This window comes from Oryza sativa, chromosome 7 (genome assembly GCF_034140825.1).
Source record: "Oryza sativa Japonica Group chromosome 7, ASM3414082v1".
NCBI classification, from domain to species: Eukaryota; Viridiplantae; Streptophyta; class Magnoliopsida; order Poales; family Poaceae; genus Oryza; species Oryza sativa.
In genome coordinates, this window is record NC_089041.1 from 13910923 (window position 1) to 14055101 (window position 144179).

Below are 144179 nucleotides of genomic sequence, written 5' to 3' on the forward strand. Positions count from 1 at the left end.
AGACATTATTATCATTTAGTGTATCAAAGTCTATCATCTATTTCACTTTCACGGTATAAGTATTTTTTCTTCTTATTTAGTTACCATTATATGATAATTTACCATCTCCTACAGTGAATATCTAAGATGAATATGGTGAGATAATACTTCTTTTTTAGTGTTCTTTTTATCATTAAAACATAAAATACCCGTGCATCAGCGCAGGCTTCCTTCCTTGTTGTACATAAATGTGTCTTTAGTGCCTTTGGAAATTGGCCGCGTGCACACAAAAACACACACACACACATATAAATTAAAAGTATTAATAAAACATAATTAACAGCTGCATATTGGCGTCGATGAGAGCAAAGACTGGGATGAAGAGGAAAAAAAAATGGCGGCAGGCAGGGGCAGGTGATGCTGCCTGCTGCCGGTGGGCCCTCGACAGCAGCACGGGAAGGAGGAAAGGAAGATCGGAGATAATTGCACGACGTGCCCTTCGGACCAACCGGCTGCCATATTGCTACCCGTACATATATGCACGATTGATGCTACAATGTGCCATTGCTTGTTGCTGATTTATTATCTATACTGCATCACACTACTCATCACTGCAGACTTTAATTTGTTTCTTTGATTTTTCTTCCGATGGGTCACTCAGTGTGTTCTTAATCAGCTGGGATTAAGTAATTGATGGCAGTTATATCTGTGTTTCCGTATGGCTATCTGTACATGAATAATTTTCTCCATGTTAGTGGAATCTTTGGGTGAAGCAACAGGACAAAACAATGGCTTGGTTTTGGGGAATAAATAATTGCTGTGGGGGGATTACTTTTCTACTGTAGGTAATTTGTGAGGTAGCTAGGCCATGTGGAGTTGCTATTTTACATGTGAGTGAGAAAAAAAACTCACCTAGGCACAACTATTATTGTCAGTATCTTGTGTAATTTCATTAGAGCCATCTGATGTTGTGGTACGTGTCATGTGTGATGTGGTCTCTTAATTTACTCTCTCCGTCCGTTCTATCAGAGCAAGTACAGTAGAAAGCTATATGCCAGCTGTAAACATATTTTAAGAAGATAAATTAAGAGAGAGAAAAACAGCAGACTACAGATTTGTAGCCAACTATAGTACGGACTCCAAGACACACTGTGTGTATGATAAGTAGGACTAGGTATTAATAGTGCAGTATATAACTATTGTATGAATGAGCTATTAGATTGGCTATAGATGAATTGGAGCTAGTAGATGGCTATACTATTAAACTTGCTCTTATAAGTGCAACCATAAGTTTCCGTACCCAACGTTTGACCGTCCGTCTTATTTGAAAAAATTATGAAAAAGTTTCAAAAGTTAAGTCACGTATAAAGTAGTATTTATATTTTATCATCTAATAACAATAAAAATACTAATTATAAAAATATTTTAAATAAGATGGATAGTTAAAGTTGGACACTGAAACCTACAACTACGCTTATTATGCGACGGAGGGAGTACAAATTAAAGATAGACTGTACCTAGCTATTACTATTGTGTACTTGTATTATTTCCCTATTTGTATTGAAGCAAAGCCTGATTTCTCTATAACCACCCTACAACCTACTTCGATCATCGCCATCCATGCACACCTCTCCAACTACAAATTAAACGCATAAGCCCTAATTTTTTTTCTTGGAAATTAAAAATGGTTCTGTAGCATTGAGGATTGGTTCCTTTACCATTATGTCAAATTAAATTGTCTGTGACACAACTATATGCTGGAGCTAGTAATAGACATATGAATCGTCTTGGAACGTAATAAACTTTTTCATGGCATGGTAAACCTAGCCATGTAACACTAGGAATGAGCATATGCATAATGCATGGCGTTGCTGAAATCACATGAAGAGCCCCTTTTCTGTTGCCATGTCAGCGTCTAAAATGACTTTTGTCTATTTGGAGGTAAGACATAGGTGTTCATTTAATCTACATAGCAGATGAATGGTTTTATGATGCCTCTGCAGCCCTTTTCTCTTGATATGTGTACTTCCTCCGTTTCATAATGTAAATCATTCTAACATTTCCCACATTCATATTGATGTTAATGAGTACTATTTTCATCCTTTTGTCCTATGCTTTGTTGCTGGCCTGAACTAAGATTCTACCACCTTATGCTGTGGCATGATTATGCTATATATTTTTATAATCAGAATCTATGCAATAAAACAAAGAAAAAAAAGAAAGAATAACTTTTGTTCTGTCTTTTAGATGCTCGTGAACACATAACACTGGACTGTTATATTCCCACGGTAAAAATTACAATTTTGAAATGCGTATAGTGTACATAGATATGAATTTTGAAATATTGTTTCATGATAAACATAATTATTATAAGTGGCGACAAGATCAATCCAAATTGGATTCAAAACCCTCCAATTCCTTGTTTTCTGACTTCAATCTAGGGATAATCTGTAAGAAACCTGAAGAAAGAATTCTCCTCAACCTTTAGTTAGTCCCAGAATAGATGAACATTACCCAATCCTATTGTACAAGTCATTTACTCTTTATATTTGTCAATCTCCCTACTTCATTTTGATAGCAAATGTAGTCGCAATGAAACTTCCATAATTGATAGAAGTATTGAGGCCACTTGTCATTTTTCATCGCAAAAATTTTTCTTCCATTTTAATACATTACTCTATAGAAAGTAGACTCGATAGACTTCATAAGCATGATAGTTGTTGTCTTGTTGTGGTTATCTCGCCGCCGTTAAAACGCATCGCTATTTTTTCATAAAATTTTACGATGGCTTATACTGCTAGTATATAATTGATCTAGATCCTCTATATTTTTTTTATCCAAAGAACCATGCTCTGTGCCGCATCGATTTTTTTTATTTTTTCATAAGACCTCCATTCAATTCGCTTGTCAAAACAAAACTCATTATTATTATTATACTCTTTGTTTCTCAATGTCACAACCTGTTCTCCTGTCCCCAAACAATGAACACCCCAATATCGTATACCAACCCCAATGGAGGAACTGATCCCTTGATCAGTCCATCACTGATCACTCCTCCATATCTCCTCCACAAACGTGCAGACCGCAGAATTAGTAGCCATGCTCCTTCTTCATCCACTTCGCCTAACATTTTCTGTATGAGTATCTAATGCATTCCCACAGCCTGTCATCCCAGCTGATCAGTTTTTTTTCTTTTTTCTTTAAAGAAAATGAGCTGATCAGGTGCATGTGAGCAAGCAAACAAGCAAGCCAACTGATGATTCATCACTCACTGTGCTGCTCACTAGCAAACCACACGCTTCATGCGTTTTTATTTCATCTCTTCTCTTCTCTGACGAGAGCTGCAGCTGCCTGCCTGCCGACACTCTGCCTCCTTTCTCTCTCTTAATCATCATCATCGATCGAGGATGCACACAAAGACTGATCGATCGATCGATCTGCTGTTGTTTGGGACTTGGGGAGATGGAGACTTTCAGTCTGCACTGTAGTAGACTTTAGAGAGGGATGGGGACCAATTCCAATTCCAAGTAATTAAGTGCGTGCACGAACTAATCTTTGATTTGTTTATATAGCTGTTTGGTTGGCGATTCCAGTGGTGTATCAGAGAGCTCTCATAACGAGACTGAACTAGCTAGCAGCTGTTTTTGTTTTCGATGTGTAACTAATTGTTGATTAATATATTGTTCCATCAGTAATATGGCGTGCTTATTTGAGACGTTTTGCAGCTTAGTCCATAACGAATTCGGTCGAATATTTCCCTGTGAAGTGAACCATCACTAGCTCCTGTCAGTGCCATTGCCGTCCATGATGGATACGTTCTAATTACCAATCCCCGCGTGTCCCTCAAGTTTGGTCGAAAGTCGCACTTTAATTTGGGCCTAATATTCTATATGCACACTCCATGTAGTACTAGCATTGATGTATGCAATCCCATCCGATTCAGGTTCTGATTAAAATTGAAACAACATTTTGATTCGTTTTTGTCAGGGTTTCTGAAAATTTCAGACACGCCGTCGTGGAGCGGTATCTGTCTGCATATATCTGCACCTTGCAGCATCTGCAAAGAGGAATTTCTGTAATGAACCAAGCTGCTGATCAATCTGAACTCTCACAAATTTAATTATCAGCTGACCAAAGGATATATCGATTCGCTTTAGAAGCAGGGAAGCAAAGAACCCGGAAGCGAGGGCCTCTCTGCCCTGTCGCTTCCTCTGTGAGCTTCTCAACGCTTTGAGACCACGAGAAACAACGCTGCACACACATGTTTGCCACATGCTACCTTAGCTTGACGCCCAAACAAACATGTGATGCTTCTCTCTCTCTCTCTCTCTCTCAATCTAGCTGTTAACCTGTTGAGCAGATCATTAGCCAGATCTGAAACACTGAAACACGAACAGGATGTCAGGACACAGGAGAGACAAAATGATGCAGCAACAGCAGCAGCAGAAACAAGAAGAGATCAAGATGAAGAGCAATGTGCAGCTTTGCTAGCTCCAGTTGTTTGTGCGTTCTCTAGGCCGGCTACAAGACAAAAAAAAAAAAAAAACGATGCATCGTTTCTGCTACCCCCTTGCTTAACTGCTTAATCAACTTACTCTAATCTTAATCTCTCTGCAAGCTCTGACTGAAAGCGTTCGTCAGTAGCAAGTGGATTGGTGTAATTTTTTTTGGTCAGAAGGTTCCATTCTTTAAAGCTCCAATGCAAAAAAGAAAACAGAGAAATCGTTGTAGAACGTGACGGATTACTTAATTGGGTTGGTGGCTGGCGATTGATGATTGGAATATGATGCATTGGCCAAGATGTAGTAGAGGGAAGGAGAAGAGGAGGAAGAATCTGCTGATTTTTCTGTTGTCAATCGGAGGAAGTAGCTGCTAGCTAGCACTGAAATTAGGTTCAGCTCGAGTAGTTGCAGTGTCATGTTACTCAATCGGGTCCATCTGTTAACCAAATAGCATTAGATACACAGAAGAAAACATAAGAGAAATTAAAAGTGGTTCCAGGGGGGCACACTGGCCGTGTTTTGTTCACTTGTTGTACGGCAGTTGTTTATATAATTAATATGATATATGTATAGATAGGCATAATTCGTTCCAAGCAATAATTGTCTTGTCAAGTCACATTTTTCTAACCAATATATATCACACTTCAGATTTTAGTAAAGGGCTAGACAGCTACTCCTAGTTGTGCATCTTCAGAAAGGCGTAGAGTAAAAGGATTATGCTTGCCATTAGTCATCCTATGAGTTAAGTGCAGTGCACTATCCATGACAAGAACATACTCTCTCCATCTTAAAAATACTTAAGACACGAATTTGTATATAGTTTTTTCTAGAGTAAATTTCCTATATACTCTTCAAAATTCACTCAATCCCTCTCATACCCCTGAAATTTATTCAATCACTTCTATACCCCCGAAATTTTAACTTGATCCTTTCCATACCACTACCGTTACATTTTCCTTCGTTTCACTAAGTTTAGCTGCAAATGTATTTTATGCCTTTGACGATGTAGATTTGAATATAAGGTTGAAAAATGATTGAAAATTTTGTTTGAGCCGTGCATTGTATGAAACTAATGAGACAAATAATCAGTGCAAAAAAAATGACATAAAATTTTGAAATAAAACATATATAATAAGTTAAATTTTTTATTTGAAATTTTAATATGAAAATGGATTTTTTATGGGGATCATTCATACAAAAATGAGAAGAATCTAGAAAAAAACTATCGTGAGCATTAGTAGCCCCTTATTTGTATGAATGCTCCTCATTTCTTATGAATTTTTAATAAATAAAATAAATAGATGCTTTTCTTTCACTATCTAAAAATAAAATTTGTCATAAACTGTTGCACAACAAACTTATAATTATAATAGTGTCATGTGATAAAAATTTTACATTTTCAACAATGTAATTCATAAATTGCTATGTTCATTCATGTGTAAGAGTAAAATTATCGTTTTTATAGAAATTAGACGATCAACTGATGCAGGGGTATGGAAGAGATCAAAATCAAAATTTGAAGGTATACAAGGAAGTAAGTAAAACTCGGAGATATTAAAGAGACAAATTATAATGTTAGGGGCATATAAGAGATTTTCACCTTTTCTATTATGTCTAGATTTCATGTATAAAAGTTGATTTTTTTTATAGCGGGAGTAGTAGTGGAATAGGTGTGGCTACAAAATATACTTCTTCGACTCTGTCTATATTTGACATATATGGATACTCCCTCCGTCCCATAATATAAGGGATTTTGAGTTTTTGCTTACAACGTTTGACCACTCGTCTTATTCAAATTTTTTTGAAATTATTAAGGAGAATAGCCAACATGATCCTTGAAGTTTTGCTTTGGGATCAATTTGGTCCCTAACATTTTATATTGTCCAAACGAGTCCTTATAATTTGTCATGTGAGCTAATATAATCATTGGACCCACTTAAATCGCCACATGAATATGCCATATTATCCTCTCATGCAAAATATATGTTGAAATGTCCAATTTACCCTTCCATATACCATACAAGAATAAAAGAATTTACAAACTTTGCTCAATACAACTATGGATATATGGCAAACTTTTTTCACTGGATTATGAATACAAAGTTAAATTAGCTACAACTACTAAATATATAATTACCATGCCAAATAAATTCTATGGATGTAGTTGCATTTCAATGTTAAAACTCTAATGGATATATGCAAGACCACCTACTTTTTTTTTGTATTTTTCTCCTTTTCTCTCTCTTTTTTCCCTATGATATGTGTAAGGGCAAATTGGGCATTTCATCATATATTTGCATCGAAAGATGACATGGCATACCCACATGGTAATTTTCGATAAGCCAAGGACTGTATATGTCCACATGATAAAGTTTAAGGGCATGCTTGGATAATTTGAAAGGTCAGGGACTAAAATGATCTCATAGCGAAACTTCAGGGACTGTAATGGCTATTCTCCCAAATTATTATTTGTTTTATTTGTGATTTACTTTATTATCTACAGTACTTTAAGCATAACTTTTCGTTTTTTATATTTGCAAAAAAATTTAAATAAGACGAATGGTCAAACGTTACAATCAAAACTCAAAATCCCTTATATTATGGGATAGAGGGAGTACATTTTAAGCATACCAGTTGATAGATAAGCCAACAGAAAAGCAAATTTAGAGCAAGTTTAATAGTATAGCCAACTACTAGCTAAAATTCATCTATAGCCAATCTAATAGCTCATTCATACAATAATTATATACTACACTATTAATACCTGGTCCCACATGTCATACACATGCTACGTCTTAGAGTCCGTGTTACAGCTGGCTATAAATCTGTAGCTCGTTGCTCTTCTCTCTCATTATTTATCTTCTTAAAATATATTTGCAACTAGCTTATAGCTGCTATTGTACCTGCTCTTACAAATGTGCACTGTGCACATGGTCAATTTGGTTCGTTCCTCCATGCAGGCTACAGCTGGTGGCGATGTGTACTTGTCAAGTCCAGCAGATAATCTATTGTATGTCCTAGTGGCATCATTTTGGCGGCAGATTTCAGCCGATCGATGCAAATGAGCTCCGGTGCTGATCCGGATCTCCTGGCGCTTTGCAATTTGTGTAGGAATTTGTTTTTCATGTACTCTGTCCTGAGTATAAGAACCTATGATCGGATGTCGCTATGTAATTTATTGTCCGAAATCGTAGTATTAGAAAATATTTTACTGATTATATGTTTTTATATTATGGGAAAGAAAAACTTAATTGCCTCGGTCACAGGGCCATCACGCAATCTGTGACGAACTCAATTACCCAAGTGGTCTAATGTATAGCAGTTATAATTATCTAGAAATACATACGGAGAAGAGGAAGGAGGCAGCTGACACAGGATAACAGGAGTACCAGTGTTTTGTTTGGAGTTGTTAATTTCTCCAAGTCCATGGAGTTGCTGCCGCCTCCTAGTAGTCCCAAGGGTATTTTGTAGGAATAAGTTCGCCGGAGGTCCCTCAACTTAACAACGAGATTTGTTGAGGTCACTTAACCACAAAACCAGAAACATGTACCTCTAAACTCACACAAGCGTGCACTCAAGGTCCTATGGTGGTATATAAGGGTGGTTTCGCTGACGTGGCATCCTAGTCACCAAAAGGAATTAAAAAAAGTACGCCAGGCTTACATGTCAGCTGCACATTCTATTTTCTTCTCCTTCTCTTCTCTTTTCTCTCCTCTCCTCTCTCTTCTCTTCTTCAGTGAGGGAGACCGGCGGCGGGCGGAGCGGCGATGGGCGGAGCTCCGGCGGAGCCTGCTCGAGGTTGAGTAGCAGCAACCGCCGCCGCCGCCGCCCTCTGCGTCCGGGCCCAGTGGGGAGGGGACGGGAAGAGCAAAGGACGCCGCCACCATCGCGTCGTGTCTGTGCCTGCCGGGGAGGGGACGGGGAGAGCAAGGATGCCGCCGCCATCGTGCCGCGTCCGGACCTGGCTGGGAGGGGACAAGACATGAACAAGAACCCTCGCCCCAAGAAAGACGTTGTCGGCAGCGGGAAGAACATGCTCCACAAGCCAAACGACGATGATGGTGAAGTCGCCGCCGGCGCTGCTGCCGTTCTTTGGTTCAGCCTTCTTCACTTTGCCTCTACCTCGCCCACCTCCGCCACGCCTCCGCCTTTTCCTCCTCCCTGACCGCTGTTGACGGGTTCGATGACGGTGTCGCGCACATCCTCCGTCGCCAGCACACCGCCTGGCTGCTCTCCACGTCGGCGTCGACGCCTCAGCTCTACCGGCCGCCTCTCTACCCCTCTCCGTCCTAGGCTCATCGGTGCGGGAGCAACGATACGGCGAGGCAGTCAATGACGAGGCAGTCCGGTGTGGTGCCGTGCGACGGCTGCTGCGGGGGCGTTCGCCGCCGCCTCTGCCAAGAAGACGCAGACGGGGTTAGCTGTGGCTTAGGTGGGCGCTCGAGGCGGCGTCGGTGGCGGCCAGCTGACATGTGGGTCTCACGTACTTTTTTTAACTTTTTTGCTGCCTAGGATGCCACGTCAGCGAAACCACCCATATATACTGCCAAAGAACCTTGAGTGCACAGTTTGTATGAGTTTAGGGGTACACATTTCTGGTTTTGCGGTTAAGGGACCTAAAAAATCTCGCTGTTAAGGGACCTCCGGTGAACTTATTCCTATTTTGTAAGTTCAGGCCCAAGGTCAGTAGATACGGCCCATGCCTTGACCATACTTGTCATGCATGTCCATGGGCCATGGCCGGATATGATCAGGGCAGGTACATATCCTCTGCTTCAGAAACTCATGTTGACGGAAATGGCTAGAAACCATTTTCAAGAGAAATCTCTTCTTGTAGATACCAATGTTAAAGTGCAGTACTCTTTACTCCGGTCAATAGATACTTTTACTGTTACTGAGCTGCAAAATTACGGCTCGAGTTTGAGAGAGCTCGAGCCGAAAAAGTTGAGTGTCAAGCCAATGAGCTCAACTATAGATCCATACATAAGGGCTCCTTTAGATTGATTTTTTTTCAGTTATAAAAAAAGATTGAAAATTTTCGTAGGAATCTTAGAGAATTCAAATCTGGAATTTTTCCTAAGTAGGTTATTTGGAACAGAGGATTGGAGGTTGCCAAATTCCTTATGCATACCTATACCACAATTCCATAGGAATTCAGCACATGAGCTCAAACCTCATTTTTATTTTTCCTAACAACTCCTCTTTTTTATCTCTCATCTCCCTCGCTAGTCCTTCTAAAATCCTGTGTTGTTTTCCTTCGAGCTATGTAAACACATCATTCATCAGATTCCTGTGAGATTTGTTACTGCGTGCCATTTCTGTAATTTTCATATTTCGTTTTTTTTCAAAAATCATGTCTTCCAAAGGGGCCCTAAATACTTGCTCTCCTCTTGTTTTGCACAAGTAAACAACAAACCAATACCAAACCTCGATTGCTAGATGTTCCTCTTACCAACGAACACATGAATATAAAAAACGCAGGATTTGAATGTCATCGCACCTTAAATCCTAAGGAATGAAAGATAGAAAAATTACACATGAAATTGTTTGGATGTACCACAAGAAAAACAATCATTTAGAAGAGGAGAGGTAGATACAAAGGAAATATTCCAAGAGCCTTAGAGTTTATACCAGGATTCCTCCATAATTTCCATAAAACATGCCATTTGATAGGAATTTCAAAGGAATTCTAGAGACCTAATCCTTTGTTCCAAAGGACCCAATATGAATTTTTCTTATAGTATTTAAATCCTTTGAAATTCCTTCCTTTTTTTCCAAAGGAGTATTTAAGAGGTAGTGAATGATGTTTCCTAGCTTGTGTGGCTCAACATAAAATAACCTCATAGGATTGTGGGGAATTAGGAATTTGTGTTGATGAACCGGCTGGTTAATTACTAACTTGGTTTTATCATCATCGAGCAAGAATTACGAGTAGGTTCAAATGTGGTGAAATTTGCTAAAGGACACTTAAAATGTGTGATCTTTGGCAGTGACACTGCTAGAACGTGAATTTACCCGAGGACACTCTAAAAGAATGGAAATTTGCTGCAGAACACTAATACCATTAAAATATTATTTTCACTAGAGTTGGAGAGAGAATTTATATAAAATAACTTTCCTACCCCTATCTTTTTCCTCCATCCAATTCCAATCACACGCATACGGCAGGGGAGGGGGCAAACAATTGACCAACGGCCTAGCTTATATTGAAAGCTTACAACGCTGGGAAACCCAGTTCAAAAGTAGTAGCAGCGCAAAAGCTGGAGAAAGCACGCAGGCCACAAAAACAAGACAAAACACACATAAAGATCCAACATTAGAACGTAGATTACACCGTATATTACAGGTTAGGACTTTGCCACCATGGAGAATAGTTTCCGCTGCCAGGAAGCGGAATTCCGCTCTTGAGATGGCTGGAAAAGTTTTGAAATTGAAAGTGAAAAGGAGTTTAATTTCGTAAGTATGTGTCACTTGCTCTAGTCAAAGAAAATAAAATTACTTATTAATAGTAAATTAACAGTGTGTAAAGGTAAGGAGGAAGAAATTTTACTTGTCAAATGGCAGCCACATAGATCGTGTAGCGCCGTAGAAGATGAACGATAGGAGAGCCAGAACTATACTGTCTATTGCCAGTAGTTAAAGGTCAACCAGATAGTAATTAGCTAAATTACCAGCTTACAGTTTTTTTTTCTTGTAAGAAGAAAAAGAAGCACACAATTCATAATGACCATTGCTTTGAGCGAAGGACAACACAAGTGAGTGTTTTCAACTTTAAATAAGAAAGTTGCATGTGTTATGATCAAGGGATCCAGTTGGCATTTGCACCTTTGAACCACCATTAAATTGATCCATATCAAGTAAAATTAAAACAGAGAAAATCATTACGTGCCATCAACAAAGTCCAGATTATCTACTCTAGCGAACTCTCTCGTTCTGCTGTATTCAGTATTCACGACGTTTGGGTTGCTTGTTTTCTTCCATAATTTTCACCATTGTCTTTACTATTCCGTTAGTCAAAGGGACAAAGTTTGCCCTGCCTTCGGCCACATCGTTAGACTGACACTGATCAATGAAAGCGCCGAAACGAGCTTGGTGTAGGATCGTGAAGGGCCTTGGCGTTAAAAAAAAAGAGTTACTATATCAGAAGCTGCCTAAAAAAAAAAAGCAACGATGGTCATGCCCGCAAAGCCATCAAAACAGGGGGGAAGAGAGAACTGACTTAAGAGTCACGTTTAAATCCTCGGGATGAATAAGTTACTAAAATGAACTTTTGAACGGAATTTGACAAGGAAACAACACAAAAAATGGATAAAGAAAATGATTAATTGGGTTAAGAGATCAGAGGTTAATTAATTAAGGATACTGATGTTGGAGTTGTTCCAAATTCACTTCAAGATATTGGCCGGGCTTCTGACGAAGCGGAGCGGAGGCCCGTCGCCGGAGGCTTGGGCCGGAGCGTAGCGGTATATATGCCCTTGCTAGGGTTTCGTGGAGACTCGATTCTCTTGTAAGCCGCCATAGGCGTGTAACCCAAAAACTCTTGAGATAGTGAGATTGTTGCTGGCTGGTGCCCGTGGTTTTTTTCCCTTTCGCATTGAAGGGGTTTTCCACGTTAAATCGTGTGTCTCCGCTGTAATTGTTTTTCGTTTACTTCATATTTCTATACGTCGTTCATAACAACTGAAGAGGTAGCGCTCCCACCAGTCCATGACGTACAGCCCAAAGGTGACGTTGTACAGGAAGTCAGGAACAGCTTCCTGCCCATCCAGCTCATCTCCTCCATAGTATTACACTAGCTGTTCTCTCGCACTCTCTATGGAAATTAAAGAGGCGTGTTGTTGTGTTGGTATTTATAACTGGAGGAGGCAGCAGCAAAGACCTTGCCATTTGCCAAGCTAGCCATAGCCAGAAACGAGTGACATGCGAGAAAAACTTGATGGCGGCGACGACGACGATGGGGGGAGGAGGGGGAGTGAGAGGAACGCACTAACCAACGATGGCTGCGACGGCACAGGCCAAGACGAGAGGGCGCGAGCTGTAGGTGAGGTGTCCGTTTTGTTAGAGATATACTTTCCATTTTTGTTAATCTGTGGTTGATACGCTTTCCGTATTCTCCCGATTCTGTTTTTATAAATCGGTTGAGTGGTTATCGGTCTATATGTAAACACGCTTTGTGATCAATAGAATTATCGCGTTCAATTCTCTCATTCTAATATCGTATCAGTTGTTTTTGCTTCCGCCACCAAGCCCTAAAACTCCATCCCTCTCTCCCATGTTCACTGTCATGACGGCTGCACAGTCTGAGCCCTCGTCTCCACAATCATCCACCCTCGACGACGCCTCCTAGGCCATCGCCAACACCGTCCACAACACTCTCCACCTGCACGGCGCTCCCAGCGATCCCACCCTCGCCGACTCTGCGGCGATGACCACGTCTACCGCCGCTCGCAAGGCCTTCGCTGACCTCCTTGCCAAGCTTGTCACGGTCGACGTGTCCTCCTCCTCCAAGCCGCCGCTTCCCGCGACCGACATCGATCACTCCGCCGGAGCTTGCCACCCTCTTCGCCATTGCCTGCAATTTCGCCGGCCCGGGCACGTGCATCACCGGCGACCCACCTCTACCTCCCGGCATCGACGTCTCACATGGTGCGTTCAACGCCCCAGGCACCAACTCCGACGCCATCAACATTGGTGTGCCTCCCGCTGGCCCTACCGTGTCCGCCAGCACCCGCAGCGCCACAGCCGGCTTTCTCAACACCCTCAATGCAGCCTTCCTCGGCATGTCTCGCGCGCCCCATGCCGCCCCCGCGACATCACCAGCCTATCTCCCGCCCAACCTCGACGACGAAGCCACCGCGTCTCTGCACGCCCAAGCCGTCACCGTTCTGAACATCAAGGCGCTGATCCCTGTCACCCTCGACATCCACGCCAGCAACTACAGTCATTGGCGCCGGTCTCATCCTCGTCACGCTCGGCAAGTACGCTCTCACTGACCACGTCCTCACCGACATTTTCTGCCCTGACCAACCGGTCGACTTTTGAGGTCACGACTATGGAATTTGCATGGTATGGAGATCATCGGTACCAGGGTATATGCGAGATTGAGGTAAAAGAGACAGAGATAAGGATTTATACAGGTTCGGGCCCTTTCACAGGAAGGTATCAACCCTACTCCTGTTTGGTCGAAGCCGGTATTGCTCTTTATTCATCTGAATCACGCAAGTACAATATTTGGGATAACCTATCTAGCTGTCGTCAACTTGGCGGCACAGATAACCAACACATAGTCGACGACAAGGTAGTCTTCCTCCTCGAGTACGAACTCATCAAGTTCGGAGATGGCGCTAGATACCTCTTGTTGGCCTCCGCAGGCATCATGGGTCTGTCTATGTCGATGTTTGGCGCCGTGTGTTGGCTTGTGTATTGTGTGTCTATCTGTTGTTGTGTCTTCTCTCCCCCTAAGGGGTCTTGTATTTATACCCATAGATGTCCCCATGTCAACTAGAACTAGGGAGACCAATATGGATACAATCCGGGTAGTCCTTATAGTTTCTATATAGAACTCTATTTGTCCTTCCTTATCCGGAACTCCTACTATATACGAGGTATGATTCTGTATAAGACTTGGTATATGGTGGGCCCCGCCAAGCTTAGTCGATTACTATTGGGTATGTGGTATCCATAATCCTGACAGTAGTCCCCGACTTCAACTCAAATGAATTCATGTTGTCATCCGCGTTTTCTCTGTTAACATTGTCATGCTCACTTGGTTGTTCTCGATAACAATCGAGAAGACATGGAGTACTCAACATCATTGAAAGAAGATCAACGATCCACAAGTGAATTTGAATTGAAGTCTAAACAACTGTCATAAACGAGCCTGAAATCAATGCAAATGAACGAGTTGATGTTGTCGACCGAAGACCTTGGAACAATAGTCGTCGTGCTCGCTTGACCGTTCTCGGTTGACCGAGAAGGTACGGAGTATGCAACTAAGTTTCCTGTCTTGCCGTAATCAAGAATTTGGGTTGAAGTCAAGAATTTTCATCTTAGCGGGTACACCATCACTTCATTCCATAATCTTTGTCGAACTCCACCAACTGTTTTCGAGTAATTGAGTAGTTGTCCAACCGTTCTCGAGTAATTGAGTAGTTGTCCAACCGTTCTCGAGTAATCGAGTAGTTGTAGAATCTGCGACAAAGCCCTGCAATATGACTTTCTTGAAATCAATACTCAGAACAGATTGTTAGATACAAATAGCCCCCGAGCGAACGCTCAAGGGTAACACAATATAATATGAAATTGAAAATTGAAAATAAATTGAATTTGCACATGATAATAAACGTGTACTCTCGCTAAAGCCGCCCTCAGCAATCAGAGTTTGGTACTCTTCCTAGCCCCCAGCTATCTTTATGGAAAAATCGTTTTTCCATAAAGTCAGCTTAAATCTTATAACAAACCAAGCTGAAGCTGACGAAATCCTAGCCCTCAGCCGTGAAGTTGGGAAAACCAATTCCCGATTACATGGCTTAGTTAATACGTATAGCGTAAAGGAACGATAGGATCGACTTCAAGAAAGGTGATTATAAGAAAAGAGGATCAACAGACAAATATTGCATATACAAACACTTACAGAGGTTGTCGGAGAATCCATCTCTTGAACCCATCTCTTCGAAACCTTGAAGCACCAAAATCCCCCTACCTGGCACGCCAGTGTCAACGGGGGATACCCATAGACCGGATAAATAAAATTGGGGTACGTTGGTACGAAGATCTACGTGATACGATATCAAAACAGACAAAAGACAAGGATTTTATACAGGTTCGGGCCCCTTCACAGGAAGGTAACAACCTTACTACTGTTGGCCGAAGCCGGTATTGCTCTTTATTCATATGAATCACACAAGTATATATAATATTTGGGATAACCTATCTAGTTGTCATCAACTTGGCGGAATAGATAACCAACACGTAGTCGATGACAAGGTAGTCTTCCTCCTCGAGTATGAACTCATCAAGATCGGAGATGGCGCTAGATCCCTCTTGTCGGCCTCCGCAGGCACCATACGGGGTCTGTCTAGGCTTATCCTTGATGTCGATATTTGGCGGTGTGTGTTGGCTTGTGTATTGTGTGTCTATCTGTTGTTGTTGTCTTCTCTCGCCCTTGGGGGTTTTGTATTTATACCCATAGATATCCCCTTGTCTAAGTAGAACTAGAGAGACTAATATGGATACAATCCGAGTAGTCCTTATAGTTTCCATATAGAACTCTATTTGTCCTTCCTTATCCAGAACTCCTTCTATATACGAGGAATGATTCCGTACAAGACTTGTTATATAGTGGGCCCCGCTGAGCTTAGTCGTTACTATTGGGTATGTGGTATCCATAACCCTGACACAACCGTATTGGATGCGCATGGATTGTGTCGTCCTCACGTGGCTCTACTACACGATCTTCGGTGATCTCCTCGAGTCCGTCATGTCAGTCACCACCATGGCTCGCCTCGTTTGGCGCTGCCTTGAGCAGCAGTTCCTCGGTAACTGCGAGTACCATGTTGTGAATCTTCAAGTGGAGTTCCACAGCTTCCATCAAGGTGAGCTCTCCGTCACGGACTATTGCCACAAGCTCAAGATCATGGCAGAAAACTTGGCGATGTGGGTGAACTTGTCGCTGATCTCCAACTTGTCATCACCACCATCACAGGTTTGAATGAAAAATCTCATAGGATTGTGAGGAATTAGGAATTTGTGTTGATGAACCGACTAGTTTAATTGTCTACTTGGTTTTATCATCATCGAGCAAGAATTACGAGTAGGTTCAAAGGTGGTGAAATTTGCTAAAGGACACTCAAAATGTGTGGTCTTTGCTAGTGAGAGTGCAAGAACGTGAATTTACCCGAGGACACTTTAAAAGAGTGGTGATTTGCTGCAGGGCACTAATACCATTAAACTATTATTCTCACTAGAGTTGGAGAGAGAATTTATATAAAATGACTTTGCTACCCCTATCTTCTTCCTCCATCCATTCCTCTCACACGCATATGGCAGGGGAAGGGGGGCACGGGAAGCGGCAACACTAACCTACTGCGCGGCGGTGACGACCTTGTGGCGGGCGGCAAGTGGTGCATCGCTTACTACCGTGGAGTGGGGTGGCATGGTGGCAGGGCACGCGTGAGTGCCCTATGACATCATGCACAACAGGGGGCAAACATGTCAGTAGTGGTGGTGACCTCATGTCTGGGCGGTAGAACGGTGCAGTAGTGAGGACTGCACGGCGGGCAGCGGGGCATACGCGGCCTGCGACCTCACGCGTAGCGGGGGCAATGGGGACCTCGTGGCGAGGCTGCAGGGCGGAACAATGCAGTGGCGATGACTTCGTGGTGGGGCGCACATGCGAGGTCTGCCGGATTTGGACTCCTGAAAGGTAGTGAGTTCACACCGGTGGGGGGGAGGGGGGGGGGGTGGAGGGTGGGGGGTGGCACGTGCACGGTCAGCCGGGTTTTGATGCCCTTTGCCCTCCAGCTGCCGCAGCAACTGCACCATCTATGCTTGTTGCTTTAATAAGATGTGAGAAGAGAGAAGAAGATATGAGCAAAATTGATATTTACGTGGTTTCTCTCTCATTAATTGAATGTATATTGTATTTTAATGTGTCCGGTGTTAAATTATCATACTTTTGAAGTGTTATTAGGTAAGTTCACGTTCTTACGATGACTATGAACAAAAACCACACTTTTGAGTATCCTGTAATAAATTTTGCTTAATTATATATGTCATATGTCTGTCCACTTGTGCATTATTGGAGTTGTATACATTGAGTGCAGATAAGAGTAGTATTTCCTGCATATATGTACCTGCTGAATGGTATGCTATTTTTTTTTTCTAATATACACTATCTTTGTTCAATATGTATGCAATATTTACGTGTAATATAATCCAAAGAGTTAGCCCAGCCCACGCAGGTGAGCCGGCTAGCCCAGCAACCAAATACTAAGGGCTTGATCGGTCGTGCTGGCTGCTGCAGCGCAAGCCATTCACAGCTGCAGCAAATACTCTTTGGGCCGAGTTTAGTTTCAAACCTTTTCTTCAAACTTTCAACTTTTCCATCACATCAAAACTTTCCTACACACTTAAATTTTCAACTTTTCCGTCATATCGTTTCAATTTCAACCAAACTTTTTATTTTTGGGTGAACTAAACACACCCTTGGTTTGGATTGGGGCTGACTGGCTGCAGCTGCAGCCAGCACTTCCGATCAAGTCCTAATATAACATTAGCTGAACTAACTAAGCAGGTGTTGTGCAAGAAAATAAAATATACAGTGAAAAATCTGAAAATTATTATAAATACTTATGTTGACGTGGATAAATCTTAGACATTTATTTTTTTTATCTCATCTAGTTTTCAGGTTTGTATTATATACATATTTTTCCTTGTTGCATGCCCACCCAATGAGGAAGAAGGATGAATCAAATGCATTAATTACTAGGCTGCAGCTAGCACATATCCTTGCATCGTTATCTCTTATTTATCTTCTTATTTTTCCAAAACATACATACGTAGTGGTTTATGTTAAAAAAACAGTCTATTCTACTGATTGTACACAAACAAAAGAACACAACTATGTGGAACACAAAGAATAAATGAGAGTGAAAGCTTTATTTCTTCTAGATTTGATTATAAACTACAGTAGGAGAGGCGAGGTGCTACAGAGAGATCAATATCACCTTGGACCTTTAGGGTCCTATTTATAGGCGGAGGAGGTTGATGGCTTACACTATAAGCTAACTTATGATGTAAGCTGGCTTCTCCCGCAAGGTGACTTCCGGTTTCTACTGTAAGCTTTCTTCCGTGATAAGATATCTTCTGGTTTTCTTCCGGTGTAAGCTTCCTTTTGTAATAAGTTTTCCACTTAGATCTTAATTCGTGTACATAATAAAATAGGTTTCATAACACTGCCCCTTGGACGAATTTGAATTATGCGCATGTACCGTCAGAAACTTCTCCCAAAACCCAGTGGAAAAAAAGGTAGGAGAAAAAAGTGCATGACATTTTGAATATTGTGTTGCACCTGTTGCCTTATTAAAAACCTTGGTGAGAAAACCCAGTGGGAAAAAATTCACCAAGGAAAAAAGAGTACAACAGTTGGTCAAGTCCTCAAGACTTGTTCATGATTCTTCAGGATCACAATGATAGATTCTTCTTTTAATTGTTTGTTCCCCATAATCCATGCAATTCGCTAAGTCGTCTCATGCCAATACCATAAACACATTTGTGAAAACTTGAGGCGGGCCGAGACTTAACAAAAACATTTGATAAGAGACTTGGGAGGAGGAGGGGTCGGCACGCAAAACGAAGCTCGTTTTATTGCATGATTAATTAAGTATTAACTATTTTTTTTGAAAATTGGATTAATGTGATTTTTAAGCAATTTTTTATAGAAACTTCTTGCAAAAAACACACCGTTTAGCAGTTTGAAAAGCGTGCGCGCGGAAAACGAGAGAGGTGGGTTGGAAAAATGGGGGAAAGAATACAGCCTTAACACATTTGTGAAAACAGATGGATCCATCAAAGGTGAGGTCCCTTGACGAGCACTTCAGCCCATCAATGATGTCCTCTGACGTAGTGCATGCCATTCTACAGAAATTTCAAAGCAATTATGGAGATCCAATCCTTTGTTTCAAAGAAACTAAATGGATTTTTTCCCTTTGAATTTTTTTTCTTTTGCTCTAAAGGAGACCTTAATTAATGATATGGTTTTTGACAAATCACCATCAAAATCTTATATGCAAATACTTTTCAAGATAATATATTAGCTTTGATGTTGGGTACAACTACAAATGTGAGATGTTGACATCAAGCTAATAAAAGATGCATGTCGTAAACTTGAGTCAATCGTCAGGTATATTTTCACTAATTTTAGGTGGAGATTCACAAATAAAATTCAATAATTGTGGTTTATTTACCTTTTGTCGGTGTCTATTAGTTTGTGTTTTGAGAATTGTTAAATTCAGAGTGTGTCTTGTGAACTCTATGGGATGTGATTATTGTTAAGCGAATTTGTGTAATAAGTGGCTATAAAACTTTTTAGCGAAGTCTGAATTTATTTCCATTACCAAAAAAAATATCCTGCAAATTAGGGGAGCACGAGTACCACAGCGCTGCGCTCTTACATTAGAGCAGGTACAATAGGATACTATTAGCCAGCTATAAACATATTTTAATGAGATAAAAATAAGAGAGAAGAGCGACGGGCTACAGAGCTGTAGCCAGCTGCAGCATAGACTCCAAGACGCAATACGTGTATGATAGGTAAGACTATATATTAATTGTATTGTAAGCAACTATTATATGAATTGGCTATAAATGAATTGGAGCTAGGAGCGGGATATATTATTAAACTTGCTCTTAGGGACAAGGAAAATGACAGAAACTGGCTCCGAGGCAGAATAAAAAGATGAAAGACTCCAACTTGGGTTAGTATTCTCCATTCTGAAACTTGCTAATACCAATGAAAGCTTTTCCAATGATTTACAAAATTTTCCCTCCGTACAAGAAGATGTACCTGACCTACTGGCTACTATAGAATTAAGGCTATGTTTATATCCCACTTTAAAATTTTTCACCTTGTCACATCGAATGAACACCTGCATAAAGTATTAAATATATGCTAAAATAATAATTAATTGCACAGATTGCGACTAATTTGCGAGACGAATCTTTTAAGCCTAATTGCTCCATGATTTGACAATGTGGTGCTTGTTGATAAAAAAACACAGTGACCTGAGAGCTACCGTAAACATTTGCTAATGATTAATTAGGCTAAATAAATTCGTCTCGTGGTTTACTGACGGATTCTGTAATTAGTTTTTTTTATTAGTGCCTGAACACCCCATACGACACCCTATATAATACCCGATGTGACACGCCAAAACTTTACACCCCTAAGTCGAAACACCCCTAAGAAGCTTTCAGAATACCACCATTACTATATCTAATATGGCCAGACCAAGAGTGAGGAGATTGACTGAACCAATGAGTTCTTATACCCTATGGTCCAGAATTTCTTTCTATCTAGAATCGTTAACCGTACGACCTTGGTCCTTAGATGTGTTTTAGTTTCTTGTGTACAGTGTATTATAGATTTGTACTTTGATGATTAAAATGGTTCAAGTGGCAGTTGATTTCAGTTATAGCTCCAGCAGGTGCTTTGAAGCATGACCTGACAGGGTAGAAAATTAACATTAACTATAATTTTTTTGAACGTTTAGCACCACACAGCGCGATGATTCATTGAATGGAGTAGGAAAAAAATTACATTAAGATTATTGCCCTGGAAGACAATAGTTAGGAGAAAAAAACATCAGCACCACCACACACCACCAACGCTTACATAAACCTAAGGAGAAGGCTAGCACCAGACCAGCTGCCGCTAGACCAACAAGGAAGTTACAGCCGAGACCGCCCAAATCCAAGCCCTAATAGTCGACCACCAACTCATCTATCCACAATTTTGGGATTGAGGAGGAGTCGGAGAGAAGATGAAACCACTCTCCCCTGAGGCCCACCAACGTGGCCAACTTGCGAAAGGTAGCGCGCCACCGCAAGAGGACGAATCTAGAACAAGCCTGCACCAACTGCTAGAAAGAAGATTTGGCTAGGGGCTGCCAAGACGGCGTCTCAGGGAGAACGACGTCGATGAACATTAGCTATAATAAGTTGTGACCCAGTTGTATTATATGGTTTTCATTAACTCTTAGTAACAAATACTAACTCTTCCGTGAATCCTGATATAAATGAAATCAAAGCACATCAATTTCCACTGTAGCCACTTGTTTTTTTTTTTTCATTGTTCTGTTAGAGCTCATCCATTTATTTCTATGTATGTTCTAATAGTTCAAATTAACCATCACATTTGGAACAGGGAGCTATTTCCTGTACTAAATTTAGATGTATCTTTCTTAGTTTTCATCTTTAATTTGAAATTTACATTGTGAAACAAGACCACATTCTTCCTGAAGTATTCTTCCCATTCTTCAGGCATGATAAGCTGAACACAATGCTCTTGGAAGCAAGAGAATACAATTTGATGCCAATATTCAGCTGGAACGTTAGAACTAGAACTATTGATTCCAAAGAAAAATGACATCTTCGTATCTATACATGTAACCCTCTACACTGTCATTACCTATTAACATCTCGAGGTTGTGTGGTTTACCTATTGACCCTACAGGGTTGCCTCATCTTGGTTTAAGAATCTTGTCGTCGGCAGTCCATTTTTCAGGTAGAAAGGATATCCATCCCAAAGGTACCAATGCTGCCAAACTTTGCAGCAAAATACACAAAGGGAAGCTTGTGTAATCCCCACCAGACACCCCAATTAAACTGGACAACCCAACTCCAAATACTCCGCTTACTATTGCTGAAAACACCAGTCCAGATGTGAAGAAAGCGAAAAGCGAACCTTCACAGCCAGGTGGGCATTGGCTTGACAACAGAACTGAGAATGGCAAGACCTTGAATTGAGCAATTGCTTCTGCTAGAGCCGAGAAACAAAGCACATGGATCTCATTCGGTATCCCCAACATAAGGTTCACTTGTTTCACCAGGACCAAGTCTGATAGAACTGCCAAAGCATACATCGTCTGAACTCCAGCCACAAGCCGCCTCAAAGGGATCTTTTTGAGATACTTATTGTAGAGGACAGTTAGAGATAGAACCATCACCTGCCCAACAACTTTTGATAGGCCGATGACTGATGGATCAAGCTTCAGATACTGTGTTTGAAAACAAAACATTGTCCCAGAGAGAATAGGCACAACTGCAAATGATGTCATTATCCACATAAGAGGGTAAAAGATCTGCTCCTCGCTGATTGCTGTCCTCAAGTTTGAGAATTGCTTGCGGAGATTGTCAGACAGAGAGGTTCTGACATGACAAATGTTCCAGTTTCTATGAGAGCTTGGAAGCGTCTCTTTTGTACTTAAGGAAAGTGCTAGTTGGAGGCCAAGGAGGATGGAGAATGCTGAGAACATAGTCTTTGGTTCCTGTGTTCTCAACAGAACGTAACCACCAGACAAATTTCCTAAGAGAGATCCAGCTGCCAGAATTATGAACGCGTAAGATTGTAGTACACCGGCCTTCTGCGTTCTACTGAACTCTGTGACAACAGCATCACTTACAACTTCAGTGACAGATGCGCCAAGATTTCCAATAAGAATGCAAGCCATTTGAGTTGGAAATGTGTCCCCTGTTACTGGAATGACTGCAAGTGTTCCCCATGCCATAAGCTGTAGTAACGCTGAAATAGCCAAAAACATTAGCATTAGTCAATTTACCATGAGTTTATCCAGGACATGGTTAGCAACTAATTTAAGCTACAGAATCAACAGGCATATAAATTCAAATATTTTTTTCTGAATTTCCTAGCATTCAAACATGAAATTTGGACTTCTAAAAAAAATCCAGATGTAACGAATTCTAGAATAGAAGTTATTGGAGATGTTTATTTCTTATGCAAACTAAACCTAGAAAGACGCAATCAACATTACACGGGCAAAGAAAACCATTGAAGGGCAGTAGCTAAATGATTGTAAATAATACAAACAAATCGGTATTGTTTTTTTTTTAAGTTAGAATTAGACGATACATTGAGAGAGCCTGTCCCAATCATTACGGCAAACGGGAAATCTTGACGAACTACAGCCAAATGAGTTGATTGGTCTTGATGTGAGAGCCAAGGTAAATCCAAGGAAGGCAGCTTTCTAAGATTAGTGGACAAGAAGGCACCTTTCTTTGTATTCACAGGCACCCAGAAGACCGGTGATATATAAGAATACCCACTTTGAAAAGCTCAGATCGTGTGATTTACACCATGAGTAAATCACGCATCAGGTTCCAGAGAGAAAGGATAAACTCTTGGATTAACCAAGTCTTGGAAAGGTTCAAAATGTGTGACTAGCAATAATAGCACCACACGCAGCAGGAAAGCACACGGCTCCACCCTCTAGATGACATTCCAAAACATGTGTTTCGAGTCTCAAGATGGCGCTTTCCAAAACGTAAGTTCCACTAAAACAGGTGCAACCGCAAGCAAAGGCACGGAGCATGATTCCATGACCGTTCAAGCAAGCAAACCATGTTCCGTTTAGTGAATAATCAATAATACTACAGTAGAAGTTCTTCAAACAATATAGTAGATCCAGTTTAGTCAGTCTGTTGTCAAATCAACCAGACAGCAAAAACCACAAAATAAACTTATTATTATTTGCTGATGATATGTTTCATTTCCAGCACCAGAGAGGCAAGTGGGACAGCGGCTGGTGATGCTGAATTCCTAGGTACAGTACTTCCAATTTTCAGAAAGAGACATGAATTCATTGTCACTGTCAATATGTACTGACTGGAGCAGTGTTTCTCCTCACTATTTGGCTCTTCAATTTCTCTTCATTCTTGTTATCTCAGAACATGGTGGAAAACATTGAATTATGACGTATCTTGAACGCGAAAGGAAAGCATATATTCTTATTATATTGTAGTTCTAGCAGCAGATTTTGTCGTCGTACCAGAAATTTCGGCCTAAGAAAACCTTACTGTATTTGTCACCATTGTTTCGATTCAATTCATTCATTCATTAGTAAATACTTCCAAAATTAGGTAATTAAAACGCAGTGCTGTAGATTGATAATTCTTCCCCATTACAACCAACATTGTCGAAACCACAAACAAACAAAGAAATGAACGAAGAGAGACGAAAGAGAAACAGCAGTCACGATGAATGAATCGAAAAGAAAAAAATATGGAAGGATGGATGGGTGGATACCTCCGATGGAGATATAGGGGAGGCGGTGGGCGCGGCCGACGTAGACGGCGTCGGAGAGGACCCCAAAGAGCGGCTTGGCGACGAGGGGGAGGTTGCCGGCGTTCTGGACGAGCTGGAGCGCGGCGGGGGTGAGGCCGAGGCCGCGCGTGAGGTGGAAGTTGAGCGCCAGCCACGGGAAGCAGCGGAACCCCTGCACCCAGTACCCGAGCCCGCACACCCACCACACCCGCCGCATCTCCCGCAGCGAGCCCAGCCTCTCCGCCGTCGTCCGCGGCGCCGGCACCGGCAGCGGCTGCGACGACGACGGCGGCGGCGGAGGCGGCGGCCTCGTCAGCCGCCCCGCCGGGGGCGCCGCCGCGGCGGAGTCCTGGAACCTGGCCAGCCGCCACCGCCGCCTCGGAGAACCGATGCACGTCGTGGCGGTGCACGAGGGACGGTGAGGGCGCCGTGCCGCGCACGGGCCCGGCGTCGTCGGCGAGACGCACAGCATTATTCCGGCTCGTCTCTCACGGACACCACCCGACCGCGGCGGAGGCGGCGGAGGGGTGAGAATGCGGAGAGGCGGGAAGCGCGGAGGTGAAGTGTGTGGGCGAGGAGGAGGAGGAGGAGGACAAGAAGGGAAGGGAAGGGAAGGGAGGTGTCGCGGCGGGAGACGAGGAGAGCGTTCTGGAAGACGAGGGGAGAGAGAGAGAGAGTCCGCGCCGCTTCGATTCGGCGGTTTGTGGGGGTGGCCCCACCATAGCACGCACCATGCTGGGGTGGGTCCCGTGACCGTGAGTGTTGGGGCTTCCTGCGCTGCTCGACCGTTCAGTCCCTCTGCTCCGTGCGTCCGTTGGGATGGTTTTCGTGCGCCAGTGAAAAGTGAGCATAGTAGTACTATGCTGTATCTGTGTGCACACGTGTTTTTGTTTCTGTTAGGAAACCTATGGGCTTGGGCCCATGAAGACCCAGCCCATATATACTAATTGGACCCACACCGAAACCTTCCATATATGGAGGAAGACTATATAAGGAGGAGAGGGGTGCTCATATTGTACACTTGTGGTTGAGGAGAATGAATCGAGGAATAAGAAGAGAGTCTCACCCCTATATCTTGTGTCTCTATTCTTGTAGAATTACGGGACCCTCTTGGACTACTTCGCGTAGCAGGCGGGTTGCGTAATACGTTATCAGCACGACGTTCTACCGGACACCGAGAAGAAGGGTAAGAAACTCGAGAATCCACTTTGCATCTTGTAGATCGAATTGCAAAAACGAATTCCTTGCATCCTCCTTGTTCCGTTTTTGTGGTTTTCAATGGATTCCGTCACCGCCGACTCGGAGTCGCCGGCGAATGCCGATTGACGGAGTTCCATCACCGGCCACTGACCGTCCGCGCCATACATGGCTGCACCACGGCACCGGACCGCACAACCACGCCGTGAACGACGACTGCCGCTGGCCACGCCGCCGCACGGCGTCGCGCCGTGAGCAGCCATCCCAGGCCACCACGCGCACTGCCGCGAGCCTCCACCGGCCGTGCTCCGGACGGCACCGCCGCGCGCGCTACATGGCTACCGCGCCCTAGCCACACCCGCACTCGAAGCCGTGCCCGCGCGCCGCATGACCTCCACTACCGCCGCGCCCCGCACGGCGCCGTCGCTCGCCGTCGCTGGCCGCGTCCCCGCACGGCGCCGTCGCACGCCGCCCGCATAGCCGCTGCACGGCGTCGCCGCGAGCCACCTCCGGCCGCAGCACTAGCCGCGCTGCCTGACCGAGGTGCCGCCGCGCCATTGTCGGGTAGAGGAGGAACGATGAATGAAAGGAAAGAAGAAATCGAAAAAAAAAGGAAAACAAAAATGAAAAGGGGAACGGGGGAGACTGCGCTGATGACATCGCACCTATGCATGGCTGCGACACCACCGCGCAAGACCGCCGTCGACCACATCTGCACCTCGCCGACGCACGGCCGAGCCCCGCCGGCCGACCGCGCCTGCGAATCGCCGCCGCAAGGCCGAGCCCCGCCGGTCGACCGAGCCGTGCCGCCGCCATCCGGCCGCGCGTGGTCGCCACCAGCCATGCCACCGCACGGCCGGGACGGCCGGCCATGCCCGCGTCCTGGCCGCGCCGCCGCCGTGTGCCCACATGCCGGCCACATCGCCACCGCATGGCCGTGTCCGCGTTGCTGCCGCTGCACGGTGTCACGCCTAGAAATTCCCAAATAGAATTCCAAGCAGAATGTGCATTAAAATCCCCGTCCAGGACCGGCCGGGGTACACAAACGACAAAGTTGACATACAGATCCACGTCTTACAAATATTATAAAAGTCTTACATAAATGCAGCGAAAACTTAAAGGATAACTGGAGCTAAGCCTTGACTTGGTCTGCAGCGGGAACACCACTCCACAGGCATCCTCGACGGCACGGACGAGCCTACTCCTCGGAGAAACCACCATCTGACGCATACTCGAATTCTGGGGTTTGGGGAAAATAGAGCAAGGCTGAGTACTATCCACTGTAATCTGCAAGTCATACCGGAATGGGGGTATGATGCAGGGAATTATCAAGGGATAGCTATAATGGTTCATTTGTATAAAGCGAGCATTTATAAACAGAAGTTGAAAGCAGTAAAACAGTTGTAATAATTAAACAATATTAGCCATCCACTGTCCAACGCTAAACCACGTTGCAACAGGCCCAACCATCCACCTATATTATTCAATTCCATTAGACTAATCTAGAGTGAGTCTAATCACGGTGAATCTGGTTGACCGCCCATAACTGCGGGCACGGTTATTCGAATAGTTTTACTCTGACTAGAGGTGTACAACTGTACTCACAAGACACAGCCCCACGACACATTTCTGTGCGCCGACATGCCACCACGACATACCGGAAAGAGGCCGTGACATGACCCTTCGCATAACCCCCTCTAACCAAGCACACCACACCTCAGGTTTCACCCCCACTCCTCGCAAGGCAACGGGCAGTCCCCTCTCGTGCCTAGGTGAATCCGGAAGCCGCATAGGCCGTCACAGGGCCCATTCAAACTCCATCACGCCCACCCTTGCCTGGATGCGTCGGCTAGAGGAAAGCTACACTACAAGCCCAGCCGTTGCCCACGCTGGCTTGTGGTAAGTACGAGGAATTCTCCCAGGGTTTCCCGCAAATCGGTCCTTAATTGCCATGGGCGCGACCATCAAAACCATGTACCCACGGCCCACCATTTAATATATTTTAATTAACCAACACCGGAGCGGTGAGCATTAACCAACATCATAACTAGAATCTGATTAATGTAGTCCCTCATTGTGTGCTAGTTGAACTAAGCAAAGCTAAACATTCCCTAGTCCAATCTCTAGTCATGTTACATCCCAAGTTAACAAAGGAACATGGTACAAGATGGCATGGCTATGACAGTAGGTACGCATCCCATAGTAATATTATAAAACAATGCAGAATTTGAAGGGAAACAATAGAGCATTTGCAATATAGGATCAACATGTTCAAGTGACAAGCATGACTTGCCTTGCTCTGCAGCAGGAGGAACTTCGGCGACTATTTCAAGGTAAACCGGAGCGTCGGGAGAGCCGGAATCTAAGCGACATACAAAGCAAACAATACAAAAGCTATAAGACTACTGAAACAGAGAACAAAACCATTTTTAATGGATTCTACACTTTTTCTTGATTTACTGAGACTTGAATGGGCTTAAACGGGGCTCGGATGAATTAGTTATGAATTTTAGAAGATTTACTGTGTTTTTACTATAAACAAAAAAATCCTTAATTGAATTATTGCGCGATAAATAAATCCCGAGGAGAGAGAGGGGGTGGCGCCGACATGCGGGCCCCACATGGCGGTAACCCGAGGAGGGCGGTCCACGGCGGACCGGGTCCACGGACCGGGAAGAAGCGGCGTACCACGTGGCGCACACGCAGCACCGACGTGGCGCACACGCGGCGACCACGCGGCGGCCACGCGGCAGCCGAACCGACGGCCCCGATCTACCCTTGGGTAGATCGGGCGGCGGCGCGAGACGGCGACCGGTGGCGACCGACCGGCGGCGGAGAGCGGCGGCGTCGCGGCGACGTGGGCGGCGAAGCGGCGGCTATGCCGCTACGCGGCGGCTAGCGGCGCGGGAGAGAGAGAGGGAGGGGAAGGGGACCTCACCGACGACGACCGACGACGGCGAGCGACGGAGGGCGGCGACGTTAGCGGGACTAGCTCCGGGATCACCTAAGAAATCGAAAGGGAGGGATTAGAGGGAGAGAGGCAAAAGGGAGGAAAAGGAGAATGGGCCGGCGGCCCATTCGAAGGAAAAAGAGAAAAAAAAAGAAAGAAAAAGGAAAATGGATTTTCCAGGGATTAAATATTGCTTGTGCTCAATTTTAATTGGTTAAAATTATTTCTAGAGCTCTGAAAATTCCACTAAAAATCTTGTTAGCGTATTTCGACATGTAGAACTCCAGAAAAATTCCACATGCCAAGTCCGATTATTATTTGCATTAATTTATTAGGGTTTTCTCTTGCTTTTACACCGATATTTTCTCTGGTGGATTATAAATTCAATTTAGGCTTGGGAAAGAACTTCAGGGTGTGACAAACCTACCCCCCTTAAACGGAATCTCGGCCCCGAGATTCGGAAGAGCTGGTGAAGAGGTGCGGATGGGCGGCCTTTAGCTCATCTTCCCTTTCCCGGGTTGCTTCTTCGTCTGAGTGGTGGCTCCACTGAACCCTGCAGAACCTGGTGACCTTATTCCTAGTCCTCCTTTCACTGGTCTCAAGGATACGAACGGGCTTCTCCCCGTAGGTAAGATCTTCTTGGATGTCAATATGCTCCGAATCGGCTTGTTCTTCGGGTACCCTCAAGCACTTCTTTAACTGGGACACATGGAACACATCATGGATGCCGAGCATGTTGGATGGAAGTTCTAGCTGGTAAGCCACTTCTCCTATTCGTTCCAAGATTTTGTATGGTCCCACGAAGCGTGGTGCCAACTTGCCTTTCGTCTGGAAACGGTGTACTCCCCGGAGCGGAGTAACGCGAAGATACACGTAATCCCCTGCTTCAAAAGTGAGTTCCCTGCGGCGGTTGTCTGCGTAGCTCTTTTGTCAAGACTGGGCAATTCTCAACCTTTCTCTGATAGTTCTGACTTTCTCTTTTGCTTCCGTTAACACCTCTGTTTCGAACAGTTGATGTTCGCCTGTTTGATCCCAGAAGAGAGGGGTGCGACACTTCCGGCCATACAACGCTTCGAACGGTGCCATCTGTAGACTGGCCTGATAGCTGTTGTTGTACGAGAATTCCGCATACGGCAGGCTTTTATCCCATGCTCCACCAAAATCAAGCACACAAGCTCGCAGCATATCCTCCAAGATCTGATTGACCCTCTCGGTCTGGCCATCTGTTTGCGGATGGTAGGCTGTGCTGAAATTCAAACGGGTCCCTAATTCTTCCTGCAGCTTCTGCCAGAATTTTGAGGTGAACTGACTCCCTCGATCAGATACAATCTTCTTAGGTACCCCATGCAGACACATGATCCTTGCCAGGTACAGCTCTGCCAATTTCTTTCCCGTATACGTGGTATGCACTGGTATGAAGTGAGCAACCTTAGTGAGTCGATCCACGACTACCCAGATTGAATCGTGACCCGATGATGTCCGGGGCAGTCCTGTTATAAAGTCCATTCCAATCTCTTCCCATTTCCATTCTGGGATCTGAAGAGGCTGAAGCAAACCTGCTGGCCTTTGGTGCTCTGCCTTCACTCGTTGGCAAACGTCGCAGAGTGCGACGAATTCAGCTATTTCCCTTCTCATGCTGACCCACCAAAACTTTTCTTTGAGGTCTTGGTACATTTTGGTGCTGCCTGGATGAATGGAGTACTGAGTCTGATGAGCCTCGGTGAGTATCAGATCCTTTAATTCCTTGTCATTCGGTACGCACAACCTTTCTCCCAACCAGATTGTGCCGTGTTCATCTTCGTGGAAATCCCGGGCTCTTCCGACCCTCATGTTCTTTTTCAGCTCTGCTATTTCAGGATCATTTACTTGAGCGGCTCTGACTTGATCCGTGAGCGTGGGTCGTGCTTCTAGGGCAGCCACGTACCCATATTCTACAAGCCCCAAGTTGAGGTGTTCAAGCTCCTGCTGCAATTCCTTACACATGCCTTCGGTGCATGCAGCATTGCAGTAGCTCTTCCTGCTTAATGCATCTGCCACCACATTGGCTTTGCCCGGATGATAGTGAATGCTCATGTCGTCGGAGATTTAGATCCGGTTGGGTGAAGATATACTTCAGACTCTTGTGATCCGTATATACTTCACAGCGGTTACCAATCAGATAATGCCTCCAGATTTTCAAAGCATGAACCACCGCTGCCAATTCCAAGTTATGTGTTGGGTAGTTTCCTTCATGTGGATGCAGTTGCCGCGAGGCATACGCGACCACCCTGCCCTCTTGTCGCGACCGAGAAAATTGCCTTTTCCCGAACGCTAGTGTATTAATCCCCGTCCCAGGAAAAGCCGAGGTACACCACACAAACATGATATAAAAGACACATCTTTATTATATCGATAATATTTACATTATTACAAAGGCGCTTCAGGCCTAACAATAAAAAATAAACAGCAGCGGACTAGCGGGCCTACGGCTCCATCTTCCCAGGCGCTCAACTGGGGTATAAGCCAAGACTCCACCTAAGACTTCTTCTCCAAAGCTTCTCTTACTGAAGGGGGGAGAAAGATAGAGCAAGAATGAGTACAACCACAGTACTCAGCAAGCCACACCGGCAGATGCACGACTAATGCAAGGGGGTACAAGGGGTAATGATATAGGGGTTAAGTTATGCAGAAAACAGCATTTAAAAGTCACTTAGTTGCCCAAAGCCATTTTATAAAGACGATCCTAGAGCTACACAGTATTATTAATCAAGGCCGTGAACCCTCACGAACCTGCCTTAACCCAAGGCCTACGATGATCCAGACCAAACTGGCAACCCGACCCTGGGTCCCAGCTCGTCCCAAGCCAACCCAGGCCAACCATTCGACATTTTAGTTATTGAGCAAATTTTAAGAATTAAAACACTAACTTGGGTACATTGCTCGGCTTGCCCATAACCGAGGGCGCGGCTATTCGAATAGATTATACTCTGATCAGAGGTGTACATCTTTACCCACAAGACACATCTTCCTCACGTGTAACCACGTGCCACATACCACCACGGTATACGGACGGAAGACGTGACATAGTTTCCAACCCATCCTAGCCATAGACAAGAGTACCGACCCAACCCCACCTACGGCCGGAACCTCCGGGACAGGTAGGCAGGATTGAGCCCCTAGCAGCAGGACACCAGCCCTGTGCCATGACATCTCGACTACCGGGCCGCAGCTCGTGTAGCCTTCATTTGTCCTAGAGATGTCCATCGACCCCCGACTTCGTCCATCTCCATCCGTGTACTTTTGTTTATAACCAGACTGAGCCACAAACTAAGCCTTACCCACTAGACATGTGGAAGTACGGTAGTGCTTTGCAACAGAGGCCCGAAGACCGGTCCTTATATGGCCGAGGTGCTACTATCAAAACCATGCACCCCGAGCCCAGCCTAAAACCATTTTGGGGATTTTGAATAGAGGGGGCGGTGTGAATCCAATTCCACAATAAACCAACAATTCCAAAGTGTCCAGGTGATATGAATATCCCAAAGTCTAGAGTTGTAAAACCACCTAATGTTACCTAATTAAACAGCGTAGCATCTACCTAAAATCATACTAGTGATACCAGGAGTAGAGTGTCCACTAGTTGGGGTTTTGTTTATTCTAGGGTGAACAAGGAAATAATAACAATAACAATAATAAGGTCATAACAAAGGTAAATAGGCATGGCTAAATAAAACAGTGATAACGCGGGAATTTAAATAAAGCGATAATGCAATAATTTAAATCAACATAATTTTGTAAACTAGGATTCAATATGTTCAAGGATGATGTGACTTGCCTTGCTCGCTTTCCCAAACGTCGGCTTCAACTTCCACGAAGAGCGGATCTTCCGAAGCTGCAGCGTCTACACGACCAACGGAAAAGAAACGGCTTTTACTCTACTAAACTCCATATAACAAGCAGAAACAAAGCACAAAAATGGGTTCTTGACTTCTTAAGGAAAAATTAGAGACTTGAACGGTCCAATTCCGAGTTCAAATGGCCAAGTTATGGCCATTTGAAGTTTATATGCTCTTTAAATGGATATTTGTGAATTTCTTCATTTAAATTTTAATTTAAAATCGGATTTATTGCGTCAGCCGAGGGGAGGAGCGCGCGGACCGGGTCCACGGGAGTGGGGCCCACGCGGCAGGCTCACGGTCCACGGTGGACCGGGTGCACGCGGCTTACGCCGGCCGGCGCCGTGGGTCCCACGCGTCAGCCGCACCCGAGGGCGCGGGCGGCTGACGGCCGGGCCCCACATGGCAGCCGCGGGGCGCGCCCGAAGGCGGCCTCGCCGGCACAGCCGACGGGAGGCGACGGGCCCGCGCCCCTATGGTCGCCGGCGGCGGCCATAGGCACGGCGGAGCGGCGGCCGAGAGAGGGGAGGGAAGGGGGAAACGAAATGGGCGGTCCACGGCTCACCCCGGGTCGACGACGACGACGGGAACGGCGACCGGAGCGGAAGAAGGCGGCGGCGCGGCACGGGTCGACGGGGACGGCGGCGTTCCGGCGGTCGGCGGGCGAAACGGAGGGGTGGACGAGGTCGGCGAGGACGCGGCGGAGCCGAAGGAGGCGACGCCGAGGCGGGAGAAGGTCCGAGGCGACGACGGCGGCGGACCGGAGCTCGGCGGCGACGGCGGAGAGAATGAGCGACGGCGCGAGCTCGATTCCGGCGGAGAGAGAGAGCGGCGAGTGGCGGAAACGGTGGAGGGAGGCACGGGGAGCGTTTATATAGCGTTGGGAGGGGGAGAGAACGGCCGGATGAGGGGGAATCGGCCGCGGAAGATCCGGCCGCCATTGATGCGCCGGCGAGGTTTAGGGGGAAACGTTTCCGAACAAATCCGAGGGAGAGAGAGAGGGAAAAGTGGGGAGAAAGAGGGAGGGAATCACGGGGAGTGATTTCCCCCTCTTTATTGCGCGCGGGGACGGCGGGAGGCGGCGGGATTCGCGGCGGCGGCGGCGCTAGGGCACGGGCGAGGCGGCGGGAGCGGCGGGAGGACAGGGATGACAGGTGGGCCCCACCCGTCAGCGAGGGTGGCGGGCGGGCCCGCCCGTCAGCGGCACGCGCGCGGGGAGGAGGCCGATTGGGCCGCGGGGGAGAGGAGAGAGAGGGAGGGAGGTGGGCCGAGCCGGCCCAAGAGGGGAAGGGGGGGAAAAAGACTTTTTAGGGTTTTTCTTTTTATAAACTCATTTTAACTTTGTTTATTTCTTAATAATTATTATTTGTGCTCTGAAAATTCCACTAAAATTTGAGGGCTCTTTTTAGACCAAGGAGAATTTAACAAAAATTCTCCGGGCCACATTTGAATTTTTCTTGTACGTATTTTAGTGTTTGCCAATTTCTTTTCGAATTTTAATTAATTCTATTATTCCTTTTAGAGAATGATTTTTATTTCGGGATGAATTTATCAGGACGTGACAAATCCACCCCCCTTACAGGAATCTCGTCCCCGAGATTCGAGGAGGCTAGCAAGAAGATAGGTTGGGCGGTCTTCTCTTCTTGTTTGACTTCTTCCGTCGCGTCTTCTATAACGAACTTGCCTAGCAAAACTTCTCCACTCTGGACTGCTTGGCTCGACCTCCTGTTGCGGATGGAATCTTCTCTTCACCTGACTTGAACCAGGGCGCACCTTTTAGCTGACTCAGACTAGGTTGCGGTAGTTTAATGATGCTTCCGCTCCAGAACTTCTCATGATTCATATCTTCGGAGTCAACCTCATACAAGTTACCACTTCATGTCATGCGTCAACACTAGCTTGTCATTACTAGGATACCATATTTGTCATCATAAGAATATCGTGCTTGTCATTCAGTTCTAACTTGCCACCAACTGCCTCATATTAGCTTTCCCGGTCTCCGGGTAATAGCTACTTCTGCTATTTGATGCAAGGGTCGATAACTTTGCCTTTGAATTATGCTTCCCAAGAGAACCAACTTATCCCACTTGACATACTTTGACGTCTTCCCAAATGGCTTTATTGCTGGATTTGTTATTGTCTAATCATTATCCTGCCAAATCTGAGGCTTCGTTGTTAGATGTGCTTTTAATCTGACCTCTGTAGATTATCTTCGAACATATCACTTGATTCATAACTGGGAATAGCTCTCACGAACAAGCAACTCGGATTCACTTTCTTTACATTCAGTTTACTTCCCATTATTATCTTCAGGTTGTCCTCAGTTAGCATTCAACGTATTATTTTACACCTTTAACCTTGATGTGTTCTTTCCCATTGGATCATCTCCCAAGACATGGCATTGCCTGGTAACCGGTGCTTGCACTTTTCACTCCGTGTAGCATCTGATACCGAGTTGAAGATTTCACTCTTTGCCTTCATAGAAACACTTTTACCTAGGTCATCTTGCTTACTTAATGACAAGGTGACTGTTGCAGGGCAATTACAATCAGGGGTCTTCCTTGAGCGATGCAGAGCATGTTTCTATTTATCAATCACCTTTCGGCCTACTTCTTTCATGCTAGAGAACATCTTTGCCAATCTCTTTTATCAATCTTCTTTCGGCTTATCTCTAACAGGTGGTATTCTTTAATGTGGATTGCGGACGCTTCTGGGGACGATGAGGTCCTTTGGCTTGCTGCCTTTCAGAGAAACCTTGAAGTAGTTCGTCAAAAGCTAGACTGACGATTGTTGCCTTTGATCCGAGGAAGACACATCTGAAACTCTTAGTCCAAACAAATGTCTCTTTGGTTGATCACTTGATTTTCTTCGCCATCAACAGGTTGGTTATTAACTCGAGATTAGTATATGATTCCTCTGAAATGAGACCCTAGGTCTCCTTTATCAGTAAGCAATTATACACATAATCACATATCCGCATCTTCCAAAAGAATCCTAATAGAACTTGTCTGTATTACACATTTCTCCCTTATTACATGAATACAAGGCACTACCTTAAACAAAAAGGGAAGATGCTTAACTTCGGTACATTGTTTCTACTATAGGTTAGGATTAACATGAGGCCTCACAGGTATGGCGTTTGCTCCAGTGACCACAAGGCGAGTGACTTGTCTTCTTCTTGCATAATGGCCGGAGTGATGGCGTAGGTTACGCTTCGGCTGTGGACAATCTCTAGAGAAATGACCTGGTTCTTTGCAGTTGTAACAAATCAACGTCTTCTTTGTTGAGCTGTCCATCTGGGGACGATCATTTTGACTTGGAGTTGGAATTGGTGGTTGGAAATCCTTGCTAACATTGGCATCAGTGGTACCATAGTTGCTATCACCATTGGAGTCTTTCTCAGTGTCAAAATTGCTAAGGTTGTCATTCTGGATTCCAACATTGATACTATCGTTGACATCTTGGTGAATGCTACTGACATTGCACGCTTTATTCGAGTGGTCGCTAATGAGGCAAGAACCATGGTTGTTGGTGGTATCATCATCATTAGTATTGCTAGTGTTGTTGTCTGCATTGCGTCCATCTTCTTGGGGCAGGAACTCTTGATGCACAACAGAAGATCCGGTGATCTGAAGTGGCTCAGTGCGCTGTCTTTGGTTACCACATGGAAATACTGGGATGTTGACAATCCTCCTCTTGCAGTTCGTCATCCGATTATGCTCACTTTCGAGTTGCATGGCTTTGTCCACAAGTTTCTCAAAATCTTCATAATCCTCTAGAAGGAGTTGCACTGCAAGCTCATCTTTTAACCCCTGGAGAAACTTCTCTTGTTTGTCTTCATCCGTTTCCACATCTTCTGGTGCATAGTGAGCCAAACGATAGAACTCGTGCAGGTACTTTGTGACGGTCAAATCTCCTTGCTTCAGATAGCGAAACTCTCGTTTTCTTAATGTGATCATTCCTGCGGGAACATGTGATCTCCTGAATACAGATGAAAACTCGTTCCAGGTGATGGTATGTCCTTCTGGCCGTGATGCTTCGTAGCTATCCCACCACTCTGAAGCCGGTCCAACCAGCTGAGGAGTTGCGAAGCCAACCCGCTCCTGGTCGGTGCACTGAATCAACCCTAGCTTCTTCTCGATTGTGCGCAACCAATCACTGGCTTCCATAGGATCGACGGCAATGGCAAAGGTTGGAGGCTCAGTTTTGAGAAATTCTGATAACTTGCACTGTTGCTGGACTGTAGGTACTTGAACGTTGGTTGTCCCTGCTGGGTTGTTCCAATTCTGTAATAGTTGAAAGGCTGTTGCCAACATGTTGGTTTGGTTAACCACAATTTGGATTAGCTCTGGTGAGGTTTCGTTGATGCTTTTCTCATTCCCATTGGCTTGGGTTCTTTATCTTGTACTTGATTTCTTGGCTGTTGTGCTGGAACATCCAAAGGTACAATGCCGATACTGGCCTCGGTCTTGTCAACTGATGGCTGGGGCTGAAATTGGGCATTGACACCTTGTGGTAATGCACTCGCTGGAGTTGGAGCTGTTGCAACGCGGGCTATAGGACTGCTTCGGGATGCATGGATGACAGTTCGCTGAGGAGCAAGCTTCTGATTGCAGGGAGTTGCGTGGACTGACGTGCTGGCAGCTATGTTTCTCGGTTTTGGGCACTTGTCGGCGAAATGACCCATTCCTTGACAATTGAAGCAACAGATATCTTCCCGGACTCGGCATTTTCTTTTCTCATTTTGATTCCTCTGTCCTGGCACTGGAGTTAGGCTGAAACTGTAATCTTGGCGAGGATTTGTGTTGCCTTGATGCTTCTCTCCGTTGGAACTGGCGGGTTGGTTGGCCATCTTCTTCGTCAGCAGAAAACTGAATTGACAATCTTTTGGTACATGATCAGTTCCTTCACAAAAGAAACAAGTGATCCTGCTCGTTGGACACCTGTCGGGTGGATGGTCTTCCTCACAATGAACGCATGTAGTGGCACACGAGCTGGCAACATGACCGATTTCTCCACAACGAGAGCATGCCTTACGTTCCATTTTATTCTGGTTGAAACCTTGGGGAGACTTCTCATCTTCATCATCTGAGGAGACTTGATCTGAATCTTCACTATCAGATACTCTACCTCCATTAGCTAAAAGATGCTCTGTCAACTGTGGTGCACCTCGGAAGGTATTTCTTCTCTAACGTTTTGTCATTCCTGGTAGAGGCCATTCTGTGCTGGTAATGATCATCTTACGGACTTCATCTTCGGTTCGCATTGGTGTTTTTCTTTTCTGCTGAGGACACTCCCTTGCATAGTGCCCTTGCTCATCACACATAAAACAAATGATACTTGCTTCTTTTGAGTCAACATGTGGCACGTCACCATGGGTCCTTCGGGATGCTGGCGGCATGCTGACTTGTGGTGTGAGTGCTTGGACTGCCTCCAACTGCACTTGAGGTTGTATCTGACTCAGGTTCAGAATTGGCGTCTGATGCTGCTGTAGTATCTCTATAAGCAATCGGTTCTGGTTAATCAGGTGTTGGACCAGTGTCACACAACTGGTGTCTGGTGCTTCATTCACTCGGGAGCTCGAGGTACCAATGTCCTGACTTCTGACCTTATTGCCTTTCTCATTGTCAGCCATCTGTTGCAAAGGTTTGGAGAGGAAGAGAGGGAAAACAAAGGGGAGAGACAGATTAGAAACTAAGGATAGGACCTTAACAGATCTAAGTCTTTTGCTGTTATGATGTGTGTTAGGCTTATTCTGCAAGTTGATTAAGCAAACAACCTAGCATGGTTACATCACACCCCACTGATGCAAACCACGCGCTACACACACAAGCAAGGAAACACACGACTAACGACTCTACCCTAGAGGGTGGCTTAGGTTCTGTGACGGGTTCTCAAGATCTTCACTCCTGCTTCACAGCTGGCTTCACTGCTTCCTCCACTTCGCTAGCGGATCCTGCAGTCTTCCGGAGCTTCGGCAAACAACTGACGATGTCTTCTTCTTCACTGACCTGACCATCTAGTACTAGTTGAAATCCGAAGAAGGAAGAAGGGAGTAAACCTTTTGCAAATAGCATTAGGGGAAGGAGAAAAAAGGAACTTTCGCAAATAGTTTTATTTATAAAATATGTCCTTAGGTTTTATCCACTTGGCTTATCCTACAGTCGAGATGGCTCTGATACCAGCTTGTCGCGACCGAGAAAATTGCATTTTCCCGAACGCTAGTGTATTAATCCCCGTCCCAGGAAAAGCCGGGGTACACCATACAAGCATGATATAAAAGACACATCTTTATTATATCGATAATATTTACATTATTACAAAGGCACTTAAGGCCTGACAATCAAAAATAAACAGCAGCGGACTAGCGGGCCTACGGCTCCATCTTCACAGGCGCTCAACTGGGGTATAAGCCAAGACTCCACCTAAGACTTCTTCTCCAAAGCTTCTCTTACTGAAGGGGGGAGAAAGATAGAGCAAGAATGAGTACAACCACAGTACTCAGCAAGCCACACCGGCAGATGCACGACTAATGCAAGGGGGTACAAGGGGTAATGATATAGGGGTTAAGTTATGCAGAAAACAGCATTTAAAAGTCACTTAGTTGCCCAAAGCCATTTTATAAAGACGATCCTAGAGCTACACAGTATTATTAATCAAGGCCGTGAACCCTCACGAACCTGCCTTAACCCAAGGCCTACGATGATCAAGACCGAACTGGCAACCCGACCCTGGGTCCCAGCTCGTCCCAAGCCAACCCAGGCTAACCATTCGACATTTTAGTTATTGAGCAAATTTTAAGAATTAAAACACTAACTTGGGTACATTGCTCGGCTTGCCCATAACCGAGGGCGCGGCTATTCGAATAGATTATACTCTGATCAGAGGTGTACATCTTTACCCACAAGACACATCTTCCTCACGTGTAACCACGTGCCACATACCACCACGGTATACGGACGGAAGACGTGACATAGTTTCCAACCCATCCTAGCCATAGACAAGAGTACCGACCCAACCCCACCTACGGCCGGAACCTCCGGGACAGGTAGGCAGGATTGAGCCCCTAGCAGCAGGACACCAGCCCTGTGCCATGACATCTCGACTATCGGGCCGCAGCTCGTGTAGCCTTCATTTGTCCTAGAGATGTCCATCGACCCCCGACTTCGTCCATCTCCATCCGTGTACTTTTGTTTATAACCAGACTGAGCCACAAACTAAGCCTTACCCACTAGACATGTGGAAGTACGGTAGTGCTTTGCAACAGAGGCCCGAAGACCGGTCCTTATATGGCCGAGGTGCTACTATCAAAACCATGCACCCCGAGCCCAGCCTAAAATCATTTTGGGGATTTTGAATAGAGGGGGCGGTGTGAATCCAATTCCACAATAAACCAACAATTCCAAAGTGTCCAGGTGATATGAATATCCCAAAGTCTAGAGTTGTAAAACCACCTAATGTTACCTAATTAAACAGCGTAGCATCTACCTAAAATCATACTAGTGATACCAGGAGTAGAGTGTCCACTAGTTGGGGTTTTGTTTATTCTAGGGTGAACAAGGAAATAATAACAATAACAATAATAAGGTCATAACAAAGGTAAATAGGCATGGCTAAATAAAACAGTGATAACGCGGGAATTTAAATAAAGCGATAATGCAATAATTTAAATCAACATAATTTTGTAAACTAGGATTCAATATGTTCAAGGATGATGTGACTTGCCTTGCTCGCTTTCCCAAACGTCGGCTTCAACTTCCACGAAGAGCGGATCTTCCGAAGCTGCAGCGTCTACACGACCAACGGAAAAGAAACGGCTTTTACTCTACTAAACTCCATATAACAAGCAGAAACAAAGCACAAAAATGGGTTCTTGACTTCTTAAGGAAAAATTAGAGACTTGAACGGTCCAATTCCGAGTTCAAATGGCCAAGTTATGGCCATTTGAAGTTTATATGCTCTTTAAATGGATATTTGCGAATTTCTTCATTTAAATTTTAATTTAAAATCGGATTTATTGCGTCAGCCGAGGCGAGGAGCGCGCGGACTGTCACGCCCGGAAATTCACTAGTAATTTCCGAACTAATTTGTGCATAAAATCCTCGTCCAGGAATCAGCCGAGGTACACAAACTGACAATTTAATATAAAAATCCATCTTAATAATAACATTACATACTTACAAAAGAAAAGAAAACAGCAGCGGAATAACGATCTAGCGATGGCTTCAGCTCCACTCCCACAGGCAGCTCAACTGGGGTATAAGCCAAACGTCTTCTCCTTCTGGAACCTTTATCTTCAACTGAGGTTTGATGATTATTGCAAGAATGAGCATATGACATACTCAACAAGCCACACAGCAAATATGCAAGTGCACAAGGATTCCAAAGGATGGCATAATGTAGGCTTGTCGAAACATGAATTCGGCAATAATAAAACGGGGTAGCGCACGAGACCTAAAAGTGGATGGATGTGGAGACAAAGGATTTAGACAGGTTCAGGCCCTCTCAATGAGAGGTAATACCCTACTCCTGTTTGGGGATTTGAATCCGCCGGGTGTATTATAGATCTGACGATCTAGTTGTCTCATGCCCCCTAGAGGGCCTCCTGCCCACCTTATATAGGGTGGGGGGCAGGATTACAAGATAGAAACCTTAACCAATACGGTATCGGTTTCCTAAATCTACTTTACAATATTATCAAACCAGGACTTTAGGCTGTTCCGTAATATATAAGGAAACGTAATACCCGAGTCATGATCTATTACATATTCCATAGATATAAGTTATCCCCTATGACTAGTCGGATAACCATGCCGTATGGGTATGGGGTACCCATAATATCCACAGTAGCCCCTGAGACCTTCGCAGTCGAAAAGATAATCTTCTCTCGAACCAGATTACTCCAAAGCCGAGTGCTTCAATCATCTTTATCATGGTCTTCCGAGTACTTTTACCAAATCTGAAGACTGTGGAGGGCTGGAAAATAAAGTCAGGTGCACCGACTAGATGCACCTAATAGGTGTAGCCCCCGACAATGTGGTTAATTGAACAAACCAAGCATATAGTCAAGGAATAAATAATCCAACCAACCGAGTGGTTTTGATAATCGTAATCAACCAAGTGACTTGATATCAATATATAGCATATGCGGTGTGAATCCTCCAAATAACATGATCCGAGTGATATACCAACTGCTTTGTAAAATATGATGAGTGATATAGCAAAATAGCTATAAAGAAGCTTGTATATTGTGAATAAAGAAATTTCCAAAGTATTGGGCATACGCCATGCGCACACTGCTTTAACAGATGTGCTTAAGTCCCTAGAAGACACATGGTTTCACCACACCTGGAAATATATGGCATATGTGGTGTAAAATCCGAGTAAATAAACTCATAAAGGATTTACCAACCGCCTAGAAAATGACCACAATATATAATCAGCCTAAGCCATAATATTGGTCAATAAAAATGCACACTTACGTGGCGAAAAGCAATGATATTGTATCCAATCAATTGCTTAAAAACCCAAACAGCACCTTGACTTATATATAAAAAAGTCAGCGGGACAGCTATATAAAGCTTTACTGTTTGACACCTTTTAAGATGCATTGTACCAACTCCTAAAAAGTTAAGTAACTGCGGTATAAAAGGATTTTAAGGTATTGGGCACTTGATCACGCGCACTTTGGCCTAAGCAAAAAGTGCCTAAGTCCCTAAAAGAACGTGACAGGCCACACCTGAAAATATGGGCTGCAGACATATTAGGCCTAGGCCAAAACATATGCCTTCGACACCCTTTAAAGGATGACGCACATAACATGCTCCCGAGTAATAAATCTTCCGGGTAATATAGACCAAGTGTAGCTCATATGAATAGCTTCTGATCTGAATGATTATCCCTTATGGGATACTCCAAAATAAATATAATAATTGAATCCCGACTGGCGCAAGTATTCGGTTGATAGCCTTTACGGGGAATAATAATTGGTCCAGTCTTTGAGCATAGAAGATAGACTCATGACTATGAATCCATGTGGAATGTATCCGGAACAAGTCCCAATTGGAGATATAATCCTCACGCTTGAGTTGATGAGCCCCTGAGCATATAGCTTGTCCTTCTGTCATAGTCAAAATTGTCTATTGGCAATAGCTGACGCAGTCGGCATGGAGATGAAATGACCAACATGAAGACGAAATTGCTCATCAGAAGTAACGGAAGATGTCAGTGGTAGTAAAAAAACAGTGACACCAATCAAAGGTAATGAAGTTGCATAACCATGGAGGCGAAGAAACAGTCGGTGATGACAAAAGCAAACCGACGATGAAGACGTAGACGCGCATCAACAGTGATGGCGAAATCCACCAATCATGAAGATGAAGAAAATAGTTGACGACGACAAACGCAACCGACATGATGAAGATGACGATGTCGGTGATCCAGCCAATAGCAGTGTAGCAACCAATGATAATGACAAAGACGCTCATCAGCATTTGCATAGTAGGTCAACCATGAAGGTGAAATAATAAGTCGGCGAAAACATAATCATCCATTAGCAATAGCGGAGATGTCAGGGCCGATGAAGCAGAGGTGCTGGTGATGATGTCAGTGACAATAATCCATCAAATTAATGTTATAGCTGTTGTAGATGCTTCACTTGGAGGAGAGTTGATGTTGTTGTCCAACTCGTCCAAACCAAAATATTTCAAGTTGTTGAAGTAGAATGTCTGCTCTATATATTATCAAAGATGAAGATAATGACTCCTGGAGTTGACTCGTTGGTTGATGAATTGATTTCTTCAGCTTGACATAAAATTTGTCAAATTTTGAGCCTTGTATTTGTGTAGCCCCCGACTCTTTGGTTAGTTGGGAAACAACTGAACATAGAGTCGAGAATTATAGCTTCTTGTCGTCGAGTAGTCATTGCTTGATTGAAGATATGTGTTGAAGATGTCCAAGTAGAAATCCTGAATATTGGAGAGCCTCTTGTTGTAGTAAAATAACATGGCATCACATGCCGAGATGTCGAGGCTCACAAAGACGTCGTGGTTGGTGAAGTAGCAAAACTTGCGAAGTAGCAGCAATAGAGTTTGCCAGTGCCGAAGATAATAAAGATGAAGTCGCTCTACCATGATGACAAAGTTGCATTGCCGTGATGAAGTGAACACGAGTCGTCGGCAACAGAAGCAAACTGGTAGTGAAGACGCGCAGTTGTGAAGATAAAAGCACTAGTCGGCGACAGCATAACCAGTCGGCGACGGAAGACGATGATGTTCATCAGTAGTGGTAGCTGTCTAAACCAGACGTAGAGGTGAGAGCACTAGTCAGCAGCAGACGTAGACAGCTTGTGTTGAAGATGATGACGCATATTAGCGGTGACGGCGACGTAGCCAACCGTGAAGAAGATAGCATCAGTCGGCGTCATAACAGGCCAGCTATGCAGGCGGAAACACCAGTCGGCGGTGGACGAGGCGGCCGGTCGGTGAAGACGTAGACGCCCAACAACGGCGGCATAATAGGCCAGCCGTGCAGGCGGAAACACCAGTCGGCGGCAGCGAAGGCAAGCCGGTCGGTGAAGACGCAGACGCCCATCAACGGTGGCATAATAGGCCAGCGTGCAGGCGGAAACACCAGTCGGCGACGGTGGAGGCAGGCCGGTGGTGGAGTCGTAGACGCCCAACAACGACGGCATAATGGCCAGCCGTGCAGGCGGAAACACCAATCGGCGGCGGTGGAGGCAAGCCGGTGGTGGAGTCGTAGACGCCCAACAACGACGGCATAATAGGCCAGCCGTGCAGACGGAGACACCAGTCGGTGGCGGCGAAGGCAAGCCGGTCGGTGAAGACGTAGACGCCCAACAACGGCAGCATAATAGGCCAGCCGTGCAGGCGGAAGCACCAGTCGGCGGCGGACGAGGCGGCCGGTCGGTGAAGACGTAGACGCCCAACAACGGCGGCATAAAGGCCAGCCGTGCAGGCGGAAACACCAGTCGGCGGCGGCGAAGGCAAGCCGGTCGGTGAAGACGTAGACGCCCAACAACGGCGGCATAAAGGCCAGCCGTGCAGGCGGAAACACCAGTCGGCAGCGGCGAAGGCAAGCCGGTCGGTGAAGACGTAGACGCCCAACAACGGCGGCATAATAGGCCAGCCGTGCAGACGGAGACACCAGTCGGTGGCGGCGAAGGCAAGCCGGTCGGTGAAGACGTAGACGCCCAACAACGGCAGCATAATAGGCCAGCCGTGCAGGCGGAAGCACCAGTCGGCGGCGGACGAGGCGGCCGGTCGGTGAAGACGTAGACGCCCAACAACGGCGGCATAAAGGCCAGCCGTGCAGGCGGAAACACCAGTCGGCGGCGGCGAAGGCAAGCCGGTCGGTGAAGACGTAGACGCCCAACAACGGCGGCATAAAGGCCAGCCGTGCAGGCGGAAACACCAGTCGGCAGCGGCGAAGGCAAGCCGGTCGGTGAAGACGTAGACGCCCAACAACGGCGGCATAAAGGCCAGCCGTGCAGGCGGAAACACCAGTCGGCAGCGGTGAAGGCAAGCCGGTCGGTGAAGACGTAGACGCCCAACAACGGCAGCATAATAGGCCAGCCGTGCAGGCGGAAGCACCAGTCGGCGGCGGACGAGGCGGCCGGTCGGTGAAGACGTAGACGCCCAACAACGGCGGCATAAAGGCCAGCCGTGCAGGCGGAAACACCAGTCGGCGGCGGCGAAGGCAAGCCGGTCGGTGAAGACGTAGACGCCCAACAACGGCGGCATAAAGGCCAGCCGTGCAGGCGGAAACACCAGTCGGCAGCGGCGAAGGCAAGCCGGTCGGTGAAGACGTAGACGCCCAACAACGGCGGCATAATAGGCCAGCCGTGCAGACGGAGACACCAGTCGGTGGCGGCGAAGGCAAGCCGGTCGGTGAAGACGTAGACGCCCAACAACGGCAGCATAATAGGCCAGCCGTGCAGGCGGAAGCACCAGTCGGCGGCGGACGAGGCGGCCGGTCGGTGAAGACGTAGACGCCCAACAACGGCGGCATAAAGGCCAGCCGTGCAGGCGGAAACACCAGTCGGCGGCGGCGAAGGCAAGCCGGTCGGTGAAGACGTAGACGCCCAACAACGGCGGCATAAAGGCCAGCCGTGCAGGCGGAAACACCAGTCGGCAGCGGCGAAGGCAAGCCGGTCGGTGAAGACGTAGACGCCCAACAACGGCGGCATAAAGGCCAGCCGTGCAGGCGGAAACACCAGTCGGCAGCGATGAAGGCAAGCCGGTCGGTGAAGACGTAGACGCCCAACAACGGCGGCATAAAGGCCAGCCGTGCAGGCGGAAACACCAGTCGGCAGCGGCGAAGGCAAGCCGGTCGGTGAAGACGTAGACGCCCAACAACGGCGGCATAAAGGCCAGCCGTGCAGGCGGAAACACCAGTCGGCGGCGGTGGAGGCAGGCCGGTGGTGGAGTCGTAGACGCCCAACAACGACGGCATAATAGGCCAGCCGTGCAGGCGGTGACACCAGTCAGCGGCGGATGCGGCGGCCGGTCGGTGAAGACGTAGACGCCCAACAACGGCAGCATAATAGGCCAGCCGTGCAGGCGGAAACACCAGTCGGCGGCGGTCGAGGCGGCCGGTCGGTGAAGACGTAGACGCCCAACAACGGCGGCATAAAGGCCAGCCGTGCAGGCGGAAGCACCAGTCGGCGGCGGACGAGGCGGCCGGTCGGTGAAGACGTAGACGCCCAACAACGGCAGCATTAAAGGCCAGCCGTGCAGGCGGAAACACCAGTCGGCGGCGGCGAAGACAAGCCGGTCGGTGAAGACGTAGACGCCCAACAACGGCGGCATTAAAGGCCAGCCGTGCAGGCGGAAGCACCAGTCGGCGGCAGACGAGGCGGCCGGTTGGTGATGTTCTGACTGATCCATTCCTAGAGCGTAAGAGATAAGCTTAAAGCCATGAATCCCTTTTATGCATATCTGGATCTGGATCCTGCAGAACAAACATATAGGATGAGTAGTATCTGATATAAATATAATACTCGAGAAAAAATCAAGTATTTTAAAATATTTATAAATATGTATTTCTCCTCTTGTCAATTTTGATTTCCCCGAGCAGATGACTCTGTACGTTTAAACACTCTGCCCGACTAGTCATAACCACCAAGCATCGGGAGTCGGCCTAGGCACTTCCCAAACATGCATATGAGTGACATGAGTTCGTCATTAATGGAACAAAGTTTCACGGATCAGAATTTACTACTCAGGTACTTTTGCAATTATTAAGAGCAGAAAATAAATTTATCTCATCTCTATGCTTTTGATTTATTCCGAATAATACTTAGCACCTTGCGTTACTCGGTCCATCCAACGAGCCCCCGGGTGCTAGGAATCGGCCCAAAGGCAACCATCCATTGGCAAACCAAACGGAAAGCATAGGAAGATAGAACTCCATAACTCGATAGGTACTTTTGTACTCAGATTATGTCGCAAGCAATCAAGATAAATATTATGAAAATTGTTTAAAAAATACGATATAACATCTATAGCCCCCGACTCACTAGTCAACGGCGAACCAGTTGATGTAGTGAGGCAAAGGAAAAGACAAAATATCATATAAAGAATAAAATAAATGATGACTTAGCTTTGTCGTATTCCCTCGATGACAGCAGAAGTAGCCGATGTGGGAATAAAGCAGTCCATCAATGGTGACAAAAACACCAGTCGGCGCCAGTGGAACCAAGCCAGTGGTGTAAATGATGAAGCCCATTAACAGCGGCGGAGTCCGCCAACCGTATAGGCAAAAACACCAGTCAGTGGCGGCAGAGGCCAGCCGGTCGGCGAAGACGTGGACGCCCATGAACGGTGGTGTGACCAACCAACCGTATAGGCGAGGACACCAGTCGGCGGCAATGGAGGCAGGCCGGCGGTGAAGTCGTAGACGCCCAACAGCGGCGGCATAATAGGCCAGCCGTGTAAGCGGAGGCACCAATCGGCGGCGACGGAGGCAGGCCGGTGGTGAAGTCGTAGACGCCCAACAGCGGCGGCATAATAGACCAGCCGTGTAGGCGGAGGCACCACTCGGCGGCGACGGAGGCAGGCCGGCGGTGAAGTCGTAGACGCCCAACAGCGGCGGCATAATAGGCCAGCCGTGTAGGCGGAGGCACCAATCGGCGGCGACGGAGGCAGGCCGGCGGTGAAGATGACGATGCCCATCAACGGTGGTGTGACCAACCGACCGTATAGGCGGGGACACCAGTCGGCGGCGACGGAGGCAGGCCGGTGGTGAAGTCGTAGACGCCCAACAGCGGCGGCATAATAGGCCAGCCGTGTAGGCGGAGGCACCACTCGGCGGCGACGGAGGCAAGCCGGCGGTGAAGTCGTAGACGCCCAACAGCGGCGGCATAATAGGCCAGCCGTGTAGGCGGAGGCACCACTCGGCGGCGACGGAGGCAGGCCGGCGGTGAAGTCGTAGACGCCCAACAGCGGCGGCATAATAGGCCAGCCGTGTAGGCAGAGGCACCAATCGGCGGCGACGGAGGCAGGCCGGCGGTGAAGATGACGATGCCCATCAACGGTGGTGTGACCAACCGACCGTATAGGCGGGGACACCAGTCGGCGGCGACGGAGGCAGGCCGGCGGTGTAGATGACGATGCCCATCAACGGTGGTGTGACCAACCGACCGTATAGGCGAGGACACCAGTCGGCGGCGACGGAGGCAGGCCGGTGGTGAAGTCGTAGACGCCCAACAGCGGCGGCATAATAGGCCAGCCGTGCAGGCGGAAACACCAGTCGGCGGCGGCGAAGGCCAGCCGGTCGGTGAAGACATGGACGCCCATGAACGGTGGTGTGACCGACCAACCGTATAGGCGATGACACCAGTCGGCGGCGACGGAGGCAGGCCGGCAGTGTAGATGACGATGCCCATCAACGGTGGTGTGACCAACCGACCGTATAGGCTGGGACACCAGTCGGCGGCGACGGAGGCAGGCCGGTGGTGAAGTCGTAGACGCCCAACAGCGGCGGCATAATAGGCCAGCCGTGTAGGCGGAGGCACCAGTCGGCGGCGACGGAGGCAGGCCGGCGGTGAAGTCGTGGACGCCCATGAACGGTGGTGTGACCAACCAACCGTATAGGCGAGGACACCAGTCGGCGGCGACGGAGGCAGGCCGGCGGTGAAGTCGTAGACGCCCAACAGCGGCGGCATAATAGGCCAGCCGTGTAGGCGGAGGCACCAGTCGGCGGCGACGGAGGCAGGCCGGCGGTGAAGTCGTTGTTGTTATCAGCAATGGCGGTGGCGAAGACAAGCCGGCAGAGTGGACTCGCGGCCGATCGACCGGAAAGCTGAGACGCCTCGAGTCCATGACCAGCATCAATCGCCTCAATAGTGCCGCGTAATTATATGCGAACAACAACAAAAAATAGCAAGAGATTAATCTGAGATTAAAAATCAATATGATAAATAATGATAAAAATCAGATTGAGTTTCCCCCTGACTGATTTGGATCAAGTCAGAGAAGAGGAGCTTGAAGAAGTGGTCGACGGAAAGGAAGTGAAAACTCCCAAAGCGAAAACGAAGTCGGCGACTCATGAAATTGATTCCATCGCGCTCGTTGATAGGAAACTCGACGCAACCCCTACCTGGCGCGCCAACTGTCGAAACATGAATTCGGCAATAATAAAACGGGGTAGCGCACGAGACCTAAAAGTGGATGGATGTGGAGACAAAGGATTTAGACAGGTTCAGGCCCTCTCAATGAGAGGTAATACCCTACTCCTGTTTGGGGATTTGAATCCGCCGGGTGTATTATAGATCTGACGATCTAGTTGTCTCATGCCCCCTAGAGGGCCTCCTGCCCACCTTATATAGGGTGGGGGGCAGGATTACAAGATAGAAACCTTAACCAATACGGTATCGGTTTCCTAAATCTACTTTACAATATTATCAAACCAGGACTTTAGGCTGTTCCGTAATATATAAGGAAACGTAATACCCGAGTCATGATCTATTACATATTCCATAGATATAAGTTATCCCCTATGACTAGTCGGATAACCATGCCGTATGGGTATGGGGTACCCATAATATCCACAAGGCTCATTTGCAAAAGCAGCATTTAGCAAAGATTTAAGATAAGTAAAACAGTGGAGTAATTAATCATCAATTTTAATCAACACTGAATAGCACACCCATGCTGCACAGGCCCAACCATCCTGAACAACCATACCCGGCTGTACAGATCTAACTCCAAACCAGGAGCTAAGCAAATTATTACCAGGTATAACATCCATAATTATTGTGAGAGGTGTGAGACTAATCACGAAAAACATTGCTCAACCCGCCCATAACCGCGGGCACGGCTATTCGAATAGTTTTACTCTGGCCAGAGGTGTACCACTGTACCCACAAGACACAACCCCACATCATGTCACCATGTGCCTCAATACCACCACGGTACCTCGGAAAGGAGTTGTGACAATACCCCTTGCACAACATAACCCATTACAGCGCACCTTTCCTGGATCATAATCACCCCCTTATAAACAAGGCATGGACTCCCCAGCGACCCCGTGGACTTCTCGCCACTTCTCAGTCTGGCGCACTATAATGAATCACGCTACACAAAAGATAAAGCCGTTGCCCACGCTGGCTTGTGGTTGGCACGATAAATGTTTCACAACAGTAGCTCGCGAACCGGTCCTTAATTGTCATGAGCACGACTCTCAAAACCATGTGCTCACAACCCACCATTATCAAGTTTTAGTTGGCAAGTAATTAATTAACCAATCACGATTAACCATCGTGAACTATCATTAAGCCATCCTTAAATAATAGTGAGTCATAAGTTATCCCAATAGTGTGCTAATGTTTCTAAGCATGGCTAAGCAATCATAACTAATATCTAGCTGAACCAATATATAAAGCCCAACTAGTCAAGTTATAATAACCCAAGGTATCAAGGAATAAAGTAATCAATGCAAATTGGCCATAACAAAGGAATAAGTTCACACCACCCGGTGCCATTCGAAAATAAATGCACAGTTGAAATAAATAGAGAATTTAAATATAGGATCAACATGCTCAAAGGATTGTGTTTAGGATCTGTGTGACTTGCCTTGCAATAATCGGTCTTCAATTAATCTTCTGAACACTCCTGACGCACTCACGAACCTTCGCAACGACGGAAACGACAAGCTAACACGCAAAACGAAGAAAAAGACTAATAAAAACCAAATAAACAGTACATATAAAGTAAACAAACATGTAGATCATGATTTTAGATGAATTTAGCAACTTGAACCACTCAAAACCGAGTTACGATGATTTAGTTATGAATTTCCGAAGATTTAATCTATTAGAAAAACAGGAAAAAGAAAAACGATGATGACGTCATGATGACCTCATCAATGGCCGGACCAAGATGGCGACCTCGCCGGAGATTGGATGGTCGGCTGCGACTTTGGAGGACATGAACACGTAGAGGACGACGAGACGAACCCAACGGTACTCACCCTCGAACCAAACGACGAACGACGTCGGCCGGCGACGAGGTCTATTGGCGGCGCGGCTTCGGTCGGCGGTGGCGACGGGACTCCGGTGACCGGCGACAGCGGGGAGAGAGCGGCCGGGCTTCTCCACACCTCGGCGCACCTTACGGCGGTGACGGCGACCGGCGGCGACGACGGAGGCGGCGGCGCGACGCGGATGGAGCTCGGCCGGCGACGACGGCGGGGTGGAGCACGTGGCGGCAGCGCTACGAGGCACGGGAGACCACGGGAGAGGGGGCAAACGAAAGAGGAGGACTAGGGGGTCCTATTTATAGCCTTGGATTGAAGAGATCGGACTCCTCCCGCAAGAAATCGATCCGGGAAATCAAAAACTCGGTTTTGGAGATAAACTCGAAAACGAGTTTGATTTGGATAAGATACTCAACGATTAGCTCCGATTTTTGGGGGTAAAGATAGAGGAGGATAAGAGGAATATTTCCCCTCAACTAAATTGGAAAAAGGAGCAACGGGGAGGCGAGATTTAACGGAGGAAGCGGCGGCTGCACAGGGCACAGCACGGGCGGCTCGGCTCTGTCCAGAGCTGGAAGGTGAACAGTGCCAGGGAGGTAAAGTAGACTTTTCCGGCTGGGCTGAGAGGAGAGGAGGCGGCTCAGGTTGGGCCGGCGGAAGAGAGAGGAAGGAAAGGAAGGAATGGGCCGAAAATGGCCCAAGCTGAGGAGGAGGATTTTATTACTTTCCCAATTAAAATAATCACTTAAATGATCTTTGAATTGTTAAAAATACTTCCAATGCTCAAATAATTTCAAGAAAAATCATGAAAATACTTGGACACTCAAAGTACTTAACAAAATTATAACTAGACCATTTAATGATTAATTTAATATGTGGGTAATTACTGAAATGCTCTTTGTATTATTAAAATTAGGAATTGAGCTCCGAAAAATCCGAGAATATTCCAGAGAGTATAATTAACCATGGAGAATTTAATAAAAATTAAATCCATCCATGCTTTATATTTAGGAAATTTTATTTCCCACATTTAACTTCACTTGTAAATTAATGAACATTTAATATAAATTCTAATAATAATTTATTAAATAATTTATAAATCCTGAAACAAAAATCAGAGTGTGCACAGGGTTATAAAGAAGCAATAACAATACATAAAAAGAAAGCACAGGGTTCTTTAGGTTATAACAAACATTAGGAGACTTGAACGGGTCGATTCGGAGTTCGTATGACCAAGATATGATCATCCGAAGTTTAATGCTGTTATATGGAGATTTGTGGATTATTATAATTAGGCTTTGCAACTATAAAACATGTGTAAGCGCTAGCCTGGAAAAGACAGGAAGGCTGCGCTGTTGACATGCGGACCCCACATGTCAACCTAAAGGACCGCGGTAGACCGGGTACACAGAGACGGTCCACGGGTCGACAGAACCAGATCCCGTGTGTCAACCGAGGCGAGTGGCCGACAAACGGACTCCACTAGACACCACACGGGCTGCACACGTGGAAACCACGCGGCTACCGAGCGGACACACTAACACGGTCACCACACGCACAAGCGAACGACTGCCGACACCGATACACGGGTACCGGGGCCGACAACCGCACAACGGGCACGGGCGACACCGAAAGGACGAGGACGGGGCAGCGAGGGAGAGGAATCCTTACCACCACGCGACGAGGCGTGGGAACGACAACGACGAACGGGCGCGGCGGAGACGGCCGGGAACGACGGAGACGAACGGCGAGGGGACGACTTCAGCGGCGATCCTTGGACGAAGGCGAGACGCGGCCAGCACGAGGCTTGACGACGCGGAGCTGAGGACGAAGACGACGACGGGGCTGCTGCACACTTGACGAAACGCGGGCGGCGAACGCGATCGGCTTGACGGAGGGACGAACGCCACGACGACCGGGAACAACGAGAGGACGACGACGACGACGACCGGGGCCGGCGAGGAGGCGACGAGGGCAGCCGGCAGCAGCTGCACGGAGGTGAGGACGGCGTGGGACACGCCGCAGCGATGACGATGACGGAGGCGGCGCCGTGAGACGACGAGCCGGGCGACCGACGGGACATCGACGACGAGAACGAACGGAGGCGACGACGAGGGACCGCGGAGGGGTTTGGATGAAGGGAAAGCGATGCTGAGGACGACCTTGCCGCTGCGATGCCGGAGAAGACGGCGACGCGGTCGACCGGGGAAATTCCGGCGAGGAGGATGGAGAGGCCGGCGCGGCACGACGGTGGTCTCCGGACGAATCAGAGGGCAGGCCGGGGGAGAGGAGGCGGCTGCGACGCCGGGGAAGGCGACGGCACGGCCGGCCGGTGCACGGTCGAGGAGGGAGAGGCGGCTGGAGGCGCCCGGCGCGGGGGAAAGAGAAGGGCAACAGCGGGGAGGTGGCTAGGGACCACGGGAGATCAAGGGAGGGGGGCTAAAACGAGAGAACGGGGTGAGGGGGTTCCATTTTATAGGAGAGGGGAGGGAGCCGGCCGCGGGGGAGGTCGGAACGGCGGCGGAAAAGGCGGCCGGAGTTGGCGCGGGCGTTCCCGGCGATTGGGGGCACGATTCAAGGGGGAAATTGGGGGGAATTGAAGAGGATTCAATGGGGATTAAAACCCCCCAATTAATTTGGAAAGAGCCAGCTTGAATGGGGCGGATTTGGAGGAGGAACGGCGCTAGGTTTGCACGGGAGAGAGAAGAGGCCGGCTGGGGGAGGAAGACGATCGCATGTGCTGCGCGCGTGCGGGGAGCGGCTCGGCGTGGGCCAGGTGGCTGGGTGGCGCGGCTTGGGCCGGGCGGGAAGGAGGGAGGGGATGGGGCGGCCCAGAAGGAGGAGGAGAGGAGGGAGTGGTCTGGGAGGGGAAGAGGAGGCCCAAGAGAAGGAGGGAGAGAAGGAGAGGGAGAGAAAGAGAGGGAGGAGAGAGGGACTTCGGCCGCGGGCCAAGAGGGAGAGGGGAGAAACCTTGGGCCAGACTTGGCCCAAAGGGAAGGAGAGGGTTATTTTTAGGTTTTTCTTTTTAATAAACTCTGATAATTGTTTTTGTTGCTTAATAATTATTTCCGGTGCTCTGAAAATTCAAGTAAAATTTGAGGGCTCCTTTTAGACCAAGGAGAATTTAACAAAAATTCTCCGGGCCACATTTGAATTTTTCTTGTACGTATTTTAGTGTTTGCCAATTTCTTTTTGAATTTTAATTAATTCTATTATTCCTTTTAGAAAATGATTTTTATTTCGGGATGAATTTATCAGGACGTGACACCTCTTGCACTAAAACACATCCGAGTCCGTGGCGGGACGCGTCGCAATAGACTTGGAAGTCTTTTCTTTGGTCGGGCAGAATCAGAACTGGAGCGGATACTAATTTCTTCTTGAGCTCCTCAAAACTCTTGTCAAACTCAGCTGTCCATTTAAATTTCTCATCTTTCTTAAGCAACTGGGTCATAGGTCTGGCAATGCTTGAGAAATTTTCAATGAACCGACGATAATAACCCGCGAGTCCAAGAAAACTTCTAATCTATGACACGGTCTTAGGTGGGGTCCACTTGGTAACTGACTCCACATTCGATGGATCGACTGCCACGCCCTGAGCTGTAATGACGTGACCCAAGAATTTGACCTCCAACAGCCAAAAGTCAAACTTGCTGAACTTGGCATATAATTGGTGCTCCTTCAACTTCTCGAGTACCAGACGGAGATGTTGCTCATGTTCTTCTTCGGACTTTGAATAGATAAGAATGTCGTCGATGAATACCACAACAAACTTGTCCAGAAATTCCATGAACACTTTGTTCATCAGATTCATGAAGAATGCAGGTGCGTTGGTAAGTCCGAAAGACATAACCATGCACTCGTACAACCCATATCGAGTGGTGAAGGCCGTCTTGGGAATATCCTCTTCCCGAATTCTCAACTAGTGATAACCTGATCGCAGGTCGATTTTAGAGAACACTTTAGCCCCCTTTAGTTGGTTGAACAAATCATCAATCCGTGGCAAAGGATATTTGTTCTTGATTGTGACCTCATTGAGTGCGCGATAATCGACGCACATCCTCTTTGCTTTATCCTTCTTCTCCACAAAAATGACCGGAGCACCCCAAGGTGAAGTACTTGGTCGAGTGTACCCTTTCTGCAGCTGCTCATCAACCTGCTTCTTGACCTCTGCTAGCTCGTTGGCTGCCATTCTCTACGGCCTCTTGTAAATTGGGGCAGTTCCTGGTGCCAAATCAATCCGGAATTCAAATTCTCTCTTGGGTGGCATAGTAGTGAGATCTTCAGGGAACACTTCGGGATACTCGCAGACTATGGGGATATCCTCCAATTTCGGCGAACTCTTCTGCTCGGTGGTCACAGGTTCCTCCACTTCAATCTGGTTTAAGGAGATTCTCTGCTTTGGTGAGGCCGGTGACTTGTACACCACGGTTTCTCCCTTCTCATTGGTCAAGGTGACTGTGCGATTCGCACAATCAATGACTCTCTTGAACTTGGTCAGCCAATCCATCCCAAGAATGACATCTAAGTCTTTGGATTCGAGAAGGATAAGGTTGGCTAGAAATGGTGATCTTTGAATTTCTATTAGCACTGAAGGGCTATAACTGACCGAGGTTGAACTATTTCCTGGGGTATGAACCCTCATTGGTGTACTAAGCTCTTCTTTTCTTAACCCATGCATCCCCACAAACTTCTTTGAAATGAAAGAATGTGTTGCACCAGAATCAAAAAGTACTGTAGCAGGGACTGAGTTGACAGAAAACGTACCCAGTACGACCTCTGGTGCTGCTTGCGCCTCCTCTGCGGACGCGTGGTTGACACGAGCCTAGACAAACCTTGGCCCAGCACGCCTTGGCTTCGGGCATTTGTCAGCGAAGTGGCCAAGCTCGCCACAGTTGAAGCAGGACCCTGGCTTTGTTCCAGTCTCCTTCTTGACTTGCGCAGATGGAGCTGACTGTGCTGGTGCCATTGGTGGGCGCGGAGCTGCACTGCGATTGGGCTGACCTCCATGGTGGTTCTGGCTGCCACTGGTGCCATGGTGGAAGTTGCTCGAGTTGAAAGGGCGGTGCTGGCGGACGATCATGGTGGTAGGTCCACTCTGCTGTCCGGAAGTGACGCGCGGTCACGGGTGGCTTCCTTGGTTGGACCGGAATTGCGCTGCCTTTCTCTTCCTGTCCATTTTGTTGCGCTGATCCTCCTGACGGATCGCTTTGTCAACCAGCTTCTCAAAATCGGCGTAGTCTCCAGAGATCAGCTGGTTGGTCAGCTCGTCATCCAGGCCTGCTAGGAATTTCTCCTGCTTCTCGGCGTCAGTACGGACATCCTCCGGTGCATATCGCGCTAGGCGATTGAACTCATGGAGATACTTTATCACTGTCCTGTTGCCCTGGTGGAGTGCCCGGAACTCCCTCTTCTTCTGTGCCACAACCCCGTCAGGCACCTGCGCCTTCCTGAAGCTGCGACAGAACTCCGCCCAAGTGACTTCCGTGCCTAGCGGGCGGGTGGCCATGTGATTGTCCCACCAAGCTGACGCGGGACCCTGGAGCTGGTGTGTAGCGAAAGCAACCTTCTCCTGATCATTGTACTGTAGGAGATTGAGCTTCTTCTCTATAGCGTGGAGCCAGTCGTTTGCCTCCATAGGGTTGGTGGTACTGGAGAAGGTGGGTGGCCTGACACGTAAGAACTCCGGCAACTTGGACTGAGGGCGAGGGGGACCAAACTGCTGCTGCTGCTGCTCGGCTTGCTGCTGCATCCTCTGGTGCATCTGCTGCATCATGGCTGCCATCATCTGAGTCTGATGAGCCATTACTTGGGCAAGGGTCAGATTTTTGGGGAGCGGTGGCGGACCATTGCCGGAGTTGCTGTTGGGATGCACACCGTCGGTGCGCTCTTCGCCGTTGCTGCCCTCGCCTGTTGTACGGCTACCATTCCTGGTGTAGACCATCTGGAGGAAGAGCAGACGGGGGGGGGGGGGGAAGAAGAAAAACAGATGCTCAGGAACTAAGCTTTATTATACAGGAATTTAAACTGCAATTGTTCTGATTTGAATTAAAACACTTAAACAGCAAGCAAATCCTTATTATGACAGCCATATCATCGGCACATGATATCGACCGTCGATTGACCCCCAAGCGAACAGACCTAAACACTCAAACTAACAGACAAATACTAAGCAGTCGATAAACTAGGGGAAAACGAGCCTAATGCTCGGAACGGCTCCTGCGGTCGGTGGAGTCGAAGGCGTCCTCCTGCTCGTCGCCAGGTCCCTCTGAGTGGCTCCTGGACTCTGGCAAATACGTCTCGTGTCACATCCTGATTTTCGTTTCAGGATTTATAAATTATTTAATAAATTAATAATAGAATTTATATTAAATGTTCATTAATTTACAAGTGAAGTTAAATGTGGGAAATAAAATTTCCTAAATATAAAGCATGGATGGATTTAATTTTTATTAAATTCTCCATGGTTAATTATACTCTCTGGAATATTCTCGGATTTTTCGGAGCTCAATTCCTAATTTTTAATCTTACAAAGAGCATTTCAGTGATTAATTTAATTGGAAAAGTATTTAAAATCCCCTTCTCCTTTTCGGGCCGAAATAGGAAAAGTTCAGCTTCTGTCCTCGGCCCATTCTCCCTTCCTTTCGGCTGGCCTTATCCCTCCTCCAAAGTCTGCTTTGTGTCCCTTTTTCAATCGGGCCAAGAAGTAGAAGCCCAGCCAAAAGTCTAGTTTGCCTCCCTGCTACAGTGTCATCTTCAATCTCCAGCCGGCTGGAGACAGAGCCCGAGCCAGCCGCACAGTACCTGTATAGCCGCGGTTTTCCCCTCCAAATCCGGCCTTTTATCTCGTGTATTTCCAAAATTAGTTGAGGGGAAATACTCCTCTTATCCTCCTCTATCTTTACCCCCAAAAATCGGAGCAAATCGTTGAGTATCTTATCCGAATCAAACTCGTTTTCGAGTTTATCTCCAAAACCGAGTTTTTGATTTCCCGGATCGATTTCTTGCGGGAGGAGTCCGATCTCTTCAATCCAAGGCTATAAATAGGACCCCCTAGTCCTCCTCTTTCGTTTGCCCCCTCTCCCGTCCTCTTCCGTGCTCCGTAGCTCCGTCGCCACCGCCGCCAAGCAAACCGCCGTCGCCGGCCGAGCTCCATCCGCGTCGCGCCGCCGCCTCCGTCGTCGCCGCCGGTCGCCGTCACCGCCGTAAGGTGCGCCGAGGTGTGGAGAAGCCCGGCCGCTCTCTCCCCGCTGTCGCCGGTCACCGGAGTCCCGTCGCCGCCGGTCAACCGAGCCGCCGCCGTCGCCTCCTCGTCGCCGGCCGTCGTCGGTCGTCGTTTGGCACGAGGGTGAGTATCGTTGGGTTCGTCTCGTCGTCCTCTACGTGTTCATGTCCTCCAAAGTCGCAGCCGACCATCCAATCTCCGGCGAGGTCGCCATCTTGGTCCGGCCATTGATGAGGTCATCATGACGTCATCATCGTTTTTCTTTTTCCTGTTTTTCTAATAGATTAAATCTTCGGAAATTCATAACTAAATCATCGTAACTCGGTTTTGAGTGGTTCAAGTTGCTAAATTCATCTAAAATCATGATCTACATGTTTGTTTACTTTATATGTACTGTTTATTTGGTTTTTATTAGTCTTTTTCTTCGTTTTGCGTGTTAGCTTGTCGTTTCCGTCGTTGCGAAGGTTCGTGAGTGCGTCGGAAGTGATCAAGAAGATTACTTGAAGACCGATTATTGCAAGGCAAGTCACACAGATCCTAAACACAATCCTTTGAGCATGTTGATCCTATATTTAAATTCTCTATTTATTTCAACTGTGCATTTATTTTCGAATGTCACCGGGTGGTGTGAACTTATTCCTTTGTTATGGCCAATTTGCATTGATTACTTTATTCCTTGATACCTTGGGTTATTATAACTTGACTAGTTGGGCTTTATATATTGGTTCAGCTAGATATTAGTTATGATTGCTTAGCCATGCTTAGAAACATTAGCACACTATTGGGATAACTTATGACTCACTATTATTTAAGGATGGCTTAATGATAGTTCACGATGGTCAATCGTGATTGGTTAATTAATTACTTGCCAACTAAAACTTGATAATGGTGGGTTGTGAGCACATGGTTTTGAGAGTCGTGCTCATGACAATTAAGGACCGGTTCGCGAGCTACTGTTGTGAAACATTTATCGTGCCAACCACAAGCCAGCGTGGGCAACGGCTTTATCTTTTGTGTAGCGTGATTCATTATAGTGCGCCAGACTGAGAAGTGGCGAGAAGTCCACGGGGGTCGCTGGGGAGTCCATGCCTCTGGTTTTTGAGGGGGTGATTATGATCCAGGAAAGGTGCGCTGTAATGGATTATGTTGTGCAAGGGGTATTGTCACAACTCCTTTCCGAGGTACCGTGGTGGTATTGAGGCACATGGTGACATGATGTGGGGTTGTGTCTTGTGGGTACAGTGGTACACCTCTGGCCAGAGTAAAACTATTCGAATAGCCGTGCCCGCGGTTATGGGCGGGTTGAGCAATGTTTTTCGTGATTAGTCTCACACCTCTCACAATAATTATGGATGTTATACTTGGTAATAATTTGCTTAGCTCCTGGTTTGGAGTTAGATCTGTACAGCCGGGTATGGTTGTTCAGGATGGTTGGGCCTGTGCAGCATGGGTGTGCTGTTCAGTGTTGATTAAAATTTTTAATTAATTACTCTACTGTTTTACTACTCTTAACTCTTTGCTAAATGCTGCTTTCGCAAATGAGCCTATATTATGCCATCCTTTGGTATCCTTGTGCACTTGCATATTTGCTGTGTGGCTTGTTGAGTATGTCATATGCTCATTCTTGCAATAATCATCAAACCTCAGTTGAAGATAAAGGATCCAGAAGGAGAAGACGTTTGGCTTATACCCCAGTTGAGCTGCCTGTGAGAGTGGAGCTGAAGCCATCGCTAGACCGTTAATTCCGCTGCTGTTTTCTTTTCTTTGTAAGTATGTAACGTTATTATTAAGATGGATTTGTATATTAAATTGTCAGTTTGTGTACCTCGGCTGATTCCTGGACGAGGATTTTATGCACAAATTAGTTCGGAAATTACTAGTGAATTTCCGGGCGTGACATCTCGCCGCTGCCCGGCTCCGAGCCACTGGAACTGCTACTGCTGTGGTCGTGGCTGCCACTGGGAGTAGCAGGCAACCAACCCCCGTTACCACTGGCTGGACCCCTGACGGCTGATGCAGGAGCGAAGGAGAGAGCGGACGTGGGAGCTGACACTGGGACAGGAGCTGGGACTGGAGCTGGAGCTGCAGGAGCTGTGGGAACTTCTGAAACTGCGGGCGGAACTGGAGGAGCTGCTGGAGGTGCAGGCGGAGGTGGGTTCCTAGGCGCAAGCTGAATGCGCACGGGTGCCGTCGTCGACTTGCGGGGCGTGTTGCGGATCCGGACTCCTCCGGGAATGGGGAGACCCTTCAACTGCGCATTCTCCTTCTTCAGGCGCGCGATTTCATCCTTCAGAGCTATGATCCTCACGAGCTTCCCGTCATTCAAGGCCTTGGACGCCTTGCGTAGATCCGAGTGCATCCTGTCCATACCCCTCATCACGGCACACATGTGACCAAAGGTGGTGTCGTTCTCGCCGGCTGTCGGACGGAAGGTGCTGACGTCATCGCCACTTGCTCGACGAGGGTGAAAACGGTACGCCGTGTTGCAGAAGATGTAGTTGTGGCGCTTCCGTAGTCTGGCCATCATCAGCTATGCTGCCTCCTGACAGGTGTGATCTGCTGTGCCTCCGGATGCCTCAACCACCATGTTAGCGAGACAGGTACCCACATAGCCATGAACCTCCGGGCGAACACGGTGAGGGAACTCACCACTGAGCGGCAGAACAGTCGAATACTCGGGCACATTGGGGTAGCCCACCACCAGTGTCATGCGAGCCAACTCTGCCACAAAGTCATCCATGGCTTCTCCGCGGTGATTGGGTGGGTGATCGGCCATCTAGAGAAGACAAAGGGGTAGGATCAATGCATGCTCAAATCCAATTTAAATGAAACAGTAAAAGACTCAAATAAAATAAGCTAATAAGAGCGGAATTTTATGCATAGATCATTTTTGCATGAAGGCGAATAAATAAGACGAACTCACATAGCAATAAAATAATGAGAAAATTAGATACATACTAATAATAATAAGAGCATAAATACCTTGCGACCCATATTCCTGAGTTAGGACCTAATGCATTCCTCCCATCAAATCCTGATTGACTGTCGAATAAATTTGAAGTAATTTTACTAAAACCCTAGACTGACCTGATTTGGCAAACCCTACTTAAAAGAGCGACCAAAATTTTCCCTTGCACCACAAGAACAGATCCCAATTTTCCCAGAACAAATCCATTGCAAAGAACATATGGAATCAAAAGGATTCAGTGGGCTCTTAGGTTTTTTCATTTGGCTTGTCCTACGGTCAAGGTCGGCTCTGATACCAACTTGTCACGCCCAGAAATTACCAAATAGAATTCCAAGCAGAATGTGCATTAAAATCCCCGTCCAGGACCGGCCGGGGTACACAAACGACAAAGTTGACATACAGATCCACGTCTTACAAACATTATAAAAGTCTTGACTTGGTCTGCAGCGGGAACACCACTCCACAGGCATCCTCGACGGCACGGACGAGCCTACTCCTCGGAGAAACCACCATCTGACGCATACTCGAATTCTGGGGTTTGGGGAAAATAGAGCAAGGCTGAGTACTACCCACTGTACTCTGCAAGTCATACCGGAATGGGGGTATGATGCAGGGAATTATCAAGGGATAGCTATAATGGTTCATTTGCATAAAGCGAGCATTTATAAACAGAAGTTGAAAGCAGTAAAACAGTTGTAATAATTAAACAATATTAGCCATCCACTGTCCAACGCTAAACCACATTGCAACAGGCCCAACCATCCACCTATATTATTCAATTCCATTAGACTAATCTAGAGTGAGTCTAATCACGGTGAATCTGGTTGACCGCCCATAACCGCGGGCACGGCTATTTGAATAGTTTTACTCTGATTAGAGGTGTACAACTGTACCCACAAGACATAGCCCCACAACACGTTTCCGTGCGCCGACATGCCACCACGACATACCGGAAAGAGGCCGTGACAGGACCCTTCGCATAACCCCCTCTAACCAAGCACACCACACCTCAGGTTTCATCCCCACTCCTCGCAAGGCAACGGGCAGTCCCCTCTCGTGCCTAGGTGAATCCGGAAGCCGCATAGGCCGTCGTAGGGCCCATCCAAACTCCATCACGCCCACCCTTGCCTGGATGCGTCGGCTAGAGGAAAGCTACACTACAAGCCCAGCCGTTGCCCATGCTGGCTTGTGGTAAGTACGAGGAATTCTCCCAGGGTTTACCGCAAACCGGTCCTTAATTGCCATGGGCGCGACCATCAAAACCATGCACCCACGGCCCACCATTTAATATATTTTAATTAACCAACACCGGAGCGGTGAGCATTAACCAACATCATAACTAGAATCTGATTAATGTAGTCCCTCATTGTGTGCTAGTTGAACTAAGCAAAGCTAAACATTCCCTAGTCCAATCTCTAGTCATGTTACATCCCAAGTTAATAAAGGAACATGGTACAAGATGGCATGGCTATGACAGTAGGTAAGCATCCCATAGTAATATTATAAAACAATGCAGAATTTGAAGGGAAACAATAGAGCATTTGCAATATAGGATCAACATGTTCAAGTGACAAGCATGACTTGCCTTGCTCTATAGCTGGAGGAACTTCAGCGACTATTTCAAGGTAAACCGGAGCGTCGGGAGAGCCGGAATCTAAGCGACATACAAAGCAAACAATACAAACAGGCTATAAGACTACCGAAACAGAGATCAAAACCATTTTTAATAGATTCTACACATTTTTCTTGATTTACTAAGACTTCAATGGGCTTAAACGGGGCTCGGATGAATTAGTTATGAATTTTAGAAGATTTACTGTGTTTTTACTATAAACAGAAAAATCCTTAATTGAATTATTGCGCAATAAATAAATCCCGAGGAGAGAGAGGGGCTGCGCCGACATGCGGGCCCCACATGGCGGTGACCCGAGGAGGGCAGTCCACGGCGGACCGGGTCCACGGACCGGGAAGAAGCGGCGTACCACGTGGCGCACACGCGGCACCGATGTGGCGCACACGCGGCGACCACGCGGCGGCCACGCGGCGGCCACGCGGCGGCCACGCGGCAGCCGAACCGACGTCCCTGGGTAGATCGGACGGCGGGGAAGGGGGGGCTCGCGGCCGGCACGCGCGGGCACGGCTCAAGCCGGCCCGGCGGCCATGGCGCACGGCGGCGCGGCGCGCATGCGGCGGCGGCGCGAGACGGCGACCGGTGGCGACCGACCAGCGGCGGAGAGCGGCGGCATCGCGGCGACGCGGGCGGCGAAGCGGCGGCGATGCGGTTACGCGGCGGCTAGCGGCGCGGGAGAGAGAGAGGGAGGGGAAGGGGACCTCACCGACGACGACCAACGACGGCGAGCGACAGAGGGCGGCGGCGTTAGCGGGACGAGCTCCGGGATCACCTAAGAAATCGAAAAGGAGGGATTAGAGGGAGAGAGGCAAAAGGGAGAGGGCGAGGACGCCGGCCGAAGGCGGCGGCCATGGCGGTGCTCACCGGCGCACGTCGCGGGGAGAGTTCCGACGGCGGATTCCGGCAGGGAAGGGGTGGACGGGACGGCCCGCACGACGGTGAACGCGACGGCGTCAATGGCGCGGCTCAGCACGGCGGCTAGCGGCGGCTAGCGGCGACCGGAGCGGCGGCAGCAGTGGCGGAGAGCGGGGCGACGGCGCTAGGGTGTTAGAGGGCACGGGAAAGCTCGGCGAGATGGGGAAAAAGAGAGAGGGGGTGGCGGTGGAGCTTAAATAAGGGAGGAGGAGCTCGGACGTGGCCGGTAGAGGCGGGAATCGCCGGCCGACGTGGGGAGTGGAGGAGGAGAGAGAGGCGGGATTCGAAATTTGAATCCCGGCCATCTCGGGCGCGGGCGCGAGCGGGAGAGATGGGGAAGTGGGTGGGGGGAACGCGGGCGCGAGGGCGACGTGGGCGACGTGGCCCGGGAGGCGCGGGAGCGGGGCGCGGCGGCGGTTGAGGGCGCGGCGGCTCCGGCTGGAGGAAGGGGACGGGCCCGACAGGTGGGCCCCACCTGTCGGCGACCCCAGGGGAGAGGAGGCGGGTGGCTGGCTTGGCACGGCTCAGCTGGGCCTCGGCCTTCGGCTGGCCCAGCAGGGAGAGAGGGGGAGGAAAAGGAGAATGGGCCGGCGGCCCATTCGAAGGAAAAAGAGAAAAGAAAACGAAAGAAAAAGGAAAATGGATTTTCCAGGGATTAAATATTACTTGTGCTCAATTTTAATTGGTTAAAATTATTTCTAGAGCTCTGAAAATTCCACTAAAAATCTTGTTAGCGTATTTCGACATGTAGAACTCCAGAAAAATTCCACTTGCCAAGTCCGATTATTATTTGCATTAATTTATTAGGGTTTTCTCTTGCTTTTACACCGATATTTTCTCTGGTGGATTATAAATTCAAATTAGGCTTGGAAAAGAACTTCAGGGTGTGACAAACGGCCTCACCGGCCGGCCACGCCCCGACCACGTCGCACCAGGCCATCCCGCCGCCGGGCCGCCTGGTTGCGCCTCGACGGGCCTTCTCGCCGCCTGGCCGCTCCTCGCCGCGCGGCCGCCCCGGCTGGCCTCACCGCACGGGGCCACCTCGCCGCCTCGCCGCTCCGCATCCCGCCGCCTGGTCGCGCCGCGCCGCCACCCCGGCTGGCCGCGCTGCATCGTGCCACCCCGCCGCCTGGCCGCGCCGCCGCCGCACAGGCGCGCCATCACCGGCCGGCGGCCACACATGGCAAGTAGCACCATCACATGAAGGAAGGGAGCAAAAGGAAAGAGGAAGAAGATATGGAAAGAAAGAAAAAAAAGGGGGAAAGAAAAAGAAAAGGAAAGAATCCTGAGATTTTGCATAAACCCTTGCTGTTTTTGGAAATTAAGTGCATGTTCCTCTGCATTGGAATATTTGAATTTTAAACCCTGAATTTTCCATAAAACACACAAATAACCCTCTGTATTTGGGATATTTTTTTGAGTGGCATTCGGAATTTGCAAATATCACCAAAATCATATTCTCGCATAAGAAGGGACCACGGACATTGACTTTTGACCTCGACTTTGCAGGTACCTTTTTATTGCTGATGTTTATGATTATGAAATTTATTTATCGCATTTACGATTATTGATTATTTGTGATGCTTTATTACTTTTAATTAATATCGTTGCGGTAAAATGTATAGAATCGCATAGTATATATTGGAATTATTTGCGGGAATTGTGTGTGCCATTATATTGCAACACTTGTGCATTTTACCTGCATTTAATTTGCGCATATTTTTGAATATCCGAAGATGACTTGCATCGCGAACTAGAAGTTCGCCGGATCTCTGACATATGCACTCAATGTCGAAATTATATCGGACCTTGCAGCTCCATGACATCATTAAAACATAGCGCCTTATTCACTTATTCGACGGGATTGATCAAGCACTTCAATCTCTCATCGGTGCCTCCAAGCTACTCTAAGGAATGAGTATGCTAGATGGATAAGTGCGTTGGTACTCTTTTGACTGCACGGAAGAAGCAGCTTAGAAGATAATGGTGCAAACCCTATCTCTTGTAGAGTAAGTACTATGAGCAAGATTGGGTATTTTTTCGACTATGATTCACTGAGCAAATGACCCAGAGAGTACGGTAATCCGGTGCACCGAATTTGCACCGAATACTATGAAACTCTTGATGTTTTACCCGAACGCGACGAAAGTCGCACGCAAGCATCACTGGTGCACATACAAGAAGTATGCCTAACTAGTTGATAATAGAATTGCGTATCATTCGAGATAGTGTTCGTTAGAAGAACATTGTCTTCCCAAACTACCTAGCACAGTTGATAATGAATTCAACACGAGTAGCTAGCTCGGTGTACTTACCTCAATGAAAAAAGAGGACAAGGGGGAGTAGAACACATGTCAAGGTGAAAAATCTATGAACATGAAAAGAAAAGGACAATCCTAATAGCACACTCATCATGAATTGAGGGGGAGAGCTCCTAGCCTATTTTTATGACTATGGACATATAATCTCCTATGCTAGACAGGATCAGCCCTGAAATTTATGTCAGAATGCCATAGCTGTTGAGCAAGAAGCTCGCTATGAAGTTAATTGAATCCGATGTATTGGAATACTTCGTTGAATCAATATACTTCGTCATCAATTGTTGCAATTTTTTTGAATATAGCATTGCATCGAAGAAATGGTTCTTTCCCAAGTAGAGCACACATTTTCCCTGCAATAGAGAATTATTTCCAGTATAAAATAGCATATTTAAGGCATTTACTATTTTGTTGCTCCTTTCTAGCACATAGTTATAATGCTTTAAATTTTGTGTAGCACCCAAACATAAAAGAAAAAATGAATTGTGGTCCGCATAACCACAAATAACACTTTAAAGAGAAAGAGGTATTTTCAGACCCATAGAACTGAAAATATTATGATCGTTGCAAGCAGCAGCAACTGATTTTGTCGGCCTAGAAAGTGCCACGGTCATATTACCTATGGAACAAATGATGCACTTTATAGAAGTATCTATTGTCCGTCAACCCCGCTGAACTCTCTAAAAGTGTGATGATTTGGGCTACACCTTTTAGTAACGGATTTTCAGCCATTTTGGTCTTAGAATTATAAGAATGAACATTACAACTCGTATGATCATAGCACATATATGCATAATTTTCCTAAATCATGAAGATTTGTGTGCCAGTATGCACCGACATGAGATCAATGCATAAACTGCATATAGTTCTAGCATCCCTGAACTGGATTGCGAAGAATATATGTGGCTCCCATTTGGTACTGTATGGATAAATGCGCTTCCGAAGTAGCAAACATCCAGTGTCTCTTAGACACCATGTCTTTGCCAAGACTAATACAGCAAGATCACGTGAACACCAATTGAACTCACTAAATCATCTTTAGAAGTCCGCGAGGACAATGATAGCATTGCATTTAATGATTGGTGAATTGACAGCACGAATTACCAAATATCCGCATGAACAGATCAAGTATAAGCTATGAATTGCAATATTTGCTATATCATTGTTGTAATACCTGCAGTAGAAAAGGACATGTAGTCCTCAAAGTTGCGGACTCTGAAAGAAAATTCAGACCATCGGCATGAACATCCATCCTACAACTAGTGCTATTGCATCTTTTTGGTTTATGTACATATCCCACTATCATAATGCGTTGCAAAAGGCTCTCTCCGAAGGTCGGAAACCTTTTACGGAGATAGTTATGAAGCCTAAATTCCTTGACAAATAAGAATTATTTCCAGTCATTTAGGGGGAGAGAACGAACCCCTAGATAGGAAATGTCAGGAAATATGATACTAGAAAGGGACTAATGCATGTTGCACCGCACTAGTGAATGCAGTTTGCATAAAGAATTAAAACTGCCAAATCACTTTGTAAATACTTTTGTGATTTCGAAGAGTTTGACTAAGTTGCATGAATGAAATGCACCGAAGGAGGGTGATACCGAAGAAAGTAAAGGTACCCCTCGTCTTGTCTAGAGGCCTCGAACAAATAGAATTGGACAAGAAACTCCGGTTCCTCATGCCCCTAAAGTAACCGGAGACGTCTGGTGAAAACAGGGCAAGAGGGACTATCATACTCAAAGTCACAAAAGGTACCCCACCGAATAGAAGGGGAGCCAGTTGAGATCCGGCAAACGGTACGGAACCTCCGAATAGGCGTACCGCACCTTCCCATCAAGGAAGAAAACTAGCTGTTGGAGTGCACACTAACGCTGGTACATGCCCACATTAAGAAGTATTAAGCAAGAAAAAGAAGAAGAAGCATATGAAAAATGCATATCCTCGTATATCCATGGATACTCGCATAAAGTCTCATACAACCAGTAGAAATTGGCAATGAGACCTATCATGGGCAATGTCTCTTTTAGACAACAAAACTCGTTGGCAGTTAACCAGGAGTTGAATGGAATTAATGAACTAGAAGTTGAAATGAAGAACTCAACCTGAATGATTGATAAGCATTGAAAATAGAATCAATGAACGCATTTCAGGAGTTTGGATCGGACACTTGCATAATAGTACATGAAGAAGTACTAGGTCCCGAACCAATATAAAAGAATAAAATAAACCAGAAAAGAATTGAATAAAACAAACTCGTTCGTTTTGAATTTGAGTTTGATTTGAAATATTTGGCTGAATCCAAATCATGCTTACGCTTGCAGCTAAAGGCATGCGACAGATGGAAGTCTAGTACATCAGTCCAACTGCACTTAGGAATGTTCATGGTGCATAGCTTTGGAATAGTCTATTATCGCCAAAATGGGACGGAATTCCTAAACACGAGTGTCATAGCAGCACATGAATACTTGGCTAAATGAACTAAACCAAACTAAGCATCGTTGAATTGTTCAGAGCCTCGGCATGGTTTTGAGAGATGGTTACCCGCGACAGCAATCGCGATTTGAAAACTATCTCAACCCCCACCATTTATGAAATTAAAGCAGCATATGTCGCACATATGCAAATGAGTTATGTGAGAAGCAAACTCACTAAGCATATGAAACCTCAAGCTCTTCTATGTACATGAATTGCATAGAAGCAACGAACTAAGTCATGTGGAAGTCTTGCAGATTCATCCACTAACTCATTATTTACATGTTCCCTTGAATAGGTGTGCCCAAGAAATCGGAATAATGAAACTTAGAGAAATGCAAAATTCAGGGGGAGAATTTCGCTAACTCATTTCAGAATCTTGATATAGAAAATCAAGTACCCAAAATCAATCTAGAAAGATTGAACGAAGAATTGGGTGAATTGTACTCTTTTTCCCTTGGATAAGTTTTCCCAGTAGTTTCTTATCAAGGTTTTTAATGAGGCAATCCGTGCGACATTGCAAGCGTATGCTATGTACTCTTTCTCCAAATTTTTCCCACTAGGTTTTTGTGGAGTTTTGATGAGGCATAGACATCACGAGGTGAGTGCCCAACGGGGAGTGTTAGGAAACCTATGGGCTTGGGCCCATGAAGGCCCAACCTGTCAGGGTTACGGGTTAGGCATACCCTCTACCCCACGACATACGTCACATATCGACAAGGCATATCCACGTGTACACGGACAAATCCTTTAGCACCTAAGGAAACTTTTCGTAAAGACAACAGACAAGGAGAGACCTTCTCGGACAAGAATTGGGTTACCTACGTATCGTATCAGGTCTGGTATATTCGAGTCCTACTCGGATAACGCCCAACCAACGGTATAAAAGGGACCCCCCGGGGAGGGCATAGATCATCGAATCTCAGAGCCAACACAACCCATACAGCCTGCGAAGTCGGAGCCTGCAAGGAGCCAAGTCGACGAGAGCTAGTCGAATCATCTTGACTACGATCTCGCCGAATCCCCCGTGTTCCGTCTTTTCCTGTGTACATCGTGTTTTCCACCATATAATCCCATATCAACTGGATTAGGGCTATTACCTATCAAGGGGTCTGAACCAGTATAATTCTCATCTTTTGTTTGCTAGATGTCGTATTACGTAGATCCTTATACCGGCGTACCCCAATACCCTCTATATCCGGTCTACGGGTATCCCCCGTCGACAGTGGTGCGCCAGGTAGGGGAACTTGGTATTCAAGGTTCTACTACTATGCCATCAAGCTTCGTCGACAACAACATCAACACCAGCTCCGATCAAGTTCTTCCCACAATCATGCTGGTATGGACTCAAGTCGGTGAAATCATTTACTCGGTTTACACCACAATGCCAATCTCAACCGGTCCCCCAATGACCAGAAACGAGAACGCGGTGGCTACGAACCAAGATGCCTCTACGTCGAAAAATCCACCCGTTGAAACGGAAAGCGGATTAATGACTACATCCAAGTTCGTGAAGGATTCTGATGCGGCCAGGCCTTGTCCCTCCGACACAAACCACGGGCCAGCAAAGATGACTTCCGAAACTATCAAGTCTTGGTGCCCTATCCATAAAAAGAAGAAACATACTCTTCAAGATTGCTGGGCATTTGCTAACGCTTGTGCTGAAATCCGCGCCTGCAAAGAACGTGGAATTCAACGCACTTCTTCAACTCGGAGCGTCTATTGTCCTATACATAAGACAAAGAATCACGACCTCTCAAATTGCAAGGTTCTACTCAGCGCCATGAGAACTCCGGCTTCTAAGTCATACATCCCCGTCCGGGATAACGACAGGGAACAAGGAGCGACTCCGGCCCCAGATCGATTCGTTGGGGTAATCGATCTCAATCCCCAAGAACCATCTGTTTTACATCTCCTCGAAGACTATGGGTCATCGACATCAGACGTGGCGCGGGAGGTGTTGGCCATCGATGACGTTGGCACGTTAGCATAAGCAAACGCGGAGACAGCAGAACAATCGACCACCCCAGCCCAACATATCAGGGCTGTTCAAGCCATATTGAGGGAAACACCATACGATCCTGTTCTGAACAACGACCTCGAGCGTTGGACGGAACGACTACGGGCATCGGTGGCTAACCTCAGCAACGCGTTCGAAGAAGCTGCCACCGCGGCGCAACAAAACCGATCACCCATCGGCGATGCTAACGGTGAAATTCCAGAACATAGAGAATCACCTCAACGAGCTACCCCCCCACCTCGTGGCACGGGTGACCTTCGAGATCAAATCAACGGGCGCCGAGAAGCACGACGCACACGGGATGAAGCGAACCGCTCTCGGCATCATGTCTCCTCACAACGCCATGATCGAGGAAGTCGCCCAAACGAGAACCGAGACCACGATGATCGTGATCGGCGAGGGCCAGACAACACTAGTCACGGCCGTCGCCGTAACGATGAAGATGGAGGAGATCGGCGTCGAGACAACAACGAGAGACGAAGACAAGATTCCCGAGATCCAGGTCGTCACCCTCGTAATCGCACGCCGGAACCAAGCGACCCATCGTCATCATCGTCATCCTCCGCGTCCTCTTCATCGTCAGACCGACATCCACGAAGGTCACGCGACCACCGACAACCCACCACTCCGAGCGCTGGGTGCAGGGCTTTCGGTCGTTCCCTACGTGATGTCCGATGGCCTGAGAGATTTCGACCCAGAGCTATTGAAAAGTATGATGGGAGCACCGACCCAGAAGAATTCCTTCAAGTCTACTCGACAGTGCTTTATGCCGCTAGAGCAGATGACAACGCGTTGGCAAACTATTTACCAACCGCGTTGAAGGGATCTGCACGATCGTGGCTGATGCATCTCCCCCCCTACTCAATTTCTTCGTGGGCAGACCTGTGGCAGCAGTTTGTCGCCAACTTCCAAGGAACATACAAGCACCACGCGATCGAAGACGATCTTCACACGTTAACACAGAACTCAGGTGAATCTTTGAGGGAATACGTTCGGCGCTTTAACGAGTGCAGGAATACCATCCCCGAGATCACCGACGCTTCTGTAATTTGCGCCTTCAAGTCTGGCGTCAGAGATCGCTACACTACCCAGGAGTTGGCAACAAGGCATATCACAACTACTCAAAGTCTATTCGAGATCGTTGAAAGATGCGGCCACGTCGACGACGCACTAAGACGCAAGAACGATAAGTCGAAGACTGGGGGAGAGAAAAAGTCAGCCGCAGACACATCTGAGTCGAGCAAGAAGAAAAACCGCAAAAATGGGAAAAGGAAAGCTCAAGCGGAAGTCCTTGCAGTAGAGTACGCGAACCCTCCCAAGCGCCCGGACCCACAAGGCAGCGACACAAAGAAATCATGGTGCCCCATACACAAAACAGATAGACATTCTCTAGAGGATTGCCTTGTTTTCAAAAAGTCACTCGAGAAGCACATGGCGTTTGAAAAAGGTAAGCGAGTACGCGTTGTCGAGAAGAACGAGGAGTCGCCTCCTCACGAAACGGACTCCGCATACCCAGACTCTGACCTCCATGTTTCGCACATCTTCGGCGGTTCCACGACGTACTCCTCCAAGCGAGAATACAAGAAAGTGGAGCGTGAAGTTTGTTCGACATGGCAGGGAGCTGCACCCAGGATAAAGTGGTCTGACCAGAAGATGGAGTTCTCGGAAGTAGACCATCCCAAGACCGCAGTTATCCCGGGACGATATCCGATTGTGGTCGAACCCCCTATTCGGAACATCAAGGTAGCACGAGTCCTCATTGACGGAGGCAGCTCGATCAACCTCCTTTTTGCCAGCACTCTGGATGCAATGGGAATCCCACAAAGTGAGTTGACGCCAACTGATCAACCTTTCCATGGGATTACTCCCCAATCATCATCCAGACCTTTGGGCAAGATTACGTTGCCTGTAACCTTTGGCCAAGCCAACAACTTCCGAACAGAGCAGATCACCTTCGATGTCGCTGAATTCGATACAGCTTACAACGCCATCAGCGGGAGAACTGCACTTGCGAAGTTCATGGCCGCATCCCACTACGCATATCAAGTGCTCAAGATGCCGGGACCGAAGGGAACAATCACTATTCAAGGGAACGCAAAACTGGCGGTGCAATGCGACAAGCGAAGCCTCGACATGGTCGAGCAAACGCCCACTCCACCCGCCACGTCTGAGCCACCCAAGAAAGTGAGCAAGCCAAACAAGACGCCGAAGCCGGACGGTGCCATCAAGATCGTTCCGCTCTCTAGTGCTAACCCCGACAAGACTGTCAAAATCGGGGCTACACTAGATGAGAAATAGGAACTCGCGCTCATCACCTTCCTCCGCGACAATGCCGACGTGTTCGCTTGGCAACCGTCCGACATGCCGGGGGTCCCCAGGGAGGTGATTGAGCACAAACTCATGGTGCGACCCGATGCTAAGCCAGTCAAGCAAAGACTGCGGAGATTTGCACCAGATCGAAAACAAGCCATACGAGAAGAGCTCGACAAACTTCTCAAAGCTGGCTTCATCAGGGAAGTACTCCATCCAGAGTGGCTTGCCAATCCAGTTGTGGTGCGGAAAGCCAATGGTAAATGGAGAATGTGCGTCGACTTCACAGACCTCAACAAGGCGTGCCCCATGGATCACTTCCCTCTCCCTCGAATAGACCAACTGGTGGATTCAACAGCCGGATGCGAACTATTAAGCTTCCTCGACGCTTACTCTGGCTACCACCAAATCAGCATGGCGAAGGAGGACGAGGAGAAAACAGCGTTCATCACCCCGTTCGGAGTATTTTGCTACGTTAAAATGCCCTTCGGATTGATAACAGCTGGCAATACTTTCCAACGCACGGTCCAGGGCGCACTTAGCAATCAGCTTGGCAACAATGTCGAAGCATACGTCGACGACATCGTTGTCAAAACCAAGACAAGCAACTCATTGATTGATGACCTCCGGGAAACGTTCGACAACGTCCGACGATATCGTCTCATGCTCAATCCAGAGAAGTGCACGTTTGGAGTACCGTCGGGAAGCTACTCGGATTCCTTGTTTCTGGCAGAGGAATAGAGGCAAATCCCGAGAAGATCAAAGCAATCAAGAACATGAAGTCGCCCACAAGACTCAAGGAAGTACAGAAGCTAACCGGATGCATGGCAGCGTTAAGCAGATTCGTCGCCAGGATGGGAGAACGAGGACAACCTTTTTTCGCCTTGTTGAAGAAACAAGACAAATTTGTATGGACGCAGGAAGCCGAAGAGGCATTTATTGCACTCAAGCGCTACCTATCAAACCCACCTGTACTTGTTGCTCCCCAACCTAATGAAGAATTATTTCTTTATATTGCCGCTACGCCACACTCCGTTAGCACTGTCATTGTCGTCGAGCGAGAGAAAGTACACCGACCAGTCTATTACGTCAGCGAAGCTCTCCATGACACAAAGACAAGATATCCACAGATTCAAAAACTGCTCTACGCAGTCATCATGACATCAAGGAAGCTACGCCACTACTTTCAAGCCCACAGAGTCACAATTGTTTCCTCCTTCCCTCTTGGCGAAGTCGTGAGAAACAAAGACGTTGTCGGCCGCATCGTGAAATGGGTAGTCGAGCTAAGCCAATTTGATGTCCACTTCGTGCCGCGAACAACCATTAAATCTCAGGTACTCGCCGATTTCGTGGCCGATTGGACCATGCTAGATAACAAGTCAGATAACCAAGGCGACAATAAGACATGGATAATGGCGTTCGATGGTGCACTCAAAAGCCAAGGAGCAGGGGCTGGATTTATCTTAACATCTCCATCCGGAGATCAATTCAAACACGCAATCCACCTCAACTTCAGGGCAACCAACAACACTGCAGAATACGAAGGACTACTCGCCGGGATACGAACCGCAGCCGCACTTGGGGCCAAGCGACTAATCGTCAAAGGGAACTCTGAGCTAGTCGCGAACCAGGTGCACAAAGACTACAAATGCTCTAACCCCGAGTTATCCAAGTACCTTGCAGAAGTCAGGAAGCTCGAGAAGAGGTTCGACGGGATCGAGGTCCGACACGTCTACCGCAAGGATAACGTCGAGCCAGACGACCTAGCCTGACGCGCATCCAGACGAGAACCGCTCGAGCCCGGCACCTTTCTCGACGACCTGACGAAACCCTCCGTAAAAGAAGTCAGCGGCGAATTCGTCCCAAGCACCCCCGACATCAGCTCGGAGGTCATCGAGGCAGAACGCACCGTGGCTGACATTGAAACAACGGATGACTGGTGCACCCCGCTAATCAAATTCATCAATAGCGAGGAGTTACCCGAAGACGACATAGAGGCCGAGAAAATAACCCGTAAAGCAAAAATCTACTGTATGATCGGCAACGATTTATACAAAAGAGCGCCAAACGGGATACATCTCAAGTGCGTCTCTACCGACGACGGCAGACAACTCCTCCTCGACATACATGAAGGCATATGCGGGGCACACGCCGCCGGACGGACATTGGTCGGCAAAGCCTTTCGACAAGGATTTTTCTGGCCAACAGCCCTCAAAGATGCATGCGACATGGTCCAGCGATGTGAAGCCTGTCAATTTCACAGCAAACACACAAAGCTACCTGCACAAGCGCTTCAAACAATCCCTCTGACTTGGCCGTTCTCGTGCTGGGGGCTAGACATACTTGGGCCATTCCCACGAGGACAAGGCGGCTACAAATTCCTATTTGTGGCAATCGACAAGTTCACCAAAGGGATCGAAGCATCACCCACTGGAGAAATCAAGGCCGATAAAGCCATCAAGTTTATCAAAGGGATATTTTGCAGATACGGACTACCGCACCGCATCATAACCGACAACGGCTCCCAATTCATCAGCGCCGACTTCCAAGATTACTGCATCGGCTTAGGAGTCAAAATATGCTTCGCCTCGGTCTCTCACCCTCAAAGCAATGGACAAGTCGAAGGGGCAAACGGCATAGTACTACAAGGGATAAAAACCCGCATCTACGACAGACTCATGTTACACGACAAAAAATGGGTTGAAGAGCTCCCATCAGTACTATGGGCCGTACGCACCACACCGACAACGTCCAATAAGGAAACACCATTCATCCTCGTGTACGGTTCTGAAGCCATGCTCCCCGGTGAGCTACGACATCAGAGTATTCGAGTACAGAAGCATTCCGACAAGAACCAGGATGAACAGTGAGACATCGATGTAAACCATCTCGAGGAGCATCGTGAGCGAGTTGCCGTTCGAGCAGCAAGCTACCAACAGGCCCTCCGCCGTTATCACGAGAAGCGCATCCGAGCACGCATACTTTCGATCGGCGACTACGTCCTCCAACGAGTTCAGACCCAAGCAGGGTGAAACAAACTCTCACCAAAATGGGAAGGACCCTACACGATCACACAAGCCTTGCGGCCAGGCGCATACAAAATCGCAGACGGCGACGGTCGCGAATTAGCGAATTCATGGAACATTGACCAACTACGTAAATTCTATGTATGAGTCAATACCATTGTACCTGTAAGCACCCTTACAGTATCAATAAAGACTACTTCTTGGTCCCATATAATGACCAAAGTGTTTTCACCCAACAACCCCTCACTCTGACGACGCCTAGCGTTGAAACCTATCCTTATGTCCCTTTACGCCGTCTCGACAAGGCCTCCGAGGAACCCAAGGGTTCTTCGGCTGGGGACGCCCAGAACTGATAAGGCCTTGTCAGATCCTTCAGAGATGAAAGACCATGTAAGATCTGGTCGTGTAAGAGTTCTCGCCGTGCGTATTAACCAAACCGTGTAATTGGAAACCAAGCTTTCCAACTTCACGGCTGGGGGCTAGGATCAGAGCTTATTCAACCAAGACAGGCCAGGGGTCCAAGAGCCTTGTCACCCGAGGACATCCCTCCGACGACAAGGCTGGGGGCTAGGGAGAGTGCACAACTCAAACGGCTAGCTAAGGTCGTTAACTGAGAACACGCTCTTTCACACGACACCCAGAGTAAGAAACATTTGTTAAAGATATATTTCTTTATTCACAAAATATTCCTTACAGTTTGTACATAAATATTTTGTCGCATTACATCTTTTCTCCAAGATATCTCGTTGCAGGGTACTAATCCTACCAAGAAGGCCAACGCCAGTCCATCGATTGGAAAATCTTCTCGGCCAACGGCGACATCGATCTCGCGAGATGGTCTATCTCCGCCGGATTCCTCCGAGAACGACCAAAACCTTCGCGGAGGAATTCGAGGTCCAGGCGTGGGCAGTGATCTCGTATGCAGGCCAACACATGTCCTCCGGCATATCGGCTCGATCGACAACACTCTTGCTTCAAGGCCTCGTCGATACGCTTACCGATGCCATCGAGTTGAGCGCAGGCCCCGTTGAGCCACGAGATGTACCCGGCCGCCGATTCCTCAGGACCGCGGGCCACCCGAAGATCCCGGCACACCCTCGCCATCGAGGTGCAACAACTCTTCAAGTAAGATGAGAACCACACCTCTCGGCCTCGGAGTGTTTCCACAGCTTGATCTTTTTTCACGGCTAACATTGCCCTCTCGAGCTCCGCCACTTCAAATTTCATCTTCCAGTATTGGATACGACGATCTTGGGTCGCAAGGGCATTCTTGAGATCTGCTAAACGTGATGGTTGTTAAGACAACTCAGAAACCACCAAAACAGCATCAAGGCTGACAGGATTACTCACTTTGGTCAGTTGTCGTCACTTCGACCTCCGCATCAACAGCTTGGTCCTCGACGTTATGCACTGCCTGCGGTTCAAACTCGAGTACCGGGATTACCGCCAGTGACTCAGGCTGCCCGCGCTGCTGGACATCCTCATCATCGGCATCTCTACAATCGATAAGATAGATTTTCGAGATCAATGGTGAACAAAGGTGGCAATCATACGCATAAGGGCAACCAGAGTTCAAAATTTACAAGTCGGAAAAATACAAGAAGCCCTACTCTTCAAAGAGAGGAAGGACAGACTCCCCCAGATCACCGACTTCCTCCATCACCTCCTTCCGCGCGTCCCTTGCCGCTCCCTGATCCAAGACCTCGCGCAAGTCGAGTTCAGGACGTGACAACTTCACGCAAGCGAGGACGTGGTAGGCCCCGGTGTAGATGCCGTTAGACATCTCCTCCGCAATCCTGGCTGCGTGCTTGGAGGGAATTTCCCCCATCGCCGTCGCCAGCTCCGCAAGAGAAGAGGTCAACGAGAACTCGTCGGGATTCGCCGGAATCGTGGACTTGACGCCGCACTCTTCGGCAAGTTGGTGGAGACCGGTGTAGGTGACCCGCAGTGAACCTCGGATCTCGGAGAGGTTATCCCCGAGTTCCGACATGCGGTCCTCGAGCCCTTTGCGCTGGCGCTCGTTGCCAGCCACCAGCTCCCTCATCTTTGTGAGGTCCTCGCGGGCTTCGGCCAGTTCTCGCACCAAGCGCTCAGCGCGCGCGTTGGCCGCCGCCATCTCCGCCCTCGCCTCCGAGACCTCGCGTCCAATACCACGAGCACCGGCCTCGAGAAGACGCCCCATCTCAGCTTGGAGCTCCTCCCAGGTGAGGATGGCCTCCGGCGGACCACGGCCTCCAGCGAGATCGCTGGCAGGGCCGCTGGGTGTTGCTTCCCGACTCACGGGAACAACGTCAGTAGATGCTGTCACGGGGGATGTGCTAGAAGTTCCTCCAGATTTGGCCCGACCAGCCTTCGACCGCGCTTCCCTGTCAGCTTCAACAGATCAAAATCCCGCTCAAATAAAAGATGCGAGAATCTAAAAGTTCCCTGACTTACTTCTCGCCGATTATCACAAGGCGTTGACGACGCGCAGGAGGAGGAGATGCGTCAGAAACCTGCGAAACCATCGACACGAAGTGAGAATAAAACCTTCCTCACTACTTAGCCTAATGATAAGGTGAAAGTTACCGAGGAAGTCTCCGCTTTGCGACGATTTCCGAGCGCAGACGAAAACTTCCTCAGCTTGGTCGGAGCCTTGCCACCGCTGCCGGTGGCGATGTCGGACGCCTCCTTGACCACCTTCTCCTTCAGAGAAGCCGCCACCTGATGATCCGCGAGCGGTCCGATGACGTCAGTCAAGGGAAGGGCCTACGCTAAGTCTGATCACAAGCTGATTTCGAACAAAGAAGGAAAAGGACATTTAAATAAACTCACATTGATTGCCTCGTCGCGTTCTGCCGCTCCCCTTTCACAAAGGGGTGCGGGGATGTCGCTCGTGGTCGTCAGGCCGCTGATCATCACTTGACCACCGCGCCGCTCCACACCGTCGCTGCTCAGAGCTGTCAAGAAAGAGTTAATTTTTGATAAGTTGAAAGGGAACGCGAGTATAGGCATATCAAAATGAATACAAGAAGGATACCCCGAGGAGAAACCCGGGTCGCGTCATCTGGCCTGGAATAGTTATATGCCGGGTGGGCCCGAGCCTGGAGCGGCTGGATCCGCCTACCAACAAAGTCTGCCACGACTTCATACCCCGATAAGCCCCGTTCTCAGAGATCATCGATGATGTCGATAAACGATTGGAGAGAGGGGGTCAAAGGGGGCTTGGCGGTCCAAACCGGAATCTTGTCCGGTTGCTCCTCAGGAACAACGAGGGCAGGATTCAAGTCCTTGATCTCAAGGTAAAACCACCTGTTCCGCCATTTGCTGCGAGAAGAGGGGCACTGGAAGGGGACATATCGCGACTTCATTCCGTCACGAAGTCGGAACCCAACGCAGCCAGACACCTTGTTGGATTCCATCCAACGCAACTCATAATAAAAGCGAAACAGATCTAGAAAAGGCTCTACCCCAATGTAGGCCTCACAAAGATGCACAAAAACGCTATAAAGCCCATAGAAGTTTAAGACTAGCAAAAGGAATTCAGAAGGGGGAGGAAGAAATCCGCAGACAATGTAATCCTCGATCGCAACCATGCGACCTAGGAGGGGCTGTGGAGTAGTACCTCCTGCTTCCCACTCCGCCTTGTCGCGGCCGGGGAGGGCGCCCTCCTCCTGGAGCCTCTTCAGGGTCGCGGTGGTGGAGGTCGACTTGCCGAGATCCATTGCTGCCGGAAGATCGTCGGAGATGGTCAAAGATCGGCGAGGCTAGGTCTCTCTGCGGTGGCGAAGAAGGCGAGGAGCGCAAATAAGCAGTGTTTTGCTTAATGAAGTGGGCAGACCTCAAAACTTGAACCCAAAATCCCTTTAAATAGGCACACTCCCAACGGTGCGAATTCCAAGGAAACAGGAGAAATCCCCGCCGGAGATTTCTAGGTCCATTGTGCATGGCGATTTTTGGACTTCAGTTCAAAATTCATTCGTGACCGTTGGGCTTCAAACGGTGTGCTCGACTACGCGTCATCTCCTTGGTTCTCGCACTTGGAATGACAACGTTCTCGACACCTGGAGTCGCAAACGGTCACACGAGTTCATTTTTGAGCAGAAGTCGGGGGCTACTGTCAGGGTTACGGGTTAGGCATACCCTCTACCCCACGACATATGTCACATATCGACAAGGCATATCCACGTGTACACGGACAAATCCTTTAGCACCTAAGGAAACTTTTCGTAAAGACAACAGACAAGGAGAGACCATCTCGGACAAGAATTGGGTTACCTACGTATCGTATCAGGTCTGGTATATTCGAGTCCTACTCGGATAACGCCCAACCTACGGTATAAAAGGGACCCCCCGGGGAGGGCATAGATCATCGAATCTCAGAGCCAACACAACCCACACAGCCTGCGAAGTCGGAGCCTGCAAGGAGCCAAGTCGATGAGAGCTAGTCGAATTATCTCAACTACGATCTCGCCGAATCCCCCGTGTTCCGTCTTTTCCTGTGTACATCGTGTTTTCCACCATATAATCCCATATCAACTAGATTAGGGTTATTACCTATCAAGGGGCCTGAACCAGTATAATTATCGTCTTTTGTTTGCTCGATGTCGTATTACGTAGATACTTATTACAGCGTACCCCAATACCCTCTATATCCGATCTACGGGTATCCCCTGTCGACACAACCCATATACACTAATTGGGCCCAAGGAGGAGAGGGGTGCTCATATTGTACACTTGTGGTTGAGGAGAATGAATCGAGGAATGAGAAGAGAGTCTCACCCCTATATCTTGTGTCTCCATTTTTGTAGAATTACGGGACCCTTTTGGACTACTTCGCGTAGCAGGAGGGTTGCGTAATAGTTTCAAGTGCAAAAAAATCTATTAACACTGTAATGCAGTGACGATACCCGTAGATTAAGGGGCTGTTTAGTTCGCTACCTAATTAAATATAAATCATCTGTACTACCAATATTTTAACATGTTTAGTTTAGATTGTTACCCATATGAAAATTTTACTACAGGACACATCTCAAATTTTTGTAATTAGCAGGAAGACACTTTTGGGTCAATTGCAAAGAAAAATAATTTCAAATAGATGAGAATGCCCCTAGGGAAAAAAATACTTCTAAAGGAGTATGTAATTATTATTTATTTTATTGTGACTTGATTAACAGATTGTCTAGAAGTTTTTTGATTAATGACTCCGCTACTGGTAACCGGGTCTCATCCTCTACTTTCTTGTATCCGTGCTGTTCATCTTACTATATGAGCAAGTTTAATAGTATAGCCCACTGCTAGCTCCAAATCATTTATAGATAATGTAATAGCCAATTTATACAATAGTTGCTTACTATATTATTAATACCTAGTCCACCTGTCATACACACAATACGTCTTGGAGTCCGTACTGCAGCTGGCTACAGATCTATAGCCCGCTACTCTTCTCTCTCTTTTTTTATCTCTTTAAAATATGTTTATAGCTGGCTTATAGCCTGCTATTGTACCTGCTCTAATGTAAATGCTTTGTATCAAAGTGACTCATAAAAAAAAAGAGTCGTCCTGGAAAAAAATGGATTAAAAAGAGGGAAGATGATGGTGGTGACAGCAAGCTGCTAGGAGGAAGAAGAGGGACTCAAGGCGAGAAGAATTGGAAAATAAAATATGATGAAAGATGATAACAGATTTTGTTTCAGTTTTTGTGCCATCCAGTTTAGAAATTTTGTTTCATTTGATATCCATATTGATACACTGTGCTAGATTATAGCAAAGCAGTTCAGCTGACACACAGCAAGTGCATGAGTATGAGTAGGGTTGCACACATGGTGGAGAGGCACATGGTTCTTGCTCCGGACTGATTGTAGTAACTAGACAATAGGCTTTCGGGCCTGTTCAGATTGATGATATTTTCAACCATACTATTATTTAGTAAAATTGATAATTATATGGCTACGCTTAGTTTGTTACTAAATATTGGCAATATATATAAAATTTTAGCAACATTATTAAGCTCATAATCCTACCAAAATTTCGGCATTGCCAATTTTGGTAATGTTTATTTTTACACCAATCTGAACATACCCTTCGTGTGCTCATTTAAGTGTTGAAAAACCCGCTGCTTTGCCGCCATCACCACTTCCCATTGCTCGTATGCTGATCTTTTCCATGATGCTTCTCTTGTGCTCTGAACCCAAGAGAAACAAAAAGTGACAGGAATACACTACAAGGTAGGAAATGACACCTAGGCCCATTGATTTTTTAGTATTTTATTGAGTGTACTGCCATGTTGGATTTAACTAATGGGTTGAGAGGGTCAAACTGAATGGTTAAAAAGTTAAAGAACGGACAATATGCCATTTTAAAATTGGTACTTCATGGAATTTAGTGGGTGTAACAAGGACTTGTTCCTTTAAAATGGCTGAGGATAATATATTGAAATCACATTGTTTTTTCACCACATACATCTATCTATTATTATAAACTAAAAGTCCATTAAACTTCCTACAAACGCTCCTAATCCGCCACGTGGCGCTCCTACAAACACTCCTAGACCGCCACATAGCATTGTTTAATCTCACCGTTGATTTTCACTTAAATTGGTGGACCCAATATTTTAGACCATTAGATTGGATGTATTATTTTCTTAAAAAAACTAATACTTTTCCATGTTTACTGTGGGCCGGGAAACCAAACAAAAACTCCGTATACGTATCCCATCAAAAAGTATTCTGTAATTACGAACAACTGGAAAAGAAGTTGCGTAATAAAAAAAAAGTAAACATAGGTACGTAGTGCATGAAAAAAAAATCAATGGTACATAAAATAGGATTTTCTACAATTTAAAAATAAAATATATTACTCTATAAATTTACGGAAATTAATATAAAAATAAAGTATCCAATCAATGCTCTTTAAATGTTCTATTTTTAAACGCTCTTAGTCCACCACGTGGCACGGTCTATTCTCACCGTCAATTTTCATTTAAATTGGTAGACCTGTTATTTTACGCTGTTAGATTAGATCTATACTTGTCGTCGATTTTCATTTAAATTGGTGGACCCGATATTTTATACCAATAAAATTAGATCTATATACATCGACATCTACTAAAAAATACACGTAAGTATTCCGTAAAATATCTATCAAAAACTACCAATTAAGTATGTGCATAGTATTCCTGGAAAAAAAGAAAAACAAACGTATGTACGTACTTATGTACTCCCGTTTGCACGTCTTTTGTTTTCTTATTTAGATTAGTTCAAAAGCAGACTAATCCCTCCGAACACCCCGTGCACGCACATGGGCACGCACACTTCCTCCATCGTCCAATAATCCTCTCTCTCACCTTCCTATATTCTATCTAATATTTTAATTTTTTTAAAAAAAATATAAAGAAAACAATTACCCATTAATTTCCATTTAAATCTGTAGATCCATAACATTTAACCGGTGAAACCATTAAATCCACATATAAGAAAACACTCTTCTAACTTTAAACATATACGTACTTTTGCCATTTGCGTGACAACCAAATAACAACAAAACAATAAAAATATACTAAAACCATAATGAATAATAATACACATGTACTATGCTATTTCATGTACTACATTCTAACTTTTAACTATAATTCTGAACAAGCATTATTATATTTTGGGATAGAGGGAATATGTTATTTTGAGTTGTATTCTAATTAGACACATGTCATCGAAAAATCCATGAAAAACATAAATGAATTTAAAAATGTAGATTATATAATAGTTAAATTAGATACGACTTATATTTTTGAAAAAAATAACTCCAACAACAAAAAATACACATATATCAAAATGACACTTCTAAATTTATCATAAATATACTTTTCATGTATTTTGTGTTTTCTCTATTCATATATTATTGGAAAATTAAAGAACAAATATATTCTTTTGACACCATATTGATGTTCTTTATCTCCTACTTAGCCTTCGTTCCATCTAGCTCATTGGTTGAGCATGTCCAGGGCACACGAATCGATGTAGGTCATTAGCGCAATATTAATTAAGTATTAAATATTATAAACTCAAAAGTGAATTTATTTGATTTTGAAAAAAAAGTATAGAAAATATTTTGCAAATACATACCGTTTAGCAATTTGGTAAATGTAGTCACGATAACTAAGTGAGTAGCCAATCAGATAAGCGTTTTAGAACTTAACTATAAATATATTACGTATGTACTAAAACTAATATGTAGCATACAATATATAATTTTTCAATAATGTCCCCACTAATTTATCCCTATGTATATAAGTTCTATATACAAACCACTGTCCACCAATTGCCAAGTTGCCAGGTTATATTGCTTACATGGTATCCATGCGCAGTGCGTCTAATAATTAGCTGACATCCAATGAATACGTTTGTCATGAAGCACAGATGATAACTGACGATACTAATGCTGCTTTTCATTCATTAGAGTTGGGAACGTTTCCCACTGGCACGGAAAATGGAACAGTTTATTAGCGCATGATTAACTAAGTATTATCCTAAAAAAACTTGAAAAATGGATCAATATGATTTTTTTAAGCAACTTTCCTATAGAATTTTTTTGTAAAAAACACACTGTTTAGCCGTTTGAGAAACGTGTGTGCGGAAAATGAAACTCAGCCTAAGGGCATGTATGAACAAACGATAGGTAAATAGAGAGTGCCACTAAGCCACATCAAATAATAGTTGACTTCAAATAGATTGTGAGTATGAGTAATAGCACTCCTACACTCCTACAAATACTCCTAAGGCTGCGTTCGGGAGTGAGGGTTCCCCAACCCTCACTCCCTGGCACGCAAAACGGTGCAGTATTTAGTGCGTGATTAATTAAGTATTAGATATTTTTTTCTAAAAATAGATTAATATGATTTTTAAGCAACTTTCGTATAGAAACTTTTTGCAAACAAAACGCACCGTTTAGTAGTTTGAAAAGCGTACGCGCAGAAAACGAGGAGGAGAGGATGGGAACAACTACCGCCGAACACAGCCTAAGATGCTATGTGACGCTAAATATAAGAAAAAGGCAAAACATCTGGTCATCAATTTATACTTAAACCGATGAACCCATTTTCAACCATTAGATTAGATATATTCTAATCCCTTGCTTCTAAAAATCAGCTAATCTATCCCTATGTACGTATGCACACAAGAGATCGAAAAGAAGAAAAAGAGAAGAGTGCATACGATCTGTCCCATCTCAGTAGTTTTCCGTTTCTCTCTTTATAGCCCTAAGGTCTTCTTTAAATTATGCATGTATGTAGCAACCACTCCTGGCGATATTATCATAGAAGCAATGCCGCTATGGCGCCACTTCACGCTATCCCACCAATTTTCTTGAAAGTATTTTTTTAAATATTGTAAAGGTAATCATAGGCGCTCATATAAACATGTACATACCCACTCCATGAATACATATACGCATACCCTACCCCATATGAGAGAAAAATATTTGTTCAAAAAAGGAAAAAAGTAAATGCGTACGAGAGATTACTATTCACTATAAAAAATATATATACATACTTACAATCGAAAATGTCATATGGAACCATATAATATCATTTTTAATTATGTCGTTCTCATGTAAATAGCATTAACAATTAGCACAAATAATTTCAACAATATAAATTATTCTTTCGTATATTACCCATAAACATGCATAGGTGAATTAGATGTATAATAAAAGATAAAAATCAAAGACCAAATTATGTTTGCGGAGGATGATGATAGGCGAGTTTACATAAAATTGAGACAAAGTGATTTCTGTTTGAATATGATAGTCATTTTTATTTAGTATATAAATTCTATGGTCTATTTAACAGTATAATATTTTTTATTTTATGGCTATATGTTAATCTAGGGTTCTTATAATGGATACAGTGAGACATGACTTTTTTAGTATTTTTTTTATAAACAATAAATAAATTGTCCACGCATTTGCGCGGCTTCCTTTCTACAAACTTTCTACAAACGCTATTAGCCTGCCACATGGCATCCTACAAACACTCATATACCGCCACATGGCACTCTAATAAATTAGAGAAATTCTTAAAAATTCTGAAAAAAAAGCAAAACATTTAGCCGTTGATTTTCATTCATTCTGGTCGACCCATTATTTACCACCATTAGATTTATCTCCAAGAAAAAAAAAAGTCCATCTTCCAAAACCGGGCCCACCTTGGCCTGTACGAACGTATGTAGATTTATCTCCATGAAAAAAATCCACCTTCCAAAAAAACAACGTTACTACTCCCTAACGTACCCCCTCCCCCTCTCAATTCATTCCTCCTTTTCAGGAATTTCATCTCATATTTTCATGATTTCTTAGTTAGAAAAGAAAAAAATCTATCTAATTTATACTAAAAGTTTATTAAACTTCCTACAAATACTTCTAAGCCACCACATGGTGCTAGAATAAATTAGATAAATTCGTATAAAATTATGATAGAAAAAGAAACATATCAAACCGTTAAATTTCATTTGAAACGATGGACACGATAATATTAACCGTCGGATAAAAATTAAATCCTTTGTTACCCTTTCCTCCTGGCCGCACTTATGTACGTACGCACCCAAGCTCCCAATTTTTTCCAATTAAATTAATTACATTATACACATCATAATTTACTATCTAATTATTAGATCTGTTTTTTTGGAGCTTTGTGCTACGTGAATGTGCAAGCCACCACTGGCGCTAGAATAAATTAGAAAAATTCGTACAAAATTATGATAGAAAAAGAAGCATATCTAACCGTTAAATTTCATTTGAAACGATGGACACGATAATATTAACCGTCGGATAAAAATTAAATCCTTTGTTACCCTTTCCTCCTGGCCGCACTTACTTTACGTACGTACGCACCCAAGCTCCCAATTCTTTTTTTTCAATTAAATTAATTACATTATACACATCATAATTTACTATCTAATTATTAGATCTGTTTTTATGAGCTTTGTGCGATGTGAATGTGCAATTAATCAATAGGTATAACTAAGATTTAATAATATTAGCATTCTTTCTATTATGATGTGTATAAGGTATTATACGTGGTCCTCATAGTGAATATGGTAATGTAGGATTTTTTTTAGCATTCTTTCTATAAACAATAAACAAATTGCCCGCGCATCTGCGCGGGCTTCCTTACTAGTTGTATCAATACCATGTGAGATAATATCTAAGGAAAAAAATACGCACTAGGAAATTTTCAAAGTTTTATTTATAATAATAGCCGGTACACGATTGTCTTTAGCATATACAGTTTTAGGCTGTATATGAACGGTAATGAATGGTTTTAGGCTGATTACAGTTATGTGTTTGATTAATTATTTGAGGTGCAGCAAACAGCCTAATGGCACAAACATGAGTGCATAAGTTTGCCAAGTTATGTGCGCCCCGACAAAATGAAAAGCCTAGGGCTTTCAAGTACTAGTAGAATTAGCAGATTCGATAGAAACCTGATTCTCCGAGTGCGATGGTGACGGGGGATCGATTACCAGACTTGTCTGGTTGTTGCCTGTCACAAGACCAAATTGTGGCAAGGGCGAGACATCAGTCAAAGGGAACACTGGTGGCAAGACCTACATCCGCGTCTTGGGCAACCATGTTGAACACGGCGGTGGCGTGCTGGAGCTCATCAGCAAGCCTCATATTTTGAAAGCTCAAGTATCGGTGCTGTACTGTTGGAATAGCAGGAACAACCGGGCTGCCGCATGTGAAGCAGATATTTGCCCACATCGCCTCCTTCAACACTTTGTTCTCAGCATGCAGCACATCATTCTCTTCCTGCAGCCACATGCCCTCCTGGCGTTCGTCATGCATCTGCATTTATGAATTTTACAAAAGATGGATGTCTAAGATGAATCTTTTACATTTGGTACCAACTTATTCTTATGCTGTGCACATTTTTGAAATAAAGAGCATTCACATTACTAATAATGGTGTAAATATATTAACTCCCCAAGTTTAATTTCTACGATTACCATATTAAGAATGGCTATGCCACCCTGAATGATGATGAACCTTCAAATTAGGGGGCTACTTGCATCTACAAACAAAATCTCCTTGAGCAATAACCCTACCACACCCCTATCATCCTAACACTGCTCAATCCCTTGTACTCCGTAGGAGTTGGGTAGGACTATTGGTAAGAGCAGGTACAATAACGGACTATTAGCCAGCTATAAACATATTTTAATAAGATAAAAGATGAGAGAGAAGAGCAGCGGGCTACAGATCTGTAGCCAGCTGCAACACGGACTCCAAGACGCAATATGTATATGACAGGTTGGACCATATGTTAATTGTATAGTAAGCAACTATTGTATGAATTGGCTATTAGATCAGCTATAGATAAATTGGAGCTAGTAGCAGGCTATACTATTGAACTTGCTCTAACTTCTTCCCACACGCTTTCTGTTGGAATTAATGAATGGGCCTTAGCCCACTCGAAGATTAATTCTTTGGAAAATCACAAAAGCCCACCTCATGGGATGGCATGCATGTGGAGTTTAGTACCACCTTGCTTATTCTAGGAGAGGGGGACCTCCTTAAAAGGGAGGATGCCATCCTAGCCACTTGAAGCATGTGTGGTGGAGAGAAGAGGGGAAACACGCGCGCGCTCGCTCGCCTCGCCTGGCCTGGCAGGGCAGGGCAGGGCAGGGCAGGGCAGGGCAGGCGGCGCGTGTGCACGACGTACGCGTCGAATGGTCCGAAAAATTGGCTCCTCACCCTTGCGCAGATGCAGCCTCCTTTTGCAGTTTTGTTTTGCTGCAAATTCGGATTCGTTTTGTTTTGGAAACGTTCCGAAAAATCCGGTGCGTGCAAACGGCGTGGAGTCCGGATAAGTTACGCACGACTTATCCGGTTCGGTTACGCGCAGTAGAGATCGTGCGGGCGCCCTGATCAAGCGACCCTTCTCTATATAAACCGACCCGCCGTCTTCACGCAATATATGCGAAAATCAATCTAGGGTTTGCCTCCTACTCTGTACTGCGCCGTCGCTCGTAGACTACTCCATCCCGCTCGCCGGCGTGCACCAGCGATCGGGAGAGCAGGTCTCCGGAACCTCTGCCTTTGACGTCCTGCACCGGGAGAAGGCAGCAATAAGGTTTTTGGGAAGCGCTTCGCGCGACTGCTCCCTGTTCGTTTGCGACGGCTCGCCTTCCTCTTCGCTCGCGTGTTTCGTGCCTTCGTAGACACCTGCGAAAAGTTTCGACCAAGCAGCCGGTCTTTTCGTCACCTCGGTACGTGTTCAATATGTTGCGCATATTTGATCTGTTCATGTTATTCTGCGTAGTTTACATGTGTAGATCTAATGATGCGTTCATGCTAGTTTTCATCTGTAATGTCATGATTTATTTATGGAATAAATTAAATCATTATATGCCCATAATCTCAACAATCCAAAAACCTTATTATAGGCACTGTGATTTTACTATGGCTGGTTTTGCCGATGCACTGAGGCCGGATAAATTCACCGGTGTGCATTTTAAGAGATGGCAGATCAGGGTCACTCTGTGGCTGACAGCTATGAAATGCTTCTGGGTGAGTACTGGCAAACCTGAAGGAGTTCTTACCGCTGAACAGCAGAAGCAATTCGAGGAAGCCACTACTCTCTTTGTGGGATGCATTCTTAGCGTTCTTGGCGATCGTCTGGTCGAGGTGTATATGCATATGACCGACGCTAAGGAGTTGTGGGATGCACTGAATACTAAATTCGGTGCTACTGATGCTAGCAATGATCTGTATATCATGGAGCAGTTTCATGACTACAAAATGGCTGACAACCGTTCTGTAGTCGAACAGGCTCATGAGATACAAACCATGGCTAAGGAACTCGAACTCCTTAAGTGTGTCTTACCCGACAAATTTGTGGCCGGGTGCATTATTGCAAAACTACCTCCATCTTGGAGGAGTTTCGGTACTGCACTCAAACACAAGAGACAGGAATACTCCGTTGAGGGGTTGATTGCGTCTCTTGATGTTGAGGAGAAAGCTCGGGAAAAAGATGCCGCGTCTAAGGGCGATGGTGGGCAGTCCAGTGCCAATGTTGTGCACAAGGCCCAGAACAAGAGCAAGGGGAAATACAAAGCTCAGCAGACCACCAACTTCAAGAAGCAGAAGAAGAACAACAACAATCCTAATCAGGATGAGAGGACTTGCTTTGTGTGTGGCCAAGTTGGTCATCTGGCTAGGAAGTGTCCACAACGCAAGGGGATGAAAGCACCTGCAGGGCAGACTTCTAAGTCTGCTAATGTGACCATTGGCAACACTGGAGATGGAAGCTGGTATGGTAATTTACCTACTGTTTTTTCAGTTAATCAATCTACTAATTGGTGGGTTGATACTGGGGCCAATGTACATGTTTGTGGTGACATCTCATTGTTTTCTTCTTATCAGGTCGCACGGGGTTCCACCGTCCTAATGGGGAATGGGTCACATGCTTCTGTTCATGGTGTTGGCACGGTAGATCTGAAGTTTACTTCGGGAAAGATCGTGCAGCTGAAGAACGTGCAGCATGTCCCTTCTATCGACAGGAATCTTGTTAGTGGCTCCCGTCTGACTAGAGACGGATTTAAGTTGGTTTTTGAGTCTAATAAAGTAGTCGTGTCTAAACATGGATATTTTATTGGTAAAGGTTATGAGTACGGAGGCCTGTTCCGCTTTTCCCTTTCTGATTTCTGCAATAAGTCTGTGAACCATATTTGTGGCAGTGTGGATGATGAGGCTAATGTTTGGCATTCACGTTTATGTCATATTAATTTTGGCTTGATGTCTCGGCTTTCCAGCATGTGTTTAATTCCTAAGTTTTCCATTGTCAAAGGTTCTAAGTGCCATAGTTGTGTGCAATCGAAGCAACCTCGCAAGCCTCACAAGGCTGCCGAGGAGAGAAACTTGGCACCACTAGAACTCCTACATTCAGATCTTTGTGAAATGAATGGGGTGTTGACGAAGGGTGGAAAACGATATTTCATGACATTGATTGATGATGCTACTAGATTTTGCTATGTGTACTTGTTGAAAACGAAAGACGAGGCTCTAGACTATTTTAAAATTTATAAGGCAGAAGTTGAAAATCAACTTGACAGAAAGATAAAAAGGCTTAGGTCTGATCGTGGTGGAGAGTTTTTCTCGAACGAGTTTGACTTATTCTGTGAGGAACATGGCATCATACATGAGAGGACGCCTCCCTATTCTCCCGAGTCTAATGGGATTGCTGAAAGGAAGAACCGCACACTGACTGACTTGGTGAATGCCATGTTGGACACCGCGGGACTGCCTAAGGCATGGTTGGGGGAGGCATTGTTGACCTCAAATCATGTGTTAAACAGAGTTCCTAACAGAAATAAGGACAAAACACCATATGAGATATGGATTGGTAGAAAACCATCACTTTCTTATTTGCGCACATGGGGGTGCTTGGCGAAAGTCAATGTACCAATAACGAAGAAGCGCAAACTTGGACCTAAGACTGTGGACTGTGTTTTTCTGGGATATGCTCATCATAGCATTGCCTATAGATTTTTAATAGTTAAATCCGAGGTACCGGACATGCATGTTGGTACAATTATGGAGTCTCGTGATGCTACCTTCTTTGAGAGCTTTTTCCCAATGAAGGATACACATAGTGGTTCGAACCAACCCTCTGAAATAATTCCCAGTTCAATCACACCACCAGAACAAACTGAACATACACATGAACTTGTCTCTGAGGAGGATGTCAGTGAAGCTCCTCGAAGGAGTAAGAGACAAAGGACAGCTAAGTCTTTTGGTGATGATTTCATTGTGTACCTCGTGGATGACACTCCTAAGTCAATTTCAGAAGCATATGCATCTCCTGATGCAGACTACTGGAAGGAGGCTGTCCGTAGTGAAATGGATTCCATTATCGCTAACGGGACTTGGGAGGTGACAGAGCGACCCTATGGGTGTAAACCTGTGGGGTGCAAGTGGGTGTTCAAGAAGAAGCTTAGGCCTGACGGTACTATTGAAAAGTACAAGGCTCGGCTTGTTGCTAAGGGCTATACTCAGAAAGAAGGCGAAGATTTCTTTGACACTTACTCACCTGTTGCTAGATTGACCACAATTCGTGTGCTACTTTCCCTAGCAGCCTCACATGGTCTTCTCGTTCATCAAATGGACGTTAAGACAGCTTTTCTTAATGGAGAGCTGGATGAGGAGATCTATATGGATCAACCTGATGGGTTTGTAGTTGAAGGTCAAGAAGGCAAAGTGTGCAAATTGTTGAAGTCTTTGTATGGTCTGAAACAAGCTCCTAAGCAATGGCATGAGAAATTTGACAAAACATTGACATCTGCAGGCTTTGCAGTCAATGAGGCAGATAAATGTGTGTACTATCGCCATGGTGGGGGTGAGGGAGTTATTTTGTGCTTGTATGTTGACGACATACTGATATTTGGGACAAATCTTGAGGTGATAAATGAGGTTAAATCATTCTTGTCTCAAAATTTTGATATGAAAGATTTGGGAGTAGCTGATGTTATCTTAAACATTAAGCTAATTAGAGGTGAGAATGGGATTACTCTCTTGCAGTCCCATTATGTGGAGAAGATCTTGAATCGCTTTGGCTACATTGATAGTAAGCCTTCTCCAACACCTTATGATCCTAGCTTGTTGCTTCGCAAGAACAAGAGAATTGCTAGGAATCAACTGGAATACTCCCAAATCATTGGCTCGTTGATGTACCTGGCTAGTGCAACTAGGCCTGATATCTCCTTTGCTGTGAGCAAGTTGAGCCGATTTACTTCTAATCCGGGAGATGATCACTGGCGTGCGCTTGAGCGAGTAATGCGCTATCTGAAAGGTACTGTGGAATTGGGGCTTCACTATACTGGGTATCCTGCGGTACTGGAACATCCACCTAGAACTCCAAGCTACACTTACTCACAACTTGAACAATGGACTACGCCTTGAATTGCAAGTCTTGTGCAAGCAAGTTTCACTCAAAGTCTTATCTGGTACTAGACCGTCTGTAGACTACCCCTCGGGTGGAGCGTATAAGTCATACTCCTAGGTCTTTAGTAAGCTTCCTAGAAGATTCACCCAAAATCTTCATAGACTGCGACCAACAGTCAAGCTATCTAAAATCTTCATAGACTCCAAAATCTGGCGTGCGCTTGAGCGAGTAATGCGCTATCTGAAAGGTACTGTGGAATTGGGGCTTCACTATACTGGGTATCCTGCGGTACTGGAGGGTTATAGTGATTCTAACTGGATCTCTGATGTGGATGAGATCAAAGCCACTAGTGGATATGTTTTCACACTGGGTGGTGGTGCTGTTTCATGGAGGTCTTGCAAACAGACAATTTTGACGAGGTCAACCATGGAAGCAGAGCTAACGGCACTGGATACTGCTACTGTTGAGGCAGAATGGCTGCGTGATCACTGGCGTGCGCTTGAGCGAGTAATGCGCTATCTGAAAGGTACTGTGGAATTGGGGCTTCACTATACTGGGTATCTTGCGGTACTGGAGGGTTATAGTGATTCTAACTGGATCTCTGATGTGGATGAGATCAAAGCCACTAGTGGATATATTTTCACACTGGGTGGTGGTGCTGTTTCATGGAGGTCTTGCAAACAGACAATTTTGACGAGGTCAACCATGGAAGCAGAGCTAACGACACTGGATACTGCTACTGTTGAGGCAGAATGGCTGCGTGATCTATTAATGGATCTGCCTGTTGTTGAAAAACCGGTGCCGGCTATCCTTATGAACTGTGACAATCAAACGGTAATTGTCAAAGCGAATAGTTCTAAGGATAATATGAAATCGTCTAGACATGTGAAAAGACGATTGAAGTCTGTCAGGAAATTAAGAAACTCCGGAGTTATAACGTTGGATTACATCCAAACAGCGAGAAACATGGCAGATCCCTTCACGAAGGGACTATCACGAAATGTGATAGACAATGCATCGAAGGAGATGGGTTTGAGACCCATGTGAGTTATACTATGGTGGTAACCCAGTCTATGTGATCGGAGATCCCGTGAATTAGATCCTGGGAAGAACAAACCATTAATAAACTAGAGGAGAGTACCAATATATATACCCTATCCAAGTGAAGATGCATATACTCTCGTGAGCTGCAAGGCAGGTTGGCTATGCCTTAATGAGTTCTGTTGGCTTTAATTAGCAAAGATGTTGTCCTGCAGAGCATTCTTGAAGGAACTCACCTTTGTGAGCTTGACTGTTGGTCGCAGTCTATGAAGATTTTGGGTGAATCTTCTAGGAAGCTTACTAAAGACCTAGGAGTATGACTTATACGCTCCACCCGAGGGGTAGTCTACAGACGGTCTAGTACCAGATAAGACTTTGAGTGAAACTTGCTTGCACAAGACTTGCAATTCAAGGCGTAGTCCATTGTTCAAGTTGTGAGTAAGTGTAGCTTGGAGTTCTAGGTGGATGTTCAACCTTAATTGGTCTCCATCGAACCGCTGGTATATAAACAGTACATTGGAAAAGACAAATCTCAGTGGGATTTTGAGATTTGGTGGGGGATTGTTGGAATTAATGAATGGGCCTTAGCCCACTCGAAGATTAATTCTTTGGAAAATCACAAAAGCCCACCTCATGGGATGGCATGCATGTGGAGTTTAGTACCACCTTGCTTATTCTAGGAGAGGGGGACCTCCTTAAAAGGGAGGATGCCCTCCTAGCCACTTGAAGCATGTGTGGTGGAGAGAAGAGGGGAAACACACGCGCGCGCTCGCTCGCCTCGCCTGGCCTGGCCTGGCCTGGCCTGGCCTGGCCTGGCAGGGCAGGGCAGGGCAGGCGGCGCGCGTGCACGACGTACGCGTCGAATGGTCCGAAAAATTGGCTCCTCACCCTTGCGCAGATGCAGCCTCCTTTTGCAGTTTTGTTTTGCTGCAAATTCGGATTCGTTTTGTTTTGTAAACGTTCCGAAAAATCCGGTGCGTGCAAACGGCGTGGAGTCCGGATAAGTTACGCGCGACTTATCCGGTTCGGTTACGCGCAGTAGAGATCGTGCGGGCGCCCTGATCAAGCGACCCTTCTCTATATAAACCGACCCGCCGTCTTCACGCAATATATGCGAAAATCAATCTAGGGTTTGCCTCCTACTCTGTATTGCGCCGTCGCTCGTAGACTACTCCATCCCGCTCGCCGGCGTGCACCAGCGATCGGGAGAGCAGGTCTCCGGAACCTCTGCCTTTGACGTCCTGCACCGGGAGAAGGCAGCAATAAGGTTTTTGGGAAGCGCTTCGCGCGACTGCTCCCTGTTCGTTCGCGACGGCTCGCCTTCCTCTTCGCTCGCGTGTTTCGTGCCTTCGTAGACACCTGCGAAAAGTTTCGACCAAGCAGCCGGTCTTTTCGTCACCTCGGTACGTGTTCAATATGTTGCGCATATTTGATCTGTTCATGTTATTCTGCGTAGTTTACATGTGTAGATCTAATGATGCGTTCATGCTAGTTTTCATCTGTAATGTCATGATTTATTTATGGAATAAATTAAATCATTATATGCCCATAATCTCAACACTTTCTCCCTAAGAGCAAGGTCAATAGTGCAGCCTACTACTAGCTCCAAATCTTCTATATCCAATGTAATAGCCAATTCATACAATAGTTGCTTACTATGCTATTAATACTTGGTCCCACCTGTCATACACACATTACGTCTTGGAGTCCGTGCTACAGCTGGCTATAGATCTGTAGTCCGCTGCTCTTCTCTCTTTTCCTTTATCTCTTTAAAATATGTTTATAGCTAGTTTATAGCCTGCTATTGTACCTGCTCTGTTACATGCCACGACATTGTCAAGGAGACCCTCCATTTCTAACTGACAATTGTATCTTATCCACCCAGGTTGCCACCTCAAGAAAAAAAAAAAAACCTAACCCTCATCCCTACTGCCACCCATTACCAGTTCTCACCACCAAGAAAACTTTATGCTAGGCATCCAATACAGATCTATGCGCATGGAAACATAAGAGATTGGAACACAACTATACCTTCTTCCGAGTGCGTCGGTTCTGGAACCAAAATTTTACTTGCCTTTCCTCCATGCCAAGTTTCTTGGCCAACTGTACACGTTGATTCCCTCCTAGATAGGTGCACCTCTCAAACACACTGCACACAAGAAAAAAAAATCACAACACAATCGGTGATATCTGTTCTTCAGAACAGAAAAAATAGAATGGTTATTAGGATGATCTGATATTACCTTTCCAAATGCTTTATTTGGTCATCAGTGTGACGTTTCATACGTTTGTTTGATACCTCATCCTGGCCTTCACTACTATCATCATGGTAATCTACAGCTGCATCATCAGCCTCCTCTGTGCGATCCTCTACTCCGATGATGCTTGCGATGGGGAGGTGATGCACATGCAGATCAGAGGACTCTTGTTGAGATCCATTGTCCATGATGAGCTGATTTGCATACAAGAATATTATTTTAGATAGTGAAAAAAATGTATCACACGACCATTTCTACTACCCCATAAGAGTACTATAAATCAAGAAGTGTAGCAAGTCTGTACAAAATCAAGAAGTGTTTTTTTAGCCTCAAGAAGTAAATCTAATGTGCAAATGTAGGGAATTTATTCTAACTCCTCCCCTAGCATTGTATGGAAAAATTGAAGGGATAAAACATGTAGATGGCTCTAGGTAAACTCTAAAAGTAAATTGAGAAATCGTGAAATACCTTCCAGTAGTTCTCTACAATAGTGTGATATCAATTTTGGTAGCCCCAAGCTATTGTATTTGCGGGTGCGGTCAAGGTCTCAAAATCTTGTGGTGAAAACACTGGTCCAACATCGGTCTTTAAAGGGACAAGATACCATAGGAAATGACAATATTGCCCATCCATTAATTAAATGGTGAAATCTGCCAAAGATAAAGGTTATTTAACCATCATCATGAGAAGATTTAGATACAAATTTGCCAATTGATGAGTTGGATTAGACTGTAATTAAATGTAGCTATTCAAATATGTAGTCATGATTTGAATTGAGAAAACATTTAATGCTTTCATAGTGATATTACCTGGGATGGAATGGATTACATCTTTTTGCATTGATGCGCATCTATATCTATGACATTCTGCTAAGCAAGCCATGATCTAAATATAGAAACAATTAATGATTTCTAATAAAAATATATGGATGGGATGGATCACATCTATGCACATTGATGTATATCTATATGTATGACTTTTGGCACAGTCCTTCACTAGGCATCCTAGGTAGCATTTTGATTACCTAATTATATTATCCAATGTCAGAAATACTTTTAGATTAACATATAACATTGAATTTTGATTAACTACATGTTTTTTTCATGGTGCAGTTACCATGGGGTTGACAATGAGCTGAAAAACCCTTCATCATGACTTCCGATACTCTCTGTCCACGTACCATGTTCAAATATAAAAGAATAAATTTCACAAAACCACACGTATTATGGTCTAACTTGTATAAAACCATAGGTATTATGGTCCTAAAATTTCAAAAAAGCACACTATTGATCATTTTGACTTTGATCTAACACAATTTTGAGTTCTACAATCAACTTCTTAATCAATTTCTTGAATACACAACAAGAATGCGGCATTAGCATTAAGAGAAGTAGATCAAGTGCCATAGTTACCCTGGTGTGAAGAGCCTCACCAGAACTTTTTTGCTGGGCCAGTGAGAATGCAGTGTAAGTTTATTAAGGTAGGAGAAGAAAAGCTGATGAGGACATCAATACCGCTGATACATCCACGCCAACACAATTCCAACTTCATAGTCCTATTACCAGCTCTCGTGCACGTCAACTCAACTATCAAGTGAGTTCTTTTGTGCGTTCATGTTCATCCTATTTATACCCTAGAGACGCGTGCACTCTTGTTTTACTTAGAAATGATGAAGAGGATCAAAAGGAAAGTGGATTTGCGCGGGCTGGATTTGGACTGCTGAACAACAGTAACTTGTGACGACCGCCACGACTTCATGCGGACTCTGTTTTGGGCATGCAAGCACTTCATGGAAAGCTTATCAAGTATACTTTCAAATGGATCTGGCCTCATGTCGATATCTGTGCTGGAGAGGCCGCAATTGTTGTTTTACTACAAAGATCTTTTTCTTTCCACGGTGTTGCGTCACCTTATTTGGGCCCAATGGGCTGTGTATCAAGTTGAGTCCATTATGGACGCGTCTTAGGGTTAGAGGATGACCCCAACTCGTCCTCCCACCTATATATTTCCTTTAGCTACCATAGATTAACTCGGGTTTTATTTAGATCAAAGTTTAGCTTCGCTACTTTGCTGTGTAATAATCCCGTGATCGGTTAGATCGCTAGTTTGCTTGTTACGGAATCCTACCTGTGATACTTTTGATGATTCAATCCTACATCTTTATTTGCAAATTGAGTTGCTTGTTCATCTTGTTCTTGCTAGTTCTTGATTGCTTGCAAGAACAAATACCCTTATGGTTGGGCTGACCGTGCATCCGTCAAGATTCACGACTGTCTTTGGAGTTGGTGTAATGATTGTTAAGGCGCTACGTCCTTGGATAGTTGTAGTCGGATTGCCAATATCGCTCCACACAATCGAGTTATCCTCTCATCAAATGATCGTGACACCCTCGTGCACATCAGAAGCTCAACAAGTCAACAAGTCTCTGGAATTAAAACTCTCAAGCTAGTGCCACAAAGCACATCATCCGCATCACTAGAACTTGAGTCCAGAACCAATGCAAGCTAACACTGAAGAAGATAAAGGAAAATATGTCACACAGACCCCATATGATTTTTCTTATCTGCAAGCTACAACCATGTCAGTGCTCAACCCACCTCCAGTTCCCTCGAAAAGCAAGGAAGTGCTCCTGATGGGAGCACAAAAAAGGCACAGCTTTCGCCTTAGCAACAACAAGGATGGGTTCATGACCCCTTATCCAAGGATGGGAATGGAAAACCTAGCGGAAAATCAGCTAAGAAACTCAAGGAGATAGCAGTTATGGGTAAAGTCCTCATCAATTTGACAACTCGATGGGGTTTTCACCACCGCATATTGGACAACTACTTTTTCTAATATATTGGTTCTACTCTTGTCTAGACTGGTTTCAGATGATGTGCCATGTGTAGTGCAGATTGAAACAACGATACAAAAATATACTGTTTTTGGGTTTGAGAACCATTGAATGCAAATACAAGGTTTTTTGGATGTAGTGCAATTGTACTGTTATAGTGACCTTGGGATTTCTGATCTAGCAAAAGACCTCTCAAGCAAGCCAAGATTTTAAGAAAAGGTAAATAAATGGAGCAAGAACCTATCCAAGTTTACTAAACTCCTAGGTCACTGTAACTTAGTCCTAAATTTCTTGGGCTACAAGAATAGAACCTGAGAGAGTTGATCAAAAGATAGATTTTGGTTCAGTCAAAAAAAAAAAGATAGATTTTGGAGCTCTTCCACTATAAGAAATTATACTGGAAGAAAAGATGCACTAGAAGATGGATGTTATATGGGGATGAAAATACGAATTTCTTTCATTCTGTGGCCACTGAGAGATATAGACAAAACACAATAGCTCATATTGCCAATGATGATGGAGTATTTGTACAGTCACATGAGGCAAAAGCTTTTCCCTTCTGGCAGTCCTCTAAATACAGAATGGGTATAACTACTTTACCTGAGATGGCTTATAATTTGACTGATCTGCTCACAAGGAATGTAAATATGGATAGGTTGGTGACTCACTTTTTGACCCAAGAGACGGGTGATCAGTAAGACGAATGCCAATATATAAGACCCCAGGCCCTGATGGTTTCAGTGGTGGCTTTATTAAGTTCTGTTGACCACTAAATGCACAGGATTTCTACATTCTCTGTGCACACTTCCATGCAAAAATCCTATATTTAAGATCTATGAACTCATTCTATATAACTTTGGTACCCAAGATGAGCTCACTAGAAACAATTAATGATTCCAGACCTATATCCTTGAATGAATGTCTCAATTTTTTGACCAATGCAAACTCTTGGCTGAAAGATTGCCTAATATATAAGTGGGAGCCCCTCACCTCATTGGCTAGCTTTTGAGGTGGGAAATGCCCTTTACGATTCTATAATTGGTATCACAGCTTGGTAGTTCAACATCTCTGACCTGAGGGACACAATTTATGAAAGCCTGATGGACCATAGGTGCTTACAAGGTGTGGGGCCTGTATACTTGAGGGACCATGGGGATACAGTGAAGGGGTGGTGAACGGCTGAGGGACACCAATGTGTGAAGAAGGAGATTGTTGAATAGACGTCCCACATTGATTGTGGAAGGGCAAGAAACCTAATATATAAGTAGGGGAGCCCCTCACATCATTGTCTAGGTTTTAGGGTGGGTAATGCCCTTTACGATCCTACAATTGCAAGGTTAAATAATGGAAGTGGTTCATGCATATCAGTAAGGCTTCATTAAAACAAGGACAATCCAAGATTTCTTCCATGGGCTTTTGAGTATTTACATCAATGCCAATAGCCCAAAAGAGAGATAATTCTACTTAAGCTAGATTTTGAGAAAGCTTTTGACATAACAAAACACGAGTTCATCATTGAGATAATGAGGCATAAAGGTTTTCATGCAAAATGATTGTCATCGGTACAAACTACTTTTAGCACAACAACCACAACAATTTTGTTAAGTGATGTTCTAGGAAGGTGGTTTGAATGTAAATGAGGTGTGAGGCAAGGAGACCCTCTTTCATCATTGCTCTTTGTTCTAGGAGTTGATCTATTGCAATCTATTATCAGTAAATCTTCATCCTGAGGCCTGTTGTCAAAGTCTATTGGAAATGCTGATATGGATTTTTCTATAGTCCAATATGCGGTTGATACCCTGTTATTTGTCAAGGCTGATGCAAGAGAGATTTTATGTTTAAATGCTGTCTTGAACACGTTTCCTTAGTCCACTGGTTTCAGAGTAAATTATCACAATTCAAGCATGATACCGCTGAATGTTCCAGAGGATAAACCAGGTTCCCTAGCTGATCTCCTTGGTTGCTCCATTGGAGAACTTCCCGTCACATAATTGGGGTTACCTTTGGGCACAACAAAACCGAAAGTTTTAGATATGGCACCCATGGTAAGTAGGGTTGAAAGAAGGTTCAGCTCTACTGCCAGATTCATGACTTATGGGGGAAGGTTGACACATGTTAACTCAGTTTTGTGATGTCACCCAACATATTATATGTGACCTTTTAAGCTACCTAGAATAGTAATAGAGGCTTTTCATAAGTATAGAAGGCACTGTCTGTGGATAGGGATGGCAATGGGGTGGGGCAGGTGCAGGCTGAGCAAGAACGGCCCCGGCCCCGACTCGCTGTGGTTCCACCCGTCCCCCTTCCCCCTCGGCCCCTCCGGGTAGGGATGAAAATGGTACGGAAACTTTCCGGATTCCGGACCTATTTTCGAAAACGGAATCTGTCGGTCGGAATTTTTGGGAAACGAAAATGAATTTGGAAATATTTTCTCGGAAACGGAATCGAATATGATAAGGGCAGTTTCCGTCGGAACTCGGAATCGGTTGGAAACTTTCCGAAAAATTTCTCGGAATCTCTGGAATTATAAAGGCCCATAACATAGTCTAATATTCCTCCCCAGTCCAACCCAATTCAGTATCCTAATTCCTAAGTCACTCAATTCAGCCCAACCCAATACATCCAATTCAAACTTGAGAATTGGACTTGACATAATTGTGTTTTTTGATGTAATGTTGAAATTTGAGACTTGAGAATTGGATTTGACATAGTTTAAAGCTTAGTTTGAGGGGTTTTTGTATTCCGATAAATTTTTGTTACCGTATCATCGCTAGTCTATTTTCTCTCCGTTTTCAGTTTCGACAATATTTGATTCCGTTTTCGTATCCGGAGTTTACGATTCCCCAAAAAATATGAAAACGAAAACGATAAATGTAGTTTCCATCCATTTCCGTACCGTTTTCATCCCTACCTCTGGGGACCTGCACCCAACTAGGGCCCTACAAGGCACGTCTCTTGCTTGTCTCCGAGCTCGCTGACAATGACAACAAGTGGGAGAAAATAAAATGTGTGTGTGTGTGGGGGGTGGGGGGGGCAGTAGCCGGTGACCACGGTAGAGGCGAGAAGGGAAAGGGTGCATGCGGCACCATGGCAGCTGCCACAGGACCGCAGTGAGGGGACAAGTCGCACAACACCAGCGACGGCAGTCGATGACTGGTGAGATAGGGGAGAGACGGATTGGCAGGAGCGCGGAGGCGAGGTTCTGTTGACGCAAAAACACACACACTGGCCTGGGTGATCTGCTTAGCTCCAGTGCAGGTCCAAATTATGATGAGATGCGGGCGTGCCAGTCAGTTTGATCCCGCAAATGACAAGATATGCAAATAGTGGATCAACGAGTTGATCGGCTGGCAGGTTGATGGAGTAATTCCAGTCGACGCTGATATTAGCTAATGCCGATTCCAGCCTATGTCGATAGGGTTCTGAACAATCGGCTATTGTCCAATGTAGATAATGATATAAAGACAATCGGCTGATGATAATGCAAGAAAGCAACAATATAATTCAATAGAAACCAATCGGCTAACAATGATATGATAGAACAAGTATTGATCCAATGGTTAAAGCATACATCGGCTGAAAGTCCGATATCATAAAATCCAAACGATTAGGTAAACAATGAAACCTTTGTTGCAATCGGCTAAATCCAACTTGTATGTAATTCTTGTAAGCCGATGCAACGTATAGATAACTTATCGGTTATCACCCCGATAAAACACTAGCATGAATCTATCGGCTTAACAAGATTTATATTATCAACAATAATCTAGTAGGTCGTGATGTGCACTAGGGTTCCTGTTGGTATTTCTTACGTCCACAGATAAATCTGCAAGCGCATGGAATACCACTGTAGCACTTCACCTTCGGGTGACCCCAAAAGGATATCGAACTCAGGGAACGTGTGTAATCTACCTAAGGCTAAGATTATCCAAGGACAACAACTGATGATATGTAGGCTAGGCTAGAGAGGACTTTATATGTGTTTTAATTATCTAAGCTAAGTTGAAGGTAATTCCCTTTCTGTTGCTTCGGGCACCGACCCCTGCTGGTATGCCAGCGTGGTTCCGGCTATAGCTCTATGATGTATCCGAACGTGGAGGATTACTAGGACGGGATTCAGGGCTGTCACCACCTGCCGTCTACCTCTGACAAATCCGTGGGATACTGTTAACAACCAAATTTGGTAATTTCATTATCGGAGACAAAGATAAAGTCGAAGTGGAATTCGAGATGGAGATCGCTACGGAAACAGAAAGGGGATCGGATGAAGTCCGAATTGGCTACAGCTGGGATCGGCAGAGTTCGAGTCGGATGAAGTTAGCCGATTGAGCCGAATCCGACAATATGACACGGCATACGTTGTCGGGTTGAGTTGATGTACTTCATGAGGATTGCCACGCACGGATAGAGTCCTGAGAAGGCAATTGTATCTATTAATTAGGATATTTTATGTAATTTTCTTAGAGATATGTTTGGGCAAAAGTCTGCCGCAAAGACTTATGGTATCTTAGAGTTTGATAGAGATAAGAGTCGTGCCCGATATGGACATGTTTTGTAATCTCGGGTATAAATAGACCCTGAGCCCCATGTAATCAAATAACACACGTTCAATACAATCTCGGCGCATCGCCACCCTTTTACTTTCGTTTTGTTTCGATGAGTTCTTACTTTCGGGTTGAGCTGCATCGATTTCGATCTTCAACTAGAGGTAAAACTTGTTATGGCGGCTTGCGTTCTCGGGATTAGTGCTTCCATGTTTATGATACTCTAATCTTGTTTATGTAATTTGCCGAGTTATCATATATCTTATATAATCTCTGGCAATATCGCTATCTAACCTCTAATCGGCTAACGTCTGTTACTAGAAGGCAGTCGATTAGGTTAAATATCAACATTGACTTAGACTATATAGGATATCCACCACTCTATGAAACATCCAACGGCTTGATTGTCTAGATATTGTCCTTCTTTATAGACTTATAGCTGCATCAGTTGAGTTTGATCTTATGAGTCATGATTAGAACCTCAATCTCTAGCCTGCCTTTGGTTGCCGATTAGGGTAGCATCGGGGTTTCAGCCGATCTTACCTGATTTAACTATATTTGTCCTATATGCTTGTTAACAACCAAATTTGGTAATATCAGCATCGGAGAGGAAGATGGGATCGAAGCGGAATCGAAGATAAGGATTGTTGTGGAAACAGAGTAAGAATCGGCTGGAGTCCAGATCGGCTACGATTAGGATCGGCTAAGTCTGAGTCAGATTGGGTTACGTGATTCAGCCGATTCCGACAATAGGACTTGTGTACGACATCGGGTTCAGGTTAATATGTTTCAAGATGATTGCCACGCACGGATAGAGCCTGGGAAGGCAATTGTATCTATTAATTAGGATACTTTATGTAAATTCCTTAGAGATAAATATGGGCAAAAGCCTGCCGCAAAGACTTATGATATCTTAGAGTTTGTTAGAGATAATAGTCGTGTCCGGTATGGGCATATCTTGTAATTCTCGGGTATAAATAGACCCCGAGTCCTATGTAATTGATAACACACACGTTCAATACAATTTCGGCGCATCGCCACCCTTTTGCTTTAGTTTTGTTTCGACGAGTTATTGCTTTCGGGTTGAGCTGCATCGGTTTCAATCTTCAACAAGAGGTAAAACTTGTTATGACGGCTTGTATTCTCAGGATTAGTGCTTCTATCTTCATGATACTCTAATCTTGTTTATGTAATTCGTCGAGTTATCATATATCTTATATAATCTTTGACAATATCATTATCTAATCTATAATCGGCTAACATCTGCTAATAGAAGGCAGCCGATTAGGTTAAATAATGACGTTAGCTTAGATTGTACAAGATATCTACCACTCTATGAAACATCCAGCGGTTTGATTGTCTAGATATTGTTCTTCTTTTCATACTTAATGCTGCATCAGTTGAGTTTGATCTATTAAGTCGTGCTTAAAATTATAATCTCTAGCCTGCCTTCTGGTTGCCGATTAGGGTAGTATCGGAGTTTCAGCCGATCTTACCTGATTTAAATTCTTTTACCTCATATGCTTGATTGATATGTTAAATCTGCCCTTTATATCAAGATCTTGACGCATCTAAGTATATTAGGCTTCTGCTTGAGTATTTTACTTGCTTTAATATCTTAATATAAAGTGGTATCGGAGTATTAGCCGATACATGCTAGATCTATTTGATCGGTTATGCTATGGACACATATAATCTTTTTGTTAATATATATTTTGATCTAAGTGATTTATACTATCTCGGCATGATGACCGATCTATCCCAATATCTTGATTTAAGTATATATCGATATAAGGATTATATATTGTTGATATCTACAGCCGATCGAGTAGATTTAGTTTCTTGTTACTTATTTATGATAGCCGATCGATTCACATACGACATCGGCTCAGAGATAAATGATATGTCATCGGCAATTAGCCGATCGGCTATCATTTATAGATTTAACCACGGTTTCTTTGTCTTTGTTTCTTGTTGATTAGAGGATCAAATCAACTGGCACGATCATACATCCGAAGGAGATCTTTGGACCTGCACTGGAGTTAAGCAGATCTCCCAGGCCTCGTGTTTTCTGTCAACACGCTTTTGGCACGCCCGGTAGGACCCTTAAGAAGTCAGCCAACAAATCTCCCTCATGGCCGAGAAACAACCACCACCACCATCTAGCCCAGGTTCCGTTAAAGGCAAGACGCTGAAGTTGGGATTGACTGACATCATTGAAGAAAACGTCATGCCGATCGATCTAGAAAAATTCACACCTGAGCAGAAGGAAGAGTTTGAAGCAAGATTGCAGCAAGCACGGGATCAGTTCTTGAACTCATTCATGCAGACCCGCAAGGGGACACTTGTTCAAAAGTACAAAATAAAAGTGGTTGCTGATGATCCTAGGACCGGTTCTTCTAAAGATGGAGAAGGGAAACAAGCTCCAGACGGCTCGGCTCAGCCGAGTATAAAAGGTGCTACCGACGGCTCTCTAGGAGATCAAGGCGACAATTCTCAAGGAGTTCATGGAGTTCAAGGTGATGGTGCTCAGTGGCCACAAGGAGGAAATCTTAATCAGAATAGTGAAGTGGCACAGGATTTTTTCAATAACTTACAAGATCGGGTTGATTACGCTATGCACAATGCTTTAATCAATCAGTGTGGGTGTTAGTTAACACCTTGTCAAACACGATGAAGTCAATAGCCGATGGTTCAATAGCTGAGCATCAGGCTGTAGGCCCGGTTTATTTGCAAGGAGGTGTTTTTCCAAATTATCGGTCTTTAATTACCGATGTTCAGCCATCTACTCAGGCGATTCCCTCCGTTGCATCAACAACTCAGCCAACGGCGCCGGCATCAACTCCCTTACCTACTTCATCAGCGATGGCGCCAGGCTAGCCAGTGAACCCTCGGTTGTTAATAAGAGAGCAGCCACAGCATGGCGGGCAGGTTACGAATCGGCTGACCCAAGATCAGGTTGCTGCCATGTTTCTGCCACCTCAACCTGTTGTTGATCCAATACAGCAGCAGCCGATTCAACAGACACTCCCAACTCAGCAAGTTGTACAACTAGTCCGGCAACAGGTCATGCAACCAGGTCAGCAAGCACCGCCAAGGCAGCAGCCTTTGCAGCCGATTCAGCAGACGCCATTGGGACAACAAAATGTTCAGCCGACTCAGCACCAAGCCTCAATGAGTGCATCGGCCGGGTATGCAACCTCTGGTGGATAGCCTGTGCAACAATTTTTAAATCAAGTTGTCACATAACATTTTGTTCACCATATACAGCCGGATGGCACAGTACTTCCTTAAGTTGTTCCTGAGCATTTGGCACGTAATATTCAGCCGAACCTTCATAATTACCAGGGGGGTAACTTGAATTATCAGTATCAGCATCCATCTCCGCAAGCCCAATATCAGCCGGGGGGCCAACCCAACCTCAGTTTGCTTCTCAGTACGGTCAGTTCGAGCCCATGCAACAGCAGCCTCAGGGAGCAGTTCAGCAACGACCGTGGGCCGACGTGATTGCTGACGTAATGAGGGAACAGTTCGGCCTCAAACTAAAAGAGACTGGAAGCTTGTATCGGCAGCCTTACCCTGAGTGGTTTGAGAGAGTTCCTCTTCCCAATCGGTTCAAAGTTCCAGACTTCTCTAAATTTTTGGGACAGGATGGTGTGTCAACTTGTGAGCACATTAGCCGATTTTTAGCTCAGTGTGGTGAGGCATCGGCTGTGGATGCTGTAAGGGTTAGCTTGTTCCGGTTATCTTTATCTGGATCGGCGCTTTTACTTGGTTTTCTTCTTTACCATATGGGTTGATAAACAGTTGGGCCGATTTAGAGAAGCAATTTCATAGTTATTTCTACAGTGGGGTTCATGAGATGAAGTTATCTGACTTGACAGCGATTAAGCAACGACATGATGAACCTGTACCTGAGTATATTCTGAAATTCAGGGAGATGAGGAACATGTGCTTCAGCTTGAGTTTGACTGACGCCCAGTTGGCCGATCTGGCTTTTCAGGGTATGATTGCTCCGATTAGGGAGAAATTCTCGTCTGAAGACTTCGATAGCTTGTCACATCTGATACAGAAGGTAACTTTGCACGAACATGGGTCTGCTGAAGCTAGGAGGAGCTCTAAGAAGGTTAATCATGTTTATCCTTACATGTATGATTCGGATGATGATGAGGATGACTCTGAAATAGCTGCAGCCGAATGGGTGAGGAGTAAAAAGGTCATACCATGCCAATGGGTAAAGAATCATGGAAAAGAAGAAAAGTATGATTTTGACATTAATAAAGCTGACAAAATTTTTGATCTGCTACTCCGAGAAAAGCAAATTCAACTCCCTGCTGGTCATACGATTCCATCGGCTGAGGAATTAGGCAAGAAGAGATATTGCAAATGGCACAATTCTGGATCTCATTCTACTAATGATTGCAAGGTTTTCAGACAACAGATTCAGGTGGCCATTGAGGGAGGCAAGATTAAGTTTGATGATTCCAAGAGGCCGATGAAGGTGGATGGTAATCCTTTTCCTGTCAACATGGTACATACAGCCAGTCGAACAGCCGATACGGGACATATGAGAGGTTTTCAGGTGAATTCGGCTAAGATTATCAACAAGTATCAGAGGAAATATGATAAGCAGCAGGAGAAGTATTATGAGGAAGAAGATGACGGCTTTGATCCTCATTGGGGTTGTGAGTTATTTAGATTTTGTTGGAACGAAGGTATGAGGCTGCCATCAATCGAAAAATGTCCTGGTTGCAATGATATTGCGGAGAGTTCAAGCCGATCGTATAGTAGGAGTAATCGGCTAAGGCAGACAAGAGTTCCTGTTCATCACAAGTTGGGTCCAATAAACCAAGATCGCGGCAAGGAGGACAACAAAAATAGGAAGACTCAGTGGTGCCCTTCGGGTATTTTTACAAAGAATCAGAAAAGAAGGGTTCAAAGTTTGAGGAGTAGGGAACACTTCCAGGAGGTCGAACAAAGAAATTAGTCATCGGCTGAAGAAAGCAAAACCAAGGCAGGAGTGGCGAGTTAAGGGTCAGGCTCCTGGAGCCGATGATCTTGCGGCCGACGAGGCAAAAAGGTTGGCAAAAGAAAAAAGTGTTGTAACGGCGTCAGTTAACATGGTTTTCACCTTGCCAGCCAAATTTGGGATTGACCGAGCCGATGTTGATGAGGTGGAAGAGGAATCGGCTAAGTTGGTTCTATCGCCAGAACAGGCGGTGTTCGAGAAGCCTGAAGGGACAGAGAATCGGCATCTTAAACCATTGTATATAAATGGCTATGTCAATGGGAAGCCGATGTCTAAGATGATGGTCGATGGTGGGGCTGCGGTAAATTTGATGGCTTAGGCTACATTCAGGAAGTTGGGTAGAAATGCCGAGGATCTCATCAAGACGAATATGGTACTCAAAGATTTTGGTGGCAATCCATCGGAAACCAAAGGTGTTCTAAATGTAGAATTGACAGTCGGCAGTAAGACTATTCCTACTACGTTTTTTGTCATCGATGGGAAGGGTTCTTACAGCTTGTTGCTTGGAAGGGATTGTAACATCCTGAAAATGTGTCATTTTCTAATCCTGCATCATGCCGATTCTTATGTCCTTAATAACTACCTAAACCTAGGACAACATAATTAGAGGGATCTCCTAAAACTAACTCGCACAAAACCTCTCTAGTATTTAATCTCTTTTTTGTTTTTCATTTAAAATATATTTGGTTAAATTGAGGTATTTCTTGATTTGGTTTAAAACCTTCTTTTGACTAAAATTCTTTTATTCAAATTTAGTTTGAAAACCCCTTTCTATTTTCATGAATTATGGTCCAAGAAATTCTCCACTACTGTCCTAGAACCTAAACCAAACGATTCCAATTTTATTGGAATTAATTGTCGACCCATCCTTTGATTTTAAACCTATCCTTTGATTCCAAACCTATTCTTATTTGTCACCAAATATCTAAATTCTTCCTTTTGACCTAGCCGCTGATTTAATTCCTGTGGCTTGATTTCCTTCTCGGCACAAGAATAATATTATTACAAATATTGTGAATAATTGCACTTGTGCTAAGAAAATAAATTATATGCTTGTCACCTAAATTTCCTTTTAGCCTCAAACAATTCCTTGAAACCCATGCCATATATTTTAGGGTTCAAATCCTATCCTTTTGCCTCCACCTATTTTTCTTTCCACATTCCCAATTATATATTCAACTTATATTCATATATCCCTCTCCTCACAATTGAGTGCATCAATATAAACTCCACCATATTCCGCTTCCAAAAATATTGCACTCAAACTAGAAAATATCCCTTTTGGAAATTATATCCAAATATAATTTCCTTTCAAAATTTCCTATTCAAATTCCCTCCAAATACAAATCCTATTCCATTAGAAATTCACAAATAATTCTTTATGGGCCGAGATCTTCTTTTCTCTCTTTCGGCCCTCCTTTCTCTTGTGGCCCTAAGAGACTAAAGCCGGCCGCCGTCGCCCTTCCTTGCACGCCACTGCCGTCACCGTGTCCTCCTTTTCCTCCTCCTCCGCGAACCGCCTTCTCTCCCTTTAAATAGCCGGCAAGAGCCCCATCCTTCTTCGTCAAACAGAAGCTCCATCTCTCTCTCTTCTCTCTCCCCCATGCCGGCCACCATCTTGCCATGGCTGATCTCTTTTACCGGAGCAACACTAGCCAAATCCTCGCGCCATTAGCTTCGCCTCGACGAGGTGATTCCATTTTTCATGTTTTCCCTTTCTCCCCCACCCCATAACAACCACCACAACCACTTCTTTTGTCGCCGGAGATAAGCTCTTCTACTCGCCGTTCCGGCCATCTCCCTCGCTCTCTCCGCCAGCCACCGCCCTCCCTGGGTGCCTCGTGCTCGAGAACACGCGTGGACGCCGACGTCGCCGCCCTCCAGCCATCGGAGCGTCGCCGCCCCGCTCGCCTCCTCCTCTCTCTTCTCTCGGCTCTCTCTCTGGAACAGACAAGAAAGAAGACGGGAGAGAGACGAAGGAAGAAGAAAGAGAAAAGAAAGAGGAAAGGAAAGACTGACAGGTAGGCCCATGAATAGTAACCTTTCATATTTTCTAGATTTAATTCAAATCCCAATCTTTAGAAGCCCATATCTCCTAAACCGTAGATCCGATCTCAGTGAAACCTGGACCTAAATTCATCTAAATTCAAATGCTTCATTTTGATGCCTAACTTGTTATTTTATAATTTTATTTGAATTTATTCAAATATCATTTGAATTTATATTTGCCTTTTTCAAATATTTTCTTTTACCCCAAAATACCCATTAGCCACTAAAAAGCCGCCAATTGGAACTTTACGCCTTCCATGGGGACATTCGCGGTCTAATGGCCCCAACGTCGGACCGTTGGTTGTAAAGCCCGGCAAAACCAAACCTAAGGTCGAAGTGCTACTCCTGGCACCCCACGCTTCGATGCGTACAGCGGTCGGAGCTTCACTATTCGCTCGACCTCCATAGCACGCCTAACAGTTAGCTCTCAGGCCCTGTGTGATCCTAGTCGCTCCGCCGCCACTCACGGTTGTTGGAGTAACACTTCTGCCTCGCTAAACATGCGCAAACCTCCCATCCCTCTAGTCGTTATATTGTCTATTGACACCGGCTAGAGAAGATACGAAACCTAGTCGTCATGCTTTAGCGACGACTAGCGAACACCCAAACCCTAGCCGATATTTATCCTACCTCGATATCGGCTTAGACAATTGAAACCTTAGTCAGCTTATTAGCCAGACTCCTCACCAGTTATAATCTCGACCATTTACCATCCAACTACCCATAGCCTATGCAAGAATTACGAGCCGATATGCTATCCTACTTCAGCATCGTCTCGAAAACAACTAAACTCTAGCCACTGTTCTATCAAAGCCCGACCTTGACCTATACCAGCTACATGCCTACTTAACCACATCATTTATCCAGTATATTTCCTATCCTCCAAACCACATAAGCCCATGCATGAAATATAAGCGACCCTAGTTGCTTAATCTCCTATCCACCTTAGCCTCCAACCCTTTAAAACCTGCACATAAAATATTAGCCCAGTAATCCCTATACCCTATAGAAAAGATAGGCTATACCCTAAACCCTAGCCCTCTTAACCGTTTGTCGTTTTCTTGTTATTCTATGGCTTTTATTGAATTTGGATCTTCCTCTTCTTCAGTGGAGTCCGTTATATTTTGGATGGCAACCTGTGGTATTTCGAGCATCGGATAATCAGGTTGCCCATCTCGGATTTATTTGCGTTGGAGCAAGACAAGTTATTATTCCTCTCCTTTGAGCATAAATGCCTATATTCTATATCTCTGATACCTTATGCATTAGTCATATATGATTTCAAATGCATAACTTGAACATATAGCAAAACTAGATATATGCTAGATTTTGCTTAGCCATGCCTAGTTAGACTGCATAAAATTTAATGAACTTAGATTGGGATAGTACAGTAGAAATGGTTGATTTCCGGGTGGCTAGTACTGTTCCAACCGACATAAGACTGCCAAGTACATGTGAAGAACATACGAGTACGACCGCAATTCTCGTATGGGCATAGACCTAGCTGATTAAGTTATCTAGCAAAGGTGGTACCTCTGTATAGTGGTTCTTCTTAAGTCCTCGCGTAGGAGGCAAACTTACGCCGAGCAGGGTGATTGTGATATTTACCGAGGTGCAGGTAAATATCTTGATTATCTCGCAAGCTGTGTGTGTATTATGAAAACCTGATTGAGATGACGGGGGTCTCTCAACCAGTTCTCTCCAAAAACCTCGGGAACGCCAGAACTCCTCTCGCTGCTGATAACGTTACATTCAGAGTGCATGGGGACTAGAGTTCATGGAACAGGTACCACTGATGTTAGTAACCAAAATGCTTTGCCATGACAAGGCTAATGTGTTTGGCACGTTATGGATTGCAGGTAAAGCGTACATCTACTGCAGTATGAATATTATTAAAACTATTCGAATAGCCGTGCTCGCGGTTATCGAGCATTGGGACTCACAATGACATCTTGGTTAGAAACATAATTTCAAACTTTATTAAATACTGTTGCATATCAAACATTTCAGGATTTCTACTTCTTTATTCTCAGCTTTCTGCAATTAAACCTAGCTCTACTCAAATATTACCATTTCATACATTTATTATTGAATATAATAGCTTGCTGAGTACGTTGTACTCACCCTTGCTTCAACCCCCTTTTCCAGAGTCATTTTGGAGTTCTTGCCGAAGCCGGGAGTTCAATCATATAAGTTAATCTCATTTTAACTTAGTTCTCAAGTATAGATTAGATAGATGGTTTAAGTCTATAGCAAAACATTAGAGTTGAGTCATTCTATAGCTTCTGCTGTAATAGTTAGCCACAAGTTTGTAAATACCCTATTATTTTATGTAAAGGAATCTCCTTTAAAACCTTGATCAAATGTATGCAATGAAGATCCAGATCGTTGAACCTGTATCAATCTACTGATCCAGGGCTTGATACAGTCTAAACATGTCGGGTTCCGAATCATTAGTTTCGGGGCCCGACAGGGATAGGATTCACGCCAATTGTTGTATTCCTTCGACTATGCACCAATGCTTAATTCAGTGGCAAGGCGACAAGATAGAGATTGTACTAGCCGACAGGTCAGTTAATGTTGCCAGTGTCGATTTAGCTCTTTGGGAGATGGATGGCCTTGATTGTTTATCTGGAAAAGTTTGGGATGGAGATTTTCTAAAAGTGTCCGATTCTGATATACAGCCACTTGGGTTGTGGCACTTGAAGATGGGACTTCAGTTCCAGAACTTCTCATAATTCATATCTTTGGCGTCAACCTCATACAAGTTACCCACTTCATGTTATGCGCCGATATCAGCTTGTCATTACTAGGATACCATGCTTGCCATCATGAGAATACCACGCTTGGCGTTTCCTTCCAGCTTACCACCATATGCTTTAGACTATGATATCCCGCTTACTAAGAATACCATGATTGACAACTTGCCACTAACTGTCTCATATTCGCTTTCCTGGTCTCCGGTGCTAGATATTTCCTCTATTCAATGCGAGGGTCGATAACTTTGCCTTTGAATTATGTTTCCCAAGGGAACCAACTTGTCCCACTTGACATGCTTTGACGTCTTCCCAAATGACTTTACTGCTGAACTTGTTATTGTCTGATCGTTATCCTGCCAAATCTGAAGCTTCGTTGTTGGATGTGATTTTAATCTGACCTCTGTAGATTTTCCATGAACATATCACTTGTTTCATAACTGGGAATGGCTCTCACGAACAAGCAACTCAGATTCACTTTCTTTATATTCGGTTTACTTTCCACTATTCTCTTCATGTTGTCATCATTTAGCATTCAACGTATTCCTTTACACCTTCAGCCTTGATGTGTTCTTTCCCGATGGATCGATTGCTAGCAAAGTGCGTTGAACGATACTAGTGCAAGTGCTTTTATTCTAGTAGCATCTGATGCAGAGCCCAAGGTTGAACCGAGCTTTAGATTCCAACTATTCAGGTTTACTTGTTGACTTCTTGGTCATGTCAGAAAAGTTTCCATCCTTGTCCTCATAGAATCACTTCTACCTGTGGTCATCTCGCTTACTCGCGAATTCATCTGCTTTGATGACAGGGTGGCTATTGTAGGGTCAATTGCTATCGGGAGTCTTCCTCGAGTGACACAAATCATGGTTCTCGTTATCCTTTATCAATCAACTTTCGACCTACTTATTTTCCCTGTAACCAAACATCTTTTTCGATCTCTTCCATTAATCACCTTTCGACCTTTCTCAACCAGGTACTCTTCACTCCGGGTGTTGAGGATGCTTCTGGGGCAATGAGGTCCTTGGGCGTGCTGTCTTTCAGAGAAACCTTGAAGTAGTTCGTCAAAAGCTAGACTGACAATTGTTGCCTTTGATCCGAAGAAGACACATCTGAAACTCTTAGTCCAAACAAATGTCTCTTTGGTTGATCACTTGATTTTCTTTTCTATCTACAACTAGGTTATTTGATTCATAATAGAGTAGGAGCTCACGGAAATGAGACTCTAGGCCTCCTTAATCAACAACAAAACGTACACAACTCACAGCACTTGCAATCTTAACATGGATCCTTCATAAACTTGTCAAACTCATTCATTATCTCATGTTTTTCTGTTATTACATGATTGACGGGGAACAGCTATAAAACAAAAGTACTTGAACACCGATATAAGAGTATTATGGTTGCTTTTGACTAGCACTAGGCTTAACAGGTACTGCATTTGCTCCAGTGACCACTTGGCGATTGGTATGTCTGCTTCCTGTAAATTGGCGAAAATGTGGGGGCTGATTTTGCCTTGGTAGGGGACAGTCCCTCGAGTAATGCCCTTCTTCTCTACAGTTGAAATAGACTATAACTTTTTTACGCTCGGGTTCTTCATCTTGTACTTGATTTCTTGGCTGCTGTGCTGGAACATCCAAAGGTACAACGCAAATACTGGCCTCTGTCTTGTCAACTGGTGGCTGGGGCTGAAATTGAGCATTGACACCTTGTGGTAGTGCACTCACTTGTAACACCATAAAAATTAGACCGACAAAAAAAAAATCTAAACTCCAAAAATATGGGCCTTCAAAAACTTTTTGAATAAATTGCATCATGCCAATTTTGTTCGATTATTTTATTGGATTTTGATTTCAGAGTTTATAAATCGCGAATAATGGATAATTAATTAGGAATAAACCCTAAAACTAAACTGGCAAAGTGAATAATTGAAATATAATTTAAAAGTAAAGATGTGGGAGGATAGAAATGAATAAAACACTGTCGCGACCGTAATTGTGTCGATTAAATTTAAATATGACGGAAAGGGAATTTACTCTAATTGAAAATCAAGTAAATTAAATAAAAATAAATTATGAGTGCAATTAATCTAGAGTGGATCCATTGGTTGAGATAACCCAAATATTGAATATACATCATTTATGCAAAATTTGGGATTTATAGACACAAATTTACATAATAAATAGGCTAATAGGGGATTAAATAGGAAATGACACTGTTCATTGCACCCAAAGTGTTCGACAAGGTCCCCTAGCCCTGCCCCTTCCCCTGCCGTGCCCACCTCGCGCCCCGAGCCGCCGCGCGCCGTTGCCGTCGCGTCCCGTCGTCGCTCCGAGTTGCGCGCCGCCGCTGCCGCGCCGTCGCCGTCGCGTCCCGTCGTCGCTCCGAGTCGCGCGCCGCCGCTGCCGCGCCGTCGCCGCCGCCCGCGCCCCGCGCATCGCCGCTGCCGCGCCGTCCCGTCACCGCGCCGCGCGCCCCTCGCGTCGCCGCGCCCGCGCCCCGCGCCTCGCGCCGCCGCTGCCGCGTCGTCGCCCATCCCATCGCCGCACCGCCGTCCCGTCGTCGTCGCGTCGCCGTTGTGGCGCCGCACGAACGTCGCGCGCCGTCTTGAGCCCCGCGCCCCGCACGCCGCTCGCCCCGCGCGCCGCTCGCCGTCGCGTCCCGCCTCGCGCCCCGCGCTGCTGCCGCGCCGCGTCGCCGTCATCGTCACACCAAGCCGCACCGAGCCCCGCGCCGCGCCGCCCGTCGAGTCATGAGGCCGCCCGCCCCTATAAAAACCCCGGCCCCCTCCTCTTCCCCACCCCACACCCATTTCCCCCCATTCTCACCTCCTGTCCTCTACTCACTCCACCGCGCCGCCGCCTCCACGCCGCCGCGCCGCCGCATTGAGCCGCGCGCCGCCGCTTTGAGCCACCGCGCCGCCTGTGCCACCGTCGTCTGCGTCGCCACCGCCGTCATCGCCGTCGCCGCCGTCGGTAAGCCGCTGCCCTCCCCTCGCGTCCGCTGCCGCCACCGCCCGGGTGGGCAAGGGAGCCGAGAGAGAGAGAGGGAGAAAGGAGCCGGGAGGGAGAGAAGAGGAGAGAAAAGAAAGGAAAGAAGAAAAAGAGGAGAGAAAAGAAAGGGAAAAGAAAAAGAGGAGAGAAAAGAAAGGAAAAAGGAAAAAGGGGGGGAAATAAATAGGAAAAATTAGGGGGAGATTTAGAATATTTAAAATATTAGGATTTAATTATAGGGTTAACTAAAATCTAGTATTTGCAAAGTAATACTATAATCGTAGATGTATTTAAGAACTAAACGATTAGGTGAATTCCCATAGATTATTATAGATTATTTTTAGTAATCTTTATAAGAAATCAATTCGCGGTAGTAATCTAGATGTAATTAAGAGCTAAATAATTAGATGAAGTATTAGGACGTAATTTCAAATCACAAAATTTCTTAGGAAACACAAAATATCTTGGGAGGAAGAATAATTCCACTTCGCAAATAATATAGCCGATATAGAATTCGCCTCTCGCGCTCGTTTTTCAATCCGGTCATTATTTGGATTTTGTTTGAATTCTAATTGAATTCAAATTGTTCTTTCACACGTAATTATAGAGACCGAGGGAGCCGCGGATCCGGGTGAAGGCCAAGACCCGCAAGACCTTGAGCAAGGCAAGTCATCACTATTCTTTGAACACGTTGATCCCAATTGCGAAATTAATTTTTGTTTACAAATAAGATTGCATGCAATGATGAACATCCTATTTGTGATTATGCCATGCCTTGATTATTGTTCGCATTTAAATCCTTGTAACCATGATTACGTATGAGTCCCTAGTCGATTATGACATTTGCTTAGAAATGCTACACTAGAATATTGCATAGTCATATTTGTCAAATATTATATGCTTGGGCAATGTCGTAGGCTCTCCGGACCTTCCATTATATTTGAGAGATGAAGTGAATAATCCAAGTCATCAAAAAAGCATAATGAAACATCCGACGCCTTGAGAGAGGAATTTTGGAGACATTGCTAGGCCCTTAGCCTGCCAGTCAACTTCAGCCTGAGATGTGCCCGTCAAACCACTCGAAGGCGGCGACCAGATGTGTTACACATTCAGGAGACTTGACAAAAATGGCTAAAGATCTACAACCTCTCAAATATTCCTAACTCATACTCATGTGAATCTAGTTCCCAGGATGTGCACTAGATTCACACTTTCATCTTAAGCATGATTATACATAGCAAACACAACTAAGATGAAAGAAACTTAAGACTTACAACAACTTAATAATTACATGGGCCGACCGGCCAAATAGACTTATTAGAGAACAACAGAAGCTTGACTACCCAATCACAAGCACACCGACTAGGGGTTTACCCCATTAAGTTCTCATCCTAGAAGAAGCAATCAGAACCCGCATCACTCAAAGACTAAGACTAAACCTGCAAACAAAGGGTTATATCAACAGCAAGAGTCAGTACATTAAACAAATTAATGTACTGGCAAGCACAAGTCAATCCTACTATACTACATGTAAGGCATATATTCAAAGGAAGGCAATATGTAGTTCAATTTCAGCATAAAGCAAGTTTTGTTTCGCAATTCTTTTGTAAAGGAGTTGATGCTTCAATTAACAAAGACAAGTTTTAAGTTTCATTATTAACTTCTTCATAATTCCATCATAAACAATCTCTTATTGCCATACTTAACAATAAGTCATAATGTATCACCACATACACAACTCAACACATTTATCAATTTCAATCCAATGTCACAAGATCACATTTTTAAAACATAGTCTATACTCATGACACATCACCAAAGCGCTCATGACCGTGAGCACGGCTAATCGATTAGTTTAAAGAACTCTGCAGAGTTTGTACAGCTTTACCCACATGATATGAACTCTCTAGTTTGTTTTGAGTTTGCAAGACTCCACCACACTCTTCATGTTGAATGTGATCTAGAGGTCATAACGAAGCCTTTACACTACTTAGAGCCTAGCCTTGCACCAGCACGATACGTGTTCCTCCATCCTAGGCATACTTGGAATATACCTAGAACCGTTAAGTGGCGGGCCCACGCCTTAAACTTAACGCCGTGGTGGCGGACACGACGGGAACCCACCACGTGGCACAATACTGTTGTATTGGACAGACTTAGTCACCTAAACTACCACATCGGGGCAAATAGGAAGTTCCTCTGAATCATCAACTAATTCCTCAGAATTATCGACTAACTCATACACACCGGCCTACCAGAATGCAAGGCTAGTCCTAAATAGATTAATCAGCTTAGGCCATCCCATACTAGCACATGTGGATGTACGGATAACTTTAAATGGGTGACACAAGTTCGGTCCTTATGGATTTGGGCAAACACTCCCCCTATTGGTATGCAACTAACACCATATGCACACCACTTGCCGCCCAAGTATAAAATCACATTTTACACATTTTAGTTCACAAATACCCATCATATTCATTTTATTCCAGCAAGGGTTCATGTATCAAAATTCACATTTTAATTATAGATGGAATGAGCATTTGCATATTTCTAAGCATGGCTAAGCAAGTAGTTACACATAGAGCATATATAAACCCATTTGAGCACAAAGAGTGTACTCTAACCATTTCTAGGTGTTCAAACAGCAAGAGGATCAATTATTCAAGGTGGGGTATGCAGCAAATAGGTCATAACTACCTTAACCCAGTTTCAAATACCGATATAGTCTAAGTTCACATGCAACTTTGCAAACAAATATTTTCATTCCTCAAATCATGGGATTCAATGTGTTCAAAGGATGGGAGGAGAAAACTTGCCTTGATCAGAGAAATGTTAGCACCTAATCCACTCCTTCACCGATTATGCAATTATCTAGATAAAGGACACGATATACAATTAAACACCGAAAGAGCTGAAAATCCAAAATGCTCTAAAATGCATGATTTGTGCACAGTGGGTTGGTACTGATCTAAAATGAATTTAGGTGAAATAATTCCTATTTTATTTTATTCCATTTGGGAGTTATGAATTTTAGAAGTTTTATCGGTTTATAGTAGTATAGTCTTAGGTAGTGTTATGGAATACTTTTGTAAAGTGATTTTTACTAGATTAGACTTCACAGAAGTGTGGAGATATGTTTTCTAAGACTAACACATTTGGTTTCACAATTTTTGGATTTATAATGAATTCTTTATGCATTTTACAAGTTATAACGTGTTATAGGTGTATAGTGTATTATATGTTCATGACTTTTGAGTTATAGGTTTAGAACATGCTACTTCCTGTTTAAGTTGAATAAAAGGAATAATTTGGTTATCTAAAACATTTTTAGTTCACATGTTTATGGTCTTTACTAGTATGGTTCATATTTTATAAACTAGAGATGCTCTAATCTAAACTAGAAATATATTATATTAACCTAGAAATTGTTATATGAGCTAAGTTCTTCTAATTTTAGTGGATGGGAATGGAACTATGGCTTCACTGGTCATTCATGTTTTTATTCTTATACATGTTTATGTATTACTTAAACAACACTATGTGTTTAAATTCTTATTTCACTAAGTTAAGGTTTTGATCTATGTTCTCTACAAAAGGTGCCAAATTTTATTTTACTATGTTCAAGATAACTATTTGCTGGTTCTATAGAAACTTCATTTCATTTGGACTAAAAATAAATTTTCTACAAGTTTTACAAATTAAAGGCTACTCTATGTTAGTAAATCCTTATATGAATATTTAGAGACTTTTACTACACAGCAAGTATATAATCTTATTTCATAACTTGGAAATACATGTTTTAGTGATCCTACAGAACTTAAGTTTATTCAAATTGAAGCTAAATTGGGTTCTACATGAATTTCTAAAGTTTAGCTTATCTAAAACTAATCATTATAGAGATAATAGTTTTAGAGGCATTTGATGCAAAGTAAGTAATTACTTTTATTTAACCTAATCAGAGAGTGCCTGATGATGAATCTGCAGTTTTTGAGTTTGTTTCAAAATGAGTTGAAATGAATTTTCTATGTATTTTATAAGTTTGTACATGTTTTATGCATGACTTATCTTAGATAAATCTTAGAGACATTATTTGTACAGTGAGTGTCAAGTTTTATATTCCTGGAATAAAGTTCATAACTTCAAGAATCTACAGCAGCTGGAATCACTTCAAAATGAGCTATATTTGATTTTATATAGATTTTTCAACTTTGTGCATTTTTCTGCTAAACATATATTTGTTTGGGCATTTTCCTAATTATTCTTCAGATTTTAAAGGATGGGTCCACATGGCTGTGAGGGACCAATATGCACAAAGGCCATTGAGGTTTCTAGGAATCAACCTGCAGTTCTAGGCCCATATGTCGGTGACTAACATTTTGCGCAAAAGCCCCTGGTTTCTCGGGAAATAGATCCCGCAGCCCCCCCTAGTTTTAGGTTTGAATGCAAAACGATGCTTGAGTTTTAGTTTATTTACAGTTTATTACTGGTCCTACTTGTAAGTGACTGTTCCAGTTGTTACTACATCCCTGGGGGTCTTTAAATTTCAAAAGCCATGCCCTTGCTCTAGACAGAGCAGAGCAGCAGCATAGCCGCGAGCTTCACAGCATCACCAGCGGCGAACAGCGGCGATTCAGCTTAGGCTCCCAAAACAAAAAGTGTAGAGAACAACTGTGCGAACCTATTGGTGGCTTTCTGGCAAGATTTGGTGCTCTATAGCGGCTGTTAGGGTGTTAGAGGCGGTGGCTAAGCTCGGCTTGCACATGCATGTGGGTTTTGAGGCTCGATAATCGTGCATGCATATGATAAGGACTCTAGGGACTACTAGGAGGCTCACCAAGAATCAAACACGGCTCGGCGAAGTCTTGGCGACGGTGTACTGGTTCGGCGACGGCGCGACTGCTATGGTCGTCGTCGACGATGTACTCCCGGGCTTCTACTGCATAGAGAGGGTGCATGCTTCGGTTTAGTTCAGCACAAGGTAGTTCCAGGCGAAAAAGATTGCGCCGAAGCTCACCAGAGAAGGAGAAAGAAAGGAATAGCGTCGGCGGCCAAAGTTGGGAAAAAAAGAAGTGGATCTCCCACCGTGGTCCACCTCGCGTTGATGAAGCTCGTGGCGAAGTGGCTCAGCTTGTCACGAACCGTGGAAGCTGGGCGACGAGCAAAGGCGAAGCAGCGGCGTCCAGAGCGCGACAGTGTTCCGAGTTGACGCGGTCGCGTTCCCGGAGATTGGCTGCACTAAATGAGGCGTTCTTGGTGGCGTTAGAGACGGCATTGAGAGGGAATTATAGAACGCATATTGAACGGAAATGGAGCTCACCGGATTTGCGACGGCGTCGAGGACTTCTCTCGCCGGCGCCGGAGTTGGCACCCCCGTTCCCGGCGAATCCGAGGCTTGGTACCTCGGTTCTTCCGCGAAATGAGACAAGGGCGAGAGAGAGTGAGAGTTGGTCGGCCGGTCGGGTTAAGTACGGTCGCCGGCGGAGATGGGGAGGAGGAGCTCGCCCTCTTCCGCGCTCAACGCGTGCTCACACGCGTGGCGCGCGGGTTCTGAGCCGTGGGCCCGTGTGGAGAGGGATGTGAGGCTGACAATGGGGTCCCACTAGGCAAGAGAGAGGTGTAGAAGGAGGAAGTGATGGACAGGGCTGAAGCTAGCCTAAGGCACTGACAAGTGGGGCCAACTCGATGGAAACTAGGCTAGGGAGAGAGATATGGGTAGAAGACTGGTAAACTTGATTTTTAGATTAATTTTCGGAATTATTTTCTCCTCTAACTTTGTAACTACATAATTCAATGTGTGGACCAAATTAATTAGTGTTGATTTTACTGGAGGTAAATGATTACACCTAGATTCCATTTTCTTTGGTTGCACTAAAAAATAATGGGTGGACTGCTCACAGAAATTAAACAAAGATGGGCTATTAGAAAGCTAGATTGAATTTTTAGGAGGCATAAACAGAGAAGGAAAATTCTAGAAAAATTACATTTACTCATGATAACTAATCTAGTATTTGAATAAATTATTTCCCATGTTCACTTATGTGCAGTTAAATGTACTTTTGGATGAAATATGGTTTTAACCGATTAAATTTAATTTGATTTCTTTTAGTTGTCTGCCTCGACCGATTAATTTGAGATATCAACTTGAGTGTTAACATGTTACCAAATTACAGAGGATAAGTTTGTGCTAATCACTGTCCACATAAATTTTTCTATGATTTTATCTTGCACAAAATATTTTAGAGAATTAGGATGACCTTTGTTTGTATATGTGTTCCCACTTCATAATTGCATCTAATATTATTATAGGGATTACATTAAACTTCTTTTAGACTGAGAAGATGATATTTGAGTTTAATATTAAGTCCACATGTTATCACCCAAGATTAACTATAAGTTTGTTTAGAGAAATAATTCTTTTAGATTATGCTCATGGGACCTATTATGGAATGCAAGACCAAAACTCCAAATGCACAAAGAACTCGAGCCTAGGCATGCATTATGTACATGTATGCTTGGTGACATTTCTAGTCTAATGTTGGGAATGAAAAGATTTTATTCTGTTCTCAAATTATAATCATGCAATGGTTTAAGTTGGTCATCACCTAAATTAAAACGGAAATTTTTTGCTCTCAAAATTGGAGAAGTTAACCTCTAACTATTTTGACAAGAAATTTTAAGTCCTAAAATTTCAGGTACGTTATAGGCAATTACCTTTGGGAAGGTAATTGAGATGCGGCATGTGGAGACATAAGCGCCATATTGCCATGATAATGATGACATGATTTGTGAAATTAGGAAAGGAACTAAACACTTGTTTTAGACCGGGGCGGACGGTAGATTTGGGTGGTATCCGGGAAAGGCTAGTATCGTCCCCGGTCAATTAAGGACCGAGCCATGAAGTTAAGCATGAAACGACCCCGTACAATCACACTTCTCGAATGGGGATAGACCTAGCGGAGTAAATAGCCGAGCGGAGGCAGTATCCATGCATAGTGGTTTCTCGATGTGTAAGGCAGGGGCTCTACAATGGTGTCGCCATTGTTAGGACTGCCATGTGATGAGTTGAACATAATTATAACTTAATACATGTGTGTGAATTTTCCCTCCCCGGGTGCGCTAGAACTCCTCTCACTGCTAGAAACTGTGTACGCCTAGAGCGCATGAGGATGAAAAGTTCATGGAGCGGGTACTGCCAATGCGAGGTTATCGAAAAGCTTTGCCGTGACGCGTCTCATGTGTTGAGACAAGGCTCATGTGTTGGGCAGTCGCAGAGTGTGGGTAAAGTGTACATCCACTGCAGTGTGAGTAAACCAAATCTATTCGAATAGCCGTGCTTGCGGTTATTGAGCATCGGGACATGTATTACACTTGGCTAGACTTTAAATTCTTAACTTGTGTGGGATGGGTTATTGCATGATGAATTTTTATGGTGGACGTCCTCAGAAAACCATGACGACTCAATGGCGGGAAGCTATCCTTGGGATCACAATGGATGGTGGACAGAACCGTCGTTGTTTAAATACAAACACTGGTACTAAAATTTGATCAGTCAATGCTAGGTCTTAGGCTTGTGAAAAGAATTACAAAATTTGCTTTGCGCAAAAGAACCATAGCCATCCTTTGAAATACCCCTATCATATGCATTGTTGATGTGGTGGCTTGCTGAGTACGGTTGGTACTCACCCTTGCAAATATAAACTTAATCAGAGGCGGGACTTGAAGCTTCGGAGGATCCCTATGCCTATTACCAGGAGGGTGATGAAGACGATGGCGCTCAGTAGGACTTAGTACGGTCGTTGCCTGTGGCATTGGCGTGCCGCTGTCTTATTTCCGCTGCTTTATCTATTTCTGCTTTTGGGATGTATTCCGGACCGCCCGGTCCGATGATTTAAGATAATGCCTGCGGGCTTATGTTGTAATAATTCGCACTAGACTCTCGTGTATGTGCATTTGGTATTTCAGCTATGAACTCGTGTGTACCAGACTACTTGATCCAGGGAAATGGTACTGTTTACACGATTGATTCCTGTTATAAAAATGGGGGTCCACATCACTGGAGTTGGAGCTGTTGCAACGCGGGCTATAGGAATGCTTCGGGATGCATGGATGACAATTCGCTGAGGAGCAAGCTTCTGATTGTGGGGAGTTGCGTGGACTGACGTGCTGGTAGCTATGTTTCTCGGTTTTGGGCACTTGTCAGTGAAATGACACATTTCTTGACAATTGAAGCAACAGATATCTTTCCGGACTCAGTATTTTCTTTTCTCATTTTGATTCCTCTGTCCTGGCACTGGAGTTAGGCTGAAACTGTAATCTTGGCGAGGATTGGTGTTGCCTTGATGCTTCTCTCCATTAGAACGGGCATGTTGGTTGGCCATCTTCTTCGTCAGCAGAAAACTGAGTTGACAATCTTTTGGTACATGATCAGTTCCTTCACACAAGAAACAAGTGATCCTGCTCATGGGGCACTCGCCGGGTGGATGGTCTTCCTTACAATGAAAGCAGGTAGTGGCACATGAGCTGGCAACATGACCGATTTCTCCACAATGAGAGCATGCCTTATGTTCCATTTTATTCTGGTTGAACCCTTGGGGAGACTTCTCATCTTCATCATCTGAGGAGACTTGATCTGAATCTTCACTATCAGACACTCTACCTCCATTAGCTAAAAGATGCTCTGTCAACTATGGTGCACCTCGGAAGGAATTTCTTCTCTGACGTTTTGTCATTCCTGGTGGAGGCCATTCTGTACTGGTAATGATCATCTTACGGACTTCATCTTCGGTTCGCATTGGTGCTTTTCTTTTCTGCTGAGGACAGTTCCTTGCATAGTGCCCTTGTTCATCACACATAAAACCAATGATACTTGCTTCTTTTGAGTCAACATGTGACATGGCATGAGGGGCCTTCTGGGATGTTGGCGGTGCGCTGACTTGTGGTGTGAGTGCTTGGATTGCCTCCAACTGCGCCTGAGGTTGCATCTGACTCGGGTTCAGAATTGGCATCCGATGCTGCTGTAGTATCTCTATAAGCAATTTGTTCTGGTTAATCAAGTGTTGGACCACTGCCACACAATTGGTGTCTGGTGCTTCATTCACTCGGGAGCTTGAGGTACCCATTTCCTGACTTCTGACCTTATTGCCTTTCTCATTATCCGCCATCTGTTGCAGGTTTTGGAGAGGGAGAGAGGAAAAACAAAGGGGAGAGACAGATCAGAAACTAAGGATAGGACCTTAACAGAGCTACACTTTTTCTGTTGTGATGTATGTTAGGCTTATTCTGCAAGTTGATTACGCAAACAACCTAGCATGGTTACATCACACCCCACTGATGCAAACCACGCGCTACACACAAGAGCAAGGAAACACACGACTAACGAAACCCTAGAGGTGGCTTAGGTTCTGCGACGGGTTCTCCAAGATCTTCACTCCTGCTTCACATCTGGCTTCACTGCTTCCCTCGCTTCGCTAGCAGATCCAACAGTCTTGCGGAGCTTCGGCAGACAATTGACGACATCTTCTTCTTCGCAAAGCTGACCACCTAGTACTAGTTGAAATTCGAAGGAGGAAGAAGGGAGTAAACCTTTTGCAAATAGCATTAGGCAAAGGAGAAAAAAAAGGAACTTTCGCAAATAGTTTTATTTATAAAATATGTCCTTAGGTTTTATCCACTTGGCTTAACCTACAGTCAACCAGGCTCTGATACCAGCTTGTCGCGCCCGGAAAAATACCTTTTTCCAGAACGCTAGTGTATTAATCCCCGTCCCAGGAAAAGCCGGGGTACACCACACAAACATGATATAAAAGACACATCTTTATTATATCGCTAATATTTACATTATTACAAAGGCACTTCAGGCCTGACAATCAAAAATAAATAGCAGCGGACTAGCGGGCCTACGGCTCCATCTTCACAGGCGCTCAACTGAGGTATAAGCTAGGACTCCACAAAAGACTTCTCCCAAGCTTCTCTTACTGAAGGGGGAAAGATAGAGCAAGAATGAGTACAACCACAGTACTCAGCAAGTCACACCGGTAGATGCATGATTAATGCAAGAGGGTACAAGGGGTAATAATAATAGGGTTGGGTCTTGCAGTAAAGAGCGTTTAAAAGACACTTAGTTGCTCAAAGCTATTTTGTAAACATGATCCTAGAGCTACACAATATTATTAATCAAGGCCGTGAACCCTCACGAACCTGCCTTAACCCAAGGCCTACGATGATTCGGACCGAACTGGCAACCCGACCTGGGTCCCAGCTCGTCCCAAGCCAACCCAGGCCAACCATTCCATATTTTAGTTGTTAAGCAAATTTTAAGAATTAAACCACTAACTTGGGTACATTGCTAGGCTTGCCCATATCCGAGGGCACGGCTATGTGAATAGATTACACTCTGATCAGAGGTGCACATCTTTACCCACAAGACACGCCTTTACTCTGCATTCCATTGCAATTGGAACCCATCATAAAAAACGTGACATAACCCTTTACCCATCCTAGCCGTGAACAAAAGTACCGATCCAACCCTGCCTACGGCCGGTATCCCGGGACAGGCAGGCCAGGATTGAGCCCCTAGCAATAGGATCTAGACCGGGTGCGCCACACGCATAGGGGTGAGACCACCCGTGTACTAGTCCAGTGCCATGGCATCTCGACTAGCGGGCACCGACCCGTGTAGCCTTCATTTGCCTAGACATCTCGATTACCGAGCCACAGCTCGCGTAGCCTTCATTTGCCTCAGAGATATCCATCGTCGCAACGACTTCATCCATCTCTATCCGTGTCCTTTTGTTCAGGACTAGACTGAGCACCGAGTTAAGCCTTACCCATTAGACATACGGTTAGTACGGTAGTGCTTTGCAACAGAGGCCCGAGCTTAATCCTTATATTGGCCGGGGTGCTACTTCCCACAACTGGCATGCACCCAAACCCCACCGGAAAACAGGTTTTAGGGGTTTTGAAAGAGGAAGAGACGGGTATGTCCAATTCCACCATAAGCCAACCATTTCATAGTATCCAAGTGATATGAGAATTCCCAAAGTCTAAAGTTATAAAACCACCTAATATTGCCTAATTAATCAGCGAAGCATCTACCTAAATTCATACTAGTGGAACTATAAATAGAGTACCCACTAGTTGGGTTTTATTTGCCTAGGGTACGCAAGGTGATAATAACAATTGCAATAATAAGGCTATAACAAGGATTAATAGGTAATGCTAAATAAAACAGTGGTAACACGGAAATTTGAATAAAGTAGTAATGCAATAATTCAAATCAAAATAATTTTATAAACTAGGATTCAATGTGCTCAAGGATGATGCGACTTGCCTTGCTCAGAGAGAACGGCCTTCCGAACCTTCGGCGACGACCGTGAACCACGCTTCGGGAACCTCCGGAACGACAGGAGCTACGCGAAGCACACAAGCAGAGCTAAACCCTATAAAGAAGCAATAACAATACATAAAAAGAAAGCACAGGGTTCTTTAGGTTATAACAAACATTAGGAGACTTGAACGGGTCAATTCAGAGTTCGTATGACCAATGTATGGTCATCCGAAGTTTAATGCTGTTATATGGAGATTTGCGGATTATTATAATTAGGTTTTGCAACTACAAAACATGTGTAAGCGCTAGCCTAGAAAAGACAGGAAGGCTGCGCCGTTGACATGCAGACTCCACATGTCAACCTAAAGGACCACGGTAGACCGAGTACACAGAGACGGTCCACGGGTCGACGGAAGCGGACCCCGTGTGCCAACCGAGGCGAGTGGCCGACAAGCAGACTCCACTAGACACCACGCGGGCTGCACACATGGAAACAACGCGGCTACCGAGCGGCTCACTAACACGATCACCACACGCACACACGAACGACTACCTACACCGGTACAAGGGTACCGGGGTCGACAAACGCACGACGGGTACGGGGCGACACCGAAAGGACGAGGACGGGAGCAGCGAGAAGGGGGACCTTACCACCACGCGACGAGGCGTGGGAACGACAACGACGAACGAGCGCGGCGGAGACGGCTCGGGGACGACGGAGGCAAACGGCGAGGGAATGACTTCGGCGGTGATCCTTGCACGAAGGCGAGACGTGGCCGGCGCAACGCTTGACGACGCGGAGGCGAGGACGAAGACGACGACGGGGCTGCGGCACTTGACGGAGCGAGGACGACAAACGAGAACGGCTTGACGGAGGGACGAACGCCACGACGACCGGGAACGACGAGAGGACGACAACGACGATGACCAGGGCCGGCGAGGAGACGGCGATGGCAGCCGGCAGCAGCTGCACAGATGCGAGGACGGCGTGGAACATGCCGCTGTGATGATGACGATGGTGGTGGCGCAGCGAGACGATGTGCCGGGCGACCGACAGGACGTCGACGTCGAGGACGAACGGTGACGACGACGACGGACAGCGGAGGGGTTCGGATGGAGGGAAGGCGATGCCGAGGACGTCGTCGCCGGCTCGCCGCTGCGATGCCGGAGGAGACGGCGACGTCGGCCGGCGCACGGGAACGGTGGAAGGGGTTGCCGAAAGAACTCCGGCGAGGCGGAGGGCGAGACCGGAGCGGGCGACGGCGTTCCGGCGAAACCGAGGGTAGGCCGGGGTGGAGGGCGACGCGGCGATGTCGAGGGAGGATGGCGACGACGACAGTCGCTACACCGGCGAGGCGGCACAGGCGGCTGGAGGCGGTGGAGTGGTGGCGACACCACTGGTCGTCGACGAGGACGTGGCTCCGATAATTTCCCCGCGAAACGGAGGCGACGCCGGGGAAGAGGAGGCGGCTACGAGGCCGCTGGGGGTGACGGCACGACCGGACGGCACTCCGGCGAGGAGGGAGAGGCGGCTGGAGGCGACCGGCGGCACGGGAGAAAGAGGAGGACGGCGGGGAGAGGTGGTGAGGCCACGGGATCGAACGCGGGAGGGGGCTAAAACTGGAGAACGGATCGAGGGGGTTCCATTTTATAGGGGAGGAGAGGGAGCTGGCCAAGGGAGAGGCGGGGAACGGTGGCGAAATTCGTGGCCGGCGGCCGTGGAATGTGGCCGGGGTTGGCGCGGGCGTTCCCGACGATTGGGGTCACGAATCAAGGGGGAAATATGGGGGAAAGACAGAGGAATCAATAGGGATTAAAACCCCCTAATCAATTTTGGAAACCCTGGTTTGAATCGCGTGGATTTTGGGGAGGTTTGGCGCTAGGGTTTGCACAGGAGAGAGAGAGGAAGGAGGCCGGGCGGGAGGAGGACGACGACTCGGCGCGTGGGACCCACGCGGTCGCGCGATCAGCGCGCGTGAGGGGGGGTGGGCGGCTTGGGAGGCTGGGGCGGCTGGGTGGGGTGGCTTGGGCCGGGAGGCGGCCCAGGCGGGAAGGGAGGAAAAGAGAGCTGGGCCGAGGGGAAAGGGGAGGCCCAAGAGAAGGAGGGGGAGAAGGAGAGGGAGAGAAAGAGAGGGAGGAAGAGAGGACTTTGGCCGCGGGCCGAGAGAGAGAGAGAGGAAGGACTTTGGGCCAGACTTGGCCCAAAGGAGGAAGGAGGATTATTTTTAGGTTTTTCTTTTTAATAAACTTTGATAATTGTTTTTGTTGCTTAATAAATATTTCCTGTGCTCTGAAAATTCAAGTAAAATTTGAGGGCTCATTTTAGACCAAGGAGAATTTAACAAAAATTCTCCGGGCCACATTCGAATTTTTCTTATACGTATTTTAGTGTTTGCCAATTTCTTTTCGAATTTTAATTAATTCTATTATTTCTTTTAGAAAATGATTTTTATTTCGAGATGAATTTATCAGGACGTGACAAATCCACCCCCCTTACAGGAATCTCGTCCCCGAGATTCGAGGAGGCTAGCAAGAAGATAGGTTGGGTGGTCTTCTCTTCTTGTCTGACTTCTTCCGCTCCGTGTTCTATAATAAACTTGCCTAACAAAACTTCTCCACTCTAGACTGCTTGGCTCGATCTCCTGTTCCAGATGGAATCTTCTCTTCACCTGACTTTTCCATGGTTGCACCTCTAGCTGACTTCGACTGGGTTGTGGCACTTGAAGATGGGACTTCAGTTCCAGAACTTCTCATAATTCATATCTTTGGCGTCAACCTCATACAAGTTACCCACTTCATGTTATGCGCCGATATCAGCTTGTCATTACTAGGATACCATGCTTACCATCGTGAGAATACCACGCTTGGCGTTTCCTTCCAGCTTACCACCCTATGCTTTAGACTATGATATCCCGCTTACTAAGAATACCATGATTGACAACTTGCCACAAACTGTCTCATATTAGCTTTCCTGGTCTCCGGTGCTAGATATTTCCTCTATTCAATGCGAGGGTCGATAATTTTGCCTTTGAATTATGTTTCCCAAGGGAACCAACTTATCCCACTTGACATGCTTTGACGTCTTCCCAAATGACTTTACTGCTGAACTTATTATTGTCTGATCGTTATCCTGCCAAATCTGAAGCTTCGTTGTTGGATGTGATTTTAATCTGACCTCTGTAGATTTTCCTTGAACATATCACTTGTTTCATAACTGGGAATGGCTCTCATGAACAAGCAACTCAGATTCACTTTCTTTACATTCGGTTTACTTTCCAGTATTCTCTTCGTGTTGTCATCATTTAGCATTCAACGTATTCCTTTACACCTTCAGCCTTGATGTGTTCTTTCCCGATGGATCGATTGCTAGGAAAGTGCGTTGAACGATACTAGTGCAGGTGCTTTTATTCTAGCAGCATCTGATGCAGAGCCCAAGGTTGAACCGAGCTTTAGATTCCAACTGTGCGGGTTTTCTTGTTGACTTCTTGGTCATGTCACGAAAGTTTCCATCCTTGTCCTCATAGAATCACTTCTACCTGTGGTCATCTCGCTTACTCGCGAATTCATCTGCTTTGATGACAGGGTGGCTATTGTAGGGTCAATTGCTATCGGGAGTCTTCCTCGAGTGACACAAATCATGGTTCTCGTTATCCTTTATCAATCACCTTTCGACCTACTTCTTTTCCCTGTAACCAAACATCTTTTCCGATCTCTTCCATTAATCACCTTTCGACCTTTCTCAACCAGGTACTCTTCACTCCGGGTGTTGAGGATGCTTCTGGGGCAATGAGGTCCTTGGGCATGCTGTCTTTCAGAGAAACTTTGAAGTAGTTTGTCAAAAGCTAGACTGACGATTGTTGCCTTTGATCCGAAGAAGACACGTCTGAAACTCTTAGTCCAAACAAATGTCTCTTTGGTTGATCAGTTGATTTTCTTTTCTATCTACAACTAGGTTATTTGATTCATAATAGAGTAGGAGCTCACGGAAATGAGACTCTAGGTCTCCTTAATCAACAACAAAACGTACACAACTCACAGCACTTGCAATCTTAACATGGATCCTTCATAAACTTGTCAAACTCATGTTTTACCTCTTGTTGAAGATCGAAACCGATGCAACTCAACCCGAAAGCGTCGTCAAGCGTTGCGCCGGCAGCATGTCACGACTCAAGTTCTCCCTGAGCATTTGGTTCATAATGTGCAGCCAGATCAATCGGTGATACCCCAAGTTATTCCTTAGCATTTGGTGCGCAACATACAGCCAAACTTTCAGAATTATCAGGGGGGCAATTTGAATTACCAATATCAGCCTTCGTCGCAACAGGTTCAGTATCAGCAAGGAGGATCAGCTCAGCCTCAGTTTGCTCCTCAGTACAATCAATTTGAGCCTATACCTCAACAAGCACAAGGGGTGCCTCAGCAGAGACCTTGGGCCGATATGTTTGCAGATGTGATGAGAGAGCAGTTTGGGCTTAAGCCAAAGGATACTCGAAACTTGTATCGGCATCCGTACCCTGAGTGGTTCGAGACGGTTCAATTGCCTAACCGATACAAAGTTCCAGATTTTTCAAAATTCTCAAGGCAAGACAGTGTTTCAACCTATGAACGTGTCAGCCGATTCTTAGCTCAGTGTGGTGAGGCATCGGCTGTTGACGCTTTGAGGGTCAGGTTGTTTCCTTTGTCTTTATCCGGATTGGCTTTTACTAGGTTTTCTTCTTTGCCATACAATTCAATTAACAGTTGGGCCGATTTGGAGAACAATTTCATAGTTACTTCTGTAGTGGGGTTCATGAGATGAAATTGTCCGATCTAAGAGCAATTAGACAAAGGCATGATGAACCTGTGCAAGATTATATTCAGAGAATCAGAGAGATGAGGAATATGTGCTACAGTTTGAGTCTGACTGATGCCCAGTTAGCTGATTTGGCTTTTCAGGGTTTGATAGCTCCAATCAAGGAGAAATTCTAGTCTCAGGAGTTTGATAGTCTATCACATCTTGCATAGAAGGTAACCCTACATGAATAAAGGTTTGCAGAAGCCAAGAAGAACTTCAAAAAGATCAATCATGTCTATCCTTACATGTATGGATCCGATGATGATGATGATGATTCCGAGGTAGCAACAGCCGAGTGGGTCAGAAGCAAGAAGGTTATACCATGCCAATGGGTAAATAGTTCTGGAAAAGAGGAGAGGTATGACTTTTGACATCACCAAGGCTGATAAGATTTTCGATCTGTTACTTCGGGAGAAGCAGATTCAACTTCTTGCTGGTCACACAATCCCATCGGCTGAGGAATTGGGCAAGAGAAGGTATTGCAAGTGGCATAACTCTGGGTCTCATTCTACTAATGATTGCAAAATATTCAGATAGCAGATTCAGGCAGCTATTGAGGGAGGAAAAATCAAGTTTGATGATTCCAAGAAGCCGATGAAGGTCAATGGCAATCCTTTTCCTGTCAATATGGTACATACAGCTGGCCGAACAGCCGATGGAGGAAAAACTCGAGGTTTTCAGATGAATTCGGCTAGAATTATTAATAAGTATCAGAGGAAGTATGATAAGCAGCAACAGGAGAGGTATTATGTAACATACCGAAAATTAACCGTTTTCTAATTGTGCATCATGCCGAGTCTTATATTTTTAATAGCATCCTAAACCTAGGAAAATATAATTAGAGGGACCTTCTAAAACTAACTTGCATAAAATCCTTCTCTGGTATTTTATTTCTTTTGTATTTTTCATTTAAAAATATATTTGGTTAAATTGAGGTATTTCTTGATTTGGTTTTAATTTAAAACCTTCTTTCGACTAAAACTCTTTTATTCAAATTTAGTTTGAAAAACCCCTTTCTATTTTTATGGATTATGGTCCAAGAAACCTTCCCAATTTTGCCATTGAACCTAAACCAAAGTAATTCCAATTTTAGTGGGATTATTTGTTAGCCCATCCTTTGATCTTAAACATATCCTTTGATTCTTGATCCAAATTCTTCCTTTTGATCTAGCTGCTGATCTAATTCCTGTGGCTTGATTTCCTTCTCGGCACAAGAATAATATTACTACAAACATTGTGAATAATTGTTCTTGTGCTAAGATAATAGATTATATCCTTGTCATCCAAATCTCCTATTAGCCTCAAACAATTCTTTGAAACCCATGCCATATATTTTGAGGCTAAAAATCCTATCTATCTTCCTCCATTTATTTTCTCTCCCTCTCATTTGAGTGCATCAAATAAATTCCGTTATATTCTATCTCTCAAAATATTGCACTCAAACTAGAAAATATCTCTTTTGGAAATTATATCCAAATATAATTTCCTTTCAAAATTCCCTATTCAAATTCCTTCCAAATTCTAATCTCATCCAATTTCTATCATACAAACAACCTACAAAATTTAGAATTGATTTTTAAATTTAATTGGGCTAAAATCCCTTTGTCTCTTCCTTTTGGCCCATCTTCCTCTTCGGCCCAGCCCAGCCGAGCCGCCCCTTCCTCCTCCCGTGGGCGCTTCCAGGCGCCGCCATGCGCCGCTACTGCCGCCGTGCACAACTCAGCTACCGCCGCTGCCATATTGCCTTCGATGCCAAGCAATCGCCGCCAACGTCCTGCCGTCGCCGCTAAGGCATCGCCGCCGACGTCATCTGCCACCTCACGCCGCCGACGTCAGCCTCTGGAGCAAACCGACATCTCCAACCAATCACAAGCCACAGCCGGCGCCGTCGCCTTCCTTCTCCACGTCGCCGCCACCAAGACCAACTCTATCTTCTCCTCTACAACCGACCTTCACAACCGACGTCCGACGCCTATAAATAGAAGGCCAGCCCTCCCCTTTTCTCCACATATGAGCCGAGCTCCTCGAGCTCTCTCTCTCTCTCCTGTTATGTCTAGCCACCACCGGCCACTGTCGATCTCCCTCACCGGAGTGTTTCTGGCCAATCCCTTGCGCCATCAGGTTTGCCTCGACGAGGCAAACTCATTTTCCTAGTTTCCCCTTCCTTTCCTCTTCCGAAACCAACCATCACAGCCACCTCCTCTTGTTGCCGGAGCAAGCTCTTGCCTGCGCCGTTCCAGCCTCCTCTCTCACTTCCTCTGCCGACTGTCACCCTCCCCGGGTGCGCGTCGCTCGGGAACATGTTTTTCCGCCAACGTCGCAGCCTCTCAACCACCGGAGTATCGATGCCCCTCCTCTCCCTTCTCTCTGTTTGTTCGTGGAGAAAGAGAGAAGAAGCAGGAAGAAGGAAGAAGAAGGAAGAAGAAAGAGAGAAGAAAAAGAAAAAGGACAGCTACTGACAGGTGGGCCCCTACAGTACTATTTCACATTTTCTAGATTTGATTCAAAATCCAAACTTTAGAAGCCCATATCTCCTAAACCGTAGATCCGATTCCAGTCAAACTTGGACCTAAATTCATCTAAATTCAAACCCTACCTTTTGATACCAAATTTGCTATTTAAATATTTTATTTGAATTTCCTTGATTTATTTAAATGCCATTTGCCTTTCAAATATCTCCTGTTACTCCAAAATACCCGTTAGCCAGTAAAAAGCCGCCGATTGGAACTTTACGCCTTCTATGGAGACGTTCGTGGTCTATTGGCCCCGACATGGAACCATTGGTTGTAAAGCCCGGCATAAACCAAACCCAAGGTCGAAGTGCTGCTCCTGGCACCCCACGCCTTGATGCATATAGCGGTCGGAGCTTCACTATTCTATCGACCTCCACAGCACGCCACACAGTTAGCTCTCGGGCTCTGTGTGATCCTAGCCGCTCCGCCGCCACCCACGGTTGTCGGAGTAACACTTCCGCCCCACTAAATTAACCTGCACCTACCTCATATCCCTCTAGCCGTTATACTGTCCGTCAACACCGACTAGAGAAGACACCAAATCTAGTCGTTATACTATTCAACACTAGCATCGACTAGTACACAACCAAACCCTAGCTGACACCTTACTAGTTAAATCCCAGCCGTCATCCAAATTCCACACCCACCAGTATCACCTATCCACCATACTCTCAGCCACCTACTCTCCAACTACCTAGAACCTATACATAAAATATAGAGCCTAGCCGATATGTTGTCCTATCCCCAATTGGCTTAAATATAAGCGACATTTGTTGCTTGATCCCCTTTCTATCTTAGCCTCCAACCCTTTAGAACCCATACATGAAATATTAGCCAATAATCCCTATATCTTACAAAGGAGATATTTATACCCCAAACCCAGCCTTTCTTGCCCTTCATCGCTTTCTTGTTATTTTGTGACTTTTATTGAATTTGGTTCTTTCTCTTCTTTAGTAGAGTCTATTTTGGATGGCAGCCTGTGATATTTCGAGGATCGAATAATCAGGTTGCCTATCTTGGATTTATTTGCGTTGGAGCAAGGCAAGTTATTATTCCTCCCCTTTGAGCATAATAATCCTATATTCTATATCTCCAGTATCTTGTGCATTAGCCTTACATGATTTTGAATGCATAACTTGAACATATAGCAAACCAGATATATGCTAGATTTTGCTTAGCCATGCCTAGTTAGATTGCATAAAATATAATAAACTTAGATTGGAACAATACGGAAGAAATGGTTGATTTCCGGGTGGCTAGTACTGTTCCAACCGACATAAAATTGCCAAGTACATGTGAAGAACATACGAGTACGACCGCAATTCTCGTATGGGCATAGACCTAGCTGATTAAGTTATCTAGCAAAGGTGGTACCTCTGTATTGTGGTTCTTCTTAAGTCCTCGTGCAGGAGGCAAACTTACGCCGAGCAGGGCGATTGTAATATTTACCGAGGCGCAGGTAAATATTTGAGATAAATTGTGATATCACAAACTGTGTGTATTGTGAAAACCTTGTTGAGATGACGGGGGTCTCTCAACTAGTTCTCTCCAAAAACCTCGGGAACGCCAGAACTCCTTTCGCTGCTGATAACGTTACGTTTAGAGCGTATGAGGACTACAGTTCATGGAACAGGTACCACTAATGTTAGTAACTGAAAAGCTTTGCCATGACTAAGCTGATGAATATTAGCATGTCATGGATTGCGGGTAAAGCGTACATTTACTACAGTAAAGTATAAATGAATCTATTCGAATAGCCGTGCTCACAGATTTGAGCATTGGGACTCATATGGTATTTGGTTAGAAACTTAATTCCAAACTTTATTAAATACTGTTGCATTTAAAACATTCTAGGCTTTCTTCCTCTATATTCTTTGCTTTCTGCCAGTAAACCTAGATCTACTCAGATATTACCATTTCATGCATTCATTATTGAATATAATAGTTTGCTGAGTACGTTGTACTCACCCTTGCTTCAACCCCTTTTTCAGAGTCCAATTGATGTTCTTACCGAAGCTGGGAGTTCAATCATATAAGTTAGTCTCATTCTAACTTAGTTCTCAAGTATAGATTAGATAAATGGTTTAAGTCTATAATAAAACATTAGTGTTTAAATCCTTCTATAGCCTCTGCTGGACTAGTTAGCCACAATCTTGTAAATTCCCCTATTATTTTATGTAATAACATCTCCTTTGAAACCTTGACCAAATGTATGCAATGAAGAACCAGATTGTTTAACCTGTATCAATTTACTGATCCAGGGCTTGATACAGTCTAAACATGTCGGTTTCCGAATCATTAGTTTTGGGACCCGACATATTATGAAGAAGATGATAGCGGTTTTGACCCTCATTGGGACTGAGTTTTTCAGATTTTGCTGGAATGAAGTTATGAGGCTGCCATCTATTGAAGATTGCCCTGGGTGTAGTGATATTACAGAAAGTTCAAGCCGATCTTACAATTGAAGCAATCGGCTGTGGCAAACGCGGGTTCCTATTCATTAAAGGTTGGGCCCAGTAAACCAAGATCGTGACCAAGAGGACGATGAGGATAGGAAAACTCAATGGTATCCTTCTGGTATTTTTACAAAAAATCAGAAGAGAAGGGTTCAAAGGTTGAGGAACATGGGGCGCTTTCGGAGGTTGAGCAAGAAATCAACCATCGGCTGAAGAAAGCAAAGCCGAAGCAGGAGTGGCGTGTTAAGAATCAAGCTCCCACAGCCGATGAGGTGAAAAGATTGGCTAAGGGGAAGAGTGTTGTGACTGCATCGGTTAACATGGTTTTCACGTTACCTGCGGAATTCGGAGCTAAACAAGCCGATGTTGATGAAGTTGAGGAAGCTTCAGCTAGGTTGGTTTTGTCACCAGAGCAAACAGTTTTTGAGAAGCCGGAAGGGACAGAGAATCGGCATCTTAAGCCATTGTACATTAACGGTTATGTCAATGGGAAGCCGATGTCCAAGATGATGGTTGATGGTGGGGCTGCTGTGAATTTGATGCCATATGCTACATTTTGGAAGCTAGGCAGAAATGCTGAAGATCTCATCAAGATGAACATGGTTCTCAAGGATTTTGGTAGCAATCCATTAGAAATAAAAGGAGTTTTGAATGTGGAACTGACAGTCAGCAGCAAAACCGTCCCTACAACATTTTTTGTCATCGATGGGAAGGGTTCCTACAGCTTGCTGCTTGGAAGGGATTGGATTCATGCTAATTGTTGTATTCCTTCGACCATGCATCAATGCTTGATTCAATGGCAAGGCAAAAAGATTGAGATTGTGCCATCCGACAGGTCAGTTAACGTTGCCAGTGCCGATTTAGCTCTTTGGGAGATGGACGATATTGATTGCTTATCTGGAAAAGTTTGGGATGGAGATATTCTAAGAGTGTCCGATTGTGATATACAGCCAATTGAAGATGGAGAGCCCAAGTTATTATTTTGAGGGCGTCGTGGAGGGTTCAAACGTTTACACCAAGGACACAGTAGATGATCTCGATAACAAGCAAGGACAGGATTTCATGTCGGCCGATGATTTGGAAGAAATTGATATTGGACCAGGTGATAGACCAAGGCCGACATTCATCAGTAAGAACTTATCTCCAGAATTTAGAACCAAGTTGATAGAGCTCTTAAAAGAATACAAAGATTGCTTTGCTTGGGAGTATTACGAGATGCTAGGACTCAGCCGATCAATTGTTGAACATCGGCTACTTATCAAACCGGGTGTTAGACTGTACCAGCAGCCACCGAGAAGATGCAAAGCCGATATGCTCGAACCTGTTAAGGCTGAGATTAAACGATTGTATGATGCTGGTTTTATTCGTCCTTGTCGATATGTCGAGTGGGTTTCCAGCATAGTTCCAGTTATCAAGAACGGCAAAGTCAGGGTGTTCATTGATTTCTGAGACTTGAACAAAGCTACCCCAAAGGATGAGTATCCAATGCCAGTAGCCGACCAGCTGGTTTATGCTACTTCAGGGCACAAGATATTGAGTTTTATGGATGGTAATGCAGGGTACAATCAGAACTTTATGTCCGAAGAAGATATCCATAAGACTGCTTTCAGGTGTCCTGGTGCAATCGGCTTGTTTGAGTGGGTTGTGATGACTTTTGGCTTGAAAAGTGCCGGAGCTACATATCAAAGGGCCATGAACTACATTTACCATGATTTAATCGGCTGGTTGGTTGAAGTCTATATTGATGATGTGGTTGTTAAGTCCAAGGAAATTGCGGATCATATAGCCGATTTAAGGAAGGTTTTTGAGAGAACTAGGAAGTACGGCCTGAAGATGAATCCGACAAAGTGTGCTTTTGGTCTATCGGCTGGCCAATATTTAGGATTTCTTGTTCATGAAAGTGGGATTGAGATAACTCAGAGGAGTGTTAATGCGATCAAGAAGATTCAACCTCCGGAAGACAAGACAGAATTACAGGAGATGATCGGCAAGATAAATTTTGTTAGAAGGTTTATCTCTAACTTATCTGGGAGATTGGAGCCTTACACTGTTGTTGAGGTTGAAAGCCGATCAAAAATTTACTTGGGGGGCAGAGCAGCAGAAAGCTTTGGATAGTATTAAAGAATATCTTAGCTCTCCTCCAGTTTTGATTCCTCCACAAAAGGGAATACCTTTTAGATTATATCTATCGGCCGGAGAGAAGTCAATCGGCTCGGTCTTGATTCAGGAGCTTGAAGGAAAAGAAAGAGTTGTATTCTATTTAAGTCGCCGGCTCTTGGATGCAGAAACAAGATATTCTCCTGTGGAGAAGTTGTGCTTGTGCTTATATTTTTCTTATATGAGGTTAAGGCATTATCTATTGTCCAATGAATGCACCGTAATATGCAAAGCCGATGTGGTTAAGTACATGTTATCGGCTCCGATTTTGAAAGGAAGGATTGGAAAGTGGATATTTTCCTTGACGGAATTTGATCTTCGGTATGATCTACCGAAGGCGATCAAGGGGCAGACTATAGTCGATTTTATTGTTGATCATCGTGATGATTCAATCGGCTCGGTTGAGATTGTGCCTTGGACTTTGTTTTTCGATGGATCTGTGTGCACTCATGGTTGTGGTATCGGCTTGGTTACAATTTCCCCTCGGGGGCAAGTTTTGAGTTTTCTTACACTATTAAACCCTATGCGACCAACAATCAGGCTGAGTATGAAGCGGTTCTCAAAGGGTTGCAATTACTCAAGGAAGTTGAAGCCGATGCTGTTGAGATTATGGGTGATTCCTTGCTGGTGATTAGCCAATTGGCGGGAGAATACGAGTGCAAAAATGATACATTAATGGTTTACAATGAGAAGTGCCGAGAGTTGATGAACGAATTTCGGCTGGTGACTTTGAAGCATGTATCTCGAGAACAGAATGTTGAAGCTAATGATTTGGCCCAAGGGGCATCGGGATATAAGCCGATGATGAAGGATGTCAAAGTAGAAGTTGCCACATTAACAGCCGATGATTGGAGGTATGATGTGCATCATTATTTGCATAATCCATCTCGATCAGCTTCTCGGAAATTGCGTTATAAGGCTTTGAAGTGTACCTTGTTGGATGATTAGCTTTATTATCGAACGATTGATGGGGTGCTTAAATGTTTGAGTAACGAACAAGCCAAGGTTGCAATCGGCGAGCTGCATGAAGGAATTTGTGGAACTCATCAAAAGGCTCATAAGATGAAGTGGTTGCTTCGGCGTGCAGGATATTTTTGGCCGACAGTGTTGGAGGATTGTTTCAAATATTACAAAGGATGTCAAGATTGTCAAAAGTTTGGAGCAATTTAGAGAGCGCCAGCATCGGCTATGAATCCTATCATCAAACCATGGCCATTCAGAGGTTGGGGAATTGATATGATCGGTATGATTAATCCACCATCGAGCAAAGGACACATGTTTATATTGGTGGCGACCGATTACTTCACCAAATGGGTAGAGGCGATTTCTTTGAAGAAAGTTGATTCTGAGGATGCTATACAATTTGTTCAAGAACATATTATTTATCGATTTTGTATTCCTCAAACCATTACAACCGATCAGGGTTCGATCTTTGTGTCCGATGAGTTTGTTCAGTTTGCCGATAGCATTGGTATCAAGTTGTTGAATTCTTCACTATATTATGCACAAGCTAATTGGCAGGCCGAGGCATCTAACAAGAGTTTGATCAAATTGATTAAGAGAAAGATTTCCGATTATCCTCGGCAATGGCATACTCGATTGGCCGAAGCATTGTGGTCCTATCGGATGGCTTGTCACGGTTCGATCCAAGTTCCTCCTTATAAACTTGTTGATGGACATGAGGCTATTTTACCATGGGAAGTTAGAATCGGCTCACGAAGAATGGAGTTGCAAAATGAGTTAACAGCCGATGAGTATTATAATCTCATGGCCGATGAAAGGCAAGATTTAGTTCAATCTAGACTAAGAGCCCTTGCGAAGGTTACCAAGGATAAGGAACGTATCGCTCGCCATTACAACAAGAAAGTGGTGCCCAAGTCTTTTTCGGAAGGTGAACTTGTGTGGAAATTGATTTTGCCGATAGGAACTCGAGATAACAAATTCGGCAAGTGGTCACCAAATTGGGAAGGGCCGTTCCAAATCGATAAGGTTGTGTCTAAGGGAGCTTATATGTTGCAAGGGCTTGATGGAGAGGTTTATGGACGAGCGCTAAATGGCAAATACTTGAAGAAATATTACCCAAGCGTTTGGGTTAATGCATGATCGGCTGGTGTTGCCGATACATGATAGACGATGTGTTTACATCACCTTGAGATGGCCGATATGATTATATCGCCCTTAGTTGTTTTCATATTGTAATCGGTTGTGTCTTGCCGATATACAATGGCCGATATAGTAATATCGCCCTTAGCAGTTTTATTATCATAATCGGCTATGTTTTGCCGATGTATGACGGCCGATATGATTGTATCGCCCTTATTGGATTTCTGTGTGATTAACATAATCGGTTGTGTCCTTAGTCCAAGTTATAATTTTATCAATGCCTTCGTCATTGCAAAATTAGGGGGGCACATATATACAAAATTGAGGAAAACAGAGAAAATTTTTGAGCAAATTCAGAAGTTATATTAATCGGCACAAAGGATTATCAAGACAAGTTAAATAAAAGTACCAGAGTATCTTAGCTGTTTACAAAAATTTCCTAAGGTCTATTACACAGAAAATCACTGGGACAGATAGCGCTGGATAGCCGATATAGCTCTTTGCCTAATTTGTTGTACTTCTTCAATAGCTTGGGCATCTTGAGTATCGGTTCTAGGGATGACTTTTAAGGACTTGGTCATATCAGCGACATTCTTAATAGCCGATTTCATCCTTGTCTTCTGTTCTTCAACAGCTTGCGGGAGATCGGCTAGCTTTTTGTGTTCTAGATCCAGTTCGGCGTTGCATTCTTGAAGTTGTGCCAAGAGCTCAATCTTACGAGCTTCAAGCTGTAAAATCAAAGGTGTTTTTGGTTATTATTCTATGATGAACAATTGGGCATTGGAGATTATTGGTTTTGTTATTTGGAATTTATTCACGAAGTGGTTTTGGAGATGATTGGATTTCACAGGTGAATCTATAGGTTATCATTTTATGTGTCCGGTCAGACCAGGCAGGTGTTGCCGGTCAGACCGGCGGTGATCGAGCGGTCGAACCGGCCAGCCCGCGGTATGACCGGCCGACGCTGTGTCGGTGTCGGTTTCGGGTTGTTTATTTGGATATCCGTGATTATTTCATGATTATGGCTTCTAGATGGATACTATACGTATGTAATACTATTGTTTGCTGCTAATGAGTCAAGTTGGAGATAGCTTGGTCTCGGAATATGGTTTCTTTGTTTGCTCCACGTGTAGGTGACTTGATGTCTCGGGAGAGTATTTGCGGTGATGGACCGGGAGTCGGCTTGGGGATAAGACGACGTCCGTGGTGGTCAGAGATCATGCGGGATACTAAGGCTAGAGTTGATGCACATGGTTGATGGAGATTCCATATGGCATACGATGGAGTTATTGTGTGCGTATGGGATGTGGAGTCGAATTTGGAAGGAGTCCAAATTTGGTACGATTGGTTCTGTAAAGTTTCTTTCTTGTACTAGAGGGTTTCCTAAGGTGTTTAGGACTCCTAGTATGAGTTTGGTTCGTGGCTTTGGGCTGCCTACCTCATGTATAAATAGAGGGGGAGCGTGAGGCTTCCCGGTATCGCTTTAGAGAGCAATTGAGTTGAGTTTTGAATTAGGGTTTCGAGTTTAGTCGAAATTTTTGTAAGGAGTGTTGTTGGTGCACTTTATAAACACAGAGAGAAGAAATAAAGTTGTCATCCACTTTAAGAGTTCTTCGATTTGTGTTTCACCGAGTTTCGGTGGTCCAACCGGCGACATACCGACGGTTAGACCAGTGGCATCGCGGCGGTCCGATTGGCGGAAGGACGGCGGTCAGATCGGCGGCGGCGACAGGCGCGGCAGGCGACATCGATGGTCAGACCGGGTGATCTATACCGGTCAGACCGACGGCATCCACTTGGTCAGACCGGTAGATCAATCTCGGTCAGACCGATCTCCATCGAATTCGAGGGTAACTTTTATTTTCGCTAAAAGTTTTCGGTTTTTGGGTATACCAACCATTCACTCCCCTCTTGTTGGCTTAGTTCTTGCTATTTGATCCTACAAGTGGTATCAGAGCCAGGCTAGGTTAACATCTCTGGCCCGATGGACACGTGTGAAGGCCTGATGGACCTTGGGTGCCTGCGGGGCCCGCATACCTGATGGACCGTGGGCCGGTGGGGCCCGGATACGGTGAAGGGGCGGTGAAGGGCTAAGGGACACTAATGTGTGAAGCGGAGATTGTTGAATAGTCCCACATTGGTTGTGGAAGGGCAAAGAACCTAAGATATAAGTGGGGGAGCCCCTCACCTCAATGGCTAGCTTTTGGGGTGGGAAAGGCCCTTTACGATCCTACAATTGGTATCAGAGCCATGTTTTCTTCTTTGGATTTTTATCGATCTAGAGTTTTTGCCATGGCTACTCCCGCTCGTTTTTCAACTAAGCCTCATGTTTTCGATGGAACGGATTTTTCTCATTGGTGTAGTAGGATGCAATCTTACATCATGGCTGAAGATTATGATATTTGGAGAAAAGTTTCTCATGCTTATGTGATTCCTGAAGCTATTAATACTGCTGCTGAAAAAACTGCTTTTGAACAAAATTGCAAAGCTCACAACATTCTTTTGAGTGGTATTTCTCGTTCGGATTATGATCGTGTTGCTCATCTTCAAACTGCTAATGAGATTTGGGTTGCTTTAAGTAATTTTCATCAAGGAACAAATAACATTAAAGAGCTTCGTCGAGATGTTTTTAAAAAGGAGTACAT

General features: G+C 45.3%; 3 protein-coding genes and 3 long non-coding RNA genes across 7 annotated transcripts; 3 read left to right on the forward strand and 3 right to left on the reverse strand.

Moving 5' to 3' along the window:
- Positions 1-21412: 21412 nt before the first annotated feature.
- LOC4343051 (probable folate-biopterin transporter 9, chloroplastic) lies at positions 21413-24888 on the reverse strand. 2 transcript variants are annotated; one of them, XM_015789548.3, is made up of 3 exons: positions 24304-24888; positions 22664-22782; positions 21413-22581 (listed from the first exon to the last, which is right to left on the reverse strand). In XM_015789548.3, exons 1-3 carry the CDS (start codon positions 24791-24793, stop codon positions 22567-22569), a joined length of 624 nt encoding a protein of 207 aa, XP_015645034.1. In that variant the 5' UTR covers positions 24794-24888; the 3' UTR covers positions 21413-22566. The 2 variants fall into 2 exon arrangements, with proteins under 2 accessions (XP_015645034.1, XP_015645033.1); XM_015789547.3 differs by having other exon boundaries at positions 21413-22782.
- Positions 24889-43463: 18575 nt separating this feature from the next.
- On the reverse strand, positions 43464-51414 carry LOC136357341 (uncharacterized). Its single transcript, XR_010742616.1, has 2 exons — positions 50836-51414; positions 43464-50518 (listed from the first exon to the last, which is right to left on the reverse strand). It is a non-coding gene; the product is annotated as an uncharacterized lncRNA (long non-coding RNA).
- Positions 51415-55960: 4546 nt separating this feature from the next.
- On the reverse strand, positions 55961-56782 carry LOC136357412 (uncharacterized). Its single transcript, XM_066312667.1, has one exon. It carries the CDS (start codon positions 56780-56782, stop codon positions 55961-55963), a length of 822 nt encoding a protein of 273 aa, XP_066168764.1.
- Positions 56783-57579: 797 nt separating this feature from the next.
- On the forward strand, positions 57580-59947 carry LOC136357342 (uncharacterized). Its single transcript, XR_010742617.1, has 3 exons — positions 57580-58186; positions 58504-58584; positions 59711-59947. It is a non-coding gene; the product is annotated as an uncharacterized lncRNA (long non-coding RNA).
- A 10622-nt stretch (positions 59948-70569) lies between these two features.
- Positions 70570-74470, forward strand: LOC136357413 (uncharacterized). The gene is made up of 5 exons (XM_066312668.1): positions 70570-71098; positions 71269-72213; positions 72436-72572; positions 72687-73391; positions 74033-74470. Exons 1-5 carry the CDS (start codon positions 70570-70572, stop codon positions 74468-74470), a joined length of 2754 nt encoding a protein of 917 aa, XP_066168765.1.
- A 35458-nt stretch (positions 74471-109928) lies between these two features.
- On the forward strand, positions 109929-112799 carry LOC136357383 (uncharacterized). Its single transcript, XR_010742721.1, has 2 exons — positions 109929-110368; positions 112545-112799. It is a non-coding gene; the product is annotated as an uncharacterized lncRNA (long non-coding RNA).
- The last annotated feature ends 31380 nt before the right edge of the window (positions 112800-144179 follow it).

Coding starts and splice junctions, on each gene's coding strand:
- LOC4343051 (XM_015789547.3), bottom strand. CDS start 24,793: ATGCTGTGCGTCTCGCCGACGACGCCGGGCCCGTGCGCGGCACGGCGC. Junction 22,783..24,303: donor CCCCTATATCTCCATCGGAG/GTATCCACCCAT, acceptor TGGCTATTTCAG/CGTTACTACAGCTTATGGCA.
- LOC136357413 (XM_066312668.1), top strand. CDS start 70,570: ATGCTAACGGTGAAATTCCAGAACATAGAGAATCACCTCAACGAGCTA. Junction 71,099..71,268: donor CGACCCAGAGCTATTGAAAA/GTATGATGGGAG, acceptor CTTCGTGGGCAG/ACCTGTGGCAGCAGTTTGTC. Junction 73,392..74,032: donor CAGAGAAGTGCACGTTTGGA/GTACCGTCGGGA, acceptor ATTAAATCTCAG/GTACTCGCCGATTTCGTGGC.
- LOC136357412 (XM_066312667.1), bottom strand. CDS start 56,782: ATGGTCTACACCAGGAATGGTAGCCGTACAACAGGCGAGGGCAGCAAC.